Here is a 142294-nt window from a genome sequence, read left to right on the forward strand (position 1 = left end):
CATTTTAAATTAAAGATAAAGATACTCCTCGTAAGGGTTTTGATGGATTGTCTTCATATTTGGTCAGTCTAACCTACAGACCTGGGACATATTAAATTGCAGAGCTTTTGAGTTTTCATCAAAGGGTGCGTCTGTGGCACCACAGGAAATTTTTATTGTTTGCCATGAAATTTCATTTACTTTCATTCACATATACATTCTGTAATCTGGACCAAACTTCTCAGATGTAATAACGCTCTGCCTCTGAATACATTTCAGTTGTAATATTTTAAAATAGTGACTGCACCACCTAGTGGGAATAGATGAAATGTCATGTTTTAACCTTTGGGCTTCACTTTGGGCTACAGTTTCAAGGCGGTTGTCAACCTCAAATTTGTCCAGGACAGCCTTAAGGAGTTGATCTTTGGGTGCTTTGAAAACTGTCAGTGTTTGAGAAATGTCTGGTTTTATTTTTTTACAGGGATTTCATCAGAGCAACATGATCTTTAGTGAGTGTGATCTTAAGCCTTTGGTGATGTTAAATTGTGAAGCTTTTGAGTTTATGTGAAAGGGTGTGGTCATGGCAAAACGCCAACTTTCGAATATTCACCACAAGACAGGATATTGTGTATTTCAGTTCTACATTGTCAAGTCCGGAGACATCTACGTGCCACCTAGTGGACACAGAAAGTAGACAGTAGGTTATAATCATCATCCAATCTAGATGAAATTTTAATTGGTGGTTCCAATTTAATGAAGTTTTTTAAATCATTACCGATGTATGCTGCATGATCATTCCACCCTGAAAAATGAACAATTTAAAGATATCATTAAAAGTCAAAAAGTTACCATGATATTCACACCCTTGATATATGTGTGTGAGCTTCCAGCTACAAGTGTACACATTTGCAGATCTGATTCACTGGAGAAAACTTCAAAATTACACTCTTTGCTAAACTTTGATAGTTCATATCTCAGTGTGGAACAGGTGACTGCTCAAAACAAATCTGAGCATATGAAAAGTTTCTTTTTTACCCACATTTGGATACCAGGCTGATCCATTCTGGGTCAAAATCGCTTTCTAATGGTTACAGTTTTTCTGAATTGCTAAAACACTGAATCCCATTGTAAAAACTAAACTGTCAACTATGAAAACTCTTTCATCAAACCAATCCCACAGTTGCCAAAATCTTAAACACTATTCATCTGGTTAGGACACCATTTGAAAATCTGAATCTCCCATTTACCAAAACCCTAAACACATTCTCAAACACAAAACACATCTAGCAGTGTGGTCCACTTGCACCCAGAATGGTGCACACAGGCTACAGAAGTTAAACACAACTAACACAAAGTTCCATTTTGGTCTCATCTGACCAGAGCACCTTCTTCCACATGTTTGCTGTGTCCCCCACATGGCTTGTGGCAAACTGCAAACAGGACTTCTTATGGTTTGCTGTTAACAATGGCTTTCTTCTTGCCACTCTTCCATAAAGGCCAACTTTGTGCAGTGCACGACTAATAGTTGTCCTATGGACAGATTCCCCCACCTGAGCTGTAGATCTCTGCAGCTCGTCCAGAGTCACCATGGGCCTCTTGGCTGCATTTCTGATCAGCACTCTCCTTGTTCGGCCTGTGAGTTTAGGTGGACGGCCTTGTCTTGGTAGGTTTACAGTTGTGCCATACTCCTTCCATTTCTGAATGATCGCTTATACAGTGCTCTGTGGGATGTTCAAGGCTTGGGAAATCTTTTTGTAGCCTAAGCCTGCTTTAAATTTCTCAATAACTTTATCCCTGACCTGTCTGGTGTGTTCTTTGGACTTCATGGTATTGTTGCTCCCAATATTCTCTGAGACAACCTCTGAGGCCGTCACAGGGCAGTTGTGGAGCTGTTTTGCAAAGAAGAATGGGCAAGAATTTCAGTCTGTAGATGTGCAAAGCTGGTAGAGACATACCCTAAAAGACTGGCAGCTGTAATTGCAGCAAAAGGTGGTTCTACAAAGTATTGACTCAGGGGGCTGAATAATTACGCACACCCCACTTTTCAGTTATTTATTTGTAAAAAATGTTTGGAATCATGTATGATTTTCGTTCCACTTCTCACGTGTGCACCACTTTGTATTGGTCTTTCACGTGGAATTCCAATAAAATTAATTCATGTTTGTGGCTGTAATGTGACAAAATGTGGAAAAGTTCAAGGGGGCCGAATACTTTTGCAAGCCACTGTATAACTAAATTGTATATTGTTTAGAATTGAAAGACGGCCACATGACGGTGGAAGAACACGCATGTGCTCACAACACCAGGAGACACTTATTGTGGATATGGTCCGTCAGAATAATGCAATTCGACTGCATGAAAGTCAGCAGTGGATTATAGAAGACAACATACATTTTCAATGTAGCAAAAAGGAGAAGAAAAGGTCACAATGTCATAGGTCAACGTGCCATTATTGAACTGCCTGGCCAGCGTGGTGGAAATGTAACTGTGCTGCCATCAGCAACTATGGGGTTCTCCACAGTCATGTTACTGTTGGGCCATACAACAATGAACTTATATTAACATTCCTGGATGGTCTACGGGATGCTTTGCTTGATTAGAGAGATCGCGAGCAGGCAGAGCATCCCATATCATTTGGGCCAATGTGAGCTTTCACCGAGGTCCAAGAATACGCAATTGGTTTCACAATGAGCAGCATTTTATCAGTGTGTTTCTTCCACCATACTCTCCCTTTTTGAACTCTATTAAGGAGTTTTCTCAGCATGGAGATGTAAATTATACGACTTACACACAGGAAAATCTACTTCAAGCATTGAATGGAGCTTGTGGTGAGATAGGACTGGAATCTTGCCAGGGCTGAATTCGGCATGCTAAAGGATTCTTTCCTCGTTGCCTTGCAAGGGAGACCATGGCATGTGATGTGGATGAAGTCCTGTGGCCTGACCCAGCACAAAGGCGGGATGCTGAGGTGGAATAAATTATCTGAATATGCTGTAAAAATATGTAATTTTTTAATGTATATATATTTTTTTTACTGCAGCTCTTTTTTTTGTTAAAATATGAGTACAAGAATAAATGAATGAATAGATAAATATTATTTTCCAGCTATCTCACAGTGTTTTCTATTTATTTTTGTAGTGTGTAATTGTTGCTAAGTTGTGTTTGCACATTGGATGGTTTTGTGTGGCTTTTGACAGTAGTGCTTGATTTTGAGTAAAGTTCAAATAGTTTTGGGTCAAATGTTTGGTTTTGCAAGACAAGTCGAAGGTTTTGTGTGTGTAGCTTGAATTTTGGAGTTTGTGTTTAGTGTTTTGAGACAAAGAGGTGAGATTTTAGGAAATGTGTTTTAGCAATTCAGAAAAACTGTAAAAAGGATGCTTGAATTTGTTTGTGTTTTGTAGTTTAGTTTTAGTTTTGTGAATTTTACTGGATAGCTCTGATGAGGACTCAGAAATGCTGGAAAAATAATCAGTGCAAAATTTTAGCCCCAACCTACGGACTGGAAATATTCATAGTATGAAGGTAGAGTTTACATTACTTCATTATATATACTAAAGATATTATGCACACAAACACAAAGTCTTGAGATTGTGAGCTCAGTTATTGGAAGCCCTGAAGGATACTTTATGGAAGCATCACACAGCATCGTTTCAGTGACACACACACACACACACACACACACACACTAGATAAGATAAAAATAACTGAAAGGATAAGCAAAGAAAAAAGGATGAGTAAAAGGTTTTGTGGGATGCTTTATTTAAATATCTGAGCAATCTGGATGCAGCTGAGTGTAAATGAGAACAGTTTTTTGCTTCTGTGTGTGAATTCGGAGCTTTCTCTGTTGCGTGCTTGCTCTTCTGTTTGTGGAGAAGTTTTTGCTGTTGATTGGCAGAATCAGAGTTTTGTTTGTCTTCTTTCTGTTGGTTTTGGCTTTCTAGCAGGTTTCTCTGTTTGATTTTTTGTACCGCATGACATTTAAACGGCTGTTAGGGCAATCCTGCTGTCTGCTGGGCTGACCCGCCGAATGAAGCAGGGGCAGGGGAGAAAAAAAAATATCCCACAGTAACAATGTAAAGATAGTTTTCCATGTTGGAAAACAAAAGTAGGATTTTCAAACATCAGGAACACCACCTTCTGGGTTTGGATCTTGTAGTCTTCCATCATGGGAATGACTGCAAACATCTACAAAGGTGGAAAATCCCTCCACACCAAACATGAACAGAGTCCCTGGATCTAGGAGGAGAATTGGATCTGCTTCATTTTCTGATATTTTAATGGGAACATGAAGACAATGTCTGCTGGTTTTTCTTTTATTCACTTTAATTTCATTTGTGATGACACAACAGCTTTTCATTTCTAAGTTTGGCTGAGCTTCACTTCCGCTAATTTCATGCAAAACCAGTCACATGACCTCCTCAGTGAAGGAAGCACAAAGAGCCAAAGAAGCTGCTCGTATGGCTTCAGTTTATTGCACATCAGCAGTAACAAGCAGTGTTTTTGCATCTCAAGAAAACACTGAAAAATGTAAAGCTTTTGCAGCAAATGTACTTCAATCAGCCTTTAAGTAAAAAACAAAACTCTGAAAACAAAACAGAGAAGCTCAAGTGAGTTCATTTCATACTGTCAAATTTTATTTCCATATTAAACAGCAGACTGTTTAATGGGGATCTATCCTGCACATTTCCAGCATCGTGTTTTTAATTCATAAACTCTCAGAGCAGCTTTGCATGAGTCACAGTTCAAAATAATCTCTTTTTTTGATACCGGGTTTTCAGTTCATCCTCTGTCTGAAACGAGGCGTTTTAGCCTCTCTGAGTTTGAGCAGTCTTTCTTTCTGATTAGCTGGGTATTGCTTCTGTGCCCAACATGACCATAGCAGGATATCTATGACATCATACAAATCAAAGAGTAGAAAAAAAGTGTTTAATTTATTTTCCTGATGAATTTGTCAATTTTTTCTCATAAATTTACCATTTCTTTCTCTTATAAATTTGTCATTTCTTCTCAGGTTTACCAGCTTTTTTTCTCTTTAATTTGCAAAACTCAAAGCCTAAAGGCTCAGATCGATTCTTCTAACGATCTACCTCAGATGCCTCCAAACATCATGGTTCATAACGGCCTCGGCTCTCACCTTTGAGCTTCGACACCGTGGGCTCTTCAGATGAAAACTGCTCAGTTGTGGCTGCAGACCCAGCTCTCCTCACTGGGATGATCCTCCTAGAGAAATTCAGCTCAGTGTAAAACAGAAGCTGTTGTTTGCTTCTGCAGTGCACAACGAAATCAGTCAAGAAAATCCAGAGATGACGATCACACCTCAGCTTATGTGGTAACACCTCGTATATGCGACAGAACATAAAAAGCAGGAAGAACAGTTCTCTTTAAAGGAATAGTTCAACAGTTTTCTTTTTTTATTTTTTTGGGAGAGGGGGCATAACTGTGCTTTGTTTTCCTCACTGTGACAAGAACCATCAGTCTGTGTGCGTCAAGTATGAAGAGCTGTTGGCTCTTGAAACCAAACCGAAAGCTTTAAGAAGTCATTTAAGTGCAGCCCGAGCTCTAGAAAACAAAAAGAAAAATAGAAAGATATGTGAATATTTGCGTCCTTCAGCTCAGCAGCAGATGAAACTTCCCCACTCCGCCTCACTCGATGCCTTTCAAACTGTGGTAGATGTGTTTCGGCAAAATCACGTATCCCTCACTGAAGCCCGGCTCCGGCGCCGACTGACGGGGCATCCTGGGTGATGCCTCCCGGGCGGCCTTCAGCCTCTTGAGCTGCCTCTCCTGCCGCCGACACTTCTGCTGCGTCGTCTTCAGCTTCTTCCTCAGATGTTCCACCTGCTCCTCCAGCAGCTCAATGCGCCTCTTCTGCTGCGCAGAGTCCTCTACCGTGTAGTTGTGGTCGCAGGAGACCGCCGTCGTCGTCGTTGTGGTCGTTGTCATCGTGTCGCTGCAGGTGTCGAGCGGGTTACTCTCAGGCTCCTCCTCCTCCGCTGGTTCAGAGGTCAGAGGCAGAGAAAGCGGGAAGAGGTTCTCAGAGGGGAAGGGATCCTCCAGGGACTCTGACTGCTAGAGAAGAAAAACACGAGTTAACTAGTCGCTAACTAACTGAAGCTGAAGTTAACCTGATCTACTTATCTAGCTTAGTTAACCTATCTGCTTAATTTGAGCTGTCTCTCAGATCTGTGCTCTTATTTTGAAATAAAGAAAATGTGACTGGAAACTCTTGGGAGACTCCTGAAAAAAAAAAAGCCCTGCCTTAGTCAGGTCACCTTGATGCTGAGGTTGAAGGTGAACAGCGACGGCACAGCGCTCTCCTTCAGCACACGGTTGTTGCACTCCCTCTTGAAGGAGTCTTCGGTGAAGTGCTGGGAGCAGATGTTGCTGTACTTTGTTGGCTTGAAGTTGTTTCTCCTCATCGCAGCCACCCATTTACAGCAGATATCTGGACGCGCCAGAGGAAACCTGGTAAACAAGTGATAATAATACACAGAAGTAAATGTCATAACGGTTCTGTATGATTTGGGAATTATTTTCTGTTATCAGTTTTAATGTAATTAATTAGTTTAAGTTGCTTATGAAGTAAACTTTATGTCTTTGGTAAAAAAACAAAACAAAAACAAACAAAACAAAAAAACCTGGAGCGTTAACCCTTTGTGTTACTTGTTTTGAGACTAAAGTTGGGGACTAAAGAAATGCGCATCAACTCCCGCCAGTAAGCATAAACACATTAATCCAAACTCCAGTTAAATTTGGAGGAATTTACTGTCCCCTTATTTACGGAAAGGCAAACATATTTAAGAATGTAACTCCAAGACTTTATAAGTAAATGTGTTCCGTGTTGATAGATTCGGCTTGTTAAAAAGCGAAACAGCTGTAAAGTTTTAGTAATATCTAAATTTGTGTGCCTCGGTATAGCCACTATAGAGAAACTTGTGACTTTAGACTTGATAAAAACATTTGATTTAATCAAATAAAAATAGCATCTGTTGACTTTTATGTAGCCGGATTTTAGCAGTGAAACCTGGAAACACGTAAAATGCCCCGTGTCCTACTCCACATGTTTCGTACTGTTGAGGAAGAGCAGTTAATCTTTAATGAGGCAGATTAGTGAACGCAGGCTGGTGGACGTTGCTCAACCACCATGTCAGGACTGCTAATGCTACCCAGCTCGCTGACACACACACAGACACACACTGGCACTTAACTTACTTGTGGAATGAAATGTCTTTGTCTTTGTGGTAGCGGTTCTTACAGCCGTACGCTGAGCACGTCTGAACCATGGCTGAATATCCGGACAACACTCACTCACAGCCGGACCAGAAGTCCACGAAGCTCCGCTTGTGCTTCTTGTCACCCTCCACACAAGCTTCACTGCCACTAACAATGATGGCGGCGAAGAATTAGTCACCTGACCGGCATCCCCGCCTCTAATTGGTGGAGCTTTCTGTCGTTACTTTCTTGTAATAGCTCAGGAAGTCCACCAGGGGGAGACACATTTGATAAAGAACATCAATTATATATAATTATATTTAGTCTATTATTTTTTTTATGAGCCTTAATTTAAATACCAAATGTAAAATTTCAATCAAATCAAGTCTATTTTATTTAACTAACACATTTTGAAATAAAAGAAGCTGACACAAAGTGCTAATTTCAATTATTTTCTGTTGAGTATAGAGTAAATGTGAAGGACTATAAAACATTAGAAAAGCACAATTTAAATACATTTTACCAAATTAAATATCAATTTTGTATTATAATTTTTCATTATTATTTTAACTGCTGTAACAAAAGAATTTCACAAATACAGGATAATGCATTTGTCCTCTTTCATTTATTATTCCAGAAATTACCATAAGACGTAATGTTTTATTTCATAGCTCAGCCCTGTAGATTCATGCATAATGTGTTAGATAAATAAAGACTTTCAACACATAATCTCTTAGTCAAAAAAGAAGAAACTTTATTATTAAAACAGGTGTTTTCAACACCGTGGGTTGGTCTAAAGAGCTTTATACAGCAACAAAAGACCAGGAATACACAGAAAACAGGTAAATACACAGCACTGATAAGTACCTATAATGTGTGTGTATTATCACTACACTGTATATCATACTGTGTCCTTATCTTGAAAGAAAAAAAGAGTCACAAGGCTCTCAAACAGTCTGTGGGTTCAACTTTAGCAGCTGGAAACTCAACTTAAAAACATTCAGAGTTTCTCACCAACTTTGACAGAGGCTGCTGAGGTACAGAAACATGATGTGTTTTTTCCTATTATTACGACTGCACGTGAATGCACCTTTACAAACAGGAGAAGCGAGGATTTAAGAAGAAGGATGGAAAGAGAAATTTCTCATCATTTGTCCATTTTTTGTTTTAGCACATGCCTGTGGCCTATTAGAAGACTTTACAAAGGAAGAAATAAATAGAAAAATACAAAATAGTTTTGGGATAATTCACCCACATTTCTATGTACAGGAACCTCCCACCAAAAAAAAGGAACCAGGTGGGATCATTTGATTTTTGCAAACAAAATTTACTGATGGAGAAATGTCCACAATCTCAGATCAAACATGGGCAAAAATCACACAAATTTTACTTTATTTTACACAGTTAGACTCTTATTTTGATAGTTCTGTCCATACTTCCTGTCAGTTGTATGAAATTCACTGCCACAGTCATCACGTTTCTTTAAACAATGCACAATCATATCAACAGGTCACCGGAGTGATCCAGTAGCTGTTGGATGACAGGTTAAAATCCTGGACAAGGACCATGTGCTATCTGTCACAAAGCCCAAACAAGCCTTCTTTAAACAAGGAAACTAAAAATTAAAGGTCACGACTTTTCAACTGTCAGCTCTAAGAGAAATTGTAAGAAAAGAAAGGGGGAAAAAGTATTTTACACAACTTTTTTAATGCACCCCTACCATCATAAGGTGACGCCAAAAGCCTGTTTGATGACTATGACTAAGCACATTTTACTAATTACTTAATGTTGAATTGTATGGCAAAAAGCTACCATAAAGTTGAGTGTAGCAGTCTTAAAATAGTAAATAAACACCAACAAGTGACCACCGCGAGGTACGGGCAACATGTCATCACAACCAGTCTTGGTCATTTGTTTGGTTTTAAACAGCTGCCACTGAATATCGCATAATACTTCTGATTTAAATGCAGTAAGTTCTGCCAAACTGATAATTGGCAGTTTTGCACACAAACATGATGATAAGCCCAATTGATTTCTGCATCAGAGAATGTATGTAAGATTTATCAAAGAATTCCAGATGTACCAGAAAGTAGCATAAGAACAACCTCATTGACTTCTTAAACCACAATGAGCTCATATATTTGGGCGTTTTAAACACTGGTAATCTAACAAAAACAGAGTGCCAACTTAAACATTCATGATGACATACCAAGTGATGACCCCTGGTAACTCCAGGAAGCCAGTGCTTAAATACCAAAACTGCAGTTCCTCTAATGTCCACTTGAGGATCCAAAAGCAAGTCACTCTCCCCCAGACTCTCATGTTAAATGTCCAATTTTACAGCAGAAATAAACATGTTTTGCAGCCTGATACAAGAAAACCGTTTCACTCTGTCAAGTTTTTTCAACCTTCATAACAACTGCGCAACCATCACCTTGGCTAATTGGAGCTTTTTTAATGCAGACTTGAGTGGTTAAAAAAAGGGCAACGGGGACTTCTTTAGGTTTCTTTAGACTTTTCATTTTTCATCCAGGAGGCTTTTCCAGTTCAAATTATGAGAAATGGCGTGTGTCATTACCGTCACTGAGGCCAAAAGGTGGCACCTGTCTAAGACAAGTACTGTCAACTACTTTATTTTTAAGCACTCAAGACTACCATGACCTGCACAACTGATACAGGCATTTTTAATGCAGTTACTGACAAATAATTTGGTTTTCTCTGTGATTTATTATGGACAACCACTATACTGCAAGTGTACCAGGAAGTAAGTATAAGGATAGCAACAACGTATTATTATGTCAGCAAAGTGAACTTGCAGGAAAATCTTTTGAAAATCTTGTGTCATTCAACATTCAAAGGTATTTAGCTGACGGTGTAATAACAGAAACATAGAGACGGCTGGAGAGAACAGACGGACAAAACTATCAAAATATGTAAATATTTTTTCAAAAATAAAGCAACAGATTAAAAAGCTGCTGTACAAGAAAAAAATCAATCGGTCTGCGAGGCCTTCACACTTACTTAGAAAAGATCGGCAAACAATGAAACTCAACCTCAGCAAAAAAGAGTGAAAGAAAAAGAAGGAAAGTGCAACAGAAAGTCAGAGTGCTGTCGGTTACTGAATGTCTCTAAATACTCTAATACCCAGAATCCTCCGGGGTCGTGAAATCAGAGTTTTTAGCATATTCACAACACTGCCATCAAGAATTCACTAAAGACTCACAGCAGTGTCTTCTGGGAGATGCAGTCGGCTTCTGAAAGATCACACGCAGTCAGAACGCAACGATTACACTCAGTGATGTGATGTGGAAGCCCCGCCCACTAAGCGGCTCTTCCCTTTTGCAGGAAGGAAAGCAGCTTCTGTGCTCCACATCCAGGAAAGCTTTCGCTCTGGTTTTAGCTTCACCAGCTGATCTGCTGCCACAAATTTCATCAAGCTGAACTCAAGAACTGCTTACTAGCTTTTTGTTGGACTTGCAGGCAGAGCTGTGACTAAAACAACAGGAAATGAGCACATTTTTGTATTTTTTAAGGCTAAAGTAGCAAAACATCTGCCGGTTCAAATATGCAAAATATAACCCAGATGTGTGGCCCACATCTGCCTGTGACTCAGTGGCTGCCCAGGTCCACCATACATGTGCCAGCTGCCAGCTGTGTTGATGACCTCTGGGCCATATGTGGTGATTGCCAAATGCCAGAACTGAGCAACCAGAGGGCCAAACGTGGGCCAGAAAAAAGCTGATTTTTTTTAGTTAAGAGAGAAAAAAATAAAAAAAATCACATCTTATAAGAAAGCTAATTTCATGCGAGCAAAGTTAATATTGAATATGTATGTTGTTTTTTTTGTTGTTTTTTTTAAATCACGTGTTGCACACACCTCACAGCCAGCTGCATGTAGTGGCCTGTGTTTTACTGCAGGACTCGTTCTAATGAAAATAAGCTCATAATTTGTTATCTGATTGAAAATAAGTGCTGTTTTCTAAAAACATGTATTATGTGTTAATGATGTTTTTATTGTAAATTTGTCATATTTTTTCATGAAGTTGAAAATTTACAACTTTAAGTTTAAGACTTTTTTTTTCCTGAATTTTACATCACACAACTAGGGCCTTTCATTTTTTTTCTTTCAATGGCCCGAATACAAACAAAATAAACTTTTCCACAGACAATTCAACACTGGCGACTTGTTTTTGCTCCTTTCACTGGTGGGCTGTGAGTTTCAGATGGACAGCTGCAGGAAAGCTGTGGCTACCACTCCCAGACAAAACCTGTTAGTGTTACAACAACGAACCAAAAAAAGCTAATAAATTATAATAAAGATGTTACTCTGATCGTAAGTCACTCTGATAGTGCAGGCCACCTGGTTGAATCCATCTTAACCATTATATGGTTTTGCTTGTGATGTCATACAGGGCAGCAGTGCTTGGAGCCTCCAGCTGTTGGCGGATTAACATTGAAACATCTGCAGCATGTAAATAAAACTGAGCGCTCAGCAGATCAGCAAATGTTTATATTTTCAATCTGAAGCAAAAAAGTACCTCACATTGGGGTCAGAGACGCTGTCCACCTCCTCTTTTCTTCTTTTTGTTGCTTGTTACAAGTGTTCGTTGTCACAGCAACAACACATATAACCATTAGTCCTGTACAGATAAACAGCTGTACGTCATTTTGAAATGCGATTATGTCTCTCAGGCTTACTTCTCCTCCTCCTTCTTCTCTTCTTCTTCCTCCTTCTCTTTTCCTCCTTTGTCTCCCTCTGCTGCTTCTTTCTTTCTGTCCTCTTCTTCTTCACCTCCTCCATCTCCATCTTCATCACCATCTGCCTCATCCTCTGCTTTTTTAGACTGTTCCTTGTCTCCTGTGCCCTTAAACAATTTAAATAAAACCCATTTTACTCGTCACACAGAGGTATAAAGCTTTATTGGGTTATGAAGTGCAATATATTCTTATAAACTTGGAAATCTATTGGAAATGAGCCAATACATTAGTATAATTTAGTGTTCCTTGCAAACTTCTCAGTTTTCTTTTCGGTAAATTTGCACATTTGCACACTTTTTGTTGTTTGCATTTTTTTCTCAACTTTTATTTATTCCAAGGTTATTATAAATTTGCTAATTTTCTCCTGGAACTTTGACCCTATTTTTCTCATAAATCTGTTTGTTTTCTCTTTTAAATTTACCTTTTTTGCCTCCAAAAAAGTGAATTTTTTCATTAAACTTGTTAACAAGTTTTTGTTAATGTAAATACATTTAATTGTTTTACAAATTTTGTAATTTCTTTCTTATAAATTGGCCTTTTTTGCTTTTTATTCTAAAAACTAAAAAAAAAAATCGATAATGAACATTTATTTAAATATTTTTTTCAAACACATTTGGAAATGAAACACATTCGCAGTCTTTTTCTTGTACATTTTTTACATTTGACATAAGTGATTTTTTTCTCTTAAACTTGCCGGTCCTTTAATTTAAATACATTTTCTAGCTTTTTTATGAACCAAGGGTCTTTTTTCCTCATAAATCTACCTTTTGTTGTGTTGTAAATTTGCACATTTTAAAAAATATTTTCTCTCTCTTTTTTTTGGCAAATGTTTGTAGTTTACTGTAAATTTGCCAGGTTTAGCTAACTGTTATTCCCTCTTGCAGATTAACGTGTAGATTTTTCCTGTGCAAGTTTTGAAAGCACATTTTCTTTGATGTGAATACATTTGTGCCAAAAAATGATCGTCTGCAAAAAAAAATATTTTTTCCGGTATTTGCCAAAAAAGTGATTGCTCGTATAAATAACTAACAACATTCCTGTAACAAGGTAGACGCTGCAATCAGTTTCTGGCAGTGACTTTTATATATTCTTTATTTATCCAGTTAAAAAAAAAAATCTCGTTGACATTAAAAATGTCTTTTGTAAGAGTAATCTGGCCAAGTGGACAGCAGATATTGCAACAAATATAAGAATAGATCTGTAAACATATTTTAAGTGGACAAAAAGGACCGGATTGGTTATAATGTAAGTACAATAATACAGTGTTATAAAGATACTTATATAAATTTTATATATAACCCCTTTGTAAACCCTGTTCACCGAAGTCTATTTACTAACATACGTAAAGATATTACACATAAAAAACACACGGAAACATTGGAAATTAGTTTTTGGCAGGCGATCACTTTTTGGCACAACACCGCTCTTACATGAATCCTTTGAGCATTGTCTCATATACCCGCGCTTTTACCCACAGGTGAAGCCCTGTTTGTTTTTTGCTCGTCTTTCAGTGTTTCTGCAGCGGCACCTGCGCTCCTGTGTGTGACGCAGACGCTCAGGTGTACCTGCTTCACGCGCCTCCCCCTCCGGCTCGGGATGCGGGCCTTCATCCTCCGGGAAAGCGCCAGCAGCTTGTTGTGTCTCTGCCTCCTCTTCGCCTTCTCCGCGTCTTCTCTCCGCTTCTCCTCCGCGCGGTCCGAGTCCGACTCGTCCTGCCGCTGCAGCCGGCTCCTCTTCCTCGGCTGGACCATCCTCTTCGTGTGACTTCTGTCGTCATCCTCCTCATCGTCGTCGTCATCGTCGTCCTCTTCATCCTCGTCTTCGTCGCCGCGGCTGGACGACGAAGAGCTGTCGTCGCCTCCCAGGAAGGAGCGCTTCCTGCGGGTGACAGAGCGGCTGTCATCGCTGGAGGTCCCCCCGGACTCGCTCCGGTCTCGGTCCTCCTGCTCGCTGTCGTCCTCCGGAGAGCTCTGGAAGTCAGACTGTGATCCGGAGGAGGAGGACGACGAGAAGGACCCTTCGTCACTGTCGTCCAGGATGGAGGCGGGCAGACCGATCTGCCGCTTCTTCGATGCGGCTACTTTGGTTTTCCGCATGGACGCGAACATTTTCCGCTTGTACAAACTCTCCATGTCTGCACGCGGTACCGGACAGCAGTGACATGAAATGGAATAGCGACAGCAGAACCGGGCTCGGTGCACGCAGGCTAACGGCGCAGCTAGCCTCGCATTAACGACATGCTATTTATTCGCTGAAACACGCAACATGGCGCCTAAATTCACCTTCGTGCGGAATTATTTTGGAGTCTTTTCACATAAACGGACCGTTTGCAAACGTTACACCGAGAAAATCCGCGCGGAAAAGGTCGCATTTAAAGGATTTTCAGCTCCTGAAAATGCCTGTGTGTTATTGTTGTGGCTTCAGCTTCTTCTTCTCTAAAAATAACTACAGCACACATGCGTACACAGCGCCCCCTACGGCGAAGAGCAGGCGCTACACCTGCAAACTGAGCAGAAATTTTCCTAGCACTCACTTTCCACTAAACAAAAACAAAAACGAGTCTGGGGAAAGGAAAATATATACTAACAGAAATAATAATATGAACCTATGAAAATAAATAAAATCTAAATCTACAGGAAGTGAGTGTCGCTAACATCGATATTAATTTTATTTATAGGTGTGGTCAGGTGTTTACATACACTCATCACGTTAGTTGTAACCCACCTTCTAGTCTAAAGCACATTTTACCAAATATTAGTGGAGGTATATGCAAATATTTGAGTCTGTATGTTTACTTTTGACCCTGTTGGGATCAGAGAAAATCCAAAATAAGTTCAAATGTGTGCACCCAGTTCTTGTTTTTTAAAGTCCATCCATTCATCCATTCGCTTCCGCTTATCCTTTTCAGGGTCGCGGGGGGTGCTGGAGCCTATCCCAGCTGTCTTAGGGTGAGAGGCGGGGTACATCCTGGACAGGTCGCCAGTCTGTCGCAGGGCTAACACATAGACGGAGACAACCAATCGCACTCACATTCACTCCCCCATTCACACCTATGGGTTTTTTAAAGTCATTAAAGATATATGTTGTATAATCATTCCACCCTGGAAAAAGAATTAATTAAAAGCCCCAAATTATCATGACATTCATTCCCATGATGACTGTGTGGAAACCTATGACCACAACTGTAAATGTCACATTTCATTACATCTAAACTGAATAAGAGATTAGGCTTCAGTCATATAGGTCACATTTGTAAACACAAACATGTGGAGGCCTGGGAGCGTTTCGGATGTCACTGTGAGTCATTCAGACACCACCTTCTTAAAGTGGCGTTTTTGGTACATGTGCCTACTTCACGTCTTTCCCCTCATTATAAAATAAGACTGAAACTTAAAAAAAGCCCAAAACAAACAAAATAAAAGAGCTAAAGTGAAAATTTACTGATTGGAAACAAAAAGAAAAGAAAAATACAAAACTGTTATGACTCTGTTATTTACACTACACATCTGTAAGAATGAAATCAAACATAATACAGGATAAAACTTATAAACAAATTCAGTGTACAGTTTCTCTTGTGATAGGTCTTTTTCTTTTACTTCATTACCTTTTTTTATTTAATTCTATTATTATTTTATTTATTTGGTTTAGGTTAAGGGAATAAAAACCCAGAGTGGTCCTCCAAATATTTACTTGTAACATTTCGGCTCGTATAAGAAAAACTTGGAAGTTTCTTATTCCGATCAATCCAAGTGGAGTCTCTCACTCATCCAGATCATGGCAGTCTAAAGGTCTTGAGATGAAAGCAACTGGACTTCTTGTTTAGGTTCTTGAAGACATTTTAGAAAGGTGTTTTCAATTCTCCTTGAAACAACTTCAAGTACCTGAAAGAGGTCGAAGTGCTGTTGACTCAAACACTTCAAATGCTGCTGAGTGTTTGTGAGACTGCTGAGGAGTTTTTCTTCTCCCCAAAGGCCTGAAAACACCAACAAATACAGCTTTAACAAAAGAAACGAGCTCTACGGTGGAACCTTCAGTGAGATTTTAATCCTAATTTGATTTAAAAACAGGTTTGTTTGTATCATGAAACATGAGTCTTCCTTTCATCTCTGAAACTGCACAGACACACAAGATCAGAGGACCTCCATTAGGTCCCCAGTCAGGACTTCTGTGCTAGAAGCGTGCTCAGTTTGATTTTCCCGTCCATGGAGGCTGTCAGGCAGGTGCCACAGTCCACTGCTGAGCACCAGTCGACGGTCACCACCGGTGCTTTATGCCCCCCCAGCGACAGCACCCTCTCCAGAGCTGACTCCCCACTGGCCAGCTGGAAGAGAGGGGACCAGGTAATTAACACATTTAAAAAATACAAAACACATTTAAAGCCACAGAATGCTTATAGATAGATGGATAGAAAAACATGAAGGTGTACTCACTCTGTATATGAGTCCACCAGAGCTAGAACAGGTCAGGACGTGTTGACCTTCAGAGTCAAACGTGAAGAGTCGACCTCGAGGGACTTGAACCTGAACAAGAATTATATCACCAAGTTAGAAAAAAGCACCCCAAATTGTTCACTTTGGTGATTTTACTTCTTTGAACTACTTTTTTTAAAAAAAATTATGAACCGAGTTTAATTTACTTTGTAGAATTCAATGTTTTCTACTCAGCTTTGGTCATGAAATCAAATGAAGTGCTGTGTTGAAAATTAACCAGCAGGTCTGCTTACTTGTTTGTAGCCGCTGTACCCTGACAGGACGAAGGGCCCGGTGGCGTCCTGAGGTAAAATCTGCTCCGACTGCTTAACCCCACAGCGATGGATGTTCCACTGGATAAACTGCATGCACGCACACGCACATGCACGCACGCACGCACACACGCACACACACACACACACACACATATTTTCTTGACTTTCCTGAGTAAGATGAGGAGAAAAGACTGAGCTACACTAGTTCTGGCTTTCACGCACCTTGCCATCTTCTCCGATGCTGAAGACGGTATTTTCATCATAGCTGAACTCCACACTGTAAACTTCCCCGTCATGAGCTCTCCAGCTCATCGCGCTCTCATACCGCTGCATATCTACAGAAGACAGAGGACAGAAATGTCTTTAACTTACTTGGGTCTTGGTAAGTGACAGCAAAGAGGCCACAGATTAATCCTCTTTGAAAATAATCTTTGGATGAATCGAGTATGAACGCAGACCAAACAGTCTGATGACTCCGTCAGCGGCTCCAGTCACCAGCAGGTTTCCGTTGTGATTGAAGGCTGTGCAGTTTATGGCTACTGGTTCTGGCTCCAAAGAGAACTGGAGCTGAGAGACAGAAAGTCAGAAATCTGATTATGCTACAGGCAGGAAATAAAAAGAGCAGTTTAACTAGTTTAACTGAAACTGTCAGGCAACTGAATTGGAGCTCATAGTCAGGCACATAATGGAGGAAAAGTTGAGTTAGTACCCAAACCTTTCTTGGAAACAGGTTTCAGGTTTGTTAGAGCAGTCAGGTAGCCTGTTTAAAATGTGCAAACACAGTTTAAGCAGCACCTCTAGGGCTGAAGTGCCAAAAACTGCAGTTCTTCTCATGTCCACTGGAGGCTCACTCTAGCAGTGAATCAGTCCCATAGACTCATTCGTGGTAAAACGTCCAGCTTTACAGGAGAAATAAATACATTTGCAGCCTGCTAAAAAGCAGTTTTGCCCTCTGAAGGTCGTAACGCTACTGTTTATGAATATGTTTATACATTAACCATTTTGACCCCCATTGCAGCTTAAAATTAAGGGTGTGGCCACTTTGATTGACACGTGGTTGCCCTCTGAGCTGCTAGCTCCCTGAGGCTTCACGGTAGCTACCTGAACTGGATGCCTGGACTCAGTCTGTGCAGGTGGAACTTTAATTGCTCCAGTTTTCTGCTACAGCTGGGGTTTTAAATACACATCCTTTAAACCCAGTGGTTTCTGTTCCTGGTCTTGGACTGATGTATAGACATATTAGCTAAATGATCAGTTAACCACCTGCTGTTTGACAGTCTTGGTGTCCCATAGCAGCAGCTGACCAGACACCGTTATGGGAAGTCGAGGAGCAGACTCGCCACTTCCAGATCGACTGTGAGCTGCAGCTGAACAGACGAACGATGAACCGCTGGGGCTGCAGGCTAAAGACAAGATACTGAAAGGCAGAAAAACACATTCTCATATGGAGATGACCTCGACTGTTGAAGACACAGTAAATCTAGTTTATGGACGTAGTTCCATTCAATTTGGTCAAATTATAATACAATAGAATAAAGAGCACCATCACTATCGGATGGGTTGACATTAATTTTGGCACATAACAACATTACTGATACTGAAACATAACCACGTTTGGATCTGATTTTCAGTTTAACGCTCCATAAAAACTTCTGAGTTCCTGAGCTGCAGCTTTTAGACACTTTTTTGTCTCAGCAAGGAGGCACTTTCATGCAATACAAAGCCAACGAAGAGGCAGACATTGGTCCTAATTATGTTAGTGAGGAGCTCCAGGATGCAGGTTTACCGTGGATGAGCCTCGTCGATGTTCATCTCATAGAGATTCTTCTTGGCTTCCGTATCGTACAACCGTACTGTGCCAACGCCGCTGCCTAATAACAACTGATAACACACACACAAACACATGCAAACACACATTTTATTGTTGGACAGATGTGTTTGGTGTATCAACTAGGTCACAAGCAACCTTGGGGTTTAGGCTTAGGGTTGGGTTTTTGTTTTAACCATGTGCTAAATAGGCAAATATCAAGGAACTAAGGGATTTTACCTTTCAAATTAAGTCTTGTAAATTAATTTTGGCAGTGCAATTGTTCTGTACACATTGCATTAGAGACAACTGTCTGAAAACTAGTAACGAAATCCTAACCCTAGCCTTAGGTGGATCATTGGTGTATATTTATAAAATCAATGTATCTGAAAGTAAACACTGTTACCAGTCGGTCTGGTTTGGTGGCCCACTCCAGAGACATTAGAGGAGATTTGGACATGATGGTGGCTTTGGTCTGCATGATGGGGTTGAACGACCACACCTGACGGAGTAGGAGGGGCAGAGGAGGAAGTCTTTCATGAGTTTTCCTGTCAGTATATGCCATTAGAATACCGTAGCTTGAAGACTATGAAATGCAGGTTTACCTTGATGACTCCGTCAACATCCAAGCTAGCAACGCGGCGACCAGAACAGTCAACCCTTGAAAACAAGCGAAGGGCAACAGAAAGAAAAAAAAGACTGATTAGGGCTGAGTTTTGTTTTTATGCTTAAAGTGGGTGAATTGTGACAGTGTTACAAACAGACCTGCAGTGCATGATGGACGAGTGGTGTTCTCCGTACTCCTCCTGGCTGAGTTTAATGAAGGGAGGTTCTTCTTGGCCTGCACCGCAGCTTCTGCTGTTTGAGGAATCGGTAGGTTCACTTGAAGACTCCGTGGGAGGCTCCACCTCCCCCAGCTCCCCTTTCTTCTCTGGTGTCTGAAGATAACACATGAAAGGGCTCACCAGAACAAAAAATTCTTGTCTTCCGGCATAAACTACAGAGAATACTAATTCAAAGTGCAGATTGACAACTCGCAAAACTGTTTGAACATAGCTGACCTTTACCTCCACAGGTAAGGTAAGACTAAGGGCATCGGATTTGTTGCATATCTAAAGGATGCAACTATACCTGTGGTGGTGGTTTGGAGAAAAGCTCCTTCCTCTCCTTCTCATGATCTTGGATTCTTTTGTGTCTCGAATTCTGGTTCCCCGACTGGTTTGTAGACAGCTGGGACTGGGAGCTCACTGGTTCACTGGTTGATGACTGGGTAGATGCTGGCTTCACCTCCTTAACTTGGCCTGCTTCTTTAGATTTCACAGGCTAAAAAAGATGGAAATGATTACAACCATAAATGTAGAAAACTGGAACACCAGTGCAGCTTGCTATTACTCTCTGAGGGAATGATTTTCAAACTTTGTGGTAGAAAATAATAAAAATATCAAATTCATTAACCAATATTTATTATACTAATGGACGCTCCCAATGAACCCAATCAAGCCTTGATCCTGAATCAGTACGAAGTTTAGTGTGCTGCAGAGTCCTTAACAGACATCTCTTATTGGACAGGTTGGTTACCGCCCATTGTACATCATGAATCTTTGCCATTTCCTACCCATTCCATACCCCATACATTTGACTATGTAGACTGCTAGGGCAACATTAGAAACTAGCATCAAAGTCCAACTAGTTGGAGACATTTCTTTATTAAGGTTTGTTAGTCTTTATCATCTTCCTGATGAGATGGTAACTCAGAAGAAGGTACACTGTCCCAAGTGCCAAATTTCTAAAGTGAAGGGTCTTTCAATTTCCATATACAATCATCAGCTTTTGAACATAAGATGACCTGTCTCTGACTCACTAGTTGCAAAAAACCCCAATTTTTTCAAATAAACAACCATCCAGTCTGTGAGTCAAGGTCTTATTTAAATCTGTGAATTTGGCAATTTCTTGCGCTCACCTGATTACTCAGTGGGTCCTTCCTGCCCATTGCTGCCTGGCTTGGTGAGGACCCAGAGATGGCTTGCAGTGGTTTCCCTGGAGTACGTCTGCCTTGTGGTAGGAATGTAGAGAAGAAGTTTCTGGTAGGGGTGGTGGCAGTACTGACAGCTCGCTGGCTCGTCACTAAGTCCCTACAAAGAGAGAAAAAAGCAAGGAAGTTTTAAAACAGCATACTACACACTGAATCCAAGGAAAGAGACCACAGCTATCAGCAAATGCCACTGCCATGAAAGGGTATGAGTTTTGTGACAATTTTTAGATAGACAAAGTGAACACAATAAACACAAGTACCCAAGATATCATACTGGCTATGCCCACTTGTCTTCATCACATAATTGCCATCTCTTCCTTTGTAAGCATATGATGAACATGCATCTGGCATTTATCCTTTTGCGCTGCTCACTTGTCCAGTTGGGCGAACATTCGTTGGTGGACAGGTGTCCGCATGTGTAAACTGACTGGTCTACAGCTATACACATCCATTTGCAACAAGTATAAGCTGTACTATGTGTGTTCTGACACGTTCTGACAAAAAGTAGCATCAAGGTCTTCAATGATTTGTAGCTCTTTGCCAGCAAGCCTTTCGACCCCATGAGCATCAATAGTTCTTGGGGTTTCAATGACCGTGCTGCTGGTTCGCCGGTTGCTGTTCATTGGACTTATAGAGCAGTTCTCATTATGAAGCAACAACCCTGTTTGCACAATATCAAAACCAAGGTGTGACAGGCCATTTCTGTCCAGTCTTGCTATGACCTTCCAACAGAGACCTCCATAAATGGACCAATCACTTTCAAAGATACTTAGGTCATTAAAACTTGTATATTTTCAGTAAGTAAAAAATAAGGTTGTTAGACTTTTGACTGCCTGAAAAACTTCTTTTTTTTTTTACCCTGACTACTATGCTTACCAATTGGTTTTTCAATTTTGAAGATTTTTTTCTAATTCTCTTGATAGCCGTGCTTGAGATTTTACTGTATTGAGACACAAATCCCCTTTGGGGTTGTTTCAGCAAGGGAATTCAACATAAAACTCTGCCAAATTAAAGATGCAGAGCTGTGGTGACCTCTTGTGACAAGGGCATAGACAAAAGTAGCTTTTTTGGGGGAGGGGGGGTTGGCCCAAAAACTTATGTGCAGTCTGAGATCCTAAGGCAAAGATGTGTTGTTTCTTCCTGTGAATAGGTGGGAGAAATCGTCTCAGTTACCAGGACTCCCTTGCTTCCTGGTAGAGATCTTCCAGGAAGCAAGGGACAATGCTTCTCAGTTACTCAGAATCAAGTGGGGTATCGTGGCTTTGTTATCAGTGATCTCTGGTCAAGATCTTTTTGGGTCTACTGTGTTTTTAGTTACTCCACAAAAGTAGGAAATCAAGTCAGTGCTCCCTGGTAAAAGTCTTCGCAAATCCACTTCAGAACCAAGGGGATTTTGCTTCACTGGTTAGCACTGCTGCCTCACAGCAAGAACGCCCTGGGTTCAAATCCACCATCTGGGTGCAGCCTTTATGTGCGGAGTTTATATGTTCTTCCAGTATCTGTATGGGTTTTCTCCAGGTATTCTGGCTTCCTCCTGGAGTCCAAAAACATGGATGGAATTAGGTTAATTGGTAATGCGAAAACCTTAGGTATGAATGTGAGTATGAATTGTTGTCCGTCTCCCTGTGTTGGTCCTGGGACAGTCTGGCTGCCTTTCCAGAGTTAACCCCACCTCTCGTCCTATGGCAGCTGGGACAGGCTTTAGCACAGCCACGACCCTGAACTGGATAAGGGGAAGAAAATTAATGCATCCAAGGGCTTCTTGCTAGAGGTCTTCTTCAGTCCACTTCAGAACCAAATGGGTCACCATGTGTTTGTTGTCAAGACCATTTTTGTGTATAATACTTAGGTGGGTGTGGTTTATCACCATCAGTATGCAGTGAATTATTCATTTGAAGAGAAAATAGTGAATGTGTAATTGACAAGTCTAACAACACTTACTGCAAAAGTTAGGTTGCCTTATCATCAGCCATCATCATCCAACTAACCCCTTAGCATCCATTAAAAAAAAAAAAAAAAAAAAAAAAAAAAAAAAAAGTAAGTGTGTTGGGTTTTTTCTGGGTCCATTTCAGATCGGGTCCCACATCCATTAAAGCCCCTTAACGATCCAGATGAGGAGCTGTAACTAACTTCTTAAAACATACTTCTGTCAATCACACTGTACTCTTCATGTTTTTATATTGTTTAGAGTATTTTAAAGTTTATTGGGGAACTGTATTTGCTGGCCCGGTCTATCGCCTTCTGTCAGCGTGTAAAAATATGTAAAGTGGAAGTTTAACAAAAAAAAAAAAATGGCTCAATGGAACAATTCATCAGGTGAATTGTTTATTGTGAAACATCAACCGCATTACAGCACACAGTTTAAATACTGCAACAGCATAAATATTTTGGCAATTTTGGCAACAATACGTTAGCTAAAATATGGTTTTAAATAGTTTTTTTATATGAATAAATACAAAATAACTCAGTTTTGTTTGATTTAAAGTGCCTGAATATGAAGATATGAGGTTACGTCATTTATTAAATAAATACTGTTACAAAAAGTGCAACAACCTTAGCTCTCATTTAGGCCTGAACCATGCTAACATCAGTCCATGTTCGTTCTGTGCTTTGTGTTAAAATGTAACTTAAAAAAACAAAATAAAAACAAACAAAACCACAAAGCTGCAATGGATAAAAATCTTGATTAATATTTTAAGGTTTAAGATGGCTGCCATCTGCAACTCACAGCACAAAACACATTAAGAGTTTTGAGGTGATAAATACAAGCACAATACGCCAGTTTTTCCATAAAAATACTTTGTAATTTTTAAAGCATGGCATTGATTTTAGCAATGACCTGACTATTGATGGTTAAAAACATCATGATGTTGGCAGTGTTTAAAAATGGACAGAATGGCAGCCATCTTTGCTGTGGTTAGTCATCAGTAAAGACAGTGATGTTAGTCTCTCACAGCTCAGTGTCTCCCAGTCGGTCCATGTTCTGGACGTATGTCGGCAGCTTGTGGTGGATCATCTCATCTCTGTCCCTCTGATCCCGGCTCTCCGTCTGCAGGGCGAACAGCTGGCGAAGATACAGCAGACTGGTCAGACGTAACGTCTACCCTGACTACAGCTCAGCATGGAACACATCACATTTTAAAACTTTATTTCATGAAAAAACTTTTACACTTAGTCTATGTTTTTAAGTACTACTGTCCAACTTTTTGTTAGTTCAAAAATGGAATAAACCAATCACATGGCAGCGACTCAGTGCAATTAAGCATGTAGACATGGTCAAAACGACCGGCAGAAGTTCAAACAAAGCATCAGAATCAGGAACAAATGGGATTTAACTGACTCTGAATGTGGCGTGGTTGGTGGGCATGGTTCATCTACTGCGATTTTCCCACACAACCTCTATCTCTAGGGTTTACAGAGAATGGGATGAAGAGTAGAAAATATCCTGCAAGTGGCAGTTTTCTCAATGAAAATGTCTTGCTGAGGTCAGTGCCTCAGCTACTTGTACTGGGCTACAGCTGCAAAACACTGCACTGGGTTTTGCTCCTGTCAGCTAAGAAAAGGAAACCGAGGCTGTAATTCACACAGGCTCACCAAAACTACACAACAGAAGATTTGAAAAATGTCATCTGGTCTGATGAGTCTCGATTTCAGCTGAGATATTTGGACGGCAGCATCAGACTTTGGCGTGAACAACATGAAAGCATGGATCCATCTTGTCTTGGTTCAAGCTCATGCTAGGTGGTGAAATGGTGTGGGGGATATTTTCTAGGCACACTTTTGGCCCTTTAGTACCAACTAAATGCTAAAGCCTACCTGAGCATTGCTGTCAACCATTTCCGCAACCACAATGTAATATTTTACAATGGATGTTTCTGGGACAATTTGATATGTTCCAAAGTTCAAATCATCTCAAACTGATTTCTTTGACAGGACAATGAGTTCACTGTACTCAAATGGCCTCCACAATCACTTGATATCCACCTAACAGAGGACATTTGTCAAATATTCCATCAAGAATTTAAGTGATTCTGAAGGCAAAAGGGGGTTCAATGGAGTAGGACCAAGGTGTACCTAATAAAGTGGCACGGAGTGGTGGCCAAATCATGGGATTAATACAATGAGAATTAATAGGATTTGATTTGATTTTAAGAAGTAAACAGAACTTTTGGAAACCCATTGAAATTAACTTTTAAGCTAAATAATGAGACTTAATTTCCATGATGGGTGATTTAAAGTAAACGACGGGATCAGTTGTAGAATTTTTGAATAAATCTACATTTACATTATTCATGCAAAATTGATTTAATTTAAAATGAAAGGCTCTCTCTCACCAGCTGACGGAGCTGTTCGTTCTCCTCCACCAGGCAGGTCATCTTCTGGACTTCAGCATCGAAGCTCAGGAGGACAGGCTGAGGTGGGAAACAAGTTAAGGACTGAAAACTGAATTTCAGCAGATCAGTGCGGCCGCCTCTAAACTGTCAGAGCATGTTGAATATTAAGGCTGGTCGTGTGTTTCAAACTCAAGGATATGCATACACTGGAAGAGGACCGACAGGAAGTTATGCAGTGAAACCAGGAAGGTGTCAGACCACTGGCGGGAGAAGTACTGACAGAAGGCGGGGTTCTGCTCAGGGGAGGAGATAAATGGCAGGATGAACCAATCACGCCACTCAGCCTGACCCTGCAGCTCTGACGCCTGCTTCTGGAAAAACTCCTGAGTCTTCTCCAGGTTTCCTTTCTGGAAGGACGAGATAGATTTTTAAATCTTTGTTTTAGAAACACGCAGCAGGATGTCTGATTTCTCCACGAGGTGATACCTGCACGGTGTTGATGATGTAGTATCTGTACAGGCTGATCCTCAGCTTGTTGACGGTGGATCTGTAAACATCTTCGAGTCTGCTGAACAGACGTTTATCCAGGTAGAGCCAGTACTCCTTCAGACCAGCCAGGTCAAAGCTCTGGACAAACTGCTGCAGCTGATCGATGATTTTATCCACCTGCACAGCACAAAAATAATGAAAAGTTATTCAGTGTCCTTTTTCTGCTGAAAAAAGAAACTTCTTCAAAAACCTGAAATAGCAGCTTTTTTTGTTAACCCTTCACACCATTGCTAGCTCCTTTCTCCAACTTCCAGATGATATGACTATTTTACTGTGAGGCTGTGAGGAAACAGAAATACATCCAACAACGTTTCTGCCAGCCATACCCTGAAGCCTTTCTCCTTGTCGGCTTTTATGTCGTTGTCCAGATGTTTCAGAGTGTTGGTGAAGCCACGGTAGATCAGATACTCCCTCACATGCTCATCTGTCCTTTCCACCGCAGTGCCCATGGTGACCTCTGACCCTACAGGGAACAAGTCAGCATTTATTATGATTATTCAGTTTGTGTCTACTGTAGTCATTTGGTTCTTTGAAAGTATAAAGACAGAGACATTTAACTTCAGGTTTTAAGATTATTTCTTACATACACATTTATACAAGTATAATATCCAGCAAAATGCTTAAGCAGGACTCTGGCTGTACACAAATAAAGAAGAAGACATAAACATAAGAATTCCAATCAACTTTTTTTTTTTAATATTAGCTGACAGACATTTAAACCATTGATTTCACTGGGTAGCTGAGTAATGTGTGGGTAGTTGGTGGTGTGGACTTAAGCTGCAGTCTCATTTAGCAGTCTGATGGCATGAAGATCAAAGCTTCTCCATATTGTTTCTGTGCTGGCAGCACATAAACAGCACACAGTAGTGTCTCCCCAATGGCAGTCAGCTGTTAGGGTGGCTGGAAGAATCTCCTGCGATCCTCTCGGCTCTAGATCTGCATCATCTGATGTACACATCCTCTTCTCTCCGCTGAATCAACTACTCTCCTGATGGATAAGTGGTCATGCCCAGGGAATGATGCACCCTTCTCAGAAGTGCAGAGATTCCTGAGCGTCCTGAGCAGGAGTTTGAAGTCTTTTAATCGTCTGAGGTTGTAGAAGCCTTGATGAGGAGGGGGCTATTCTGTTAATCTATAAATAGCAGTGTAGCCCCTTTCCTAGTATCCAAGTGGGCAAGAATTTTTTTTTCTGATACATTAGTTTACAACTTCTGCTAATACGGAGTTTACTAAATGTGCAGATACATTTTCTTCAGAATAAAAATCTATAAACATCACTGCATGAAAATGTTTAGAAATAAGGTAGATGAAGAAAGGACAGAATTTTCTCTTTTTCACTGCTACTCAGTATAAAGTTCCTACACATTTTAGTAGATTAAGTGGACCTATTTTCCTTATTTCTAGTCATCTCAGCCACAGAACTTCTGTTTACAGAAGACAGCCAATCAGAAGAACGGTGGCTTAAAGTAGGAGGAGCTAAAGCAGGTCGGTTGAGACAAGTGACATGAAACAGTAGACAGTAAAATTAAAAAAGGATTATTTTGAGCTGTGAAACAGGCAGAGCTACTTGAGTAAGTGTATTTAGTTACTTTATGTCAGCGATTATTTAACAGACTTCAAAACACTGACATCACATTATTAACATGACAATCTAACCCACTTAATCTCGTTCAGAGTTACCATGTTAATGAGGCCAATTTTAAGAGGTAATATTGCTCAGGTTCTTTTCAAAGTTTAGTAGCGTTCACTCCATTAGCAATAATTCCCCTAAAACACTTCCTCTTCATGCACTGACCGCTAACTTAAAACAACATTAGATCACCGTTATGCATCCACAGCGGGACGTTGATAGTTATAAAGAAAAAAAGGAAAGTGTACTTCAGATCCTTAAAAGTCTGAAGCAGAATATAAAGTATCATTTTTGTAAATTTTACTGTTTTATTTGCATTTCTTCCACCGCTTTTTGTTGCTAAAAACACTTTGGCCAGACTCCATTTGAAAATCTCTTTAATCGGTACACACGGCAAATGTAAGGTTAAACTCAGATTCACAATCCATCCCAGCAAACATCAAACGATGTAAACATTGACTGATTTCAGAAAATGTATTATTGTAAATCTGAAGACACAGGAACTGCAGTTAGCTTCATTTTAGCATCAAGTGTGCCACCAGAACAATCGACTGGAACACGTTACTATCACTATTTCACAAAATCTCTCACATTAAACTGGCCAAATGCAGGCCAAATTAACATTCCTTATGCTATAACATAATAAATCATAAAATCACGTCTTAACATTTACGTACCTCGGAGGATAATCCAGATTATTTTAAATGAAGCAAATTTTAGGCGAAGTTTGGCTTGGTCTTTTTCTTTGGTTTCAGCACCATGAAAGTGAACCGTCACCACCCAGAAACAGAATTGCGCTTTTCTAGATCCATGAATCTTCAGAGCACAGAGCTGCTCTCCCGTCTTATTGTGAAAATTAAATGTTTACAACAACAAAGAGAAAGCAAACTCTCTTCCTGCTCTATTTTTCCTCCTGACAGTCATGTGATGAGCTAACGTATAACGCAGCCGCACACTGCGCGACCTGCGCGCCCTCTGTCGGTCAGTACGTCTCAATATACCTGTGCCGGGATATAGCACCTGTTGCCTGCAAAAATGTAACAGAGTGTAGCATTTTTGTGTGTGTGTGTTCCTCTCTGAATGTTACCCCTGTTGTCTGACCCAGTGTTTTTTTAATAGTTAAAAATGAACTAGCATTGGTGTACGTGCTGGAGTAAAAAGACATCTGTTAAAAGTATTAAAAGCAACTGAAAAATAAAATCACAGTTATTTCGTCTTGTATATATATGTGTCTTTAATTTCCGAAAATCTTTATAACCTCTGTAAGTTAAATTTTTTTCCTCTTAAATGTCCAACATTATGATGAGAGAGTAATATTATGATGATAGAGTAATATTTGTATAATCAATATTTTACAATATTAAAAATATACATATATATATACACACACACACATATATATATATATATATATATATATATATATATATATATATATATATATATATATATATATATGTATGTGTGTGTGTGTGTGTGTATATATATATATGTAGAGCGAGAGAGAGAGAGAGAGAGAGAGAGAGAGAGAACACTTGAAGGAAAAAGAGAAAATAAAAAACGAAAACACGAAAACAAATAATTAAAAACAATTAAAATGTAAAATATGTATGCATTTTAATAACCACAAAACCTATTAAACAAACGTATACGCGGGGGGGTCACGTCGTTACCGTGGTAACACGTTAAGCAACGCAGAGCTAATACCATAGCAACGCGTAAACAATAAGCTCCGAGGCGAAGGGGAGAAAATGTCAGACAGAAGACGAGAAGAAGCGGAGGAAGAGGAGGAGAGGAGCAGTGCTGAGGAGGACGAAGAGGAGGAGAAGTCTGAGGAGGCTCTCTCCTCCTCAGCAGCTCCCAAAAGAAATTCTGAACCGCCACAAGCGCAAACTCTGTCTAACATCCCCGAGGCGGTGGACGACTTCCTGAGGAACTTCTTGCGCAGAGCCGGCCTGACGCGGACTCTGAGCCGCTTTGAGGGGGAGTGGTACGGCTCGGCGCTCAGGCGCCTCACAGACACCCTGAAGACCGTCGCCACGGCGGCCCCGGGGGTCTACTTCATCCCCGATGCTCTCACACACCGACACCTCCTCCAGAGCGAGCTGGAGGCGGTGCGCGCAGAGACGGAGCTGCTCAAGGAGGAGGTGCTGAGTGCAGGAGCGAGCCTGGTGAGGATACAGAGGGAGCGGGACTTTCACCGGCTGCAGCATCAGCGAGTCTCCGAGGACAAAAGGAGGCTTACAGAGGACTTCAAACACCTGAAGAAACATCTAGAGTCGTACGAGCCCGTGCTCAGGCAGATGGAGGAGAAATACCAAACAGCTGTCAGGCAGAAGATGCTCCTCAGCTTCCACAGAGAGAGACTGCAAAGCAGCACAGGCCCTACACCAGCGCAGGTGAAGGAGGAGAGGAGGAAGGAGAAACCACCAGCAAAGACCACTGCACACCTGAAGGACTCAGAGTTCCCCCCCTGCAGTGGGCTCCCAAGGGCTTACCTGGAACAAATGAACTCTCACACAGGGAAAAGCTTAGCATCTTTCAGCCTCACATGCTCTATAAGAGCGCACCAGCAGCCAATCAGCTGCATCGACCTGCATCCAAGAAAACTGATCCTTGTCTCAGCCAGTGACGACAGCACCTGGAGGTTGTGGGTTCTCCCAGAAGATAGAGAAAAGGTGAGAGGAGGTGAAAGCTCTAAGAGGAGGTGGGGAGGTGACATGTGAGGGTCACTCTGATTGGCTGATGGACTGACGTGTGATGTCACTGACTGTGTTGCCAGGTAGGTGAGATGCTGCTGTCTGGTGAGGGTCACTCTGATTGGCTGTCCGGTTGTAGCTTTCACCCTGATGGATCAAAATTAGCAACAACCAGTGGAGACACAACAGTAAGTTGGTCCTGATGACATCACAGAATAAACCCACCTCATTGGTTACAGATGTGTACTTCTTCCTGCAGGTGCGGCTCTGGGACTTCTCTCGTGGCTGCTGTGTACTGATGCTCTCTGGCCATGCCCAGCCCACCTGGGCATGCTCCTTTCACTCGTGCGGTCACTTCCTGGCCTCCTGCTCCGCTGACAGAACCGCCAAGCTGTGGGACCTGAACAGCCAGCGCTGTCGCCTCACACTGCGCCGACACACCGCCTCCGTCAACAGTGTCTGCTTCCTACCTTCTTCCAACCTCCTCCTCACCTGCTCTGCTGACAAAACCCTCGCCCTGTGGGATGCCAGGGTAGGTGTCTGCACCACCACCTTTCTCGGACATTGTCACCCCTGCAATCATGCTGCCTTCAGCTCAGCAACCAGCATGGTGGCCTCCTGTGACTCTTCCGGCATCATCAACACGTGGGACACGAGAAAACCCACATCGCCGATGGCCGCCGCAGACACCGGGCCGCTTAGTGCCAACCAAGTGGCGTTCAACCACTCAGGGAAGATGCTGGCGGTTGCCAGCAGCGACGGTTTGGTGAAACTGGTGGAGGTGGACTCTGGCAGTGTGAGCAGCCTGGAGGGACACAGGGACAGTGTGCAGAGTGTGACCTTTGACCACAAGGGGGAGACTGTGATCTCGGCAGGGAGTGATGGGAGGGTTAACATCTGGTCGTAACATAAGAGCTCTGATTGAGTAGTGATCGATATCTGAGATTAACGTGAACTTTTAGTTGTATTAATCAAAGAAGTGACACCATGGAGGTCGTAAACCAAAACATGTTTTAATGAGAACTGTGCAAAACCAAGCCGAGAAGCCAGAAGCACACATTAAACATTTAACATCAGGTGTCTTCTTCACCCGGAGGTGAATAAAAATACTTCCTGCATCAGAGGGTTCAAGTTCCTCTGTGCCAGTATGAGTCCTGTCATCCTGAGGATGGAGGTGGAGGAAACACCATCTGGTTTCATGTCTTTGATGTTTGAAAAGTGAAACTGATGCAGAAGTACTATGAACCTGCATTCTTTCTAATGACCCAGCAGGGGGCATCTCCTCTGATCAACAAATAAAGTCTGATTATTAGTCCATGGGAAAATTGCCTTATTCCTGCTCTGACCTTTGACATGTGTTTGCCTGTATATATAGAGAAAGAGTAACTTAAGTCTTATGGTCTCATGTGACAGTCTTCATTCATGCTTTTTTTCCCAGCTCTTCTTCTGTCTGGTAAAAGTTTCTGGGTTTCCATTTGGATGGATCTACAAATTAGCATCCTTTTTTTTTTTTTAGCCATATCTGACAATTGTAATTTTTATTCGGTTACGACACACACTTACTGTGTCACAATCTTTTTCCCCCCTCTGCAAAAGAGACAAAAACTATTTCTTCAAATCTTTCTGCTTCTTTTTTTATTAGTTTCTATCATATTCGACAAAATCAGCAAAGGCTGTTAATTTTGGTGACTTTTAACGTTCCCTGATAAAAAATGCTGTGCAGTCCCAGATAAAGACAGACATCTGAACACCCTGGTTCCCCCAACCCATGGCTCAATACTTCAATTTTCAAACCGCGAGTCGTGAGTCTTCAGAAATTCAGAAAATCGGACTGAATTGTCACAGTAGTACATGTTGTGCTTCCACATGTACATCTTTTCTACAGCGAAGGCAATTTATTGTAGTTTTACCTGCAAGGAACTGAAAAGAATCTGCTGCTGTTAGCTATCACTGACAACAGCACTGATGATGTTTCTTCCCTCTGGTTGAACACTGCCCGGTAACCTCTTCCTTTCCAACAGGAATGAGTGTGTGTAAATCTTTATGGCACCAACAGTCTGTCTACAAACAGAATGAAACCCATCAATACAAAACGGTCTGTGCACCAACAAGCACCAAGCCCATCTATCCATACTGTCGCATTCACAAACCACTGAGACACATTCAGAATATAAAATATGTGGCATGTTTTTCTCATCTCGGAGTCTGTCCTTCACGTTTTCTTCTCTTCTTTTAAATTATCGCTGTGTTCTGACTCTTCCTCAGAGTCTGAGAAAGAGAACAGTCCAGGCAACTTCTTGACTCTAAAGGTTCAGGGCATAGTTTAAACTGGGTTGTATTAGTGTTTAAAAAAATTGCACTTTCTTATATAATATACATAAACACAGAGCAGATGCTATTGAAGCTTTTGGCACAGTGAGCTTCCTTTGAACGTTCAGTTTCCGGAGGGTTCCTGCTGAGAATAGACCAGTCTGTCGACAGACGAGGACGAGTAGCGCCCCTCGTCGTCGTCCTTCTCTTCCTCTGTCGCTCTGTGTTTCTGTCTGGGTTCTTCCACCAGCATCTTCAGGCGGTTCAGGTGATGCAGAGCTCTGAGGAGGAAAAACATGCCTGCTTTACTCACCCTAAACTGGAGTCAAACTGATGTACATACTGTGGTGGTGGATGAAGATGCGTTTGATGTCACACAAGTTTTTGAAATCTTGTTTTTGAACTATTGGGCTTAGAGTTTTACACCACCACCTCAGCTTTCTGAATCCCATCATGAGAACTGAGGGCTCTGAAGGATACCGATTGAGTTGTCAGTCACTAACTTACATCCTAATTTATGATCCTTCTTTTACTTCAAATGTAATAATCACATTTGACTCAGTAAGAGTTTAAACTAGCAACAGGGACCATAAACTCATCGTGAAAGTGTTTACTAAGGTAACAGGTCAAGTAAGATGCTGGGTCACTTTCTCATAGACTTCTACAGACTCTGACTTGTTTCAACAGCCATAGATGTTGCCCCCTGCTGGCCATCAGAAAAAATTCACACCCAGAAGCTGACTCTGTCTTTTATGTAAAATCTAAAAGTAGAACAAAAGGAGTTTTGAAAAATACATTATTATCATTATTATTATCATTATTATTATTATTATTATTATCATCATTAATAATAATAGTAGTAGTAGTAGTAGTAGTAGTAGTAGTATTGCTTTGCATCACCAGTGGTTATTTGGCCCATATTCACTATGAGTTACTAAATGTCACTGAGTTTCTAGTTGCTGGCTGCCACATCATTGCTAGTTGCTTCCTGTGTGGACCCCTCTTTACCTTACAAGACAGGATGGCGTTTGATTTCCTGACATAGTTTCTAGTGACTTTTTGAGTAAGATAATGCTTTTAATGTTTGCCTGAAGCAACAGTGGTATCTTTGATGCAGTTGTCTTTAAACTGTAAGCACAGGTTATCAGTCCAGTCTCCACATTCTTTCTAAAGGGAGAAATAACTTGATCGGAGTCAGTTACCTCTCTAGTGATGGTCTACCAGGAAAACTCTGAAGCTCTTGCAGCTCCTGCAGCTCTGCATTACCAACAGACCACTGCAACACAAACAGACTCTTAATAATCTGAATATTGTTTCCTTAAACGTTAAACTCAGACAAGGGTTTGCATTTTATTATCCACTTTTTCTAAAGATCTGTGTCAAGCCTGCCTGGCTCCTTGTACCTGTGTTGCTGATGTCAGCAGCCACTCTGAGAGAGTCGGAGCTGCTGGTGCCTGTTGTTGTCGCTGAAGCTCCGCCTCCACAGCCTGCAGTCTGAACAGCATCTGTTTCAGAGCCTCCACCGGACCAGGCTGCTTCCAGATGCTGTTTTCATGACTCAAATCCTGGGAGAGCACAAACAACAGGGGAATATTACAAACAACACTAACTTCAGAAACAACTGTTTTGCCAGTAGATGTAGAGAAGGCCTTCAACTGAGTTGAATAGCTCTCATTTGCTCAGCGTTAGGAAAAAAACCTGACAACGTGGGCTGATGTGGTTTGTAAAAACCCAATAGGCTATCACAAACCTTCTGCAACACATGTATTCATACTAGCGAATCTACTGAATAACAGTGGGACACAATGAGCACAAGCTAATACTGTATACAGATGATGTGATACTTGTTTATTACAAAATTACACAAGTTAGTTCAAGTTATTACAATAAAACCAAAGCAATCAACACAACTACTTTTTACATGAGAAGGGCCACAACTTCTGAAATATTACAGTTTAATTTGGTAGAAAAATTCACAAATTTAGAGACACAAATTGTGCCAATGATGGAATATGTATGAATAAGTTCTCATAGTTATGTGACAAAAAATATTTACAACCCATCCAAAACAGAAATTCAGAATTTACTTTATAAGATCACCAGTGCTAAATGTATATTTAATAGGTAAATTGTTATGTTTAAAAAGAAAAAAGAAAAGTTGCCTAAAAAGCCTTTAAATTCAGCCAGTCTAATGTGATTACAAAAAAAAGCTACTGTAGTGAGTCAAAGAGGCTCACTACAGTAGGAGGCCTTGTCCACTGACCTGAAAGCTTAATGTGTTTCACATCTGGGCATCACTCAGGAGGCGAGAATAAATGAAAATCACGCAATTAGCTGACATTGTAGAACATGACAGTAAACCTACCTCTGCTCCCCTGTCAGTCAGCTCCTCTGTGCAGCCTCCTGCTGCTGAGTCACTGCAGGATTAAAATGCCACCACATATATGAGTCTGTGTGGAGTTGCAGCAGATCATAACACACCAGAAGTGTAAATGAGTCTTACTCACAGAGGACAGTGTGAGGGCGAATGGTGCAGCAGCTCCTCAGTTTTCACAGGACTCACTGACAACAACAGAAACAAAGAACTGATCGGATACCTGCTTCATTTCCAGCGTGTTGGTAATAAGGTTAAAGTCTGCTTCAACAGTCACAACGAGAACCAGACACAGCTGTGTTTTAAAAAACAAAACAAAAAAAAAACAACAACAACAACAACAACAAAAACTTTGGTGTAAGTGTTATTCCGTGTAAAAGACTTCCTGCTCCTTTGAATGAATCCCGGTTTTACCTGAATCTGCAGGACTCTCTGCTTGTCCAGAACTCTGAGACAGAGAGTTCAACACCTGGTCCGCCTTCTGGATCAGAGACTCGATCCTGTTGTCTGACAGGTGGGAACACACATCAGAAACATGTTTGCTATTCTCATGTTTTTGCTAAGGATCGTCTCATTGCACTGAAGTCACACTGGGTTAAATAGTCACACTTGGGTCTAAGGGGAATTTAGTATTTATTATTATTTGTTGTAGAAGCTCCAAACACAATTTCATTGTTCTTGACAATGACAATAAATAAATACTTGACTTGACTTGACTTTAGCAAAAAACAAACAAAAACAACAACAAAAAAGAAAAGTTTAAAAGAGTGAAAGGTTGTCACAGGAGGTGTGGAAGGGGAAAATTAAGAAAATAAGACTATATGAATTGAATTTGGCCAGTCTCATGTTCAAGAGGATCTTCTCTTGTACCTCTCGACCACTTTCAGTATAGCTGCTAGTTTTAGATCTCTGTTTAGTCCCAAGTTCCAGAATTGAGTCAGTCCCCAACAGTTCTCTGAACTGGACATCTGAACCCTGTTTGTGCTGCTGGAGCCTTTTGGAGCAATTTGGAGCATCTAATATGGCTGCTGTGCAGTTAATTGTATGAACAGATTGTCTAAGAAGACTGGGGTCTAGTGAAGGTGAGTGAAGGATTGTATTTGGGTGTTACTTGGCACTAATTAGCAGCCATCTCTGTCAGTGTGATGGACTCTGATATCTGAAATGTGGTGACTTCAGGCTCTAAAGACAATATGTTGGCATCTGAAGCAATAACACCTTCAGAATACAGAATCCAAAACCAGTTAGTGATGTCATTGTGATTAAGGAATTCCCTGATATGCAATCAATGAGTAAAGAATGAGTAAACAATATTCAACAGTGCAATAATCTAATGTAATATATTTTTTTCACCGACTCTAGGAAGAGTTTGTTTTTAAGAGCTGAGTATTGTCTTTTATTAGTGCATCAATCCATCAGTCCGAGCAAAGAAGCCCAGTCATTTTAACTCTTTACTTTACATGATTTTAAACTTTTTAATGACCTGCAGAAACCCTGTTTTGGCTCTGTGATGGTCACTGGGTCTCTTTTGTGTGTCAAAGCACTAAACCTTTAACTGTACTTTAACTTTAATTTATATTTTCTGAAAGTCACACGAATAGAGATCTGAAAGTTATGTTTGTGGTGATTTACAGAGAACAATTCCCTGACCAATTTTGTTAACACCTCAAATTTTTAACATTACATACTCAAACATTTGTGTTTTTACCTTGGTACATGTTCATCACAACGTCTGAGCTCTTCCTCTCTGTAGTGAGCAAAGAAATCTGTTCAGCAAACTGAAGCCTCAGGTCTCTGAGCGCCTGCTGGCTGCCAACCTAAGCACACACAGAGAAAACCTATTACTTCATCAACTGACCGATGAAGCTCTTTTTCTGCCTTTGGGACACACATGTTACAGAATGTGGTTTATTTAGAGCACTTGACCACATAATAAGGCGTTCTTTAACAGACAAAGATTCCAGAGGAAAGCACAGTGACACAGAAGCTCTATAGTCTTCATGAACAATGAGAGCAGCAGGACCATAAAACTGACAGATGCACTGCAGCTGCTTCTCTCACCTCTGCAGGTGTCTGGTCAGGATCTTCATCTTTCTCCAGGTCTGCTACCCAGGATGGAGCTCTGGTTCTGGGAGCTCCAGGTGGAAGAACGTCTGGAAAAAACAAACATGACCCTTTCAAATAAACAGAAAATACTCATAGTTTAATGGTGAAATTACTTTCCTGGGATTCACTCCACCCACCCAGTCCTTTACAATAGCTCAGTATCAAATTCAACATTTCCCCTCACTAGATCAGTTTTACTGACCTCCAAGAAAAGCTCATATCTATGACTCTACATACTGATGGGCTGCTTAATATAAAATAATAAAGAATAACCTATTAATAGATTTATCTTTAACATTAATAATCACAATCTGTTAAATGATGATGAAGTACTATGACATCTTGGAAGGTTTGTGCATATACATAGTCAAGGAAGCTACCGTGGTCGTCCCACAGCTCTGACTGTGCAGGCGGCTCGCTGAGGTCACACCCCTGGAGCCAGGCTGGGTACTTCAGGTCGGGCACACTGGTGATTCCCGAACAGTCCAAATCAGCCTTGTTACTGGTGAACCAGTGAGGGAGGTGGAGCGACGAGGACGCCAGGGCCTGCTCTGATCTCTGAAAAGGGGAAGCAACTCAGTTATGACACTGCTACAGTCTCAGAATAATCCAGAAAAGGCAGTGAGGGTCACCTTAAAACTGCTGATGTGAGCGCCTGGTTTAAACGTGGCAGCCCTCGGTCTGTCTCTGCACCTAGAGAGGAGGGGAAAGTAATAATCTATGACTCAGATCGACCAGGAAATATGCCAAACGAGAAAGGAAGCAGTTCAAACCTGGTGCTCCTGGATGTCGTGGGTGGAAGAGAGTGATGGTGGAGGAGTCTACAGGTAGATGAGGGGCAGGGCTGGGAGGCTGCAGGCCGGGACAGGAAGTCTGGACCAGCAGAGGAGAGGAGTGAGGCAAAGTCATCACTTCTGTTATTACTGAATCATCTATGAATTATTTAACATTGATTATGGAATCTGAGCTTCAGAAGTGATGCATTTAAAAGCAAATGCCAGGATGTTTTTTAGGTAAAAGCGGTGCGTTTAATGACGTAGATGAAGACAACATTGTAGATGATGTTTTTAATGAACTGGTATAAGAGCAGATTCTTGATTGCCACATTTAAAGACTTCAGACTGAGAAAAATGGTGAGGGATGCATTTACTTCCAGCTCCACATTTTCAGTCTTGGACTCTACTAAATCACAGATCTCTCCTCTTACTGACATCATACAGATCAAAGACAACTAAAAAATGTAAAACTATGTGTTTAAGAGTTTAAAGGTCGAGTATGACATGGATAAAAACCTTGGATGAAGGCTGTGGTGTGGGTGACGGGCATCGAGCCATCGAAAGGGACGGACAGCAGTTCATCTGTTGTCATGGAGTGTCTGTCCCAGTTAACGCGGTGATGGAGGGGGCTCATGGGGAGGTTCAGGAAGTCCAGCTCTTTCTCGGTCAAACGCTCCCTAAGAACTGAAACAAAAAGAGAAAAATGCAATGTTGATGAATCATTCAGAAAATGTAAAACCACAGAAGACGTAAAAAGCACCAAGATATATCAACGTATTAAGATATCTGATCCTGAGCAGGACCTACCATCTTTGTTTCTGAGCGTGCCCACTCTGTGCCTGCACGGAGTGGAGGGTAGGCTCTGCGGCAGAACCAGCTTTCCAGTCAACGACGAGTCGCGGTTCTGACGACTCCTCTCAAAATCTTTGATGTAAGCATCCAGAGCCGCCGAAGCCGAGTCATACTCCTGCAATCAGACAGTAGCGTAGGCTTCCTGTTTTAAAATCCTCATCACAAGAGTTTTTGATAAGAAAAGAACAACAAATTTCTGATTTTTTAAAAATGTTTTCCCTCTCAAATAATGTTTGAGTTTTTCTCAAAAAACTGTTTATGTATGTTTCTGTCTCATACATTTGACACTTTTTTCTTTTACATTTGCAGCTTCTGCCAATTTTATTCAAAGATAAATTTGCTTTGCAGAAAAACTGCTTTTCCTGCAAATTTGCAGATATTTTTTGTGAATTTACCAATTTTTTCACACTTATTTCTTCTAATAAATTTGCTACTTCTTTTCATGACTCTCAGACATTCCACATTTTTTTACTTGTAAACTTTTTTCTGCTGTGTTTTGGGATTTTACCATTTTTCTCCTTCTCATATCTCTCTCATACACCTCTCACACACTTCCTCATAAACTTCACATGAATTTACCCTTTTCTTTTAAAACAAATTCACATATTTTTTCCGAATTTACCAGTTTTTCCTCAGTGTTTTTACTGGAAAATAAAACTATTTTAAACTCTGTCACAATCAAAAAGAGAACATCATCATTTGTCAGGAGAGAAGCTCTCCTGATAAGACCCAGAACAGAACCCAGAGACAGATAAAATAACAAAGGGAGATTTCCTCATTCTGTCCATTCCTGCTGTGGAAAGTAATCCCACCCACCCTGTCTTTGTATCTGAAGCTGGTGTCGTGTTGAGGAGGCAGCAGGCTGCTCCTCAGGTAACCTGAACTGGACAGTAGGGAGGTCACCGTGGACTCTGGTGACAGAGAGTGACCCAACGGACCGCTGTACTCCATGCTGTCAAAAAACAAGAAGAGTACATTTTAAATCGCTAAAATTCGAGGGAATAATGTTTACAGTGGTGTTAAAACTGTTATCAGCATTTGTTTATTCACAGCTGACATGTCCAATCAGAGCCATGCCAGCTGTGATTTAAACCTTCCACAGGTAGGCGTGGAGCTACCTGTGCAAAAGCAGCTGTTTGACTGAGACGTTAGAAAGCTAACCACCTTGCAGAGTATGTGCCAGGTTGTTGTCAGTGATTGCTTTGCCGGTTTTCGCTTTAAACGGGACAGTAAAGGGCTTTCTTTAGACTGTGCTATAAATCTGGCGTTTGTTTGCTAGCTTGCCTTTAGCCGAGCTCTGGGCTATGCAGCTAAAAAAAAAACAAAAACAAAAAACCGAACAAAAAATAAACTAAACAGACCGTTACATGGCAGATTTAAATCCCATACGTACAGCAACAGTTTAGTGTTTATACAGGGTTTATAACATGATACACAAATGTTTCTGGCTCAACATACTCACAAAACTCGCAAAAGTTTTCTCACTGATGTTAAAGTTCAGCTTAGCAGCGCTGCTAGGGTGTAAACGGAAATCTGAACCAGGCACTTCCTCAGACTTCCTGAATCTTTATAAAATAAAAAAAATATAAAACACTCATACTTCTACTCCGAAATGCCTCCGTTTCACTGTACTCCGTGCCCAACCCTTTTGCGTACACTGACGCTTGCAAATTCAAAGGCTCCCGGGTAAAGCTAGCTCACAGTTAGCCGGAGCCACTTCCGGCAGACGCTGTCACCAAACTCCGTTAAAAGAATCTGGTCATTAATAATAATCATAGTATCGGTACACGCATGCTTCATATATAAGTACGGTTTACACAGTTAAGGTGTGTTATGATCTTAAGAACGTTTCGGCGTCTGTTACAGACAGATTAATATGTTTAACTACCGCCATCAGTGGCTTATCGTGATGCAGAAACATGGTATACATGAGTGAAAGAGCAAATCAAGTTTAATAATATTATAACGCATAATCGTTTGTGTGTGTAAGGTATGCCGAATTTAAAGATAAACTCCGTTGAGTTATGAAAACGTTAAAGTGCATGTGAATGCCCCAAAAAGGAGAAAAAAAAACTTGTTTTATTTCTAAACTTCAATTGTAAGCAATTATTGCACTGACTACAGTATAATGATTTGGTATCACCGGAATTATTATTTCCCTTCTGGAGACTGGAGAAACAGCAGTCAAGACTCCCACACAGAGCTGAAATGAAGGGGGAAAAATTATATACAGTTTAATGTTGGGATTAATTTATTAAATTGAGATAATTGTGATAATCTACCCCCCACACACACACACACGCACACACAACAGTTGAAAAGACAATATAAACACGACACAACAAGAGTAATAAAGAAATAATAAACTAATAAAGCTTTCGATAGCAGGACTTAATTCCTTCAGATAACTTATTAATGTAATGTTAATGTACTGGACTAATTAAAGTACATCTAGCACAAAATCATTTTGAAAACATCATGCCCATTTCTTCTTAAAACTCTATTCTGTTGAAAGTCACCAATTTATTTATTTATTTGCGTATTTATTTCGGGGGGCACCATTAAGTTATACAAAAGGTTGCATATTTAACACCCTGTTTGTTCCTGTGATAACTTCATAAGCAGAAGCAGTCGGGGTGAGCCGGTTAGGGCACGTCTTCCTTTTCATCACTACCGGTTTACTTACGTTGTAAGAAAAAACAAAAAACAAAAAACAAAAATCCGTTTTCACTTCTTTCCCAGAGGGAGCTGCAGGTTAGCCATGATGGGACGACCAAGCATTTTTCCGGGGTTCCTGTCTCTGCTGCAGGCCCCTTTAACCCAGAGTTTGTGACGTCAGTGAGCCAGGAGGTGTGGGGATGTTGAATAGCACAGAAAGAGGGATCACTCCGCCTCAAACTGCAGGCACCAGAATGCACCAGCATAACACGTCGACACACACTTGTTATCGCATAGACGAAAATATAAGGCCATCTGGGAAATTTAAAAAAAAAAAAAAAACACACAACAAAAAACAAAACAAGAGTAAGCAGAGGTCTTTTCCTCTTAAAGGGAGTTCTTCCTCCCTAATTGCTGCCAAATACCGCTCATCAGGAATCATCTGATTATTGCTGATTTTTGCTTAGAGTATTTCCCAAACAATCCGGGTTGGTGCCTGAACACGTGGATAGGGTAGATAACCAACTTTTTTGCCCCTCAGTAGAGCAACCAGAGCAAAGCAATTTTCCAGTTGCTTTGCTACTTCATAGAAAAAGAGGACAGAGGACAGAGTAGGGGATAACTGTAAATAAAACTTCAAACATCAAAAATTAAGTCTGAAAAGCACATAGTGTGTTAGCAGTGACACTTTTGAAAGTTTTTAACACTCACTGCATGCCTGCCCCTCTCTTTGTTCGACCATAAAACAGTTTAAGATGTCTGTGATTCAATTTTGGGGAGTGAATGTCTGTAGTCTAAAATGTGGAATCAAAAATGAGTGGCTACCTCCATCTTTAATATACAGTCTATTGTACTCCCATAGTCTCATGGTCAATTAAGTTGATCAGACCTTGCAAATATTGGGTTATATGTTTCCATGACGAATTCAGTTCATGGTTGTTTATTTATTTATCTATTTTTGCAAAAATATGGCTTTCAAATAATATAAAATTTTTGAAAATATTTTTTTAATTATTATTATTATTATTATTATTATTATTATTATGCAATGTTTTAAAACTTTTACAGGTTTATTCATACCTCAGACTCTGATTGACTGAGTCCGTTTCTCCTAAACTAACACCGAGTGAGTGTTCTGATCTCAAGACGATCTCTGGGGGAGTGTGTCTGTGCGTGTGAGCGTGCGCGTCTGAGTTTAATCGCGGGGTGTGTGTGTGTGTGATATCTCAGACGTCACAGCCTGCCGTTGGTCCAGTTCAGTTCAGTTCAGTTCACTTTAGATCAGATCGGATCCCCGGATGAGCCGTTGGTTCTCTCAGGAGGTAAACTGAAGTATACCCGTACCTGGAGGCGGTTTAACCCGGGACAGCCCGAACCGGAACACTGTTTGTTTCTGTTCGACCCAAAATAAGCAGCATAAACAAGCAGGGCGGAGGGAGGGAGTGGGAGAGCCACCGTTAACGTAACGTCCGTGACGTCGCTCCGCTGGTTTTTCACCAGCACGCCGCGCGTCTGGGGGGTCCACGCCGGGATTTACCAAGTGATCGATTAATCCGACAGGAGCCTGAACCGTGGGATCGGTACGCGTGCTATGATGGAGAGAAAGAGGACGGACTGTCCCGCTCTGCCGCCCGGTTGGAAGAAAGAAGAAGTGATCAGGAAGTCCGGGCTGAGCGCCGGAAAGAGCGACGTCTACTACTACAGGTAGCCCATCACACTAATCGATCAGTGGTCACACAGGAAACTGATAATCAGTCAGCAGTTCGGCTGTGGTACCAATCCTGACTCTGGACTGTTTGTGAGCTCAGCTCTGTTCACACTCAGTGGACCAACCAGAGGCTAGGCTTCAGTCTGAGAAGTTACAATGTAGTGCAAAGTAGCAAAGTAGCCATCAGAATTCATTCTTAATAACAGCATTACAACAATGTAACAATGTGTGTATGACCAGAGTTTTGGCAGCAGGGGCCAAGAACAGCTGGGTGACCGAAGCAAGTCAAACCAAAGCGCTTGAACATTGGTGGGAAGTTCATCCAGATATTGAGATTACAGTGGACACACCTCATACCTCCATAAATGTGCAATAAGAGCAAAAATGAAACCAACACTGAAAGCTAAAAAAAACAACCCCTGCAGTTTCTCTAAAGTCCACCTGAGGCAGACTTTAATAGTAAGTCAATATCCATAGACTCCAATATTAAAATGTCTGACTTGAATGTGTTCCATGTGTTCGTTTTTAGAACTTACTCGTTTGAGTTTTATCAGGGCTTAAATATAGGCTTCAAGGCCTCACGTATTTGACTCTTTAAATTGAACCTCTCTATTTATTCTTTTGATCCAATTAATGTCATTAAATGACAAATAAAATGGCTTTTTGTGTGGTTAATTGTAGTGACAGACCATCCACACACACACACAAAAACCCTATAGTGTAGTTTTGACGAGTGACGTAGTTTTTAGTCAGTTAAATCGATATAGTAAGCATCTGCTATCTGAATCCCAGAATGTTGATTCATTTAGTCTGACTTTATTAACAATACACTTGCATAACCACCATTGCTTAACAATGAATTGTCATGACCGTTAATGGCCATGAGTACTATTCACAGAGGTGGCTGTTACCTTTTCACATAAGCTGCCTTCTTGACCTCCTCAAGTCAATAAAGGGGATGACCATCTTTGAGCCAAGCAGGGAATCTAAGAGGACATCTAAAAAAAAAAAGCGCTATATAAATACAGGCCATTTACCATTTACCATCTTTCAGTATCATTTAGTGCTGTGATTGCAGCCATCCTCCAACTCTCAGTGAGTAGTACTCGTGGTCATTGATTAACTGCCGTGACAATTTGCATATGAATGAGCATGAAACTGATCTGATGTGCTCATTGTTATGCAATGGTGCTGGTTTAGATCGTTATGCAGTTATACCGTTTTTAAACTGGAGGAAACCTGCAGAATGCTGAGCCTGGAGTCACTTGGAAGAATGAGTTTCTCCCACTGAAAATGTTGGGTTCAAACAGTGTAACCAAGCTAACATTAGCTGGTAAGTTAGCACTCCACTCCTTGTCATGTCTAGCTCCAGAAAACCCGAATGGCGGTGGACAAAATTCTAACACTGAACCTGCAAAATATGTAATCCAAAATGGTAAATGGACCTGCTCTTATATAGCACATTTCTACTCTACCTGAGGACCCTCATTTACCCATTCACACCCATACATCTATGCTGTGTTTTACCTAAGTGCTTTCTATCAAACATTCGCGTTTACATTGATGGAATTAGTATGCATCATGAATGTTACAACAAAGGTGGACGATATGCCTGGTGCTCAGTAGGTGACTTTCTGTCAGACTCTGGGACCACGGCGTTGCATTTTGTAGCCATTGCCGTCATTGCAGGTTTTGGGGGTTTTTTATATTACAAATTTCCGTTTTGATGTCAGTGAATGAGACGCTCTCATAACTCATCGAGTGTTGGCACTGACTAGCCAATTGTTGGCATGCAGTTTGACGACATCATATTTCAGTACCTACTTGGATCGCCTTGGAACCCCAGCCGAGCAGGTCTATTCAAGTAGAAACTAATGGAAAAGGGGCTATAGTGGTCATCTTTGATATACAGTCTATGTGTAAATTGCTTTTTTAACTGTTTCTTTATCGACCTTAAGGAGAGTCTGAATCTGAAAGTGGCTCGTTTCAGTGCCACTTGTACATCTATTTAACGTCTCCTGACAGCGACATGACTCCCTTATTGACATGTGCTGGGTAAAAAAACAGCATGTTGCACTGATACCAGCAGGTATCGTGTAAAGCTATTATCTCCAAATGCTGTACAGTAAGATAACCACTCATTCTAGCTGGGTTAGGCCTCTCTCCTGTTTGTGTCAGAGACAAACTACTGTTGGAAATGTCTCTAACACCAACTGTCTGCTTCATAAAGCTGGAAAACGTGAAGCTGGGTGTGCCATTTGTGCTGCTGTTGCCTGAGTTAGCTGGAAGAGACTGTGGAAGTTTCACTTCAACTTTCTATAATAGCTTTTTAAATAGCCTTGAAGACAAGCACTGCAGCTGTGACGGAACTGTGTCCTGTTCAAATAATAGACTGCAAGATGTATTTTACTTTGTGTTTTGTGTAAAGCACATTTAAATACAGCTTTCATGGACCATAGTGTTGTATGAAGTATGCACATTCATATACACACTGATGGAATTACATAAAAAAGTAAAAAATGGACACAGAATATAGAATTATCAAGCACCAGCACCCAGCAGTTACAGACACAACAGCACATGGGAACTTACTGAGCTGGGGAGGTCTGGGACTAAAGGTGGATTCTGACCTGACTTCAAAGCAGAGATGGAGGACACCTTTTTCAGCAGGTAATAACTGATTCCACAAACATGGAGCAGTGCCTGCCAAAGCTCTGTCACCGTTTTGTTTGAGGTGTGACCTTGGGACATCTAAGAGATCTTTGCCAGTGGATCTGAAAAATTGGAGGACCTGAATGTAAATGAAGGAGGCTGGTCAAGTGGGTTTCCTGGCTCAAAATGGGTCTTTAGGGATGAGTAGGATCACATACATTTAAAGGCAACGGCTCTGTGTTATCTTACGGAGCACAAATCCCTGCATTTCCCCTGTCGCTTAGGTTTCAATTTTTTTCCTAATTGTAATTTCAGTTTATTACATTTTGTTTTAGTTTCATTGTTAGTTTTTCGTTCGCTCTCATTAGTGTAGATTTATTTTGAATATGAGGGTGTACATTAAAGGTATTTTCCGTAATTATTCAAATGTAACTAAATCTTTCACCACCAGGGGCCAGACCTCAAGAGGCCTGGCTTTTTTCCCATGACGCAAGAGTGCACTCTTTTACCTGGTTAAATAGAAGTTAAAATGAATCCTTGTGCCGTGTGACAGACTGGCGACCTGTCTGGGGTGTACCCCGCCTCTCGCCTTAGGCCCGCTGAGATAGGCTCCAGCCCCTCCCGCAATCCCGAATTGGCCAAGCAGAAGAGAATGGATGGCTGGATGACTCATTGCACCATCTTGTGATACAAGTTTATATTACATCAAAGTACAGTTCAGCCACAGTTCAACTTGAGTTTATATCTCTTTTAGCACAACACATAAATGAGTGGGACATAAAAGAGTTACCAAAAATGTGTTACATAAAGTATTTCTATCATTCTTTTTACTACTGCTACTATTACTAGCAGTGCTCTATGACACTGCAAATTTTACTGTCGATACATTATCAAGTAAATACAGGGCTGTTATTGCCAATACCAATACTGATAGTGATACTTTTAAGCTATAAAAGGTATCTGATCACTAAATCACTGTTATTTTTACTTTCCACAAGAGTTAGTTAATAAAACAAAACAGAACACACTTTTTAGCTTTTCGTTTGTTTTCAAACGATGTTTTTTGGACATCTGGAATATAAAAGTGTCTGTCTCTAAAGCACTTTGGGTCACCTTCAGTTGTTTAAATGTGCTGTAGGCTATAAATAACAAAGACGTAACAGTCAATACGAAAAGGTCAGACATTTTTCATACTGCATATTCATTTCCAAAATAAAATACTTTATTTGCTGCATACGGAACATAGAGGATAGAAAGCAAGTATCGACCGTATTGGGCTAATATTGATCCAATACCAATACCAGCATATGTATCGATGTTATGAATATTTGGTGGCAGTTTCTTTAAATTCTAGAGATATCCTTTGAGAATTTTTGGATCTTTAGAATGATTTTGAACATAGCTAAAGGTCATGTTAGCTGGAATCAAATGGTCACAAAACACACAAATCAGGCATCATTTTGCAAATGCATGTGGTTGACATATGAAGGAGGACATGTCCATGCACCCTAATCACAACATCTCTGTGTTGCAGTAAATTATGAAAAAAAAAATCAGTTGTGAGTGAGATGCAGCATCACTTCTCTTTCACAGTTTCTGCACTTTTCTTGCCCCCTGCGCTTCTTTTATCCAGTAATGTGCATTCAGGCAGGAAAACCTCAGCATCTGTGTCTCTCTGCCTCAGAAATACTCCTGCCTCAGCTCTTCTCCAGAGCAGATCAAAGTTGAGTTTGGAGCGCTGCTTGTTACGTTTTTCCTTTTTGCTCAGCACTCTGCGTCAGATCGCAGAGGAAGTCGCTCCTGGTGCAGCTCTGCGGCATCGTAGCCTTGCCGCAGAGCCGGTGGCTGTTCTTTACTTCCTGTTGATCTGCACAGCTCGGGCCTGTCACTGTAGCAGCTCAGAGACGTCTGAGCTCCGTCACATCCTGAAGGCTCACTTTCAGTTTGGTTTGAAGTGACTCATCACTTCCAGTAAGAAAACCAGTCACAACAGGTCAGTTTACTGGAAGAGCAGCAACGCCCTGCTGAGGCCTCTACCGGTTTCACAAAGTCATGTTTATCAGGACCCTTTTTTTCCCCCCACACCCACGCGGAATATTTTCAGACCATAAGGAGACACAGAGTCTTTCAGTTATAGACTGTATAATATTATCTAACACGAGAGACACTCGGTGAAATGCTGGAAGAAGAGTAAAAGTAACTCTCGGTTCTGTTGCTGCTGCCTATGTAGACACTAAAGCTGGTGCGCCAGAATGTCATACTAAAGAGGTTGTTTTAAATACAAGGGGGGAGCAAGTGAATCAGAAACCCAGGGTACAGAGATGGTACAGGTATAATCAGAAAAGGTTTATTCCCTAAGGTGGACAGCAGGAATAAAACAAGTCAAATACTAAAAAAAAGTATATAAATAAATGTTCTCAATACGCTAAAATTCCCACTGAGACTAGATCCCACCAGTCCCATGATGCAACCAACCCACAACCCAGGATGAATGTTCCTTACGTGTTCACGAGCAGGACAGAAATTCCTCTTCCAGAGCGAGGACCATGCCACCCTCGTCCCAGGCAGACGAGGAGAAGCCTCTTGTCCCTCTCTCTTCCCTCCACTGGGTTCGTCACGTCCCAGTCCAGCTTACACTGTGCACTGGAATCTGTCGCTCGATGCCACCACTTTTATTCCATGGCCAGCCAGTCCACAGTGGATTAAACAATGTTTCCCCAATGTTTCACTGGCTCCCAGTGAAATTCCAGATAATATACAAACTTCTTCTGCTCACCTTCAAGGCCATTCATAATCTTGCTCCTCACATTTCTGATCTGTTAAGCACTGCCTCTTCTGCCCACTCACTTCGATCCTCTTCTTCTTTCCAGCTTGCTGTGCCTTCTTTCCGCCTCAGCACCATGGGAAGCAGAGCTTTTAGCTGCTCTGCTGCCAGGCTGTGGAGCTCTCTACCCCCAGATATAAGAAACAGGATGCAAACAGGATGATCTGATATTGGTTCTCTCCTCCACTTTAAATCTCAACTCAAAACCCATCTGTTCACATCTGCATATTCACTGTGAACCCACTGTTTGTTCATTTTATCCTGTGCTTTTGTTTTTATTGTTCTTCATTTTGTCATTGTCCTCTTATGTGTTCTATTCTATTGTTAAGTGCCCTTGGGTGTCTTGAAAGGTGCTTTATAAATAACATTTATTATTATTATTGTTGTTATTATAAAAACACTAAAACATGCAATACAAACATTAGAATAAAATCATACAAATAAAAACTACACTCACAAATAAACACTAAAATCAAAATATTATTATAAATTAATTATAAAAGACAAATACAAATTTCCACTGTGTGACACCTACATGAATGTGTCTGTGCTGTTACGCACTGAACCTCTGCACCTTTGAACACCCTGAGGACACACTCACATGCGTTTATGAGGTTTGCTGGCATTCATTGATGCACGGCTCTCTTAAAGTCCTCTATTAAAGCATTTAAGTCAGGTTGAATTCAGGACTCTCCCTGGACCATTGCAGCACCTCGATTCCTTTCTTTTTAGTCATTCAGTTGTAGATTAGCTGCTGTTCTTGGGATCATTGCCTGTTGCATGACCCAGTTTGGGGCCAAGCTTTAGCCACAGGATAGATGGACACATTTGACTCTAGAATCCCTTTATATAGAGAGGAGTTCATGGTCCACTCAGTGACTGTAAGGTGCCCAAATCCTCAGCACTCCGCCGCCGTGCTGACAGTTGGTCTGAGGTGTTTGTACTGATATGCTGTGTTTGCTTTTCTCCAAATATGGTGTTGTGCGCTATGGCCAAGCAGCTCCCCTTTGGTCTCGTCTGGTGGTTTGTTCAGATGCAGCTTTGCAAAGCTTAACTGTGCTGCCATGTTCTTTTAGAGAGAAGAGCCTTCTCCCCTGGCAACCCATCCCAAACAAGTTGTACTCGTTCTCTTTTTTTCTGATTGTGCTGTTATGAACTTTAACATTTAACATGCTGACTGAGGCCTGCGGAGTCTGAGATGTAGCTCTTGGGTTTTTTTTTGCACTTTCAGTTTGACTTTCAGGTGAATTTGCTGGGATGTCCACTTAATACTGGTGACTGTCTTGAATGTTTTCCACTTGTGAATAAGCTTTCTCACGGTAGAATGAAGGACTTCAGATTGTTTGGAAATGGGATTATAACCGAGGGAACATGGTTTTTCACTCAGCTACAAACAAAAAGCGCAGAGTTCTGTTTAGTATGGTAATACAGACTCATTGCCTTATGTGCATGCACACTTGCTTTGCTTGATTTACAGCTCATAATAATCCATACTTATGTTACAGCCTTTCAGTTCATGTTCTGTCTGAATTTTTTTTATCCCTTTATTTTAGCTTTCCTCTCATTGACTCTACCTTACAAACAAACAAACAAACAATAAATAAATAAATACTCAGCAGGTGGGAGGGGCATTTGTACTCACTTTCTGAGATGACCATATTACGTATATCCCCTCTATTTGACATAATACTGAGCGAAGAGTGGAATAAGGAATAAGTCTGAGCTTCCAGCTCACAGGGATTACCTGTACACACACTGACCCCAGGCCATGTTAGGCACTCATCATTGGAATGTAGTATAGGTTCTCTTTATGATGTTATGTATATGACTTTTTAATGATAGCGTCCTTTCCATTTTTTCCTTCAGTCCTTCAGGAAAGAAGTTCCGGAGTAAGCCCCAGCTGTCCCGTTACCTTGGAAACACAGTGGATCTGGCATGTTTTGACTTTCGCACGGGCAAGATGATGCCCGGAAAACTGCAGAAAAACAAACAGAGATTCCGACATGACCCGCTGAGCATGGCCAAGGTAACGCAGATGGATCACACCTGTGTGGGAGGGACTGTGTGTGTATTGTGCTGTAACAGATTATCAGATTAGCAAAACTCTTCCAGCAACAGGTCGAGAGGTCACAGGGTCAGCTGACAAGAACTTTGTGCTTGTTTATCCATCATGTGAATATACCTGAGTCACACAGACTTATTTGCATAGATAAAAACCCAGCAGCTGAACCTCATGTTATCGGACAGTCAGAGAGAGTGAGAGCGGATCGAGATGATATTCTGTCTGATAGCAGGGTGATTTTGTGTTTGAGGAAGTAACCTGGTCACATGTGCATAACAAACATCAGATTCCTGATTAAGCTCAGACCTGTTTTTCCACATGCTCAAATACATGATTTCTATGTATTGGGGGAAAATAGAGCCTGCATCCTTTCTTAAATATACACCAGTGGGGTACTTGGATGATGACTTAGACCTCATAGGCTTCATTTACGCTCCAAATTATCCATGTCGACTCAAAAGCTGACTGTGTGCACGTCCGCATGGAAGTGTAATCCCAGCAGTCTTGTTATCAGGGACAGCCCCGTCTCCTGGGTATATTGACCCGGATGTATCTTCCCCTCCTCGGTTTTACAGCCTTGAGCTTCCTTGGTTTGCTTACTGTTGTCACTTTATTTTTCCCTTGGGCGTATTTTAAGTCTTTTTTACCTCCATCTCATGGATATTTAGACTCAGATCTTAAACCTGGGAGGACTAAATTTAAAGTCAGATAAGGATTTTTAGTTCTGCAAATGTAGAACAAGCCTAATGTTCACACTGAAAAAGCTGGTCAAATGTAACCCCTTTATTTATAAATTACTGTCTGTGAGCCTTCTCCTTATTTGGCCTGAGATTTGTTTGGGCATTGTGAAAGTGGGAGAAGTGGATGATTAGTTAAAATATTTAATCAGTAGTTAAGGATGAAGTAAGTGGGGTACAGTTAAACGGACGCTTTTTAAACGATGATGTAAAAATAAAAGAAGAAAATCAAGAGGAGGGAAACCCAGAGTGAAGTGACATCATAAATCAGCCAATCAGCTGTCTCACATGCAGTTTGGACTCACAGATTTCCATCTGGATATGTCAAATGGGTGAAAATTCCAAATAAAAGGAGTTGTTGGATGTTATAAGAGGTTAAAACTTGGTTTATAGCCCCATAAATAACAACATAATGATAACGATGAAGACAACTGGGAGCACTTTGATGGCTTTAGATGATATTATGAAAGCACAAAACCCAGTAATGGCTTCTTCTAAAGTCCACAAACATACAAACATTACAAGCAAACACATAAATTATGAATCCTAATGAATTTATGGGCTACAGGGATTCTAGAGCTTTGAGGAAACACCGGACTCCCTCAATGAATCTTTTTAAAGTAGATTTTCTTCTAATGCTTTGAAAAAACAAAAAGGAGAGATGTATTCAAAGTCTACTTATCTACTTCCACTCTGGTGTCTTAATTAACACTCGTCCTAGTTAAGGATAATCTGAAGTTTGCGCTGGGCCCGGCCCAAGCTTGTCTCGACCTTCAGGGTGTTTTCGCTCAGAATCAACACGTTGCTTTTGATTTGTTTTGCTCTGGATGACTTCTCTTCTTCAAGACCAATCTGCATCATCATTTTGGCTCTGACTGGTGTCGGTTGTTTGTCTCATTTATTTCTTGTCTCGTTGGTCTTGTCGATGTTATGATCTAAAATGTGCCATGGTCATCTGCGTTTTAAATTGTGGGTGTTAGATCTGCTCTCTTTGCCTTTTCTCTTCGGCACACAAATAGGGGAACCACTTAGGTGGTCCTGACTACAGACCTGGTAAGCTCACATGTAAACTGTGGAGAATTTAAGGAGAATTAGGGTGGGATTTTTTCCTACAGTTGTCCTTTCATACATGAAGCACACAGCAGGAAATAGTCATCTTCAGACGTGTTCTAACTGCTGGAAATGACTACTGCTGGAAATGACTGGGAGATGACGCCTACTCGCTGGTGGTGAATGTCTGGTTTTGGCTAGAAGAGTTCAGAGCTGCAGTGCATGCATGAAACAGCTACAGACCAGATAAATCCTCCAGATCGGCCTCTGCAGAGACTGTAGATTGAAGGTGTGAAGTCTATATTAAATGCGTTTGGGCAAAAACGCATTGAGTGCTCAGTTAGAGTAAAAAGTGCTTTATAAGTATCAATCCATTCAACATTTACTGTGATCACTGACTGTAGTCAAACATAGACTGTGTATGGTTGTTTAAGTGGATAAAGTGTGGACCAATCAGAGGTGGAGTAGGGTGAGTCTTCGCTAAAATGGGAAAAAATAGCGCCTGCGGAGAGAGGCGAGCCTTAGCAAGATTTACTTGCTAAACGGATAATCTACACATCCTCAGTGTTAATTTCAGCATGTGTGTGTTCAGCATGTGTGTGTGTGTGTGCTGTATTGACACGGTTCGCAACCCTGTACTGCTGCTCTTCACACTTCATTACTTATGGGCACAGAGACACACAAACACGCACTTCCTGTTGTTGTCTCAGCAAGTTAACCCTTTAAGCTTACATCAAACACTCACAGAGACACACGCAGGTTTAATATTTCTGGCTCATGTATAGGAAGTTAATGTGACCTGTAAGGAAGAAAGGAACAGGAGAAAGCAAAAGTAAAAGAAGGATAAAAGGGAGGAAGGACAAGAAGGTGGGAAGGAAGGAACGTAGGAAGTCAGGGAGCAAAAGAAACCAAACACCAACATTCAGATTCGTATCTGTCTCGAGCAGGGAGGGAAACCAGACCTGAACACAGCTCTGCCCATCAGACAGACGGCCTCCATCTTTAAACAGCCTGTTACCAAGGTTACGAGTCACCCCGGAAACAAGGTGAAGACAGACCTGCAGCGAGCGATCGAGCAGCCCAAACAGGTGAGACGCTGAAACACACACACACAAATACACATACAGGTAATGCAGGAGGGCGAGGTCAGGCCCTTACATAAGAGACGGCTGTGAGGAGGATGAGAGGGTAATGACAGCTGGAACCACTAGAGGGTGCTGAAGCATCATGGGAAAAGCAGCACACAGAGGACTGAATGATGATTGGAGGGAGAGAAATATGTTGGGTAGAATGATACTGTTAATGAAACATGATAAAATATGCATTTAAGCCCCACAGTTCTTCTATTCTAAGACTTTCATTTGGGTTCACAGACTAGATGAAAATGAGCTCTTTCTCTGCCCCTGAACAGTAAGAGGTTAGCATCCATCAGACTGCCTGCAACATCTTTAGAGCTAGAGTCCAACTTACCCCTCAGTATCGAATTTTTACCTTGTTGGAACTCTTCAATATAAAAGTTTTTAACAACAGTACTGTTGTCTTCTAACTCTGTCCAGTTAAAGCAGAGCAGCAGGAAAGGGACCTGGTTCCATTATCCTGTTAACATCCTCCAGGTCCCTGCTGACCCATCTACATCCAGCCCTGTTTAAAACCTTAAACAGAAACAAACCATGAGGCTAACATTAATGTGTGAGTGATGGTTTGAAAGAGGAGTGAAAGTAGCCATCTATGTCCACTGTGAGCGACCATCTTTAAACAGAGGTGGTGGTTTACGACACCAACTGTCTGCCATCTATAATCCAGTTTTGAGATCCTTTCCCAGACGCCTTAACACCCACTCACATCCTGGACCATTTTGACCTCAGGAAATCACATGATAGTGTGGGGCTAGGTTTCACAGTGAGTTCACCCGAAACCCTGGCTGATTGTGACCTACACCCATTTTCACACCTTAACTCATGTGATTAGGTGGAGGATCAACAGAGGGTTCATGACCCTCTTGGGGGGACACTCCCATACAGCTTAAATTGGGGACTTTCCACAATTTGACCTTAGAACTAAAGAAGCTTCGCAGATGAGAGGTGAAACGTCCTCAAGTAACTTAAAGAAGTCCAGACGCTTTTCTTTCCAAGCTCTTCAGACTTAGTCTCTGAATGAATGTGCAGCATTAATGTTTTTGGGCTGGCTTGAGTTTTCAGATGCGAATAAACAGATCTGGTAAGCAGGATGGTCTGTGGAGGTTAGGCTATATTTCTCAGATTTCTTTCCTTCTATGCACTTGTCATTGACTCAGGTGTGCAGATTTTCTTAAATTTGTTATTTGAATAAACAAATCTAACCACTCAGATCTTTGCATTTGTGCTCGTAGCTCAAAATGTGCAGTAGTACTGAATATACAGTGATATGGAAATAGTAAATAATACTATTTTAACTCAGCCACACAGTTAGATTCTACTCTGGGTCAGTCGGCTTACTGAAACAATTTCTCTGCCTAGGGCTGTTCGATATAACGATATATATCGGATGACGATAGAAAAACGTCTATCGTTTCATTTTAGGCTATCGTTTGTTTCGTGGTGTCGCAAAATAAACTGTTTACGGCAATATTTTTTCATTATTTTGATGGTCACTGTAGTGCAGGGGTGTCGAAGTCCAGGCCTCGAGGGCCGGTGTCCTGCAGGTTTTAGATAACACCCTGGGTGAACACACCTGAATCAAATGATTAGTTCATTACCAGGCCTCTGGAGAACTACAAGACATGTTGAGGAGGTAATTTAGCCATTTGAATCAGCTGTGTTGGATCAAGGTCACATCCAAAACCTGCAGGACACCGGCCCTCGAGGCCTGGACTTCGACACCTGTGCTGTAGTGGCTATATTAATTTCCTAAAGTTCTCTCTTTCTCTTATATTTAATATAACCACACTACAGACGGACAAGCGCTTGTTTTTATGTGTTGTCATTAGCAACAACGACGGTAAAACCACCTCGTGTCCGCTTGTTTATTTTCCACATAAACCTTTCACAATAAAGCTCAAGATCCTGTTGAGACTTTTCAAAATAAACTGAATCGCGTGAAAGATGCAGAGTATTTACGGATGAGAAGCAAAAAAGAGCCGTCAGGTGCTAAAAAATAAACCTTAGACTCAAACACGTTAGAACAGGCTTTTCCCCGCAGCACGCCGTGTAATAAATACTCACAAAGAAAACGGCGGCCGTTACAACTTATGTCTAAAAATGTGTAGTTTCATGCATCAGTTAAAACACTTGACTCCAGGTACGCGACGCCCAGCTGGAAACACTTCACGCAAGTCGAGCTGCCCGACATTCACAGAATTTACAGAAAATGTTACATTTTTGTGATTTATATCGTTATCGGACGATAGATGTCTTAATATCGGGATATGAGCTTTTGGTCATATCGCACAGCCCTATCTCTGCCTCATCAGATATGATCCCAACCCTGCCAACAACAGCTCAAACGATCCCACTGACATCCAAAAATATGCCGTCATGCAGCTTCGACTCCTGGATCAAACCAGGAAATTCTCCTGAGAATTGAATGAACTCAGTGCCACTTTTTCACAACCCGCTTGGCATGCGATGACCTTTAGGGTTAGGTTGGATTTCAGCTGCATGCTGAGTCAAATATAGAGAATCTAGAAAATCTTTTAAAGATTTATCTTTGCTTTGTAGTTCTTCTAAGATTTCCATTTGAGCATTTCAAAAAGGAATATCTGATCCTGTCCCTTACCCTGAACAGTTTACAGAGGCCTGATGGACATTAAGAGTTTAAAGTATTATATTTGAAATTGTCTTCAAAATGAACAAGGAAAACTAATCAAAAACCAGTGGGATGATCAGATAAACAGCTGTCTGTCTGTCTGTCTGCAGCTGTTTTGGGAGAAGAGGTTGAAAGGTCTGCGGTCATCAGACGTCACAGAGCAGGTCCTGCGTACCATGGACCTGCCCAAAGGATTGCAGAGTAGGTCTCCAACAACAGCTTGAGCAGAATCCAGTCCTTCAGCCTGTCTTGACCTCTGACCCATCTCTTGATCTCGCTCTCTCATTGGACAGGTGTCGGTCCAGACGCTAGTGACGACACCCTGCTGTCGGCCATCGCCAGCGCTCTGCACATGAGCTCGGCTCCGATTACGGGACAGACGTCTGTAGCGGCTGAGAAGAATCCGGCAATCTGGCTCAACACGTCTCAGCCGCTCTGCAAGGCCTTCACCGTCACCGACGAGCACATCCGGTAAGACCAGCAGTCCTCAGACGGTCTTCGTCCCCCCTCAGCTCTGATTGTTACCAAAGAGGGAAAAGCATGCACTTCTCCCTCTGACACAAGCACTTGAAGCCGTGCTAAAATGCTAATGTTTGTGCCAGCTCTCTGTGAACCCAGCTCTGAGGATTAATTTGGAACAGGGATTTTCATATTGAGAGGTGAAAGGGACAATCAACACACACACACAGATACACACAGCTTAAGAAGGCAATTATGGTACTTTAAAGCTTTGAGTGTCCTGTTGCTGCATTTTTAGTTGTAATTAGTGCTTCTTGTGAGTCACAACTAATCAGAGTACAAAGACATGATACACAGTGTGACTTACACTTTCCAAGGAGATCATTATCTTTGAAGTCCACTGCACACAAACATACACAAACATGCTAAGAGCTCCGGGGCTTGTTTAAAAGTTTTCTTCAGTATCAAAGTAATGCAGTGGTAGCTGTCTGTGCTTCTGTGGGAATACTGCAAGCCAGACCTTTTAAAAAAACAGTAAATTTGGCATGCTTCTTGTATCGTCCGTTTATTTTCTTCCACTTTTCTTATGTCGGCTTTCAGAAGAATATTCCAGACATGCTTCTCCCCAGCAGAGCTTTCCAGTTCCCATTTGGGGAGATGAGGTGCTCCCCGGGCAGATTAGATATTTAAACCCCTTCCAGCAAGTTCAGGTTCTGTCCCTGGGGGTGCGGGGAGACCTCCAAAGGCAGATATCTAGGAGGCATTGTGATCACCTACCTGAACCATCTGCGTTGGCTCCTTTCAACACCAAGGAGCAGTGTCTCTACTCCAAATGTTCAAGCTCTTTTCTCATATCTCCAGAGAAAAAACCTGTTGAAAAGATGTTAAAGACATCTCGTCCAGACAACTAAACCATGCTGAGATTAGTAATTGGCAGTTAATTCAACAGATAAACTAACCTCGAAGCAGCAAATATCCATGGACCCTGTTTTCTGTGCTTAATCTGACCTGCCAGTCATTTGCTTTTAAACCTCTCAAGTGTAAATCCTCACATCCAAATCTGAACTCAACTTTAGATTTTGCAGGCAAAACTGACCTTTCTGGGAAAAAAGTGAGGAGTTTTTGATGTGTGTCAGGTAGAAACATGATCTTTCCCGATTGGTATAAGTTGGGAGAACAATAGAAAAAAGACATACTGTGATTGTTCCCTGTTAGAGAAACAGAGCAATAATGCTTCAGTGGGAATTCTATGCCACAGCTACGTTGTAACCACAAAGTCCTCTGAAGCCCTGTGACCTAACCCACGGTGTAACCTAACGTACACTTCAGTAGAACATCTGCGGTGATTAACCTGTTTGGTACCAGCGATTGCTCCTGTGTATTTCTGCCTATTTTTTCGCTGCACTTTATGGATTCATCGGTGAGAAAATAACAATCATATCGTCAATGTATAAGCATAAATGCTTTCCATGATGACTTAGATCTGAGGGGGTTAAATCAAATCATCCATTTACGTATAAATTTGGTTTAAAAGCAAAAGGACATCTGAACAGCTTGGTGAACTTCTCAGACAACCAGCAGATTTAAATCCAGACCTTCTTTTACTGCTAGCCACTTGTACCAACGAGTTCCTCCACATGGTTCACAAAGCATCTCTTTAATTGACATCAAATGCCAAATGTCTCCACTTGTCTGCTTTTTTGTCACATTCATGAGAAACAGGGATCGTGGCAGTTAGCTTAACTTGTCGGAGGGTGGATCAAATGGGTGCATCTAACATTACTGCACAAGCAGATTACTTCTGATTGGATCACTTCCAAACTTGTGCCGCTTTTCTGCACAACTTAATTAGTTCTGAGTGGATCTCGTCATCTGTCCAGAATATTTTCATGTTGTTATTATTTCATACATCATAGTTTTTGTCCTCGTGAATTAGTTTTTAGTTATCGTCTCGTGTTCATCAGTACAAAAAGGCTATTGACACAAACGCTGGTGGAAACATTAAGCCCTGACTATCCCGAGGCTTGTGCAAGTCCGTGCACCATGACACAGTAACATAAATGACTAGGGATGGGTATCGTTTAGGTTTTATCCGATACCAGTACCAAACCGGTACTTTTGAAACGGTGCCGGTGCTTAAACGGTGCTCGAACCGGTGCTTAAAGAATGGAGAACACAAACTTTGTCCAAAAACCTCTCATGTTCAGCTGTTTTTTGTAAAAAGATAACAATGTTAGCCTTTTCTGCAGCTATAGGGCATATATGGTATCACTCTTGGCTGGAAGCAGTGCTTAAACAATGGAAAAAACACAAACTTTGTCCAAAAACCTCTCATGTTTAACAGTTTTCCACTTTTTCTTTGGTCATTTTAGCCTTTTTGGCCAGGGTGAAGGGAGTATCTGCCATCAAACAAGAAGACAGCCGCGTGTTTGCTAGTTCACCTTACATGCATTAATTTAATAACGTGGTTAGCGAACTCAACGTAAATTACACACGAACAACATTAAGCTACTCACGCAGAGGAGAACGGCTGCTGCTGCCATCATCATCCTCATCATTTCTGCTACACTGACAGGGCTAGGGGCCAGGACTCTCCTCTTCGGGTTTTTGGGGGATGTTGCTAACTCCAGGTCCGATAACAGGCACCACACCCGCAGTAGATGTGCTCGGTGTGAGGTCTCGCAGCAAGCTATCAAATACGGTGCATTTCTCAGCTTTTAAAAAAACGCTATGCGTCGCCAGGTGTTTCATTAGATTCGAGGAGTTACCTCCTTTGCACAGTATCACCTTAAAGCACTTGTTGCAGGCTGCTGAGTTTGCATCTTTTGCTGTGAAGTACAGCCAGACTTTGACCGCTTTGCCTTGGGCATTTTTAATCTGTAGCTCTGCTCTAAAAGAACGTACATACCTGGGCCCGCCTACTACACTTGCAAAGGTAAAATGATTGGCTAGAATCCAAAATGTATGACATCTCAGGAAAAAAAAGCACCGAAATAAAGCACCGAAATGTGCGCTGCTTTTTGGTCTGGTTACTACCGTTTATGTCAGAACCGGTGTCATAATGGCACCGGATACCAGTACCCATCCCTATAAATAACATTAACATGTTTTTTTTAAACATATTTAAAAAGTTGTCAGCTGATAGGGTAGTCAGTGTCCTTGACTGATCAGACGGTTTCACAACCAAATAAAATTGTCAGATGTTGTGTGAAAGAAAGGCAAAGAGACATGTTTGCATATTTAACGCAGTGCTGAGGTGTAACTGGGACACAGAGTAAGGTTTCACTTTATGAACCACATCTAACACGATTTTAGATTTGATGGCTGTGTACAGTTCAGATCTCAGATCAACAGAAAACAGCTGAGGGGGTAAACATGAATTGGAGAATGGCTGAGCTGAGTAAAAGTCTTTGTAATAGACTCAAAAGACAGACTTTCACCTTTAACCCTTTCACTGTATTTAAATGTAAAGGTGATGTTTCTTTAGCCCTTTAACATCCAAGAAGACATTGGTGACCTGGTTCTGTTCATCTGGTCCAAAATAAGCAATCTTTATTATTGTGTTTAAGAATCAGGAGTCCTGCTTTTCTTGTTTTTGTCACTCAGTGACTCAGAGAAGTTATATTCATCTTCACCTTCAGTGTGTTTGAGCAGGTTTTCCTCCTGAGTGATGAAGCTGTTTTTAGTGGCGATTTATTCTGCACTTCTATTTACTTAAACTTGAAAAAAAAAAACTGTTATCCTTGAACCTTTGTACTTGTGTGAATATTTGCAGAAATTTTAATTGCTGCAAGTGCTCTTAAAAATTCTCTAGTAACTTTTGTGCTGATTTATGTGCTCTGTGATTCACTCCTTTTATTATTATGTTGCCCCTCTTACAAATGGAAAAGCTGTAATTTAAAAAAGGTTTTTTTTTTCTTCTTTTTTCTATTTAGTGCACTCAGATTTTTCTGCTTCACTTTCATTCGGCTCAGCATGACCAGCAGCTTATTGTGGCTGCATAACTGACATTTATGACTCTTTAGACCGTCTTTTATCATTTATCAGTATTTCAAATGCTACTTGTGCCCTCAGTTGAATCACACACAGAAGTGACAAATCACAGCTCAGCACAAAGCTCTCAGATACACTCAGAATAAAATATTTCAAAATATGACAGTAGCTACAGATCCTTACTGTAGGATAAAGATGCAGACTATAAGCTTCTAAAGTTAACTACATATGAGTTCCAACCTAAGAGTCTATGAGCAACAGTCATGGACTCATGCTAGCCTTACTGAAACCTCGTTAATTCTTAGTTTTACCCTTAATGGATTGTCACTATTTCTCACTGGAGCCTCAAAGTGGGCTTTCCTGCATGTGCAGCTAAATTCGTCTTAAGAGATGTCATCATCACCAGTTTTAAACAGAATGCGTCCATTCAGCTTGTAAGCATGGATGGTTCCCATCGTCCTTTGAGGGGCATAAGGCGTTGACGTTCTGCAGGTTTTGTAGATTTAGAAACTCCTCTTTAATTTTTGCACATTTTAAGGGATAGCGTAACAAAGAGAAAACAGGATTTGTTTGTAGTTACAGCTTTGTGTCTCTTCAGGCAAGCTTTGGAAACCTGAATTTGTCAGTTTTATCCAATTCGTCTTGACATAACTATTCAAGCTCCAGTGGAACTGGAGCAAACTCAGATCTCACTCCGGTAGTTCTGAGGTTTGTCCGAGGCTCCCAAGGTCACCAGATTTGTTCTTCAGTTGTTCATGTATTAGTAGGTCTTATAAGTCGTCAAGTACATGTTTCAGACTATCTAAGAAGTTTGTGCTCCAGTTTTGGTGAGTGAAATTCTAGTATTGTATGAATCTATTACTAATACTGAACAAATAAACAGATGTCTGTGGCTTTGTGTTTGCTCGTGTTAGCTAACAGCTAATCTCCCGTCCAAATACCCTAACTTTCAGCACATGTGGTTAGGGATGGGTATTGATAAGATTTTCACGATTCCGATTCCATTTTCGATTCTGTTTAACGATTCGATTCTTTATCGATTCTCTTATCGATTCTTATTTTTAAAAAAGGAGAACACACAGGTCGATTAGCTTAGAACTTTGTTTTATATCTTCTCTTTGAACAAGATAGAAATTTAGGAGTAACATGGCCTTACAAACCCAACAGTGAGATCTTAAGAGATCCACAGCCTATGGCTCTTCAATGGGGTGTCACAGGGTCCCCAGGGAAAAAAATTGTAAATGTAAAATTGTGGTGGACCACTAGAGGGCTCCACTCACACCCAGTGTTAAGGAAGTGTGTTCCTGTGTTGTGTGGCGCGATGAGTGCAGTTGATGTTGGAGAGGAATAAAGAAGGAGTGAGAACTGAGAGCTCTGTGCCGTTAATGCTTACCTCCACATTGGTGAGCCCTGACTCGAGCATGCAACGGGCCGCAGCTAACGCAGACTCCGCTATGGATGCATCAGCGGCCACCGGACCTCCGCCTCCTGTTGCAGCTACGTTCGCTGTGGTGCTGAAACTGCCGGACTTTTGGCTCCATGACCCCCCGTCATGGTTCGTTCACGTGGAGGCTCAGTTCGCCCTTCGCGGCATCTCGGCTGACGACACGGGTATCACCATGTGGTGGCCTCGCCGACCCGCTGGCCACCTGTCGCGCGATGACGCCTCCTCCGGACCCACCCGCCAAAGGAAATACGCCGCCTTAAAGAGCTGCTTCTTCGGGCGTTATGCCCTCTCCGACGCTGAACGAGCCGAACAGCTCCTCAACCTGTCAGCCTTGGGTGGCGGTACCGCGCTCGAGCTCATGGAGAACATGCTATCGTTGCTCGGGCCGGATGACGGGGGATTCCTCTTCATCCACCTCTTCCTCCGCCAACTACCGGCCGCCGTGAGAGCTGTCCTCGCAAACTCCCGCTTCTGCCTGCGAAGGATTATGGCTCCCTGGCTGAAGAAGCGGATCGCATTCTCCTGGCTAGCCGCACTTTCGACGCTCACGCCCTGGCTACAGACTCGCCGGGCGGCGCCTTCCACGCCTCACCTGCCTCCCCGGAGCATCCGCCCCTTGCTGACGGCAGGGATTGCTACTACGCCGCACCGCCGAAAGAGCATCTGTTTCTACCATCAGCGTTTTGGCGACAGAGCGCGCCGCTGCCTGCCGCCTTGCGCTTTCACGGCCCAGGAACGGACCCGCCAGCGCCGCCGTAGCAGCCGCGACCGCTGGCAATACAGAAAGGCTGCTCTTCATAGAGGACTCGCGCCCGGGAGACGTTTTCTCGTGGACTTCGCTCTCCCAGAAGAGCCTCCTTCCCCTACCGCTGCCGACGGACTAGCAGCGAGCTGTGGACCGCAGCTAATGGCTCTCCCATCAAAACGTTTGGGGAAAGGTTGGTGACTGTTTGTTTTCATGGCGGGATTTCCAGTGGAACTTTGTTGTTGCCGCTAGCTCTGTACCTATTTTAGGTGCTGATTTTCTGTGTGCTCATGGACTGCTTGTCGATGTTGCTAACAGACGCTTAATTGATGCTCTCTCGTTTTCTTCGCTACCCTGTTTTACTCGGGCTGCCGAGCCCCTGATTCGGCTAATGTCGTGACCTCCGGGGATGCTTTTCAGCGTTTGCTTTTAGAGTTTCCATCGCTGTCTGTCCCTAATTTCTCTAGCACGGTAACGAAGCATGGGGTTGAGCATTATATTCCCACGGTTGGGCCCCGGTGTTCAGTACAGCATACTACCGACCCCGCGAAACTGTCTGTCGCTCGGGAAGAGTTTGCAGCCATGGGCGCCTTGGCATTGTACAGCGTTCGAACAGTGCATGGGCCTCTCCGCTTCACATGGTGCCCAAATCGGACGGTCGGTGGCGGCCATGCGGAGATTTCCGCCGTTTGAATAATGCCACGGAGAATGACCGTTACCCCATCCCCCACATTCAGGATTTTTCTGCCAATCTCGCTGGAACGTCGATTTTTTCTAAAATTGACTTGGTGCGGGGGTATCACCAAGTTCCCGTGCGCGCCGAAGACGTTCCTAAAACCGCTGTCATTACCCCTTCGGCTTGTTCGAGTTTTTTGCGCATGCCGTTTGGCCTGAAAGGTGCCGCCCAGACCTTTCAGCGGCTGATGGACTCCGCTTTTGCGTGGGCTGCCGCTCGCTTTTGTTTATCTGGACGATATATTGGTGGCCAGCTGCTCAGCGAGCCAGCACGAGTCCCATCTGCGCCAGGTTTTCCAGCGTTTGGCAGCGCACGGCCTGATCATCAACCCTTCCAAGTGCCAGTTTGGGTTGCCTGTTCTGGATTTCCTCGGGCACCGCATTTCCGCTGAAGGTGTGGTTCCGTTGCCCGACAGAGTCCGGGCCGTTTCAGCTTTTCCGCGTCCTACATCGGTTAAAGCGTTGCAGGAGTTCTTGGGGATGATAAATTTTACAACCGCTTTCTCCCCAGAGCTGCCCACCTGCTACAGCCACTCTATGCTGCCTTAAAAGGTAAAACAGCCAAAGATCCTGTTGACTGGCTGCCGAACGCATCCAGGCGTTTTCCGCAGCCAAGTCTGCGCTGGCTGACGCCGCCCTGCTGGCCCACCCGCTTCCATCGGCGGAGATCGCGCTGACCACCGACGCGTCCGACGTGGCAGTGGGTGGGGTGTTAGAACAGCGGGTTTCAGGTCTCTGGCAACCGCTCGCCTTTTTCAGTCGTATGCTCAGGGATGCTGAACGCAAGTACAGTGTTTTTGACAGGGAGTTGCTGGCCCTGCACCTCGCAACCCGACATTTTCGTTTTTCCTCGAGGGTCGCAAATTTACTGCATACGCTGACATCGCAAACCTTTGACGCTTTGCGATGTCCAAGGTCTCTGACCCATGGAGCGCCGCCAGCAGCGCCAGTTGGCGGCCATTTCAGAGTTTACCACAGACATTCAGCATGTGGCTGGTAAGTCCAATCACGCCGCTGACTGTCTCTCACGTGTGTTGGTTTCTCCGGTGCATGTCGGCGTCGACTACGCTGCCATGGCCGCTGAACAACGTGCTGACCGGACGCCCTTGCCCTTCAGTCAACGAAAACGGGCCTCGTGCTGGAGCACACCCGGTGTGGGACGGCGGTCCGCACCTTCTTTGCGACGTTTCCACCGCCGCCCCCACCCAGTGGTTCCCCTTTCGTGGCGTCGGCGTGTTTTTTGACTCAGTGCATGCCCTCTCATCCCGGCGTCCGGCCTCGGTCAAGCTGGTCAGCGCCAGGTTTGTTTGGCCGGGCCTTCGCAAAACGGTGAAGGAATGGGCGGTGGCTTGTATCCCATGCCAACGCTCAAAATCCACCGGCACACGCGCAGGCACCCTCGAACCTTTCCGTGTCCCCGGTAGGCGTTTCGATCACGTTCATGTGGACCTGGTTGGTCCCTTGCCGCAGTCACAGGGTTTCACGCACCTTTTGACTGTGGTGGACCGCACCACCAGGTGGCGGAGGCGGTACCCTGGCGTCCCACGACAGCGGTGACTGTGGCCAGAGCATTTTTGTCAACGTGGGTTTCACGCTTTGGTCCCCTGCTGACATTACCTCGGACAGGGGCCCCAGTTTGTTTCTGAGCTTTGGTCTGCTATGGCTGACGGCCTGGGGTCAAGGTCCACCGCACCACGGGCGTACCACCCGCAAGCTAACGGGATGTGCGAACGGTTTCACCGGTCACTTAAGGCGGCGCTCCGGGCTTCCTTAACAGGTGGCGACTGGGTCGACCGCCTTCCGTGGGTTTTGCTGGGATTGCGTGGCGCTGTTAAAGAAGACTCGGGGTTTCCCGGCTGAACTGGTCCTCGGCCAGCCCCTCCGGGTCCCCGGGGAATTCTTACCTGAGAGCCCTCCCCCATGTTTTGATCCCTCTTTGTTGCCTTTTCGCCCCCCAAGAGACTCATTTCCTGTTCCTGGTCCTGTGCACCACTGCCTGCCTGACTCTGCTCGTTTCGTTTTCGTCAGGCACGATGCCCATAGGACTCCGCTGCGTCCACCATATGACGGGCCATACAGGGTTCTTAAACCAGGCAACAAACATTTCATTTTGGACTTTGGCGGTCGGCAGGAGGTTGTCTCTGTTGACAGACTTAAGCCTGCACATGTTATGCAAGAGGATCAGGTGGTCCCGGCCCAGGCCCCTCGCCGCGGCCGCCCACCTGCCACCGTGCTGATGGATTCTGTTTTTTCCCCCAGGAGCGACCCACAATCAACGGAGTCCGAGTCGTCTGCAGCTTTTTCTGACCGCCAGTGCCAGCCTCGCTCCCGGGCTGGTTTGCCCTCTGTCAGTTTCCCACCCCCAGTTCAGCCGTTCCGGCCGTTTGCTTAAGCCCGGGTCCTGGACTAGTTCTGCTGGGTGTTCGGGGGGGGCATGTGTGGTGGACCACTAGAGGGCTCCACTCACACCCAGTGTTAAGGAAGTGTGTTCCTGTGTTGTGTGGCGCGATGTGTGCAGTTGATGTTGGAGAGGAATAAAGAAGGAGTGAGAACTGAGAGCTCTGTGCCGTTAATGCTTACCTCCACAAAATAATAAAATAAATATTCTTAACATAACATAAATTATTCTGTAGCAATTACACAAGAATATCCAGTAATGTCCCTGCCTACAATTAAACACATTCACTTACCAAAAATCGGGGGCATCTGCTGTGGCAAATGGGTGCAAGCCTTTGACCACAAACTTAGTCACTGCTCGGTGACATTCGTCTATCCTGCCCTGAAAGGAGACGCTACCGGTAGACTGCAGCGAGAACTGCCAGCCAGACTCTGTCTCTCTCATCATGGTCACCTAAATGCAGCGCACAGTAATGGCAGGTTTTGTAATAAGGCAAATCGCGCTAACATAATATGCACTGTTAGTTGATTATTTACCTGCCGCACTAACGGGAGAGGACGTGCAAACATTACCGCTGCTGCTGGGTTGAGATTCACGAGTCCGGAGCAGAATTAAAAACACGACATTCATTTAAGGTCATCGCGTGTTTTGTGAGCAAATGCTTTTGCATATTCGTAGTGTTTCCTCCTTTAAATGAAATATCTACTTTGCAAGTATTGCAAGTTGCCCTGTTGTCATCCGTTCTCGTAAAGTATAACCAAACTTTTGAGCGTTTGAGCCGCTTAGGCGCCCTGCCAGGTAAATGACGCTCCGCAACGTGGTGACGTCATTCGGGGCGACTGGAATCGATAAGGGAATCGTTTGCAAAAATGGCAAACAATTCCAAGGAATTGAAACAGTGGGAATCGGTTCTCAACAAGAACTGGGTTTCGATACCCATCCTTACATGTGGTGGAGATGTCCACAAACCAGTTTAAGCAGGTTTAAGCTCCAGTGTATTAATATTAGTGTACTTATAATTTTATGTAAGCCAGGACAACAAAGATTATGATATATTTATTTAGTCTCTATTGTTTTTTAATGATTTTAAATGCTCGTGGGCTTGACGTTGTTTATCTGGAATGTGAAGTGGATGTTTATCCCAGTTTACTTTTAATGCTCTTTGAGAATATACAGGTGTGCTCTCTCTACAGTGTAGGCCTGATCAATGTTTTTGGCAGATTCTCCAGGTGTTAGAGTTAGTTATGGACACACCTGAAGAGTTATTAAAGTGAAAAGCAGCTGTTTCCACTTAATTGTAGATTGCTTGAAAAGCATATCATTTTTCTAGAACACAATAAGACATAGAGAGTGAAGTGTTCTGAATATTTTCTGGATCCACTGTATCAGTCCAATAATACTTGGTGAGTAGGCTAATACTGTATGAGCTAACCAATGAGATTGAACACAATTATGTGATGCATTTTCTCTGTTAGACGGTGATGGCATTTGATGAGCATAGCTGCGTTTTGTGTGTTAGACATGGAAAAATGTAAATTCTCATTCCTTCTAGCCTCTGATAAAACTCAAAATGATTTCTGTTGCCTTCCAGGATGAGACAGATGAGGGTTGATGACTGATGCATGGTGGGTAGGGGGAGTAATCAGTTGTAGTGAGAGGGGAGGATGAGAAGGTGATGAGATAGGAGACGGACAAGGAGAGATGAGGAGAAATGAAGCATGAAGGGAGTCGAAGGAGGAGGGGGGGGAAGAAAAGAGGCCACATTGGGAAATTCACATGAAACATATGATTCAATTTAATATCAAACTGCTAAAAAAGTCTTGAGCCAAAAATGTTCACAGTCTGTTCTTATCTGCTCCGAATGACCTGCATATGAGAGGTTGAAGACATTAGCATTTTAGCTACAGGTCATAATTACCTCCATTATTACTGTGATTCCCAGCAAGTATGTGGTTCTTCCTCTACGTGCCAAAAGCTACAGCCCGTTTAATGGCCACTTCAGGTTGGCTCCAAAGATTCCAGTGTTTCAATGTCCACCTTTGCAGTAGAAGCTTACAGCCTGATACGAAAAGAGGTTTGATCTCTATAGCTCTGTTTGTACTCCCATAACAACTATATACATGGTGGTGTTTAGAAATTCATTAGCCTGGATAAGTTAGCGTGTAGCTGCATTGATGGGTGGATGATGACACAGGCGGCTGTAGCTGCCAGCTAGCTGTTTGCTAGGTGTCAACTCAGCTATTTTGAGGCGCTGAGCTGGATTTCTGAATGGTGTATCTGATATCCCTGTGTTGGGTTTGTTGCTCATCATCATAATAATGTTGGTCCAAGATCAACAACAACAACTGACCAGTCATGTAGTTGTCATGTCACAGCTTTGTAATATGGGAGAAAAAAATGCTTTTGTTTATATAAAACACTCTTCTGGATGTGTTTTCTTTCTAGTTAGCTTCTTGGCTAATGCTAACTGAGTGCTCAGACAGCTCATTGGCTAGTTGTGATTTTCATCCTGGAGCAACATTGTTATGATGATTTAGGAACTTCATCAGCACGGGGATATCAGATAATGCCTCTTAACTGTTTATGCTGCTGGAGCCTTTGTGAGGATTTCTAATGTAGTTATCTGACAGTAAAGGGCTGCTGTGCAGTTAACTGTGCTAACAGTTAGTACAAGAAGTGTCTGCTAAGTTTAATTAGTTTAATTGATTAAAATTGTAGTTTTTTATTCGTCTGGTACTTAGATTTAGATTTTGAATTACATGACACACTTCTATAAGGACTTCGTTTTAAGCCCAGTTTCCAGGGGCATATTTATCCTACACAAAACCGTAGATGGGACACCAGGACTTCTTGATTTATAAGGACATCAGGGCTCCTATTTCCTATTTGCTTTGAATGCCTGTGGGCTTGATATAGTCTAATTTATCTAAAAAGTGAAGCAGCTGATTCTCCAGTACCATCCTGTTGCTGCTGCTTCCTGTGTTGCCAGACCAGGGTCCCTATAAAGCACGAATGCAATTAATACATGCTGACAGCAGGAGGCACTGTGGGGTCACACATCTGGCTGTGTACATATATATATGTATGTGTGTGTATGTGTGTGTGTCCAGTGGTGAGAACAGCTGGCCAAAGCCATTACAGCAGAATCACTTGAATACCTCACGAGATCCTTCCCTCCCATCTTCTCTCCTCCCCCTTTTTCTTCCTATTTTCTTCTCACCTCTTTTACTCCCTTTCCCTTTGTTCTCTTCCATTCATTCCTTCCTAATCTTATTTTGTTTTCATTCATTTTTTTCTGTGCTCCTTTCCTTTTCCCCTTGTAATCCTTTCTTATATTTCTTGATGTTTTTCTTCCATCCGCTTCTCCTTTCTTTACTGTTTCATTCTTCCTTACTTTATCGGCGTCGTCCTTCCCATGTTTCATCCCTCTCTTCCTTTGTTTTCCCACCTTCATCTTTCATCCCATTTTCATTTCCACCCCTCCTCCTCCTCTGTTTTTCTTCATCTCTCCTCCTCCTATTCCTTTCCTTATCTCTCCCCTCCATTAATTTCCCATTCTCTCCCTCTTACCTCCTCTTTCTCTCTTTCCTTCTCCCTCTCTCTCCCTCTCTCTCTTCAGTTGAATGTGCTTGTCATCTTAAATTGCTCTCATTCCTTTCCTCTCCCTCCTCCTCTTCCTTATCTTTCCACCACCTCTTCCTCCTGTGGCACATCAGGCCCACACGGCTCTGTTTTCGAAATCTCACGTTTTCATTTTGGTAAGCTTATTCATATTTTTCTCCCTCTGTTTGACACAATTTCTCATTTTTTTAATCTCAGTTTTTAATTAAGAGTCTTATTTATCCTATGAAAAGCATCTTTGGATTGAATTGACTGTGTTTTGTTTCTTGATCCAGTTCAGACTCAGATGTACACATGAGGCTGAGTCTGTGTTCTGTAAAGGATGGTTCAGCACAGAGAGAAAGGCTTACACGTTTGCTTTAAAGTAACTTTGAATTTTAAACTCAGTCTGATTAATGGATCAATCAAGAGTAGAATTCATCTGCAAAAGTATGTGGACAGCCAGAAATTCATCACCGTGACCATGTGGGACATAATGTCTTCATTTTGATTACATCAGAATGGGTTTTACAGTCTGGTGTTTACATGCACAAATGCATTTAATTAGAACAGTATTTTTATATAAAAGTGATAAATATGTCCTCAGTTTGTCTTCTTCACTGAAGATCATTGGATAATGACACAACAATCATTGGCCAGTCATTAGCCAGTGAGTATTCTGGATAAGTGTCCTGGATAATTCTTGTTTTTGAACCAGAATGATCAAAATGTAGAAAGTGGATGAAGCATTTTATTCAGTATGAATAATGCATAACCAAGCCCATAAACCTAGAAGCACTTTGCATTTTTTAAATATCCGACAACTGGAACAGACTTACTTTCAGTTTTTCACTAGAAGTCTTACAATTTTCTGCATTATTTATGCCACCTGGAGTGGATTTGCATAGACTTTGAGCGTAACTGCTTCGTGTTTAATGTGAGCACACCACACCAGGGACCATAATTTACAAAATGAACTTGGTGTCATGTTCAGTAAGACTTGACCTAGCGACTGAGACCATAAACTCAGCAGGAAAGTGCTTGCAGTGCTCATAAATCAAGTGAACCTGTAGCCATTTTCACACAGACTTCTACACAGCTGCAGCTCTGTGAGTCGCCCCCTGCTGGCTGATAAAAAGGATGCATATTGAGGCAAAATAATTCGAGTTTTCATACCCAAAAGCTATGTGCATCTGTAATATCCAGTCATGACACAAAATACAAGGTTAAGATTAAACTATTGAAATTGCAAAAAACTGACAAAAAAACCAAAACACTGTGATGGACTCGACCAGTCCTTGCAGGCTGATAAATGCATCCAATCAGCCAGTCCTACTGGAAGACACCAGTCTTTTGTTGCTACACACACCTGACACACAAAATCAGAACTGTGTACTCTAATTTTATTCATTTTAATGTAGGTGTCAGTTTCTATGATTTATATTTTCTGTTCATCATTGTTGTATTAAGATTTAGTGCTTCAGGTGCAGGATTAGTCTGCAGGCTTTGATACATTTGCTCTGATTAATAAAGTTGCTTCAGGTTTGTATTTTATAAAAATGGTCTTTATATTAAATTAAAACTGTCAGGAGAAACCAGCAGACTGTGGACTAGGAGTAATAGTAAAGACATCTTAATAGAAAAAGACGTGTGTGTGTGTGTGTGTGTGTGTGTGTGTGTGTGTGTGTGTGTGTGTGTGTGTGTGTGTGTGTGTGTGCGCGCGCGCGCATCCAGGGAGCAGGAAATGAAAGTGTACCAGGCCAGGAGGAGTCTGGAGGAAGCGCTGATGGCTGACGGTTTGGCGCGGGCCGCCGAAAACACCCGAGAGCTGCTCGAGGGGAAGAAGGCCTGAAGACAAGACAGGTGAGACATGGGAGAAATGAGTATGAATGGGTTAAAGACGCTGTCTCCAATGTGCACATGAGCTGCCGATAGGACTGGAGAGATGACGTTAATTGGTAGTCATGGTAACTCAACGTGCTTTCCAGAATAGGAGAGCCAGAGGTGAAATATCTGTGAAAGACAGGAAATAAAGTTTCTGTGGAGTGATTTTTAAGCAGTGTCACAGGTCACTGCTGCGAGCAGCTTGTTACAATGTGTACTTAACTTTTAATAACCTCTGGTGGCCACGTGAAGAAGTGCATGTGAAAAGGTCACCTGTAGATGGGGTGAATTTTTTTTTAATTTTTTTTTTTAGATATCATCCTTTCCTGGCTGTCATCAATTCAAGTCAATACAGTTCAGTTCATATCACCAGATCACAACAAAAGTCTCCTCAAGATGCTTTATATGGAAAAGACCCTACAATAATACAGAGGAAAGAGCTTTGGGAAAGCCACTCCAGAAGCTTAACTTTTGATGTTTGTTTGCTAATGTTAGCGATTTGTCTACTCCATTTCAAAGCTTCAAAATGTGTATGTTTGGGACATCAAGTCATTTCAAGACTTCAGACTTTGTCACTTACATGTTTAACTAACAAAAACAACTCCTGACTTCATCCGGCGATCGGCGAAATGAAGGACATTATATCAGCATCCAATGTGACAGACTGCACTTTCTTCTGTTTGTTTGCAACTACAAAACTGGCAAATGTGGACCAAGCTGTTCAGCTGATATTGCAAAATCTGCTAGAGGCTTCTAAAAGTTCTCTCACTCTGTGATGCAAGATAGGTAAATAAAAGTCACGTGATCTGCCTGGCAAACAAACCCCTAGGATCGAAAAGCAAACAAAGCAAACAACATGAATCAAACAGGAACAAGGAATAAATAGAATAATGTATAACCTTTAAATGTCTTGAATGATGCAGAACCTTGTGTGTGTGTGTGTGTGTGTGTGTGTGTGTGTGTGTGTGTGTGTGTGTGTGTGTGAGACTTGTTGTGAATGCTGATGAGATTCTCAGCGTCTGATTGAAACTCAGCTATGTAGCAGCGCAGCAGTGTGTCCGTGTGTGTGATTGATGGGCCGTGGGGTTGTGTGCGTGTGTGAGTTTCGGTGGTTAATGCGTGTGTTGTATTACAGTTTGTTTGGTTATTGCCTATGTTTCACTCTGCGGAGCCCGTAAACAAAACCAGATTAAAAAACATTTACTTTCAGAAGTTCACACAGCCATCCATCATCTCGCCCATTTTCCGGCTGCTTATCCAGGTCAAGGTCGCCGTGGCAACGGGACGGCGCAGCAGACCAGAGGCTGTTTTCAGAATGAAAAGGTTTTTGCTGCAGAGTTTCAGACCTCGTAGGGCTTTTACCCACAAAGAAGACTCGAAGAGAACAGACCTGGCTGGTTAAACATTGGTGTGATTTCATGATGGCCCCCTCTGCCACCTGAAACACAGCTTAAAGTTTGGGATGTTTCCGCTTTGATTGACTGTTGGTTGCTGGTGTTGGAGGAAGGTGTCACCTGAGTTAGTTTGGATTAATGAACATGTTTGCCAGACTTCAGAGGCCATTGGGTGATGACAGGGTACCTATGTTCATGTTTTAAACCATCCAGGGTCCCTGCAGACTGTTCTTAACTGGATTATTATTGCACTGGTGCAGTCCAACGTCACACATTTCTGCGAGGGAGTTGCAGGTTAAAGACTGGCTAAAGTCCAACCTGACACCATGTTTTCACCTGCACCTCTAGAAAAGTCCAGTACTGCAGTCCATGTGTCTAAACAGTAAATGTCACCTTACTAACCAAAGGTTCCTAGCATTGCCCATTAACGTAGCACTTGACCTTCTAACTGCTCCTCTGGCTCCAGAAAACAAACCAACATGGCGAAGGGCATAAAGCTGAAGTGGAGTTCCCGTGGCCGTGTGCATGTTTCCCGTACAGTCTGTGGGAGGATACAGCAGCTGAAGCATCAGCATCATGGCGCTCTTCTGTCCGGCACTCGTGTTATATTGCTTTTGTAAGCGTGTCATGATATGTCTGTTGGGATTTATCTGTTGTTAATAGAGGCTGCAGTCATGTATATGTGTGTGTGTCTTTGTGTGAGTGCGTGTGCTGATGCTTCCTCTAAAAGCTGACAGATAAGGAGGCTTTTTTTAAAGCACATTTGTTTTCTGTGGAGGGAAAATTGTCCATTAATGCAGATTTATGCAGATTGGCTGGATGGAAGTCATTTGGGCGAAAAGAGCCACTGAGAGTCGAGGAGTGATTACTAATGGGTTTTTATAGCTGGACCAGAGAGAGGGGGCAGTGGGCAGCTTCTCTCTCTCTCTCACTTTCTGTGTGTGTTTTTGTGTGTATGTGTGTGTTTGTGCTTCTGAGCTGTTGAAACAACCCTTTTAAATCTTTGTCGAATTCTCACACTGTTTGCTTTGCTTCCTGCTGCTCTGACTCTTATTTGCAGCGTCCTGCTAATTTATTTATGTTGGTTTTCTGGCTGAGTTGGCTTCTGCCATTCTCTATCTTTTATGAAACCCTTTACATTCTGCGCTTACTCAGAAACATGCTACACTAGGTGGCAATAACACATTATAATACTGCTGCCATGAACGATGCAGGCAAACATGTCTAACGGCACTGTGTTCTTTTCTTTGAATGCATCAGTTTTCATTACCAGAAGTGCTGATGTGAGTTACGTTAGTACTGGTACCACACAAAATTCTTTATGTGCAGGAAAAAACATTATTGTGTGGTTCAATCTATTGTAATATGAATGATTTAGGTGGAGATGTATATTTTATATGAATAATCGAAATTGACAAAAAACCTTAAAAAGCCTTAAAAAGTAATTCTAGTAAATACAGGTGGGAAGAGGCCCACTTTAGACTCCTTCCTGCATGCTGGCATCTCTGCTAGGAAGAGAGAAAGAGAGCGTCTGCTGTTAGTCTGCAGGAAATTTAAAGATGGTGACAAAATAAAGAAGCAGTTTTTGTGCAAACAGATGGGTTTAGGTTTAACTCACTCTTTATTCTTTATTCTTTTCAAACTAATAAACCTTCGGTCAGTGGTCACAGCTTCGTGCTTCTATGTTTAAGCTCGATGATCAGCTGTTAGCCAGATTTGGCCAAATATTAACAGGTCAGTCTCATTGCATTAGGAGCTGTTGTCCATAGCCTGAAAAGACTGAAAAGTGGCGCTGGTTTTTCATGTCTTGTGGGCTTTCTGTGTAAGAGTTTCTATGTGAGATGAAACATTTCTCATTGGCATTTCTGCACTCTGCACTAAATATTGAACTGTCCCTTTAAAATGAGCAGACTGCCGTTTTTATCTGATCGAGACTAAAGATTCACACTGCTGACTGAGGAAAGACTGTGACCGATACAAACACACACCAGCATCTTTCTCTCTCTCTCTCTGTGTGTCTGTGAATATTAGCTGTGTATCTTGTAATTTCCAGAGGAGCTGATTCAGACTCCTGCAGCATTTTTCAGCTGCTGGTAATTAGTGCATGTTGAGACACAGAGAATTATCTGCTTCAAAGCCATTCATGAGGCTGATAACTGCTGAGTGTGTGTGAGTGTGTGCTGTCAGTTAGCTGAATTGCCTCGATTAAGCAGCAGATTATCAGGATTTTCTAATTATTAGGGAGTAATTAAGAGTGAGCTGAGGATTATCAGACCGAAACATGGAAACAGTGAAGGAAGAAAACATTCACATGCATTAATACTGAAACAGTAAAACAAAGAAACACTAACACAGCACAACAAAGAGTTCATCATTAAGTCTGGATTTGGCAACACTAGCAAATCTGAAGGATGCACGATGGCACAGGAAGGGTCTAAAAATAAAAATGTTTAACTGTGGGGTTGTAGGTTCAGTTACAGGTAAAGTGAACCAAAATCAGAATGAAGGAGGCAGTCTGTTAGCCTCCGTTGAATCCCCTAGCAAGTCATTCAAAGGATTTGTCATCATGTAATCAATGATTCAAAAGAAGTAGAAACTGGGGATGAAAAAAAAGACTAAAAAGATAAACAACAATAACAAACCAACAAAAGAATACAGATTTAATGCAGATAAATCATAATATGTCATAATGGCACCGGATACCGGTACCCATCCCTAGAGGGGATTATAAATGTTGTGATGAGACATTCAAAGTCAGCTAATGAAGGATTCGTCAACATATACATTAGTGTTGAAAAGAAATACAAAGTAGGGATTCAGAACAGCACAATAAAAATACAAATACAGAGGTTGAGTATTTCAGGTGGATTGACTCAAAGTGAGATGAAGGAAGGATTCTGAATGGCACAATGAACCTTTTTAAGTAGGCTCATCATAAAACAGATGATTCAAAATCATTAGAAACCAATGATTGCACTGTGAAAAAAAAAAACAACTGAGAAAGAAATTGGATTGAATACAATAGAAACATCTAAAATGTGAAGAAGGTGGGATTCTAAATGGCATATTACCAGTTCAAATAGAGAAAAATGTAATCCAATGTAATCAAATTAATCATTAAATTAAATGGAAAAGTAAGCTTAAATGGAAAAGTGAGACCAGTATAGGGCTGAGAACTGAAAGAACGGGGTGATTCCGTATATAAACAAGGGAGGACTCAAACAAGCCTGAATGAATGACAAATTGCATGAAGGAGGGAATCAAATGGCACAATTAAATATTTAAAACAGAAGGTACAGAGGGCGACTACAATGGCAAATAAATAATTCAGGATGATAATTAAAAAGGATGACTAAAGTTAGAGCTCAAAGTGGCAAAGTGAAAGCATCAATAGGGGTTCAAAGCGGCAGGATGATGGATTCAAAAGAGATTTATGGTGGAAAATGGAAAGGAAATGAAGGAGGAAGGATTTGAAAATGCCACAATGATGGATTAACAATGGCTTAATTAGACATTTGAAAGATCAAGAATGAGAATAAAAATGGATTTTGTTCAGTATTAGAAAAACGGGGATTCAGAATGGCACATTGGGAAAATTGAAAACTTAGTGGTCAGCAGTGTGCTCAAACTTCTTTGTTAAGCTGAGGAGGACGGGGAGGCTGAGGAGGAGGAGGAGGAGCAGAACATATGAAGTGTGTGATATCACCCCTGCTCTCCTGCTGAGCGAACGCTTCACTCTGATGTTTTACATATAATTAAAATGTTTTCTGTACAGGCAAAAGGCCTCCGCAGACAAGCGGTCCTAATTGTAGCTCCACCCTCCTCGTTAATGTAGCAGGGAGGAGGAGGAGAAGGTGGGGAGGGGTTAATGGAGGAGCTAATGATTAACATGGAAGCTCAGTGCATTAATTGGATATTTCAATGTGTCCAGAGGCGAATGTTTATTATTCTGCAGAAGGAGGGAGAAACACAGCAGTTAGTTTGTGGGATTTTATTAAGATGAACTTAATGAGTCAATTTGGGGTTTATAAAGAAGGAAGTGGGAGGCAGAGTTTTATTCAGAGGTCTCCACAGAGCCTCACAATCTATTTGTTGGGAAGATATCAGTGCTTGCATGCACTTCATTAATGCCTACACAAAAGTTGCAGCTTTTTAAATATTTTTTCGGACAGTTTTTCTAAATAATCCCAACCAAACTCAAACACTAATTCCAAAATTAAAAATATCTTCCCTTTTCCCAAGAGCATTGTCTTGTCATGCAAAAAGATGGACAAAGGAGGCCTGATTATCTCAAAAAGTAAAATAGGCTTATCTCATGTAACCACAAGTAAAAATGTAGGTTAAGAAACACCATGATCCAAAAGTTTTAATCTCAGGATCAGTGAGTGTGCTGAGCAATAAATTCTTTGTGTTTGCTGACTATACAAACATTAAAGCCCCAGTCACAGAAAAGGACTAGTACAGTGGTGGTAACTTTTTTTTTTTTCTTCATTTAATCCAGGCTTCTGGTCTCTGTGCACTCTCACATAAACATTTAATGAGGCACATCAGTCAGTTCACTGATTGAGCGTTGCTCACTACAGGTTATAAAATGTGCGATTTTAAAGAAAGATATTAGACATATAACATGACATATAGACTAATGATCTAAAAATCTCTATTTCAGGCAGAAAGGCGCCTAACAGAAAGGGCCTGGCCCCCTGGTCAAGCCTGCTGTAGGGCTGGGGTAGAGTTAATTTTAACCTAAATGCTTTTTGAATTTATGAAGCGCATTTTTTTTTTTTAGTTTTTACAGTTTAAGCAAATAGAAACTGAACTCGAAGGTTGCTTGACAGAACAGCCCATCTTTTAAAGATCTTCAAACTCAGACGTGAACTGTCATAGTAACTCCTCTTCTTTCTTTGTGTCTCTCCAGAGTTCCTCTGTTCACCAGCCTCAGGGTTATCACCATCTTCATCTTAATCCAGACAAAAAACCAAAAACCAGACCTCCCACAGCCCAAACATCACCCGTTCTGATCCATTGTCTCCGTGGATGATTGCTTCAACCTTCCTGTTGTGGAACCTTTTTTGCACTTGACATTTCTAAACATCTGGAAACAATATTTTTTTTCCAGAGTCATAGTAGCAACAGTGGGAGCAACAACCACAGCAATAATGACAACAATACCAGCAACAAGGCCTCTGACATCGGAGGCTACAGTAGCAATAAGTGGAGCCTGAACCAGCTTGAAGCAACCAAAGCCTTTAATCCTCTCTCTGTGCAAACTTTACAACAAGCATTTCTTTTATTGCAGTTTTTCTTTTTAATATAAAGCAGATAAAATAAATTAAAAAAAAAAAAGAATGTACTTAAGAGCAAGTCCTTCATAAAGACCCAAAGTCAGGTTGCAAACTGCTGGACGGCTTTTGCTAACTCTACTAACTTTAATTTTCTTGCTCTTTGATGATTTTGGTTCTTTTGTGGTGTCATATGTCAGCTTCAGGGGTTTTAATGAAATAATGAGAATTTACAATTATATGAAATGGAACAATTACTTATTTAAAGACAAATTTTATACCTTCTGAGAACATATGTGTACATTTCCTGGACTGGACTGGAATAAATAATTATATTCAGAGTCATGTTTGTCTTTTTGTTTTTCTCTGACCATGGAGGCTGTTTCCCCAAATAAATAGGTCAGATATCTGGAAATGAAGGGAGCTGAAGAAGGTTTACAGTTAATAACATTGTGCAGACCTCCCCCTTCTTGACATGAAGTGGTATTTTCGCCTAGCATCTAAACATTTGTTTTGCCTGAATGGTCACACACCTGGTCTCACATGAAAATCTCCTTCTCTGAAAGGATCTGCAAAGAAGGATGGGATAAACCTCTGTAAATCCCGCTGTGCAAAGCCAGCAGAGACGTTCCCAAGAAGACTGAAAGCTGTAATTACTGCCAAAGGGATTTATATCAACTTCTGAATTAACAATGTGGAATCTGATTTTAAAAAAAGTTTCTGAAAGTTTTATTTCACTTTAGCTGTAGGCGGTTTTTGGTGTATACCAAAGGCATAAACCTATACAAGTAGATTTTAGTGCCATCCCTCTAATTTCACAGTATGGAGTTAGCAGATCTGGGGCCTTTATCTCTTGGTGCTTATTGCTGTGGCAGGTAAATCAAGGTACAGCCACCAGGAGGCTTCTGGAAATAATATGATGAGAAAAACCTGGGATGAGAAGTCATTGTTGAAGCTCAAAGAAAAGTTAAGTAATCAGCGGGTAGTTTGTTCTGTCAGACATTTGGCACAAACTGCTCCCAGTCCAGATGTTGGAGTCTGTGTGTGATTGTATTGGTGTGCGTGGTGTTTGTGTGTTAAAGATGGAGTGAGACAAACCAGCCTGCCAGTTCTGCTCTCATTTGCATCTGCTAATGGCTCCATGATGCCGGTTTCTGATCACTGCAACCACACATTTAAAATCCTGCTTCGGTGCCAGATGCTCCTCTCTCCCTCTGCCTCGTTCAGGGATTCCTGCTTCCATCCTGTAACAGCAGCTCTGTCCGTGCTCCGCATGAGAAAACAGCCGCTGAGGTTTGACTGGAGGCAGGAAGCAGCACCGGTAATGATGATTTCAGGTGATAAATCTGGATTTATGCTCAAACTTTACAACCGTGAGCATGCCACTTTAAAACCATGAGCATTACTGTGCTGCTGCTGTGAAAGCTTCCTACATGTGTAGCTGCAGACTTTTGCTTCTATTCAGGCACAAGAACACTTCAGTCAGAGATGCTTACAGCATGGCCGTTTTCAGCCAATGGTGAGAGGTTGTGAAAACTCTGTCTTTGAGGGGGCTCTCTAAGAATATGAGAGCATGAAAACTTCATATCATAAATAGAAAAAGCTTAACACATCCTCTTTGGATGTGTTAAGCTTTTTCTATGTTTCATTTTTGAGAGGGAAATGCTGTGTGCTGTGAATGTCTGGTCTCATGTTCATACCTACAGCACATCCTAGTAGTATAAATATCTGTTCCATAAAGGTACTCTGGTCTCTGGTGAGAGCCTCAAAATGATTCAAATCATCACTGACCTTTCCATATATCAGATATGAATTTTTTAACTCTTTACAAGTGGAAAATCTATTATCCTAGTATCCTAGTATTCCTTTGGCTTGCTGCCTGTTGGGGTTTCTCCCGGTGGACGAGAGTTTTGTTCCCTGTGCCTTCGGGTTGGGGAACGGGTCCTGACTGTCATCTGCGCTTATGCATCGAGTGGCGGTTCAGAGTACCCAGCCTTCTTGGAGTCCCTGGGTGGGGTGCTTGAGAGTGCTCCACCCGGGGACTCCGTTTTCCTACTGGGAGACTTCTATGCTTATGTGGGCAACGACAGTGAGACCTGGAGGGGCTTGATTGGGAGGAACGGCCTCCCGGATCCACAGTGTTTTGTTGTTGGACTTCTGTGCAAACCACAGTTTGTCCATAACGAATGCCATGTTTGAACATAAGAGAGTCCATAAGTGCACATGGCAACCAGACACCCTAGGCTGCAGGTCGGTGATCAATTTTCTAATCATATCACCAGACCTGCGGCCATATGTTCTGGACACTTGAGTAAAGAGAGGGACTGAGCTGTCAGGATCCGGTAGCGGGGGAGGATGCTGGACAGACTTGGTGCACCCAAACGTATAGTGTGTGTGCACTGGGAACACCTGGCAGAGGCCCTGGTTCACGAGATCTTCAATGCACACCTCCGGCAGAGCTTCAACAGCATTCCGAGGGAGACTGGGGACATTGAGTCTGAATGGACCATGTTCAGCAACTCCAATGCCAAAGGCACTGCATTGAGCTGCAGCCACAAGGTGGTTGGTGCCTGTTGTGGTGGTAACCCCCGAACCAAATGGTGGACACCAAAGGTGAAGGGAGCCACCAGGCTGAAGAAGGAGGCCTATTGGGCTTGGTTAGCCTGTGGGACTCCAGAGGCAGTTGATAGGTACCGACAGGCCAAGCGAAACGCGGCTTGGGCAATGGCTGAAGCAAAAACCCTGGTGTGGGAGGAATTCGGAGTTCCCTTTGTCATCGATTCTGTTGGTAATTTTTAAGAACAGAATTTCTAGGCGTAGCCAAGTGGCAGAAGGCTTTCACTTAGGTTGTCTCAGAATCTCGTCTCATCTTTTTGTGGATGTTGTGGTTCTGTTGGCTTCATCAGGTGATGGCTTGCACTGGAGCAGTTTGCAGCCGAGTGTGAAGCGATGGGAATGAGAATTAGCACTTCCAAATCTGAGGCCATGGTCCTCAGCCGTAAAAGGGTGGAGTGCCCACTCCGAGTCAGGGACGAGTTCCTGCCCCAAGTGGAGAAGTTCAACTATCTCAGGGTCTTGTTTACGAGTGACGGGAGAAGGGAGCGGGAGATCGACAGATGGATTGATGCTGCAGCTGCAGTGATGCGGACGCTATACCGGTCCATCGTGTTGAAGAGAGAGCTGAGTGTATAAGCAAAGCTCTCAATTTATTGGTCAATCTACGTGCCTACCCTCACCTGTGGTCAAGAGCTGTGGGTAGTGACCGAAAGAACGAGATCGTCGATACAAGTGGCAGATATGGGCTTCCTCCAAAGGGCGAGGAGTTTGGCCAGAGAAGAGCTGCTGCTCCTCCACACCGAAAGGAGCCAGTTGAGGTGGTTCGGGCATCTGATAACGATGCCTCTGGGTGAGGTGTTCCAGGCATGTCCCGATGGGAGGAGACCCGGGGCAGACCCAGGACATGCTGGAGAGATTATATCTCTCGGCCAGCCTGGGAACACCTTGTTGTTCTCCCAGACAAGCTGGAGGAAGTGGCCGGGGAGAGAGAAGTCTGGGCTTCCCTGCTTAAGCTGCTGCTCCCGCGACCCGGCCCCGGATAAGTGGAAGAAGATGCATGGATGGATGGATGGGGAAAAAAAAAAAAAAAAAAACATTCTGCACCGTTTGTGGATAAAAGTACTTGATTGAGTCCTGTTTTTAAAATGTCACCCTCCTCCTCTTGCATGTTAACAGTCAGAAGTGTGAAGATAAACAGGAGAGAAGCTGCAGCTTTCATGTTGCACATTTCATGAATCTGAACATAAAACTGAATCTATGACCGTGCAGTGGGTTCATCAGCATTTTCAGACTTTAACCAGCTGTTTCCTCTGGAATTAAAGCAACAAAAAGATAAAATTAATAACAAGCAGAAGAAAAAGGCTCCAGCGCTGAGGAGAGCTGCAGAGCATAATTATCAGGGTATTTGTCACCACAAGCGACCCCTTTCACGTACACAAATTAATTGTTTGCGTTTTTAATGTATGAATATTCATGAGAGCGGCTTTAAGGATATAGGGTTAGGGGTTAGAGAATCCATTATATCAATACAAACACAAGCTTGTGTGTGCGTGTTTGTGCAGTCGTCATTTGTTCTGGTTATTTCTGGATGTCACATCTGATTGTTTCCATCACATCACACAAAGCCTAAGTGTACTTTATGGGAAAGCAAATGAGCAGCAGCAGAGTGCATTAAAAAAAATTCAAAAGTCTTTTGGCCTATTATGTTTTTTAATTATCCATCCATTCCAATTCAGTTCAATTCAGTTTTGTTTGCATAGTGCCCAATCACAACATTAGTGTTCTCAAGGTGCCCAAATCTCCTTCAGCTACACAACTTTGACATAAACAACATGATAAATTCAGTGTCATGTGTATTTGTTAATCAAGCATTTCTGAAATGAGTGAAGCCAATGTGGTTTTCAATACATGCTAACTGGCTGTCACATGTTTAAAATACTCTGGGTTTATTCTTCAGCACTGTGAAACTGCTATTTCCTTGTTAGGGATTCATCTTTTGAATGACTTTTACTGCAACAATAAAAAACTTTTGAAAAGCAGATTGGTTGAAACGGCAAGACTGCATCTGCAGATTGTAGATGGAAAAGAAGGAATTATTCCACTATAGGTTTGGGAAATCTGGTTTTGAACCATCAAACTGAGCTTTTTTTTGGGTCACTATCTTAGTTTTTTTTAAACCAGATGGGGGTGAATCTGATGGAAAATCCAAGGACACTTGCATGGTAGCGACATGTCAGTCATAAGGTTCTTTAAGAATACAGTCCTGTCCGGTAATGCACTCTTACTGGAATTTTGATAGTAAGCAGCAGCAAGGTCCAAATAATCAAATCCACAAATTGTTTATCAGCAAGTGTGAGCACCTCTGTCAAAGCAAAAGTTTTTGCACATTGCTGGTCTGTAGCATCCCCAGTAGTAGACATTAAAGACACTAAATTCATCCCAAGGTCAGAAAGTGCAAAAAGCCCATTCTCTCTAAAAAGAACATGGCAGCACAACTTAGGCTTGCCAAGCTGCATGTGAATCATCTATGAGACTTTTGGAACAATGCTCTTTGGACAGATGAGATGTGGAGATGTTTGGCCATAATACCACATTTGATGAAAACTAAACATAGCACATTGGTGCAAACAGGGCTGGACTGGGACAAAAAAATCAGCCCGGGCATTTTGACTAGAGACCGGCCCAACAGGTATTATAGGAAAAACCATAAAGCCTTTGAATGAAAACAAACGCTGTACACTTTCTTGTTGGTATATATGTATCAGTCTAATAAACTTAAACCTACACCATCCTCCCTATTCTGGTATTCTAAACAGTACCCGAAAGTATACTGCTTGGTCGAGTTAACCTCCTGAACTATCTACAACACATGGTGAAAACCTGAAATTAAGACAGAGAAGACTAGAGGTGAGACATGATCATTACTGATTACTAATGACAGATTTAGATATATTTTCACAAACCATTCATTTGCCACATCAATAAACAGCATGGCAGGGCAAAATATTTTTTCTAACATGGCAACCTTTAAAAAGTGAAAGGAGATAGAAAGACAGGTGAGAAAGAATAAAACTTAATTGACTTTTTGATGGCATTTTACACACAGTACTGGTACAGAATCTATAAAATGTGAGACAATTCTGGCATCATATACAGTACTTACTTCTGAAGAAATTATGATGGGACCCTGAAAAAAAAATTACTATGTACAAAAATGGATTTCTATACATTTTACATCAGATGAAAACTTTGGTTGTAAGATTCAGATAATTAATTTAAATGAGAATAAGAAAGAAAAGTTTTTCTTTGTGCCCCCCTTTCCCTGTTAATGCCCTACCTGGCCCCCTGGCAAAACTTTGCCAGACCCGCCCCTGCACAGTTACCAGCTGTCAGCTACGTAGAAAAGGATCCTGGTGTTATTTGTCTCTCAGAAACAGTTCATAACTTCCCTTCAACTCATTCATGTCACCTAAAAGGTAAACCTGTTTCTCCATCACCTGTTCAGCTCTGATTCAGTAAGGACATCTCCTGGTTTCATCTGCATGTTTCCCTCTCACCAGATAACCAAACTGATATCATGACCAGCAGCTTTACAGCTGTGGCTCCAGCAAACATCAGCTGATACTAGAAATTAATATAAAATAAATTCTAACAGCAGCTGATCAAGCTTAAACGTACTGCTGTTGTTTAGTGCGACATCCGCCGGTTTCCTCTTTGTGGCGCAAAGTGAGCGATAAACAAACAAGAGAGAAAAGCCGATCAGCTGATCATTGATCAGTTTCATGATTGAAGTAGCAACAGGAGAGGGAGGGGAGAGAATGAGAGAAGAAGAGGCAGCTGACAGCAAAGACACAGAATAACTCCAGCTTTGTGTCTTTTTCATTGCAACTGAAGTCCAGGACAAACTGTGATCCTTTTCACCTCAATACGAAACGCGCAATATTTTCTCTGAATACGAGACGATTCCGTTTTTTACGGGATGGTTGGCAACTCTAATAAATAACCTTATAAATAAAATAAGATAAAACAAGTTCAACATCAATAACATCATAGCACCCGCCCAGCAGTATATAAACTCCGTCATGCTAGCTAGTACGCAGTACGAGTTATTGTAACTGACTGTAAAAAGTCAGCATAACGAAAATAAACTCCGCCTAAACTTGGTTTATATCTGACCCAGATAGACTGCAGGTAATAACTTCTTACCTGAAGTTCAGTTCACCGCCTCGGGTCTCTGCACTTCCTGCCTTTCCGTCACCGTCATCCACCTGCCAGCGTGTTGCATCTGCTGGCCTCCACCACTTGCTAATGTTACTGAATCTGTGGAAGCTCCGCAATAGCCACCACCAAACAATTGAGTTATTTTTACACACCTCCCAGCATCTGGCCAATCCACCACCTTTCAGTGTTTATACCGTTACGGAAAAAAAACAAAAAAAACAAAAAACAAAACCCATCGGCCCATAAAAACGAAAAATCACCATCGGCCCACCCAGTATGCCCGATGGCCAGTCCAGCTATGGGTGCAAACACTTAATACAAAGTGTGAATTACGGTGATAGACGGCATAATGATTTGGGGTTGTTTTGCAGCCACAGTACATGGGCAACTTACAGCCATTGAATTAACCCTGAACTCCTTTGACCCAGTCTATAACAGAATGACTGAAAAAGAAAAGAATTAACATGTTACACCGCCCAGGATAAAGTCCAGACAGCAACCTGATTCAAATGCTGTGGCGGGACCTTAAGTGCATAAATGAATATCCACAAACCTCAATAAACTGAAGCAATGTTGTGAAGAAGAGAGGGCCAAAATTTCTCCACAACAATGCAAGAGACTGAGAGTCACGTAGAAAATGATTATTTCAAGCTACTGAAGCTACTGTACTTAAATTTTCATAAGGCTAATTTTCCAGCCTGTAATACTAGCCTAGAATAAGACTACCTAATTGTAAAGAGTTAGGAGAACAATGTAATGCAAAAAAATTTACATAATTCTAATCTTAGAAATGATAAGCCACACAAACTGAAAGTCAAGATTTAAACTGAATTTATTGGTTTAAGTAACTAAGTATATTTTACTTCTATAAGCTCAAATATGGAAACAGTTTGAATGTTTTAGAAGACAATGGGGACATTTTATTATGCCGATGACACCCTCCTGTTTCTGTGTGTTGATTCAAAACCGCATCCATCCAAATAGGGTGTGAGATCACGACCTTGACAGTGACTACGCCATCCATACCTGAAACCAGACACAAAGTTAATCTCTTCACAAGTGACTGTCTACCCAGAAAAAAGCAGGACCATCAGTTTTTAGAATCACATCATCCATTCTTACCAGGCTGCGATGCCTTGGGGGTCTTTAACAACACGTTTGGCACAGTTGATTGCCACGGTGACATCATCACTTAAAAGGTCTGTGATTAAAAAAAGTAAATACATGATGGCAATTAAGATGTGGTGCTTAAGGTAAAACAGTATAAGCTTGGAAAACAGTGAAGTACAAAGAAAAACTTTAATTTTATCTCTAGTGGGCTGGACCAGTATAACCTTTGCATAATAACTGATAGAAGATGTGATTTTCTCAGTAATATTGCTTTTAATGCGGATCTTTAGGTTCTTTGTTTGGATGAAGGTCTAACAACCCCTTTTCATTGCATGAACAAATCTTAAACCTTGGTGTTATTCAGATCACAACAAGACCTGGCTCATCACTGACCCTTGCAATTGATTTGGCATCCATTTCTGAAAGACATGATTTTGTCATTGCACCACCAGCGATTATTAATCTGAAAGATGCCAAAATCAGTGGATCCATCGTTGTTGTGGTGGGTCTTCATGGTGTCGTAGCCTGACTCCCATTTGGTCAGGCAAACCCCTGCAGACAAAACAGGAGACATGGACTCCTGAAATCTAAACGTCAGGTATTAAAACCAACACTTTATCATTTATCCACTTTTCTCATCAGAATCAAATTTTTTATCATATTTGAGGAGCAAACTAATAGTGTTCCACTGTTTTTTTTCTAACTAGGTACACTTTCACTGCAATGGCAGTTTGTTTGGGATTATTATCATGCTGAAAACTGAAGCCTTACCAATCAGAGTTCTTCCAGATGGTATTTAATGGCAGATTAAACTCTGAGGACAGTGGTGTTGGAGAGTTTGTCAAAATGGATGGAGTCATGAATGCTGAAAAGTACCATCAAACATGACAAAGTCTCTACCATGTTTTACGGATGCCTTAAAACCGCCTCCAAACCTGTTCCATTTCCAGGGGCAGCTCAATCGTTCACGTCTAACCCAATGAAAATACTTTTAAACTGTCACTGGTCTAACCTTGCTGCACAAGGAAATTGCTTCTGATTGGATCACTTCCAAGCTTGTCCCGCACTTCTATGCAACTTAATTAGTTCTGCTTAATATCTCCAAGATTTTTTTTAAATCTCATTTTCATTCGATGACAAAGGTGTCAATACATTTCATCGCAGTTTTTGTCCTCCTTCATTAGTTTATTGATAGGGGATTTCTTTAAATCACCCCGTAGTTCTTCAGCTAAGACCCCTGAGTTAGAAAACACAAACACTGCAGATTCTTTCACTCGCGAGGGCAGTCATGGACGCACGACCTGCGTCTCATCACTGTCTGCGTGCTTTATTTATACTTTTCTGTGTGTCTGTGTGTGCGTCTGTGCACAAAGATAACAAAGTTATTCTTAGAACTCAGAGCTGAGGTTCCCCTTTTCTATCTGTATGTTCTAGAAAAGAGGAAGCTGCTAATTGGTAAACAAGTTTATCATCACAAAAGTTATTAGGTGAAAAGTCACGTAGACATTTGCTCAGTGATCCTAAAAGAGCACATTTCATGTAGCTGATAAGATATACACAATTTTCTTCTGACATTTATATTTAGTTATCGTTTTTTTTTTTTTTCTTTTTAGGAAAAAAGTTTGTTGAGGAAAACTGATGGAAATTATTGTTTTCACGTCTTTTCAGGCCAGTTTTTGTATAATTTGGCATCTCTTTGCCTTTTCCCCTGCTTTACTTTCTAAAAATTGTTTTGTGTGTGGCAGCAACTCTTCCACTGAGACCAATGCTGATGGGTCGTCAGCAAATGTTAGATGATACAACTAAATTCAATTTTATGCCTGTCTAATTGGGTCATCTCTGGCATTTTTGTAAATTCAACCAAAGAAATGGGAACAAATGATGTGTTTTTGCAACAGACTGATCGTAACATAAAGTAACAAGCTGTAACAAGTATAACAAGCTGATCGTAAAGTGCCTAACATGGGATTTACATGTGAAGTCATTTAGCTCTTGTGTGTGAGACCAGGCAGTCTAACAGGTCATACTCACAGTCAGCCAAACTGATATTGCGGTAGCCGTCCATTCCACTATCCTTCAACTTGTGGGCCCATTCACAGCGCTGGAAGCGTTTAGCGTTCGCTACAGCCACCAACAGCAAAAACAACAGACTTTTTATCATGGTGTCTCTGCTGGTCTGAATTTGTCCAGAGCTGTTGCTGAATTTTCTCAGTTGTAACTGTCTAGGTTCAGATAAGAGGACCTGAGCATGGGTCACATAAAAGCAAATAGCAAGCAATGGTGGGTTCATGGTTACAAATTCCAGACAGACAAACAAAGCAGATCAATCAGAGTGAGACAAACTGATGTTTGAGAAAGGTTGTTTTTTTTTTTTTTTTTTTTTTTTAAAGAAGCAGTTCTAATTAATGGCAGAAACAAAGCATACAAAGCTTTATTATTGATTTTACACCACAAGACCATATGAATCATACCATGAATATAATATTGCACTAAAAAAAACACTAAAATGTAAAATGCTTTTAAAATTGAACACAATGATGGATACAACTTGAAGTTGCCACATTTCAGTCTAAATGTAAGTCAAATTTTATTCAAATTTTCAGATATTTCTCAAAACAAAACAAGCATTTATGCAGGCCCCCAGTAGTAGCTCAAACAGTGAAAAATAATGTAAAGAATAAAAAAAGAAATCATCACTGGTGTATGGAAGCCCGTTTACGCCACTAACAAGAAAAAAAAAAAATCTATGTGAATGACGTCATTGTCTTGTTAGGAAGAATATGGCGCAGAGGAATGCTCACTCAAAACCGCATCGCAACAAATTGGCGATTTCGAGAGCACGTTTACTGATAGTAACACCATGTGATTCAGCTAATAACACAAGGATTTCATCATTTGTGAAGCCATGTTGAAAATATTCATCAATTTGTGCGTTCATGACTGGCTGTAATACTGGTAGCTTAGCTGTAGCATTTGTAGCTGAGGGCTTCAGCTTCCGGGTAACAAGGAAATTACATCATTCACGTAGATTACTGATTGGCAGTGCCAACTCAAAATTTCAAATTATGGATACTTTTTTTTTTTTTTAAGTGGTGGAAACAGGTTTCCATACTGCTGATAACCCCAAGTGTTTGGAGAGAAGGAAAATTGACTTTTTGAAAAAAAATTCAAATAATGTTTGATTTGTGTCAGTTGAATGATTATTTTCTTTGAACTCTGACTGTAAATACTTGGATAATTTAATAGAACAAAAATTACATGCACAGGGTGGTTAGCACTGTCACCTCATAACAAGAAGGTTCTTGTCAAGAATTGCTGTGTGGCAGGCAGGAGATTGGACCCAAAATGCAGGACTCACAACACACAGAAATGAAATCAAAATACAGCTTTATTGACTGACTCAAGGAAATTATACAAAACTAAACTGGACTTGAAAAATATAAACTAAACATCACAGAGCAGCACCCAAGGGAACACACAGCATGAGGGAGAACACAACACTGACAAAGAGAAACACAGGGCTTAAATACACTGAGGATAACAAGGGCAATGAGACACAAAAGGAGAGCACAGCTGGGAGTAATTAGGCAAGACGAGACAAGGGAAGCAAAGTAGAAACAGGAAACGCACCAACTGAACTCTAGACATGTAAACTTAACAGTAGTGATGGCCAAATGAAGCTTTCTGAAGCACTGAAGCTTGTATTGAAAAACGGTTCATTACTCGAAGCTTTTCAACACAGTCCTCTCTGGTGACATCTTGTGTCCAAAAATATGAAGAGCAGCTTGAATCCACAAAATAAAACAAACTGCTTCATAATGATAGCCCACTCTACAGAGTGGAACTCTGTCTCATATTGGGCTGCTGTTGTGTTGCTTTGAACGCGTATTTTTTGGTGCTTAAAAAATGTAGTTTATTTGTTTAATAAATAATTTTGCCCAGTAAACTTTCCTTGTGTGAACATGCACCATGGTTTGGTCTTTATTTGCTTGTGACTTCTTGATGTTGGTAAATACAATAATTGAAAAATACCACGTTACATATAACATACATATAATAATGCACATTATGCAGTATGCTTCTGCTGTGAGGTCCTGCCTCCATGTACTTATGCAATTAATCGCTAGACGGGTATATTTATAAATAATATTATATTAGGGAAATTTTCCTTTACATAATTTTGACCTTGGGGTAGAATTAATTGTGAAATGGAAAGGGAAAATGCTTATGAACTTGCAAATTAAAAACATGATGCATTTAAGGTAACCCTTTTTCATTTTTATTTAAGAAGAGAATTTGTTCCACTGTGCGATGGCCGAACCTGTTCCTTTTCGTGGAGATAATTTCTCCTGCCTTAAGAAAAATCCCTTCACATGGCACAGAAGAGGCTGGAGTGCAGAAAAACCGGTAGAGATGCAGTTATACATTCTAACTGGGCCCCACAAACTATCAGCTAAAGGGAATAAATAAATTAAAATGCTGCACATTTTGTAGACTAACATTTTAAGATTATTTTGAAAATAAAATATATCTTTTTATAACATTAAATGTTACGAGTCAAATGGAAGTTTTTCTAAAGTTATTTAATGATATTTATATTATGAAAAGCAGATTTTTGACATTTTAAGTTTTTCCCGTTTTCAGATAAAATAAACACGCGCAAAACAAAAGCAAACACCCAGAACACAAAGCTGGAAAACCCACCGACCAAAATCAACTCAAAATACTCCCACACAACAGAACCAAATCTCTCAGTAGAAATATCAGTGGTTCGCTATCTGTCACCATCAAAACACTCCACAAATCCCGCGAATGATTCACTTCCTTCCATTTGAATCAGGTACCGAAGCAGTTACGTGCGTAATGAAGCTTCGGACGTCACTGGTCACGTGACTTTTGCCAAACGAAGCAAGCCTCGACACAGTGCTTCTGAACCAGTGTGTTGTTTTTTTCGACACATGCTCCGGAGCGTCAGCTTCAAGCGGGCCATCACTACTTAACAGAGAGACCTGAAATGTGGGACAGAAAGGCACAGAGTTAACACCGGGAAACCAAATAACAAAACCTAAGAACTAGAACTCAGGAAGTACTACAGAACTAGGGAGCTAGAAATACTAGGACAGAAACCAAAACACAAACAGTCATAAACCATGATAAAATCAAAAATAAAAGTACAAAACTCAAAACACTGGGTCACCGACCCAGGACCGTGACAGTTCTAGGTTCAGATCCACTCTGTGGCTATTCTTTGTGCAGTTTGCATACTCTCTCTGTGTCTGTGTGGCTTCTCTCTTACCCGTAGAGGTGAATGGTTGTCTGTCTCTCTGTATTAGCACTGCAACAGATTGGAGAACTGTCCAGGGTTTACTCTGCCCTTTGAGAGCTGGGATAGACCCCAGCCCCACTGTCACCCTGAACTGGATAAATGTCAAAAGATGGATGGCTGAAAAATTACATATTTTAATTGATGATGAATTAATGATGACATTGAGGGTTATATTTTAGAAATGATAAATCACACAAACTGAAAATCAAGATTTTAATTCAGTTTATTAGTTTGAGTATCTCAGTGTGTTTAACTCCAGTTAGCTCAAAAACACAGAAACGGATCAAATGCTTCACAGGAAGATGGGGACATTTTATTATGTTGATGATACCCTCCTGTTTCTATGTGTTGATTAAAGACCACATCCAGCCAAATACTTTGTGAGATCATGAGCCTCAAAGTTATCATGCAACAACCTGGAAGCAGATACAAGGATCATCAGTCCAGTGAAGCAGCACCATCACATCACATCAGATGATCATGTGATCCATTCTTACCAGACTCTGATGCCTAGAGGATCCCTAACAACCTGCTTGGCACAGTTTATTGCCATGTTGACATCTCTCAAAAGCACTTTGTTCAAACAAAGAAAAAAATGAAGGGAATTATGGCAGGGGCGTGGTCTCTGGCCTGCTGCAGAGGAGGGGTGATGCAGTGTGTGGGGTTGTGTTTGATGTTGACAGTGACGAGCAGAGACACAGAAGGGAGCAGCGAGCCACCAGGGGAGTGTCTGTGTCCCAGGCTGAACAAGCAAAACCTCAGTGTGTTTGTGTGTGGCAAATAAAAGGGCTGCTGCCCAAATTGACCATCCTGTGTGGCGTATGCTTTGGGGAAGAGTTAAGTGTGACAGGAATTTCAAAAGTACCGATGAGAGAACAACAAGTATAAAAATAAGGGAAAATGCTGTAAATGAATCCATATAAACTGCTAATGGTGAGCTGAACTGAATTTGATAACTGTCCATTTACAGGTTGAGCTATATTCCTACCCTTACCTGGACACTGGGGAAATAACAGAGGTCAACATCTGATTTTTATGCAGAAACCAAGATATTTTTTAAAAAATGAATCAAGAACACTAACACACATATTTTTGTCCCCAGTCCAGGACATGAAGTTTTGGTAAACAGTAGTCATTCTGTAATTAATAATTAGAATGAAGTTACATAGCTTAAGATAGCACAACAGGAAACACGAGCTCAGTTAACTGTGGTGATAACCCTCTGTTCTCTCTGTTAACTCTCTGTTATGAGAAGTCTTGGCAATCAGAGGCAAACTAATAATGATCACATGACCTGCATTTTTTTATCAAAAAATTCTAACTCTAACTCTAATTATATATTTCTCCAAAAACATAGGGTTAGAATTGGTGTCATCACCAGTGATGGCTTTACAGAGTTCACAGGGTTAACACTGGTCAACTAGCCAAGATTAGAGGGCTAAGACACTCTGTATGGCAGAAATATGAAATTCATTTTACTTCATCGTCCAGACAAATCCTGTTGTATTCACCAGTGGATTGGATCAGTATAAGTTAAGACCGACAGATATCAGTAAAAATGCTTTTAATACTGATTACGCTTCAGGCTTTATTTTTGGGTGAAATTCTAACAACCTCTGTTAATGACACAATCCAGTCTTAACCAGGTCATCGGCAAAACTTTCAGGGTTAAAATTTCACTAGCTCCCGGGCTTGGCAGATCCCCGTGTACTAAATAGGAGTGAAGAAGTTAAAGAATTGAGAACAAGGAGGGAGGGTGGGTGGGGCACGTAAACGAGAATGAACAGCTTGCAGAACTGGGGGAACCTATATAGACGACAACCGGAAGGAGCGTGTTTGGAGGCGTGGCCCCGCTCCTGAAATTCCGATACATAATCTCCAATTTTTTTATCAACAAGGTCTAGAAGCCTGAAATCCTTCTTTGCAATTTACACATGCAGCCAAGTCTAGCTTGGCTGCAAGTCTAGCTTGGCTGCATGTGTAAATGAGCTTGCCAGCTCCTTTAGATTGCCAGGTTAGACCCTCTGTCAGACCATAGTTTTGACACCCCTATTCACAGAAATTACCCTCCAATCAGTGCCCAACATCATTAATACAATTATCCATCCTGCTGTCACTCACAAGTAGGTCACCATATTTATCCATATATATAAGCTGTGATAGCAGCATACTGCAGGTAGAAGTGGCAGATGTTGCACTAAAACATACTATTTTAAACTAAAAGTAAATTCTCTTGTACATAGGTGGGTATTCGGGATATACGGAGCCTTTTTAGGTGTCTATAAAACAGCTGTCTACGTCCAGATCCAGCACACATAGAAATATGTTACCATACCAGTGGCGTTACATTCTGTTTGGGTCTCCAAAACCTGCTGAGAGCATCACAGTTAGGGAGAAAAGGGTCAAAACTACCAGTATATAATAAGTTGCTCTGAATAGAGAATCATAGAGTATTACAGCTTTAGCCCTTTGAGATCTTAGTCGTCATTGGTATTGTTACGGGTAAGAAATTGAGGATGAGAGTAAAACAATGATGGTCCAGAAGAGGTCAATCAAACAATTGATTTTAATGAATGCACGCAGCGTGGAGAGGTGCAAACTGCAAAGCAGTTGTACATCTCTACCCAAAATACACTCTAGATTGCTTTTATAACATCAGGGTATTGTAACGCCCCTTCTTGCGTTTACAAGCACATAATTTGCATGTACAGAACATTCATGTATTTTAAGAATTAACTGCAACATAGAGGTTCCTCCTTGTGGCATACTCTTAAGAATATGGTGATGATCTAAGGCCTTTGAGGTCACCATGGACTGGACATCCTTCCGTCACCTGTAACTAAGCAAACTCAAATACCACAAGAAGCTGAATACATTCAGGCCTTTGCTCAGCTACTTTTTTACTATACCAATATACTCAGCATATGAGTTATGATATATATATATTCAACTCAATCATTTTAAAGTAGTTATAACTGCACCTGTAATAAAAATATTAATATTTGATTATAATAACCCCTATAATATAAATTATAACATAATGCCAGCAGCTTCAATAAACACTTTGATGAAATGATAATTACTGCAATGATAAGATGATGGTTATGTAAAATAATCCCTGTAATTCCACAATTCCCCCTTTTGACGTCTTCCAAAGACGTCACTACACCATTCCCAGGTCCACTACCTTCGCTCTGACCCTCTCTAGCCGCCCCCTGACTCAGCTAATCCGACAACAACCTCATGTCCTCTAGGTGGTCCAGCAATAAAACACCAGCTCCCACTTGAAAACACTTCATGCTTAAGTGGTCTGCTCCTTTTCTGGGTCCCTCTCTAGTGGAAATCTTCTCCTGTAAGGGATAGAAAACAAACAACCTTTCTCTGCTACACCTTACTAACTTACTGTGTTCATCTCAGGTTCCTGTCATTATTCAAAGTTGGTTCACAATATCATATCAGGCAAAATCACAAACCCTACTGCCACGTCTGCTTTGTTAAGCTCTTCAGTTAGACTCTGTACCGGTTTGCCAATCTGTGTGTACATGCCTCTACACTTTTAATGTCTAAATGCACATCTGGATGTATGTGCACTTGTATGTCTATCTGCATCTATGAGTCAATAATTTGTCAGATATAAGGCGTTAATGTGAGAAATGTTTCCTGACTATTAACTCCTGATACTCAAGGAACTTTCCTGTTTGCCGAACTTCCTAGGTTTGGCCTTTTACACTTTTACTAAAGAAATTTTAACAAAGCCCAAAGAGATTTTTATTTTGCTCCTGTGCTTGACAGGTTAAGCGAAGTTGTTTTTTGTTTTGTTTTGAAATTTTTCCCTTCTGTGTGTGTGTGTGTGTACATAAGTAAGAATACGATAATCAACATAAGATCCCTGGTTTGCAAATGTTTTTCTGCCCCCGCTGCAGGGCAACATCCTACATCATTTTGTGGTGAGTCTATGTTGGCTAGTTTAATGCAAATATGTAACAGTTGCTTCATTACATTGCCCACTCAGAGTTGCGCAGTTTCAAAGTATGTGGAGAGTTCAATACACATTTCTTGGCTAATTATTTTCCCAATAAAAGTGAAATCACACATTGCATTTGATTTCACTTATATATTATCATGTTCTGGGCTCTATCCATTATATTAACTTTATTCAATCTCAATACTCTTTATGTGTGTGAGCAACGCTTTTAGTCTTATTAAACACAACCCAAGTAAAATGCACACCATCCCCATGTCAGCCTAAATCTCCGCTAAAAAGCACACTTCAAAATTTTCTATCTGGATTTACGCCTCTTTTGGCCTCAAGCATATACATAACATGCCAAGGTTACTGTTAATGCCCGTTAGACAAGTTTCCATTATCTACAACATTTTGTTTCACCCGGCTCACCCTTACACATTTCTTGTTCACTTATTGCATATTTATCTTTAACACCATTTACCTCAGTAGTTGCTAAGCAGAAACAAAGCAACCTGTGGTCCACCATTACCCTGTAAAATAAACCCCTGTCATGATTGTGTCTGTAAGCATGTTTTGCATTCATTCATTACACTCCACGCCATTCCTACAAGTTAGGAGCTGTAAAGTTGAAAGCTACATCAAGTCCAGGCCTCTGGCCTGGCCTATATATAAATCATGTGTGTTTGTAAGCATGCGTGCAATTCACCTGCTATGTTCTCATCTTCCCTCAACATGTATCACCTGGACACTCTCACCAGTGAAGCTTAAAACCCTCTTGGATAGAACATCAACTCTAAACAAGCACAGTTATGCATTGTGTATAAAATTAACTCAACCTCATGCTAACCTACATAAGTACCTGTCTTAAGAGAGACCTCTGCACAGCTCAGACGCCAGTTGCAAGAGCTCTCTAACATTAGAATCATCAGCTGTGACTTATATAGTGTTATTTCGGTACTTTATACTTCACACATTTTTGAACGTTGTTTATATGGGGAGTTCCTCTTTTTGTCTATATTTATTAATATGCCTTGTGTACTAAAGCTTCCTGTTTTTCAGTCTGGCTGAGCACTCGTTTGTGAGTATAAACTGGCCTCTACAAGCCTTCATTAGCAGATACACATTACAAATACTTCATATATACAGAGAAAACCCAATAATCCACATTTCACTATTTTGTTCTTTGGTTCAGATTTGGATTCTGTATTGTTCTTTATTTATTATTATTTATATTCAGATTGTTTTTGCTAGTCTTGGTTTGTTGTTGTCTGTTTGGGAGCTGACATAGTCTCTATAAATAAGCTTCTTTTGGTGGAGTAGCATCAGGAGAGAAGCTCCAGAGAGGCATCTTCCATGTTAAACACTAAAATATAACATAAGAGATCTTCTCAACGTGTTGTATATTTTAATATTTCCTTATTATTTTGTCATAAAATAAATCAACCAAATAACTTAAGCTGTGTGACAGCACCTTGCGTTCGCCAGGCTGTGAACTGCCCTAAATCTACTTGCTACACCCCCTTTCACCTAGTTTAATTTTTTCAATCCTAATTTAAACTATTCCTGACTTCCCTCAATGCACACTGTAAAGTGTAAAAAATACAATTAGCTTTCTCCTGGTAAAAGGTCCTACATTATTTTCTCTACCTTTGGAAACATCCTCTATCGAGTTAACCCATTTCATTTTTCAAACTTAGGCCTGATTTCTTCGCCCCCTTTAACGGGTAGCGCATATCCGGTCTGAACACTGTGTTTGGGCAATTTACGAATTGTTGCAGGATTTCTATGTTATGTAAAGTTCCTCTCATCCCTTTTATGCTTCCATTATAACCTGTGTCTAACAAGCTTTTGATCTTCTTTGTAATATAAACAACTCGGTGTATTTGTGCTCTGTTCTTCTCCTTTCTCTCGTCTGATCATCTCAAGTACGTCCTGTACCAAATTTGCTTCCTCTTTTCAAGCCCCACATTTAATTACAAGCTCAAACATATTTGCCCTATATTGCTGTCTCGACGTGTTTCCTGTCAACTTAACAGAGTTATTCTCAGAACTCAGAGCTGAGGTTCCCCTTTTCTAAGTCTGTCTGTTCTACAAGAGAGCAAGTCGGTAAACAAGTTTATCATCACAAAGGTTATTAGGCAAAGGTCACGTAGACATTTGCCTAGTAACCCTAAAAGAACACATTTCATGTAGCTAATCGCATATATTAACACCCCCTTTTGTGACACATCTCATGTGTTACAAACTCAAAATCCTTCACTCGAGCTTAGGAAATTAAAAGAAAAAGTTAGTCCTATCATATTAGGCATACATGCTCCGGCCCTTCAAACCTGTATTTAAGGAATGAAATCAAATTAATCATCATGTCAAATCCTTTCTTGGCTCCATCCACAGCCTGCATCCTTGAAACGTCCTAGAAACAAAAACCTGTGTGTTAACCAGAACATCACCTTTTATACTCAGTTTCTCCACTTCATCCAACCTGTAATATAAAAAGTTAAAACAGAACAATTATCAGTCATATGTCCAACCTTAGTCCAGTCTTTTGTCAGTGTCCAGTCGGTCCAACCTATGGTCTGCCTCGTCCGTCCATTCACCTGTCCATTCCCACACATTCACTCACACGCATTACCATCAGGTATTGCTGACAGTGGAGACTATCTCGCAAATATTCAGTCTTCACTCTCAGCAACATCAACTCATTTATTTGTTTTACTTTGTTTTTAAGAAAATAGTTCTTTCTGCTTTTAGACTGGATTGGCTCATGGCAATCCTTTTACTTTGTCAGCGCTATTATCCACTCTTTTGCAGGCCTGCTTACAACAAAAATGAGAAAAAGAGAGCTGAGTATTAGCTCATCAAAGTACAAAACAAAATCACCTGACAGGTTTTTCTTTATAAGTGCACTGTTACAAAACCCCTTAAACATGTCCATGTTTATTAACACTCCCTCTTTAAAAATAAAACAACAACCTCAAAAATCTTCAACAATCTTAAATTTCACCCATAGAACACACCCAAAACGTAAAAAGCTACACCGTTTTGTACACGAGATCCCCTTTAAGCACTTTACCAAACTCACATTCAACCTTAACATATAAGCACGTTCTCACAATATGTCAACACTAATTTATAAACCTCTTAATCAAATTTGCACCTCTGAACAATCTACCCCTCCTTTAAGGCCTCAATCACACACACACAGCAACCTCCTCTGTCCACATTCACACAAGCTCTCAAACTTTTTCCATACTCAGCCATATCTCAACAATTTAACTTGGCAAAATAAATACATGTTTAAACTTTATCACATTATTCGATTATTTTCATTTTCTTTCTATACTAATCACTTACTCTGATCAATCAGTGCAAGAGCACTCCTGAGTCACTCTTATAAACACTTTAATCACTTTATTAAACATTCACACCATTCTATCACTCATACAAGTAGCAAGCAGATCTTCATTGCATATGCTTATGTTCTTAGCCAGGTTTTTAATCAATATCTGTTCATTAAGCTTCAGGAGCTTGTCTTTATAAGGTTAATGCATTTTCTGTTTGTGTGTGTATGGGTATATGTTATTTTGCATCTATGACTTCACAGTCTCCCAGACTTCTTCCCAACTCTCCAGTTAAGCAGTCAGTTTTCTTTTTCCCCGAGTTACTAACCCACATTTTGATTTCCCACCTTAAATTACCGCCCTCCTGGTCTTCAGCCAGGAGCTGGGGCTTGCTTTTCAGGTTCCTGGACACATCCTGCTGTGAACAATTCAACCAGAAACTTGCCTTAACTTATCCATAGATGTTAACCTCTAACTTTCTTCCGACTGCTGCTGTGGAGAGCCGGTCCAAGTCTGCTTTACTCCTGAAAATAACAAAACTAAGACATTTTCATTATTATCACAAGTGCTTAAATGACCCGTTTCTTTTTCTAGTCAAAATACCAATTATGTCATGTATGTAAGCGTGTTCTTCCTTGCGTTATGTGGTCATGTAAATGCAGTGTAAGCTGTTTTCTTCATTGCATCCTTATGTATTTATTGCATTTTCATGTATTCATTTTTAATTTATGCATCTTTTCACTGAGCTCTAGATTCAAACTATCTCACTTCTGATTCATTTCAAAAATAATCTCACATGTAACAATTTGTATGTGTTTTCTATTCATTAATATAATTGTCAGTTATTTTGATTATCTTTACCTTTTGTATTGTCTACCTCTTTGTTGTGATGTGGTGGACATCCCTAAACAATTCATGAGTTCAGGTTTCAATTTTCAATCCAATCATCTCCTATCTTCTCGCAGTCAAACTCGTCCAGCTTCATCTCTCACTGGTCCTCTCTGCACAATGTCCTGTTCGGGCTTCAAAGCTCCAGCGAACACAGTCTCAACTCAGCTGTTGTCTTCTTCTCTGTTTCTTTACAGTCTTTCTTTCAGATTAAGTCCCAGCATGGCAAAATATCACTCAATGTCCAGTGCTCTTCCACAGTTCTTTATCCCACTGTTCAACTGCCCAGCCTGTATTTTCACAGTACATGTTACATTACACTTACATGCTGCTGCTGGTCGTCAGTCGTCATCAGTGTTACTGGATCAGTGGCACTGCCGTTTGCCTGCTGTATTCAAGTCCACGATGTTCTATCTGTCTTCATCAGGCGATTAACTGTCCTTTGAACTTCTTCTCGGGGTGAAGGACAAAGTAAGAGCTCAAGCTGCACAATTTCGAGCCAAAGACTGGCTTATTTTCTCCCAATTCTTTTAATCTACTTTTCTGCTGCTGAACTCAAGGTTGCAAAGTTGAAAGACGCCCACCTGTATTGACACACTAAACCATATAATTAGTAATATATGCATTTTTCTTAAAGGCTTCATTTGCTTCATGTGCCTAGAGTTAACTCATCTATCTCTCTGTGTTCTTTCTGTACACACTCAGTTCCCATATATGGGCATGCACAGTTCCTGTTCACTATTTCCTGTCGCTGCAGCCCCGGTACATAGAGCAATATTTCCTGTTCCCCAAACTAATCTAACTCCTTTGTTTTTTTGTTTTCTTGAATTAAAAACACTTTCAAACTTTAGCACATCCTACTTTTCATCACACAAGAAATATATTTCACACTCCTTTATTCCATACACACCTTTTAAATGCTCTAACCTCTTTCAGACGCCATAACTCGTCTCACACGCACTGCCTTTCTCTCTCTCAGACTTCCCTTTTCACTTACTCAGAGAAATCACCCAGTCACTCAAATCAAATACTGACAGCATTCACACAGTTAAAATCACACAAAATACGCTTTCATACGAGTATCTTGGACATGCCTTCCATGATCAGAAAGAGCAAGTCAAAAGAAAAAGAAAAAGAAAACTGAAACCTCTCATAACATCACTGAAGGTCAAATATCTTCATAGACCCAAAAGTAAGCATATTATTTCCCTAGTCAAAAGTCAAACCGTTACTCACAGTAATTTTTAATCTCACAGCCTTTGTGTTTTGAAACTAAAAGAGGAAGGAACAGCGCCCAATTTAAACTGCGCATGTTGTCACTCAACAACACACACACAGAAAATGTAACTGTATATATTATCTCCAACTGAAACAAAACCCATCTAAAAATCCTAAAACATCTTACTTCGACACCCCAAAACACACATCGCTTACAGACATCTTTATTAATTAAATTATCTCAAATTCAATTTCACTTGTCAGAACCCAGGTAACGGTCTTAAGTATCAACAGTTTATGTATCCTATCTCAAAACCCAAAAGTCATACAGTCATGGCAAGAAATAAAACTTTACTTACAATATTGTAATAAACAACTCCAGCGTCTTAAATACAGGCATCAGCCATGTGTAGCAGTCCCTATAAACTTCCTATCAGTCTTACACAGTTTTACCTAGTACAGACACGTGTCAAGCAAACCCCATACTCATATTCTACAGTTATCATGAAATACTTATCATAATCAACAACAGTCACACAAATATAATAAACATAAACTGCATTTCTTCCTTAAAACACAGATTGAAGTCGTCCTTAACCCTGGCTCTGCAGTCAGTCATTAGCCACTCATTAGTAAACAGGAAATGTCACTCTAAATAAGTCACAAGCATCTCATTTACATAGACACAGACACACTCTCAAAATATCCAGCGTGCTGCAGTGCCCGTGGCAGACAGAGCCTATATACAAACATAGAAATTATAACACAGAGACGTCTGATAAATTAAATAATATTTACAAGGCCTTAAATTGCACAACCTACATAATTTAGACAAAATTTGAATTAACCCTCCAAGGGACAAACTCCAAGTTTTTGATAATCAATGACAGTCTCAGTTCCAAACTGTATCTGCTCTAATCCCTAAATATCCTACAGAATTTAGACAAAATTTAAATTAACCCTCCAAGGGATAAACTCCAAGTTTTTGATAATCAATGACCCAGTATCAGGTCCAACCTGTCTCTGGTCTAATTGCTAAAGTTCCTAAGTCAATTTAAAAGCGTCCAACGCCCAAGGTCCAACCTTTACTACCCAAAAAAGCGCAAATACCGTTCCAAACGGTCAAGTGGTCCAACCACTAGTTATTTTAGAGATTCCCAAGTCCTCCCCGGTCACCAACCGTACTAACCCTATTCATGATAGGTCAAGGATAACCGTCGTCATCCAGGAGGGAGCGTTAACTCCGAGAAAATGCGCTTCTTAGCAGTCCAACTGCCGTTCTACAGAAATTTGTAATACTTTAAAACAACAATCAACACCTCAGAACAAGTGTATGACCGACGCGCGGTCCAACCTTATAACCAATTGGGAGTGTAATCCACAAAACGACCAATTACCTATTATTCTAAATTCAGTAGTCCAACTACTTTAAATTCTCTTTCCTTAGCAGTCCAACTGCATTTAAATCCTCGTAGCAGTCCAACTGCTTTTCCTTTAATCAGTACTGTCACTTAACCTTACATTATCATTACTTCAACTTCAATTCTCATGAGATTTTCACCAAAATCAAAACAGACCTTTGCCAGTAATTTTCAGTGAGTAGACTTTCAATTTTGTCAGAACCAATTCAGCACTGTTTGGAAATAATTCAACAGGTAGTGCCTTACCTTTGAATAAGCCGGCTTATGTCCACTCACTTCGACCACTGACTCGTGTCTGCTCGTTCGAGCGCCTCGGACCCTCTCGGTCTCAATCTCCAAATCTCTCCCCTCAACCCTCGGCCAATGCACCAAATGTTACGGGTAAGAAATTGAGGATGAGAGTAAAACAATGATGGTCCAGAAGAGGTCAATCAAACAATTGATTTTAATGAATGCACGCAGCGTGGAGAGGTGCAAACTGCAAAGCAGTTGTACATCTCTACCCAAAATACACTCTAGATTGCTTTTATAACATCAGGGTATTGTAACGCCCCTTCTTGCGTTTACAAGCACATAATTTGCATGTACAGAACATTCATGTATTTTAAGAATTAACTGCAACATAGAGGTTCCTCCTTGTGGCATACTCTTAAGAATATGGTGATGATCTAAGGCCTTTGAGGTCACCATGGACTGGACATCCTTCCGTCACCTGTAACTAAGCAAACTCAAATACCACAAGAAGCTGAATACATTCAGGCCTTTGCTCAGCTACTTTTTTACTATACCAATATACTCAGCATATGAGTTATGATATATATATATTCAACTCAATCATTTTAAAGTAGTTATAACTGCACCTGTAATAAAAATATTAATATTTGATTATAATAACCCCTATAATATAAATTATAACATAATGCCAGCAGCTTCAATAAACACTTTGATGAAATGATAATTACTGCAATGATAAGATGATGGTTATGTAAAATAATCCCTGTAATTCCACAGTATCCACCCCAACACTAATGTGTGCTTTAAACCTAGGTGGTCAGAATATTATTACATTTCTCAAGCTCTCCCAAGCCTGGAAGTCAGAGAACAAAGAAAGTAACAGACACCCATCAAAGCTATTCACCCCCCACCCACCCCTAAAATAGTCAGGGTCAGGGTAACACATGTGATGATGACCTAGACCTCAGAGGGTTAAATCTAGCACTGGAATCATTCAGGCCACATGATGACCTGTTGTGTCTCACTACTGACCATTGCAGTCAATAGTCCATCCATTTTTTGAGGGGATGATGTGGTCATTGCACCACCCGCGGCTATTTATTTGAAAGATGCCAAGTCAGTGAATCCATCAGTCTTGTGGTTTTTGCTCATGGTGTTATTGTGTGACTCCCATTGGGTCAGGCAAACCCCTGAAGACAGAACAGAAGCGACTGACATATAGACAATGTAAAAGTCAAATATCAGGGATCAAAACAACTCTTTCTTAATTACCAACTTTTCACATAATGACAATTGGTCAGAATACCATTCTTGGCATATTTTAAAAGCAAGGTGTACTACTGGTGTCATTTTCTGATGCAAGAAAGAACAACTGCCTAACCTCCATGTTAGGAGGTAAGTGTGTGTCAAGGTTATCACATGACATCCTTAAACAATGCTGAATACATGCATAATAGCAAACTGCTATCTACAATAAACTTCTCTAGTGTTGGTTTGGTTACCTTGGTTAACGGTATTAAAACATCCTGTAACAGTAATAACACAAGCAGAGCACATTTTGAGTAAACATTGGTGGTGGACAGATCAATCCAAATATCAGTAGTATCGATACAATGCTGATATTGGTATTGAATCACTACAAGTGTCCCTGTCCTGCTCTGTTGTTGTGCGACAGTCACACAACTCAGAAAAGGGCAGTGCCACGAGTAGAGGTTATTAAAACACTGCAAACGATGTGTATTGAAAGGAAATTTTCTACTGTGCCATCACCACCAACTTATATAAAGATATGAAAGACAAAAAAAGGCAAACAATAACCAGGTAGCTCACATAGTATGAAAGAAAAGTAAAAGGTTATAAATCAGTTTAGCAGTACTGTGGTTTTCTCAAACTTCTATTAATTATTATTATTATTTACTACAAACCGGATTCCAAAAAAGTTGGGACACTAAACAAATTGTGAATAAAAACTGAATGCAATGATGTGGAGATGGGAAATGTCAATATTCCATTCGGAATAGAACGTAGGTGACAGATCAAAAGTTTAATCCGAGAAAATGTATCATTTTAAAGGAAAAATATGTTGATTCAAAATTTCACGGTGTCAACAAATCCCAAAAAAGTTGGGACAAGTAGCAATAAGAGGCTGGAAAAAGTAAATTTGAGCATAACAAAGAGCTGGAAGACCAATTAACACTAATTAGGTTAATTGGCAACATGATTGGGTATAAAAAGAGCTTCTCAGAGTGGCAGTGTCTCTCAGAAGCCAAGATGGGTAGAGGATCACCAATTCCCACAATGTTGCGCAGAAAGATAGTGGAGCAATATCAGAAAGGTGTTACCCAGCGAAAAATTGCAAAGACTTTGCAGTTATCATCATCAACTGTGCATAACATCATCTGAAGATTCAGAGAATCTGGAACAATCTCTGTGCGTAAGGGTCAAGGGCGTAAACCCATACTGGACGCCCGTGATCTCCGGGCCCTTAAACGACACTGCACCACAAACAGGAACGCTACTGTAAAGGAAATCACAGAATGGGCTCAGGAATACTTCCAGAAACCATTGTCAGTGAACACAATCCACCGTGCCATCCGCCGTTGCCAGCTGAAACTCTACAGTGCAAAGAAGAAGCCATTTCTAAGCAAGATCCACAAGCTCAGGCGTTTTCACTGGGCCAGGGATCATGTAAAATGGAGTGTGGCAAAATGGAAGACTGTTCTGTGGTCAGACGAGTCACGATTCAAGTTCTTTTTGGAAATGTGGGATGCCATGTCATCCGGACCAAAGAGGACAAGGACAACCCAAGTTGTTATCAACGCTCAGTTCAGAAGCCTGCGTCTCTGATGGTATGGGGTTGCATGAGTGCGTGTGGCATGGGCAGCTTGCATGTCTGGAAAGGCACCATCAATGCAGAAAAAATATATTCAGGTTCTAGAACAACATATGCTCCCATCCAGACGTCATCTCTTTCAGGGAAGACCCTGCATTTTTCAACAAGATAATGCCAGACCACATTCTGCATCAATCACAACATCATGGCTGCGTGGGAGAAGGATCCGGTACTGAAATGGCCAGTCTGCAGTCCAGATCTTTCACCTATAGAGAACATTTGGCGCATCATAAAGAGGAAGGTGCGACAAAGAAGGCCCAAGACGATTGAACAGTTAGAGGCCTGTATTAGACACGAATGGGAGAGCATTCCTATTGCTAAACTTGAGAAACTGGTCTCCTCGGTCCCCAGACGTCTGTTGAGTCTTGTAAGAAGAAGGAGATGCCACACAGTGGTGAAAATGGCCTTGTCCCAACTTTTTGGGATTTGTTGACACCATGACATTTTGAATCACCATATTTTTCCCTTCAGATGATAAATTTTCTCAGTTTCAACTTTTGTTCCGTGATTTATGTTCTATTCTGAATAAAATGTTGACATTTGCCATATCCACATCATTGCATTCAGTTTTTATTCACAATCTGTTTAGTGTCCCAACTTTTTTGGAATCCGGTTTGTAATTATTCTTATTTGTGCACCCAGAAAAGACATCCCCTGTTAACCTTTAGAAAGCATGCAGGTTTGAGGTATTTAGCATTACTTGTCTGTGTAGGTTCTCAGTTATCCAGGTCATGCTAAACTAAGGAGCAGTGTTGGTCAAGTTACTTGAAAAAAGTAATCAGTTACTAATTACTGATTACTTCCCCCAAAAAGTAATCCCGTTACTTTACTGATTACTTATTTTCAAAAGTAATTAATTACTTAGTTACTTAGTTACTTTTTAAAAACACGATTTACAACCTGAATAGGTGATAAAGCGATAGATCTTTCAGCCCAATTCTACTTTTTCTGCACAATTCATCATACAAAATGTAATCAAATGGAAAAGTCTCTTTTTAAAACTTGTTTTATTAGTTTTAATCTTTTAACTTTATGCATCAAGCAAAAACTTAATTATATGCAACATTCTCTGACTGGAAGAAATTTGTTTAACATTTAAACCTATTTTCTGCACATTCCAGCACATAAAATAAAATATTTTTTTGTGTTTACACTCACTCTTTCAAATAGATGCAAGTGAAACACAGCAGAAAATAAATAAAATCAAAGACTAGCGGTCCTGTTGCTCTATTTTCACCTGTAAAGCAGGACTGGGGTAGGCGGAGGTTTACCTTGGTGCAGGTGTGCCGCAGCGGTCAGTGGAAGAATCCGCGAGTTTCTCTGTGAATTTCACATTACCTCGTAGCACACTCGGTGCTTGCTTGGAAGTTTAGGGTTTTTTTCGCTGTAAAAAGAAGTTTTCTTCCCACGCACAACGGACACTAATGTTTTTGTCACTTTTTATGGAATCAAACTCAAAGTAAGGTCAGTACTTCCACGCTTTAAACGCTGCATGCTCATACTCTCTCTACACTCGATATATTATGATCTGCAGACAGCTGTTGTCACGAAAGTCGCACTCGCTTAAGTCACTGTCATGAGACGTTCTCGCAAAAAATCACGGTTTTAGTAACGCAGTAACGCAGCATTCCTACGTGAAAGTAACGGTAATCGAATTACCGTTTTTGCAATAGTAATCCCTTACATTACTCGTTACTTGAAAAAAGTAATCAGATTACAGTAACGCGTTACAAGTAACGCATTACTGCCCATCTCTGCTAAGGAGTATGGAAAGAAAGGTGACTGGACTTCTTTAAGTTTCTTGAAGATGGGTGCCGGTTTAGCTCAGTTGAATGTTAAGGTGACCATGCACCACATGGCTGAGAGCGGCCGGCCTGGGTTTGAATCTGACCCCTTTCCCTCCGCTTTTCTGTCAGCCTTCATTGTATCTGTCCAATAAAGCCAGAAAAAGCCCCAAAAATATATTTTAAAAAAAGTTTCTTGAAGATGTTTTGCTTCTTATCCGAGAAGCTTCTTCAGTTCTAAGACCAAACGGTGGAGAGTTCAGTATTTTTAAAACCTAGATTGTCGTTGACACACTATTGATCATGTGCCTCATCACACGTGCCAAGGTGTGGAAAAGATTGTGGGCCACTATCAACAGGTTTTGGGCGAAATCATTGTGAGACCTTGCTTTCTTTTTTTGTTTTTTGTAAAAGCCTTTATTGTGAAAAATCATGGACGTGAGACCTTGCCTCAGAAATAAGTTTTTGTTTGCAATGTATGGAATTTCTGAAGTTGTCTTTCTTTTCCTTTAATGTGTTGGGCCTGCTGAGCTTTGTTTCTTTGTGCTCTTTCAAAGGGACAGCATCTATCTACTGGCACAGATACATGGATGACACCTGGGTCAAAATCAAAACCCAAGAAATAGAATCCTTTACTGTTCACATCAACTCAGTGAATAGAAACATAAAGTTCACCAGGAAAGATACTGGATTTTATCCAAGTTTCTAGAAACTGCTCAAACATAATGAGAGCAAATGTAGAATTCTGTCTTATTCAATTATGGAAAGATTTGGGAGTAGTTAGTACATCAAGACAAACAGTAGGTGGAGCTAACTTTTCCATTTGGCATCATTAAACCATCAGACAATAAGACACTTAGAAAGTGTCATGAACAGGTCTCCAGTTGTAGCTAAAACACTGACAGAAATCATTAAGTCATCACTGGTGATAATCCTACCCATCTGAGAAAGCAGAATTGTAATATCTAAATCATTTGTGACGCCAGACCACCAACCTCTGACTCTCTCCCCCACCGATGTAGGAGCGGTGCTGAGCAGGATCAATGTCCACAAGGCTGCAGGTCCTGATGGCATCCCCGGGCGTGTTCTCAGAGCGTGTTCTGGGGAGCTTGCAGGAGTGCTCACAGACATATTCAACCTGTCCTTGGCCCACGCTGTGGTACCGGCCTGCTTCAAATCCACCTCTATCGTCCCGATACCCAAAAACTCCAACCCATCTAGCCTCAATGACTACTGCCCAGTAGCCCTCACCCCCATCATCACTAAGTGCTTAGAGCAGCTGGTCTTAGCACACTTCAAATCCTGTCTCCCCCACCCTGGACCCCACCAATTTGCATACCGCCAGAACAGGAGCACAGAGGATGCAGTCTCCATCGCACTGCACTCTGTCCTCTCACACCTGGACAACAACAACACCTACGCCAGAATGCTGTTTATAGACTTCAGTTCAGCATTCAACACAATCCACCCCTCACAACTCATCAGGAAACTGACAGACCTGGGCATCAGTTCCCTCATCTGCAAATGGTTACTGGACTTCCTGACCAACCGCCCCCAACATGTCCGACTGGATAACCGCTGCTCATCAACAATCACAATGAACACCGGTGTACCACAGGGCTGTGTGATGAGCCCTTTCCTCTACTCCCTCTTCACCCACGACTGCAAACCTGCTGATGGTTCCAACACCATCATTAAGTTTGCAGATGACACCACGGTGATTGGCCTCATCAGTGACAACGACGAGGCCGCCTACAGGGAGGAGGTGGATCGTCTGGCTGAGTGGTGCGACACAAACAACCTGCTGCTTAACACCGAGAAGACTAAGGAGCTCATCGTGGACTACAGGAGGAATGCTGACCCACATCCACCCATCCACATTAAGGGGATGGCTGTGGAGCGTGTGAGCAGCTTCAAGTTCCTGGGAGTCCACATCTCCGAGGATCTCACCTGGACGACCAACTGCTCCAAGCTGGTCAAGAAGGCTCACCAGCGCCTCTTCTTCTTGAGGACTCTGAGGAAGAACCACCTGTCCTCAGACATCCTGGTGAACTTCTATCGCTGCACCATCGAGAGCATCCTGACCAACTGTATAACAGTCTGGTACGGGAACTGCTCTGCCTCGGACCGGAAGGCGTTGCAGAGGGTCGTGAAAACTGCCCAGCGCATCGCCGGAGCACCACTTCCTGCCATAAAGGACATCTACAGGAAGCGGTGTCTGAAAAGGGCTGGGAAAATCGTCAGAGACCCCAGTCACCCATCACATAGACTCTTCACCCTCCTGCCTTCTGGGAGGCGCTACAGGAGCCTCCGGACTAAGACCACCAGGTACCGGAACAGCTTCTTCCCCACAGCTGTCAGACTCCTGAACTCTGCCTCCTGACATCTGACCCACATTAAACTCATGGACTGAACATACACACAACCACTAGCACTTTACCACTACTGTATAGTTCTGTGTAGATAATCATTCGACACTGTCGATCACAACATACTGTTATCCCGCCTAGAACACTGTGTCGGTCTAAAAGGTACTGTTTTAAAGTTTTTCCAGTCCTATCTGGATAACAGGAGTTTTTCTGTTCACCTTGGTGAACTGTCATCTCCCAGAGCTCCTTTAACTTGTGAAAATACCTCAGGGGTCCATTCTAGGTCCCCTGCTGTTTATTTTGTATTTGCTCCCTCTGGGCGATGTGCTGCGCAAACATAATGTGTCCTTTCACTTTTTTGCTGATGACATTCAGATCTACCTCCCACTGAGGTTAGACTGTAAGGACTCTTTGCAGCCGTTATTCTCCTGTCTGTCGGACGTTAAGACTTGGATGGCTCTTAACTTTCTACATCTAAATGAAAGTAAAACTGAAGTCATTGTGTTTGGGCTTCCTAAAGACCCTAACTCTTCTTTTGATTTTATGGGACCCCTAACTTCTGAATGTACTTCCTCTATTAAGAGCCTCGGTGTTACTTTTGACAGTGCTTTTAAATTTGATAAACAAATCAGCTCCGTAGTCAAGGGATCTTTTTATCACCTACGGATTTTAGCTAAAGTCAAGTCCTACCTGTGCAGGAACGATCGTTTAGATCGTTCCTGTTTGCATCGCCTCCAACTGGTGCAGAACGCTGCTGCTCGCATGCTGACCGGTTCCAAAAAGAGAGACCACATTACTCCGGTCCTCTGCTCTCTCCACTGGCTCCCAGTTGCTTTTAGGATTGATTTTAAAATTTTACTGCTGGTTTTTAAGGTTCTTAACGGCACTGCACCTCCTTGGGCAGAGCTTCTTAGCATTTACTGCCCCAGGAGATCTTTGAGGTCAGCAGACTTGATGCTTTTAGATGTTCCCAGGTACAGATTAAAGACCAGGGAGAGAGGGCTTTGCTGTGGCTGCACCCAGACTGTGGAACAGTCTACCCCTCACATCAGATTCTCCACAAGCCTAGGAACTTTTAAAACTGCTCTTAAAACTCACCTATTTTCACTGGCTTTTAGCAAGGTTTAACCTATTGTTTTTAATTTATTGTTTTATTTGTGAGGCATTTTATGTACCTGTGTTTTATAGTATTTTATATTTGTATTTTATTGTACAGCACTTTGGTCAGCCTCGGTTGTTTTTAAATGTGCTTCATAAATAAACTTGACTTGACTTGACATTCTGTACATACGATAATTTTTAATCCCACAACTGTTTATAACTTACATAGTTCACATTTCTGTATAACTGTATATCTCAGATTTCTGTATAGTTTTTATTTCATATTTATATCCTGTTCATAGCCTGTACATAGCTTGTACTCACTACAGCCTGTACATACTTATAGTTATAGAATATTCATAACATACTTCACACTGTGTACATTATAACATACCATAATAGACCCATTTCTGTAATATACTTACACATCTCTATTATTGCTAATTTATATTGTAATATATCTATATCACGACTAAAGCACTTTCTGGATGGATGCAAACTGCATTTCGTTGCCCTGTACCTGTGCATGTGCAATGACAATAAAGTTGAATTCTATTCTATTCTATTCTATTTTTATTTGTTCCAGTTATAATAGTAATTATGTTTATTTTCTTTTTCTCTGATTGTAAGGACTTGGAAGGACAATCTAATACAACAATATTATTGTCATGGTACTGGGTCTGTGACCCAGTGTTGTGTGTATTTTAGTTTTATTTCATTGATGATTATATTTTTCTCCATGTTTCCTGTTTTATTTTGAAGGAATCTTGTGTTCTTTGTTCATTGTATTTAGTTTCACTTCCCCTGTCCCGTCATTAGGTTCATGTCAGTCAGCTGTTTCCCCATGTGTTCCCACTTCCCCTGATCACCTCCTGTGTGTATGTATGTCCTCGTCAGGTCGTCTGTTATCCCCACCATAGTCTGTCGTAGTGTTTTATAGTGTTTTGACAGTGTGTCATAGTTTTTTTTTATAGTTTTCATGCTTATCAACTGCCACCAGCCAAATAAAGGCTCGCTTTTTGTTTCACCTGCAACTCCTCTCTCAGTGTCTGCTCTTGGGTCCGTTCAACAAAACACACCGGCGTATCCCGCCGTGACAATTATATATTTCAACTGAATACTTTAGGGTTGGGGTCATGACTGATGAGAACTTTCAGGGTTAAATCTTAAAAAAGGTAGATGAAAACAATGAAAGCTCTGATTTTAATTCAGTTTATTAATTTGAGAAATTACAGAAACAGAAGAAGACGGGGACATCTTATTATGTGGACGAGACCCTCCTGTTCCCGTGGGCTGATTAAACACCACATCCACTGACATACGAGCTGAGGTCACGGCCCTCACAGTTAGAACGCCAGCCATACCTGAAACCAGACAAAAGTATGATTAACCAAGTAACAGGACAGTCAGTGAGAAACTGTTTGTCAATTATGTGATTCGTTCTTACCAGGCACTGATGCCTTGAGGATCCCTAACGACACGTTTGGCACAGGTGATTGCTGCACTGACATTATCGCTCAAAAATGCTGTGACCAAAAATGGGAAAAAAGGACAGCAATGTAAAAATCAAAAGTGTAAAACATCAAAATTGTAGCTAGCATTGCAGAAACTGAGAAAAAAAGTGAGTCAAATGACATTATCCCTCAGCTGTTCCAACAGCAGTAGTAAACTTCAAATCTAGATTAAAAATTAACACAAAGCAAAAGTGGTCTTAAGACCAGTATTCACAGACCAATAGAGTATTAACATAAACCTTTTTTATCTCCTGTGCAGCAGTTTATAACCACCTGTATCTGCTGCTGTAAGGATAGAGGCAGATACAAGTGACAGAAAGGACCAATCATGGACAGTACCAATGTTGCACTTAACATGCTGTTTTTACTGAGAGTAATTTCCACGCACAAATGGAAGTATTTGAGAAGTAAGAGCGTTTTTGGAGGGATAAAGGGTATATAAATGTGTCTACTTCTGTAGCCAGCATACACAGAGCATCCCATTGGAGTTTTGGTTCTGTTTGGGTCTTCACTGCCTCCTGATCTTTAAAGCATCACAATTAAGGAGAATAGGTTTAAAACTACCAGATATGCAACTTATAAAGTATCAGCTTTATGCTTTAACCCTCTGAGGTCTATGTAGAGGTGGGTTTATTTTAGTTTGAATAATGCAATATTGATTCATTAAATCCTGAATCGATTTTTAAATATAAATGTATTTTGCCAGAAATGTCAGAATCTCAGATTAAAGCTCACCAAACTGTTTCAACAGCGAATTGGAATTTAATCAGTTATAGAAATCAGTGATGATACCCAGCCCTAGGTCTAAGTCATCATTGATGGTGTCCCCAACCTTAACCCATAACTTTAACTCATGCAGACAAGCAGAAAAAGGTAATATTTGTTTTATTAAATTTCCCAAGTTCTCCTAATCCTTGGCAGTCAGGAAACACCCATTAAAAACTATTCTGTTTTCCCCCCAAAATAATTTATTTTGCTTTTCTTTAAAGTATAAGCTAAGTGTTAGGACCTATGATGACTTAGACAGCAAAGGGTTAAAGATTGCCATCATTCAGACAGCAAGAGGACCTGAGCTAAAAACCTATTGAGGCTCATCACTGACCACTGCAGTCCATGTTGCATCCGTTATGCGAGTTGATGATGTAGTCATTGCACCACCAATAGCTGTTAATTTGAAAGATGCCAAAGTCGGTGGATCCGTCATTGTTGGTGTTTTTGGCCATGGTGTTATAGTTTGACTCCCATCGGGTGAGGCAAACCCCTGCAGACAGAAAAAAGAGAGGTGGCAGTATAGACAACTTGAAAGCTAAGTGTCAGGTAAACAAACATTTCCCATTTACCTGTTTTTCATATATTAATGCTTGGTCACAATCCCATTCTTGACAGATTTTAAAAACAAAGGTTACACAAGTTGGAAGACAGATCGGTAAGTTGGAGACTCGGCGCACCAATATTATTAAAAAGCAAGTAGGTGAAAATTCCACATATTGATAACCATGACCTTACCCTTAACATGGCATTGGTAACAACGTACAAGTTAAGAATTATCTTGCATTTTCTTAAGCTGACAGGCTGGTACTCACAGTCGGCAAGGCTGATTCCATAGTAGCCGCCCATGCCGTTAGCCTTGAGTGTCTTGCGCCCATTCACAGCGCCAAGATTTTATGTTGGCCACAGCCAAGAAGAGCAAAACCAACAGACTCCTCATGATGGTATTTTTCCTTGTCCGAATGTGTCCACAACTGCTGCTGCTTCCCTTTTTATAGCCAAAAATGCTTAGTTGCAAATTGTGTTGATTTCCAGGCTCAGATAAGACGACCCCAAAGGACAGCATAAGGGAGAGTTCTGGCAAAGTAGAAAAGCAAGCAATGGTGGGTTTACGGTTGAAAAATAGAGCTTGACAAACAAAGCATATCGATCCAGCTGAGAAAGATCCCAAAGCTCTGAAAAGTGTATTTAAAAAAAAAAAGAAGAAGAAGAGATAACTAGAGAAAACTAGATAAGAGGACCCAAATACCCACAAGGGAAGGGTTAGGTTAGGTGAAAGTGGAAAAGCAAGCAATGGTGGATGTATTCTTAAAAATACAGCTGGACAAACAAAGCATATTGGTCAAGTTGAGACAGATTCCAGAGTTGTGGAAAGTTTTTCCGTTTGTTTTGCAACACATGGGGCCACATTTTCTCAAATGAACATCATGTTTGATTCAATAAGACTAAAGTAGCCTTAAACATTCAACCAGTGATTTTAAATTCATCTATCAGCCCCTTAACATGACCACAAAAACAGAAAATTATCAAAACCTCTCTTCAATCTTTGAAATTAAAAACAGTGAAAGTAGAGATGTTAACTGAGTTTAACAGAGTTCATTAATTTTATTTAATATTATTAATTTCAATGTGTTTCCCTTCAAAACCAGTTGTAATGTTTCCGTCTGCTGCAGAGGAAGATGGGGACATTATGTTGATGATCAGGGCCGTGCAGAGATGTTTGAAGGGGCACATAAGCTGAATAACAACAACCCACATTCATCAAGAATAATAATATGGAATCACATCACAATATATCATTACCATCAGGTGGGGACAATGCAAAGCAAACGTAGACTAGATTTTACCTGATGGGTACAATGTTGCTATTGTGGGTTTGCTGCAACAGATTTAAAAAACAGTGGGAAACAAACTAGGCTCTGCCTGTGAATCACTCTTTGCCTCTCTTCCCCCTTCCATCTCCTCATCTCATCTATCACTTTCCAGTTGCTGTCCATCTGAGAACAAGGCACAATTTGCTATTGTATTAATCTATTATTTAATTATCCACACTTAACAACTCTTGCACCTAATCCATAAAAAAGTATAGAAAAGTGTCATAGAACCAAAACATGGTGTTTATTATTGTTTTTGTACTTGAATAACTCTGCAACAGGGGCGGATCTAGAAGGGTGGCATGGGGTGGCAAGTGCCACCCTAAAATGATCCCTTGCCACCCCAAGTGCCACCCCAGTCTTGCATATGACAGTGTTGTTTATTAAAATAAGATAGCATTAACAGTTTGAGCGTAGTTACAGTCAACAGTGAATATAAATGCTAAAACTGAATATATTGCATAGTGTCCCCCCCTCCACAATTAACAAATGGTTCAGCCCATAGCAGGACCGGCTTTTTTCTTGTTTTCAGTAGCAAGCCATGCTTATGATTGTGCCAGAGCACATTTTGAACAACACCATGGGAATTTCGGATTTTACACAGGTGTTTGGATGTTACACTCTGGAAATGGAAGGAAGGTGAGTGTTATTAACCCTCTGTGGTCCACGGATACGCTGCACCTCCAAATCACATGACTGATGTAAGCTGACATAGCAACAAGCTGCAGCCACGCTGAGTCTCTATTTCAGCCCACATTGAAAGTTCAGACTTCAAAGTTTTTACATTTTAATTACAGGCCAGTAAATCCAGAGTTATGATAATATATATAAGCCACGCTTTTTTCTAAATACTGTCATTACGTTTTTGTGTGTGTGGGTTTTAAGCGTTTTCTAAGGACAGTAAAGAAAGGAAAGAAAGCCACCTCTTTCCTATCGGTGGAAAAATGTACCATGTTGACCAATTTTTAAAAAAGTCAACACGTGAGATTTGGTTGTTTAGGCAGAGGGAAAAGTTTTGGGAGTGACGGTAACGGCAGCGAGACAGAGCGAGCGAGTGAGAGAGAGGGGGAGAGAGAGAGAGAGAGAGAGTTTTTAGATGTGGGAGATTTGTGACGTTTAGTGTGCAGTGTATACTTAGTGTGTTGTGTTGTCTTGTGTAGTTGTTCTGTTGTGTAGTCGTTGTTTTGTTTTGTGTGTCCACTAATGAATGTCACTGAGGCACATTTGCAACGTAAACACTGTCACTAAGTAGAAAACCAGCGGAGTGATACACCACCTGTCATCAGGCCTGCAGGTTTATCCCTGTGCTGTTCTCTGTCTTTTGGTGTAGAAACTTTTTTTTTACTGGCACACATCATTTGTGGGGCCTCTTATTGCGACACCTGATTGTTCTCTCATTTTAGTTTTAGTAATATTTTTAAATGGTTGTACAAAATGAAAAAAAAACAGCAGGTATATTGGCTGCATTTTTAGATAAATAGTTGTATATGTTTACAAAATGCACAATTTATATTTGCATTTCAAGTTATAAAAATTTACTCAACATGTCTGTGGGTTTTTTTACAGTAAAAAATACTACTAGGATTTTAAGTTCTTTGTGTGATTTCAGATCAGTAATACTAATGCAGTATGTCAGTGAAAAAAAAAAAACTAAATTCAGTTGAGCTGAAAGGAATGATACCAAACAAGGCAAGGGGGGAAAAAATAAAAAGAAACAATTTGAGGGTGAAATACAAACATAAACTCAAAAGGAGTCAAAAATGGCCGGTTGTATTTCAGACCTCAGTGGGTTAATCCAACAGATCATGAAAAATTAGGTTTAAATTTTTGTTCATGACAGTGCAGATTTCTGACATTTTGTGTAATTTAAGCTGTAACAATGTGATTGATTTCTAACAAAAAACAGTGTGAAACTTAAGTTAGACTTGTGTTTGTAAATGAACCGCCCCATGTTGTGTAGCTTTCTGGATTTTATACTTATTGGGCTACATATTTATTTATTATACAGGCTATACAGTACATAAGATCAAAACTCACATGTTTTATGTAACTAAAGTGTTTAATTATGTGGGCTACAGACAATAATTAAGTTATAGACTATATTTATATGAAAAACGTGTATACTGACTGCATTTGAATCATTTTAACCATATGTAACCACCTGCATATGTGTTTGGGGAAAAAAAAGGCTTTGATTTTGCCACCCCATTTGATTTCTTTGCCACCCTCATGCCACCCTAAAAAAATTTGTCTAGATCCGTCCCTGCTCTGCAATGCAATAACTGGTACATGTGTTATTTTTACCTGTGCTCTCTTTTATTCCAGCTGGTGAGGGATCCACTGCCTTTAGCAGCCTCACACAGCTCCTTTTGTCCACCTCATCGTTAGTCCATTTAAAAAACTCGGTGCTTTTCCTCAACATTTTGCCGCGATGTTTCAAAGAGCCGGAAAGTAAATAAACGGCAGACAGAAATGAGGTAGGTTGAATCGTCTTGCGTTTCACGCATGCGCAGTACTGGAATGTAAGCGTTTTCGACCGTTTCAATGTGCACGCACAACTCTGTGAATACGACTGAAAACGATAGCGTAGACGCGGAGCGTTTTCAGATAAAAAAACGCAGTTTTCAAAGTTATCCGGGCTAGTGTGGACGTAGCCTTAGATTGCCACGTTAGTACGGTGTACATTTTAGGACATCGTCAGGTCTCAGGAAAAAAGTTGTCAGGTATCAGGTATCAGACAAAAAAATGTCAGTTCTCAGGAAAAAAGTCGTCAGGTCTCAGAACACAAGGTATCAGACAGAGAGAAAATCTTCCTGCAGGTGGCGCTGTTGTCATGTCCCACAGTCATTGGTAAGGACTTGGAAGGACAATCTAATACAACAATATTATTGTCATGGTACTGGGTCTGTGACCCAGTGTTGTGTGTATTTTAGTTTTATTTCATTGATGATTATATTTTTCTCCATGTTTCCTGTTTATTTCGAAGGAATCTTGTGTTCTTTGTTCATTGTATTTAGTTTCACTTCCCCTGTCCCGTCATTAGGTTCATGTCAGTCAGCTGTTTCCCCATGTGTTCCCACTTCCCCTGATCACCTCCTGTGTGTATGTATGTCCTCTGTTTTCTGTATGTCATTGTCAGGTCGTCTGTTATCCCCACCATAGTCTGTCGTAGTGTTTTATAGTGTTTTGACAGTGTGTCATAGTTTTTTTTTATAGTTTTCATGCTTATCAACTACCACCAGCCAAATAAAGGCTCGCTTTTTGTTTCACCTGCAACTCCTCTCTCAGTGTCTGCTCTTGGGTCCGTTCAACAAAACACACCGGCGTATCCCGCCGTGACAATTATATATTTCAATTGAATACTTTAGGGTTGGGGTCATGACTGATGAGAACTTTCAGGGTTAAATCTTAAAAAAGGTAGATGAAAACAATGAAAGCTCTGATTTTAATTCAGTTTATTAATTTGAGAAATTACAGAAACAGAAGAAGACGGGGACATCTTATTATGTGGACGAGACCCTCCTGTTCCCGTGGGCTGATTAAACACCACATCCACTGACATACGAGCTGAGGTCACGGCCCTCACAGTTAGAACGCCAGCCATACCTGAAACCAGACAAAAGTATGATTAACCAAGTAACAGGACAGTCAGTGAGAAACTGTTTGTCAATTATGTGATTCGTTCTTACCAGGCACTGATGCCTTGAGGATCCCTAACGACACGTTTGGCACAGGTGATTGCTGCACTGACATTATCGCTCAAAAATGCTGTGACCAAAATTGGGGAAAAAAGGACAGCAATGTAAAAATCAAAAGTGTAAAACATCAAAATTGTAGCTGGCATTGCAGAAACTGAGAAAAAAAGTGAGTCAAATGACATTATCCCTCAGCTGTTCCAACAGCAGTAGTAAACTTCAAATCTAGATTAAAAATTAACACAAAGCAAAAGTGGTCTTAAGACCAGTATTCACAGACCAATAGAGTATTAACATAAACCTTTTTATCTCCTGTGCAGCAGTTTATAACCACCTGTATCTGCTGCTGTAAGGATAGAGGCAGATACAAGTGACAGAAAGGACCAATCATGGACAGTACCAATGTTGCACTTAACATGCTGTTTTTTACTGAGAGTAATTTCCCACGCACAAATGGAAGTATTTGAGAAGTAAGAGCGTTTTTTGGAGGGATAAAGGGTATATAAATGTGTCTACTTCTGTAGCCAGCATACACAGAGCATCCCATTGGAGTTTTGGTTCTGTTTGGGTCTTCACTGCCTCCTGATCTTTAAAGCATCACAATTAAGGAGAATAGGTTTAAAACTACCAGATATGCAACTTATAAAGTATCAGCTTTATGCTTTAACCCTCTGAGGTCTATGTAGAGGTGGGTTTATTTTAGTTTGAATAATGCAATATTGATTCATTAAATCCTGAATCGATTTTTAAATATAAATGTATTTTGCCAGAAATGTCAGAATCTCAGATTAAAGCTCACCAAACTGTTTCAACAGCTGCCAAACAGCTAAAAACAGGCAATGAGAACAGGTAAAACGATTGCGCACAAAGATGTAAACACATAGCGTGGATCGTTCACCCGACAGCACGTACGCAGACACCCCATCGGGTGCTGAAAGCTGACATCTCACAGATTCTGCAGCTTCAGGTTTTGTCACTCTGACCAAAATTCACTGAACCAGCAGCAAAAGAAGATCAAAGCTACGCTTCATGTTTGAAAAACATTGTCATTAATTCCCTCTTACTTTGGCTGTTTTGCTTCCACCATGATAAAAATCACACTTGCTAGATGGCTCTCTCTCTCAGTGTACTCAGAAACCAATTTACCATCAAAAATCTCTACTTTCTGCATTAGTCGCATTTTACGAACCGGTCTACCGTTGTGTACAGTGCTGTTTTTTTGTTTTTGTTTTTTTTTTCCAAAAATGACCTCCGACAAAAAAGCCCAATTTCTGCTGTTAAATACAGAAGAAATTTAAACTTTTACAAACTATGTCAAATTGCAAAATGCTTAGCTGTGTCTCTAATAAAACCTCTGTAACTTTGTTCTGCTTCATTTCAGCATCATCAGGTAATGTTCATATGTTGATTCATGGTTTTCTTCAGTTTTTGATGAGTTGCAGAATATTTTTAAGGAGGTTTATCTTCTATAAAAAAACCAGGCCAGGAAAATCTTCTTCATGTTCTTCTGTGTTTTATGCTCAGATATCTTCTGCTGTGATGATTACACATCTAATGAAGTATAACAAGTGTCAGGTTAGTTTTTATACAATATGGATATGTACTGATAAATGATCAGAATTATAATATTTCTGACTGAGTCAAAACTGAATCCAATTGGGGATCGAATTGAATCAGGATCTTGCGAATTGGAATTTAATCAGTTATAGAAATCAGTGATGATACCCAGCCCTAGGTCTAAGTCATCATTGATGGTGTCCCCAACCTTAACCCATAACTTTAACTCATGCAGACAAGCAGAAAAAGGTAATATTTGTTTTATTAAATTTCCCAAGTTCTCCTAATCCTTGGCAGTCAGGAAACACCCATTAAAAACTATTCTGTTTTCCCCCCAAAATAATTTATTTTGCTTTTCTTTAAAGTATAAGCTAAGTGTTAGGACCTATGATGACTTAGACAGCAAAGGGTTAAAGATTGCCATCATTCAGACAGCAAGAGGACCTGAGCTAAAAACCTATTGAGGCTCATCACTGACCACTGCAGTCCATGTTGCATCCGTTATGCGAGTTGATGATGTAGTCATTGCACCACCAATAGCTGTTAATTTGAAAGATGCCAAAGTCGGTGGATCCGTCATTGTTGGTGTTTTTGGCCATGGTGTTATAGTTTGACTCCCATCGGGTGAGGCAAACCCCTGCAGACAGAAAAAAGAGAGGTGGCAGTATAGACAACTTGAAAGCTAAGTGTCAGGTAAACAAACATTTCCCATTTACCTGTTTTTCATATATTAATGCTTGGTCACAATCCCATTCTTGACAGATTTTAAAAACAAAGGTTACACAAGTTGGAAGACAGATCGGTAAGTTGGACTCTCTGCGCACCAATATTATTAAAAAGCAAGTAGGTGAAAATTCCACATATTGATAACCATGACCTTACCCTTAACATGGCATTGGTAACAACGTACAAGTTAAGAATTATCTTGCATTTTCTTAAGCTGACAGGCTGGTACTCACAGTCGGCAAGGCTGATTCCATAGTAGCCGTCCATGCCGTTAGCCTTGAGTGTGCGCGCCCATTCACAGCGCTCGAAGATTTTGGCGTTGGCCACAGCCAAGAAGAGCAAAACCAACAGACTCCTCATGATGGTATTTTTCCTTGTCCGAATGTGTCCACAACTGCTGCTGCTTCCCTTTTTATAGCCAAAAATGCTTAGTTGCAAATTGTGTTGATTTCCAGGCTCAGATAAGACGACCCCAAAGGACAGCATAAGGGGAGAGTTCTGGCAAAGTAGAAAAGCAAGCAATGGTGGGTTTACGGTTGAAAAATAGAGCTTGACAAACAAAGCATATCGATCCAGCTGAGAAAGATCCCAAAGCTCTGAAAAGTGTATTTAAAAAAAAAGAAGAAGAAGAGATAACTAGAGAAAACTAGATAAGAGGACCCAAATACCCACAAGGGAAGGGTTAGGTTAGGTGAAAGTGGAAAAGCAAGCAATGGTGGATGTATTCTTAAAAAATACAGCTGGACAAACAAAGCATATTGGTCAAGTTGAGACAGATTCCAGAGTTGTGGAAAGTTTTTCCGTTTGTTTTTGCAACACATGGGGCCACATTTTCTCAAATGAACATCATGTTTGATTCAATAAGACTAAAGTAGCCTTAAACATTCAACCAGTGATTTTAAATTCATCTATCAGCCCCTTAACATGACCACAAAAACAGAAAATTATCAAAACCTCTCTTCAATCTTTGAAATTAAAAACAGTGAAAGTAGAGATGTTAACTGAGTTTAACAGAGTTCATTAATTTTATTTAATATTATTAATTTCAATGTGTTTCCCTTCAAAACCAGTTGTAATGTTTCCGTCTGCTGCAGAGGAAGATGGGGACATTATGTTGATGATCAGGGCCGTGCAGAGATGTTTGAAGGGGCACATAAGCTGAATAACAACAACCCACATTCATCAAGAATAATAATATGGAATCACATCACAATATATCATTACCATCAGGTGGGGACAATGCAAAGCAAACGTAGACTAGGTTTTACCTGATGGGTACAATGTTGCTGTTGAGGGGTTGCTGCTGCTCCTGCTGCTGATAGTGCTGGAGGGCAGGGCTGATCTGAGACTGTAGATATTAAAGATTCCATAGGAGAGATGGTAGCTGATTAAACAAGTCTTATGAGAGAATAATAAAATGCAAAGAGCGCTTGGAACAATAAGGCAACAGATTTAAAAAACAGTGGGAAACAAACTAGGCTCTGCCTGTGAATCACTCTTTGCCTCTCTCCCCCCTTCCATCTCCTCATCTCATCTATCACTTTCCAGTTGCTGTCCATCTGAGACCAAGGCACAATTTGCTATTGCATTAACCTATTATTTCATTATCCACACTTAACAACTCTTGCACCTAATCCATAAAAAAGTAATGATAGAAAAATGTCATAGAACCAAAACATTGTGTTTAAGATAAGATAAGATAAGATAAGATGACCTTTATTAGTCCCACAGGTGGGAAATTTGTTTCGTTACAGCAAAAGTGCAAAGTTATGTAGCAGAAATTAGAAAACACTGGAATGCAATAAAATAAAATAAAATACTATATACAATAGAATACAAATGCTATATACAACTGAGTAAGAAAATACAAAAGTACAACTTTGTCAGAAAAAGAATTGCACATATAGCAGTCTTATTGCACATGTGTGGGTTTAATCAGCTGCAGAAGTCTTTATTGTGGAGTCTGACAGCAGTGGGGAGGAAAGACCTGCGAAATCTCTCCGTCCCACACCGTGGGTGCCGCAGCCTGCCACTGAAGGAGCTGCTCAGTGCTGTCACAGTCTCATGCATGGGGTGGGAGATGTTGTCCAACAGGGATGACAGCTTAGCCGCCATTCTCCTGTCACTCACCACCTCCACTGGGTCCAGAGGGCATCCTAGAACAGAGCTGGCCCTTCGGATCAGCCTGTTCAGTCTCTTCCTGTCCCCGGCAGAGATGCTGCTGCCCCAGCAGACCACACCATAGAAGATGGCTGAGGCCACCACAGAGTCATAGAAGGTCTTCAGGAGTGGGCCCTCCACTCCAAACGACCTGAGTCTCCGCAGCAGGTACAGTCTGCTCCGCCCTTTCCTGTAGAGGGCGTCTGAGTTATGAGTCCAGTCCAGTTTATTGTTCAGATGAACACCAAGGTACCTGTAGCTGTCCACAGCCTCGATGTCCATACCTTGGATGTTCAGTGGTTGCAGTGGAGGATGCTTGTGCCTGCGGAAGTCTACCACCAGCTCCTTGGTTTTACTGTCATTGATCTAGAGGTAGTTCAGCTGGCACCAGTCCACAAAGTCTTGAGTCAGTCCTCTGTACTCCTTGTCGTCCCCATCAGTGATGAGGCCGACTATTGCAGAGTCATCAGAGAACTTCTGCAGGAAGCACTGGGTGGAGTTGTGGGAGAAGTCTGCAGTGTAGATGGTGAAGAGGAACGGAGCCAGAACCGTTCCCTGTGGGGCCCCCATACTGCAGACGACCCTGTCCGACACACAGCCCTGAGTCCTCACATACTGTGGTCGGTCGGTGAGGTAGTCCAAAATCCAGGTAGTGAGGTGATGGTCCACTCCAGAGTTCTCCAGCTTGTCCTTCAGAACCGAGGGAAGAATAGTGTTGAAGGCACTGGAGAAATCAAAGAACATGATTCTCACAGTGCTCCCAGCGGTCTGCAGGTGCGCGAGGGAACGATGTAGGAGGTGAATGATGGCATCATCCGCTCCAATGCCAGGCTGGTAGGCAAACTGAAGTGGGTCCAGTGATGAGCTCACCAGGCGCCGAAGCTGAGCCAGGACCAACCGCTCCAGGGTCTTCATCAGGTGGGATGTCAGAGCCACTGGCCTGTAGCTGTTGAGGTCCTTGGGGCGTGAAGTCTTTGGCACTGGTACAACACAGGAGGTTTTCCAGAGCTGTGGGACTCTTCCCAGTCTCAGGCTCAGGTTGAAGAGGTGCTCCATCACCCCACACAGTTGGTCCGCGCAGGACCTGACGACCCTTGAGCTGATGCCATCTGGACCCGCTGCCTTCTTGGCTTTAATCCTCCTCAGACAGGCTGGAGCCTTGTGTTGAGTGTGTATTGGATGCTGATGTTGGGGGTGGGGAGGAGTGAGCAGGGTGAGTAGAGGAGGTGTGAAGTGTCTGAGGTGTCAGAGGTGGAACAGCAGCAGTGGGGGTGGGTGAGTCAGCAGCCGATGTTGGAGACTGCCTCATGGATGAATCAAATCTGTTGAAGAAATTATTCAGTTCATTTGCCCACCTCACATCCCTCCCAGGCAGAGAGTTCTGATGTTTGTGGCCTGAGATGGTTCTGAGGCCTCTCCAGACTTCACCAACGTTATTTTGCTGAAGCTGGTTCTCCATCTTCTGCCTGTAGCTGTCCTTCCCATTCCTTATCAGTCCCCTCAGCTCTCTCTGCACCCTTTTCAACTCCTCTTTGTCTCTGGATTTGAAGGCCCTCCTCTTCTGCTTGAGGACAGCTTTAATTTCTGGGGTAATCCAAGGTTTGTTGTTGGAGACAACACCGTACAGTCCTGGTAGGTACGGTGTTATCCACACAGAAATTAATATAGTCAGTAATGCATGTAGTAAGGCTGTTTATTATTGTTTTTGTACTTGAATAAACTGGTACATGTGTTATTGTTACCTGTGCTCTTTTTATTCCAGCTGGTGAGGGATCCACTGCCTTTAGCAGCCTCACACAGCTCCTTCTGTCACTGTTTCCTGCTCATGTCCTTACAGGACATGTCGGGAAAATGTTATATCATGAGTAAGAATTTTAAAAAATATACAAACAAAACATGCGCACGCGCGCGCACACACACACACACACACACACACACACACACACACACACACACACCCCCTTACCCAGTTAGCTAGCAGCTATGACCAGCACTACTTGTGCGGTTAATAAAATGACAGGTAATGTTTGTTGCGCTGTTGCACACACAGCACGCTCATTTGTTTCAATTCGTCAGTTGTCTTGTTGCCACAAGACAACTGACCAACGTGTATGTAATAACCTAATATTTCTATGTGCCTTAGACTGTAGTATACGCTGTACACCCTACTTACTCGTTTTTGTTGCATCAGCCTGCATCTCCCAATTAATTTGTGTTTCTCCTACAGCTCCGCACTGCTGAGGCAGCAAAAAATGCGCATGCTCTTTGCGAGCTTGTTCCCGACTTGTTTTTTTTCATCTGTGAATAACCCTAAGCATAGACAATCAGAGTATGTAATATTTTTTTAAACCCATTCTTAGCTGACATACATCAAAAACTATTCATTGTTCCAAAATAAAGGGTCAGGGTCACAATCTCAGATCACACAGATGCCAAAAGCAAGAACCAGCCACCCCAACTCACTTACTCTGTTTCTCTCTCACACACACTCCTAGCGTTGTATGGCATACAGAGAAAAAAAGAGCAATTTGTGCATTTACGTACATGACACAGTTACTATGAAAATTCAATGTAAGGATGACTCTGGATTTGACTTTTACTGTGTATTCTTCTGCACACCATACAGGTCAGATGTAACACAGACTGCAAGTTTACAGAGTGGAGTAATGTGTAATGAAGCAACCTTCTCTGTATGAATCCTGCCTCTACCTGAGCTGTGATATATATCTATAACTCTGATGTTAACTCTGTGAAAAGCAGTAGAATAGAAATTCACCTGAGAATAAAAAAAAAGGAAAGAGCTGGCATCAAAGTTAATGGTTAAGGGAGGAGAAAGCTGTGAGAAGCATGTAAGGATTGATGAAGCAGGTCAGAAAGATGACTGTATGCTCTTTACTTCAGTCTGACATTTGCTCACTTTTGCTCATGAAACCACATACAACTTTTTGCTCTGCTCATTTAATCTAAATAAGCAAACTTGGATTGCAAAAGTGAGACATTTTTCTTTAGGGTCTTATCAGAAACTTAGAAGTAGTTGCTGTTGTATTTTCTTTCAAGCTGACTTCATGACAACCAGCACCACAGATGACATGAACTGTGATCTTACTGGTGCCAGAGAACCACTCAGGGATAGACCTATGGATGCATTTTACCCACCTCGTAAACAAGCATAGTTTCAAAAACAAAAAAGATTTTTGCTTTTAAAACAGCTCTCTTACATGGTTGGCCTTATAATCTCCAATTACTTGTGCCAAATACCCATATAAATGGGTAGATATGAACCATACATTAGCCATACCATTCCACTGGTAGGAAGGACTCTACCATATGGGTTACTGGTGACTTAGACATTAAGCGTCATGTCATCTTGCTTGTTCTTAAATTAAAAGGCTGGTACTCACAGTCAGCCAGGCTGACACCACGTTAGCCGTCCATCCCGCTTGCCTTCAGCTTATGGGCCCAGTCACAGCGCTCGAAGATTTTAGCGCTGACCACAGTCATTAAAAGCAAGAAAACAAACACACTCCTCATGATGATGTCTGTGCTGGTCTAAAATTTTCACAGTTGCTGCTGAATCTCCTTCTTATTGTTGGAAAAGCTCAGCTGAAAATGCTGTGACTCTCCAGGTTCAGATATGAAGATCCAAATGCACAACAAATAATGGGTTAGATAAAACAAAAGGCTAGGTTCATGGTTACACAATCCAGAGAGACAAACAAAGCACATGATGGGGCTGAAATGTATTCCGAAGTTTAAGAAAGTTAAAAACAATAAATAAAACAGGTTTAATTAAGAGCAGAAACAACAGACAGAAGACAGTGATCTCGAAGAGACACCAAACGAGAAGCCATCTAACTGTTGCCAGGGTCTTATTTTACTTTGGACTCTGGGTATAAGCATTATATCTGCAATTTTATGCAGGTCTATTGCCACCCCCCTAACATAACTCCTCCACCTTAACATGTTCAATTGGTTAAGATCTAACACCCATGTCCAAGTGCAATTTAAGTAGGGTTTTTAGGCAAGACGGTAGCAAGTCATACATTATACACCAGCGGTCCCCAACCGTTTTTTGTGCCATGAACCGGTTTATGTCTGACAATATTTTCACGGACCAGCCTTTAAGGTGTCACGGATAAATACAACAAAATAAAACCAGTACCGGTACTTAAAAAAAAAAAAAAGATTTATTCATAACACACGGGAAAATACACAGGGAAACCAAGTTAAAAAAATAACAATAAAAAACGATAAAAACCCTGAAAACCATAAATTTCACACCTGAGCCTCAACTCTTGTGGCCCGGTACCAAACGACTCACGCAGTGGCGGTCCTAGCCTGTTTGGTGCCCCGGGCGAACACTCCCTCTGGCGCCCCTCTGGCACACACGCACACACACATAAAACATATTAAGGATTGTACATTAACATAAAACTGTTGTTGGAACCATACTGAATTTCACCAGAGAAACACACACACACACATGAAGAGAGAGAGAGAGTATGCATTGTATGCAAACGGCTACCAAACAGCCATCATAATTCGTCATACAATGAGAACAGGACAAATCAACAACTGAGAATGACTAATTGATATTAAAATCTGTAACATAATGTATTGTTTGGAGTTTAGTCTGTTACTGTTACTATTTTTACCATTTCTTTATGTAACCCACATAATTTCCTTAGGGATTAATAAAGTATTCTGATTCTGATTGTTTCAGGATGACCTGCCATTATCCAATGACACATCTGCTTACCTGTATCTTTTGCTCATTTCTCCTCCTCTTCTTTTCTCTTTTTTCTAAAGTGATCACCTGATGGCTTTGAACTTTTCTTGTCCATCTTCCATTGGTTTTAATTTTGCACTCCAGTATGAACACCCATCCCCCAACCCGAGAATCATAACCTAATAGACCTACACCTTAGTTCACAGATTCACTTTGTCTAGGGTTTATTTCTGGGATTTTGCACAACTCAGGATTCAAATCATGAATACATAATGGGCTTGGATTTACAACATTATCAATGTTTTGATGTTTCTCAAGTACTTAAACTCATACTGTTCGCAGATGATACTAACATATTTTTCAGTAGCGATGATTATACCGATCTTGTAATGACCGTAAACAGGGAGCTAAAATTAATTAAAAATGGATGGATATAAATAAATTATCATTAAATATAAATAAAACTAAGGCAATGTTTTTGGTAATTTAAAATATAATATAGAATTACCAATTACTATAGAAGGTGTACCCATTGATAATGTGAGTGAAAACAAATTTTTGGGAGTCATAATTGATAACAAAATTTCATGGAAACCCCACGTCAGACACATAAACCAAAATTTCCAGAAGCCTCGTAGTTTTGAATAAAGTGAAACCATACCTTGATAAAGATGCACTTCGTACTCTGTACTGTACTCTGGTTCTTCCATATTTTACATATTGTGTGGAAGTGTGGGAAACACATATAAAAACACAACTAATCCATTAGTCACAGTACAGAAACGAGCACTGCGTATTATTCACAAGGCTGGTTATCTAGATCATACTCACAAACTCTTTCTTCAGGCAAAGTTACTTAAATTCCAGGATCTGGTTAATTACAATACATCCATAATTTTATACAAAGCCTTTAATAAACTTCTACCTGCAAATTTACAATCTATATTTGAAATTCGAGAAAGGGCTTATAATGTGAGAGGCTTTGGACAATTCAAATTACCCAGAACTCGAACAACCCGTAAAGGTTTTTGTGTGTCTGTATGTGGTGTGAAAATCTGGAACAGTCTGAGTTTACAACTGAAACAATGCAAAAATATTCATAGATTTAAATTTCTCTACAAACAGTTGGTCTGGTCACAGTATAATCAATGATGGTGTTAGTGTGCTCTGAAATGTCTGTTCTCTTACCATTGCTGGTATGGATTCCAAGGGGAAAAAAAAAAAAAAAAAAAAAGTTTGTGTGTATGTATGTATATATATGTACATGTGTGTGTAGATATATATGTATGTATGTATATGTATGTGTGTTTGTTACTTGTAATTATTATTGCCTGTTACCTGTGGTAACGCAATTTATAATTAATATATTCTGTATTCAGTTATGAAGGTTCTATTTGTTTTGCTTGGGCGTAGCTGCGGAAGTTTATTGTTTCTGTTGATAAGTGAATATAGGGGTGGGATTTAATAAGTTTTCTTCATCCCACTCCTTTTCAGGTACATTTTTGTTGTTTGTTTTGTTTTTGTGCACTTTATGTTCAACTTTATTGTTGTGCCTGAAATGAACAAATTAAAAAAAAAAAAAAAAAAAAAAAAAAAAAAAAAGAAAAAAAGAAATGTGCTCTATTTGGAAGCAGCCGGCCCCCCTTCCCTTTCAACGAGTTGTGTGTGAGACTTTAAATCATCAAACTGTAAATTATAAATTGTTATTGATCCCTTTACCCCTAGTCCTAAAGTGTAGATTTATTTTCTTACTCTTCTTATATTTGTTGTTTGTTTACTTGCACTGCTGTAACTGGAGCCTCGTCGTCTCATCTCTCTATATACTGGACTGTATGTAGCGGAGATGACAATTGACTATGTGCACGAGAAAATGCTAACTTCCTGGTTTGAGGCCGGATGTGGGGTTGCACATTTCCGGTAGCTTTACTTTGCGGTAAATCGCTACTGCGAAGATATACTCCAAAATCATGTCCAAAACTTGAAAACGGAAAGATTGCGTTAAGTTCCAAAGAGCAGAAGGTGGGAACACTCACCACTGTTGTGTCACAAAAAAAATCTAATGATAGATTTTGACGTTTAACCACTTAAGCCCCACGTCTCCGGTCCGGGGGCAAAAAGGAGGAGATCATGTTTAATCGGTTATAACGCGGGTTGAGAAATATAAGTCCAGACATGTGTGGTATCCACAGAAACCTCATAATCTCAGCTAAAATGTCATATAAACCATTTCTACAACCACCAAACACACCGAAAATAAGCCGCGATTAAACGAGCAGTTACGTAAATGCACAGAAGTCCGCTAAACAAACAAAACCGAACCAGAAATTCTTCAGACTTCATGTAAGTAACCGATTAAAGATAGGCTGGTTAGCTCCCAGAGCTATCACTGACTCCACACACAAAGTTTCACCACGATCAGACCAAAATTCACTGAATTAGCCGCAAAAGAAGACCACAAAAACACACAGCGGCGCAAATGTTCTAAGACAGAAATTGGCTTACCGTCCCGATTATTTTCGCCGGTAGCCGGTAACCACGTGATTGACGTTTAAAGAGTTTAGATCGATCGGTTGTTTGCATCACTCAACACAAGCAGAACTGCATCACTGCAGCATAAGACACATCGTCCACATTCAGAAGCACATCTCTGTATAGTGACTGGTCTTATTCTTTAAACAGGCAAATGTTCAGCATTCAAACTACAGATGAACAACAGTCACAGCATGTTAACAAACCGTGAAAAAAGCCACACAAAAAATGAATGATTGCTGGTGAGGGTTTCTATACATTAGTATGTATGAAGGGTATGTTGTGACTTACCTTCTAAATTAAAAAGTGCAGTACTGGATGTCCACGATGTCCACGCATCAAAAAAATAAAATTGGCTACTTGATTTCACCTATCGCTGGTTATTTTTTGAACATAACACCCGCAATAAACGAGGGACAGCTGAGAAATATAACATTTGAATCCCTTTTCTCTTTTGCTCTGAGGCGTGGGGGCAAAATATCGACAAGTCCGTGAACATCATTTACAGTTATATTGGGTAAATGACCAAGACATCTATAGAAATGTAAATCGACGCTTAATTCATTCATTTGGTTAACTTCTTTTGGACATTAAACAGGGCGCGAATAGGACACCGGAAACAAAGCTCCCCACAGGAGTTTTTGCACCGGAAGTAGCATATGCTAACGTGCACATAGTCAATAAAGTTTACTTTGACTTCCGCAGCGCGCAGGCGCACCGAGGGCTCTCGCGCTCACTTTTCGTGTATAGAATTTCGAAAAAACATCGGTGCAAATTATAAGTCTGTATCATAATGTCTGGTGTTTTCGTGTTTGTTGTTTTGTTTTTATTTTGTTTTATTTTGCGAGTTGGTTATTGGATGCCGCTCCAGCCAGCCAGAGAATCCCCCGCCGCCCCGCCCTCTCCATCTTGTGCCGCAAGCAGCAGGCGCACCTCGCAAACCCTTACTCCCAGCAAATGGGCGATAGAAAACCGATCGGTGCCTATGCCATTCCCAATATGCGCTGGCTGATGTTGGAGCAGCATGAGTACGAGCAATTTTTTGTTTTGTTTTGTTTTTTTTGCCGATGCCCGTGATGCCGCCCCCCACCACGATGCCGCCCCGGGCAACTGCCCGTGTCGCCCGTATCAAAAACCGCTACTGGACTCACGGACTAGTACCGGTCTGTGGCCCTGGGGTTGGGGACCGCTGTTATGCACAACTCAGGACAACCAAGTAAGAGAGCTAACCTAGCTCTGAATCCCTAACCCTTTGGAGAAAAGCAAAAAGGATGTTCAAAATCAACAAAACCAACAAGAATAGTTACAATTAATACCTTCTTTGACCCTTATTGTCTTCAGAGACCAACATTAAAGACAAAGCTGCCTTAAAAAACTGAAGACAAGCAGCTGAGATTTGAAAGGTCCATCCCGCAGACTTTACTGAAAAAAGTGATACCTTTACTACTGCTCTGTCTATACCTTTCTGCTCTTAATAACAATGCTTATGTGAGGGGCAAAGAATATTCCAGACTTCTAACGTTCACTTTTACATGGTATATTGGACATACTGTTCAGCCTGGACTAAAAGTTAACAGAGATTTATCTGAAAAGTGTTTGATACCTTGATAGATTTTTCCCCCCTTCGGATGCCTTGTACATGTCCTTAAACTTCATAGTCTTCATAAAAACAGTGATCATAAGAGGAGCCCATTCGTGACTTGTGAAAGATTTCACTGGAAATTTTCTGCTGCACTGATTAAACAAGAAGAAAACTAAAGATGTGACAAGAGGGGTAACGTAAGGAAGAATCAGCTTTGCATTAACAGTATTTTACTTCCTACAATAATCTTGCATTCTTTGGTGATTATTATTCTGGGTATAATCAGCTACTTACTGGGGCTTTTCTCTATTTCTAATGAGTATATTGTTCTGTCAGGTTTAAGCAAACAAATAACATTTTTAATGTATTATTTACTTAAAAGGGCATTAGGAGACAAAACAAAATATATGGGAAAAATTAACAGAGATGGAGAACTAGACACAAAAATACTAACTTTTAAAACGGGACACAAAACCAGCACAAAACCATAGTGAATAAATACATCTTTGTTTTTATATATTTCAGTTACATTTTAATCAGAATTAATGCTACATATTCATTAAGGATGAAGAATCATTTTTGAGCTGCTTTTGAAAGTCTGTTCTTTTGATGCACACTTTCTTGTCTTGTAGAGTTGATAGATCCAGTTTCCATGTTTCACAATCACACCAAATAATCCATAAAACCAAAATGAAAAAGTCTTTTCTTGTAAATTACTGTTCGGACCCTTATCTTACCAAGCCGAAAAAAGGCTCAGATAAATAAATATTTATTTAAAAAAAAAAAAAAAACGTTGTGCACAGCAGCACATCTTTTACCTATTTTAATATCTGCTGATCGCATCATCCTCCTTACTGATGCTTTCTTTGCATTTTGCTACAAATGGTGAATGCAAAATCAAAATTTGACATGTTAGTTGATGGCTAATCTATATTAGAATAATGGGGCCACCCCATGCCCCCCGTTGTGGAGATGCTCCTGGACAAGGCTAGCGCTGTCATTACATGGCTGTCAGCAGTAAAAGCAGGTCATAGTTGAGATGTTGCTCCTTGGGGGGCACTAATGGCAACTCTCTGTGACAGCAAGGAGAGGAAAGGGGTGTGTGAGGTGTAGTAGAATTATAAAAATTCAATGGCCAGGCATTGCATGCTTTTAATTAGGAAACTGATGCCATGGGCCACTTTAAAATCAAGATCTAATATTATAAAATACAAACTGAAAAAAATGTCTCAAGAAAAGGGGGCTTATGAAGTAAGAGGCCAACAGGGGGTGTGCTTGAGTATCACCTGGGGTCTGTGCATGTGCCAGCCCACTGTTCTCCTTGAGGTGAGGGTCTACTTGTAACATTAACACACTTTGCAAGCGAAGCCTTTTTTCTTTTTTTGTTACATTTTACCCAGAAGTTTTCTCTCTATTAATGTTTTGACAGCATCTGCTAAATCCATGTAATAAGTGTGAGATATTTTGAATTGTGATGGCAACTGCCAGCTTCTTCCTTTGCACCAGCAGATAAGCTGACCTATTAAATACATGAAAATGCTAGAGTACCAGGGCTAGGAAAAAACAATTAAAGGTAAAATTTTAAAAAGTGGCTATTCTGCAGTAGGATCTTACCCTAAAAAGTCCACTTGGTTTATTGTAAGTGACAAGGTAAATATTCATGCAGATCTGTGAACTTTAGTAATTCTGAGTGCCAAAAACACTGAGTCGACACAAGACGACAGGAGAGTAAATCATATCCATATGTGTGTTGATTTATTAGGTATAATATTTAATAGGAAAAGTTGGGAATAGTTATTCATTAGCAATACATAAGGTGTAACAGCTTTACTAAATCATATTCCAATATGTGAATCTGTTAGCTGGTGTTTGGAGACCAAACACAGTGAAAAGTAAAGGTTTTACCTGACTTTATTAGTTTAGGAATTTCAGTAAAGAATCATTTGAAAGGTTTCAGACTTAATGGAGATCCAGATCAGAGACCTGCATTACGCTGATAACTGGTCTAGTTTGGAATACATGGAATTTCACATCCATCCAAGTATGAGGACAAGTCACAGTTTTCACACTGATTATTCCAGGTCCCCCTAAAAACCAGACACAAGGACGCCTCATTTCTCCAGTGAGACCAGTGATCAGGTCTTACCAGGCTTTGAGCCCTTGGCGTTCCCTCACGACTGCTTGGGCACATTCGATTGCCACCCTGACATTATCAGTCAGAAGCTCTGTGACCAAAAACAGAGAAAAGTGCAAATTTGGACAAACCGCCCCCGAAAAAAAACAAACAAGCAGTATATTTCAGGGTCCATTTATTCTGTATATAAACCTTTTGCAACTTTTATTTTTGGTCTTCTCCTTGGGTCTGATAATTGCAAAATCATGACGGTATAGTCTTTCACATACATGGTCATACTTTATTTCCTGACTTAAGACCTTAAATAAAAATGAAAAATTGTATTATACCTCAGCTTTGTCTACTTGTACAAGTTCTGTTTCTGAAAATGTAAGAATCAGTTCAAGTCTTTAGTGACTTTTTAATGGTGAGTGACAATATGCAAACAGTCCAGAGAGATATTGTCAGCATATGGCCTGTTTTCACATCAAGCAGGCACAGACAGATCATAAGAGCATCACCGCCAGGAAGAATGGATTAAAAACTAAAATTCAGCCACCAATCAGACCACCACAAGACTACAGGGGGGACAAAACTTGCCCAAAGAAATGGAATGTAATAAAACAAGAGAAAACACATTTTTTATAATAATATAATAAAGATTAATGTATGGTTGTTCATGTTGTGATGGCTGTGTGCAGGCAGGAGTGGTAGTAGGAGGACCCAATGTGCAGACACTCGGAGGCGAAACGTGAACTCAAAAGGGTAACAAAACAAGGAACACAAAATACACTTACACAGACAGAACACACAGCTAGATAAGGGTAGATCGCGACACGGACACAGAAACACAGGGCTTAAATACACAGAGGGAGCAATCAGGGAATGGGCAACAGGAGGGAAACACAGCTGGGGCAAATCAGGCCTAACGAAACAGGGGAAGCAAAACCAGATACATTAACATAAGACATGCACCTCCAAAGTAAAACAGGAAACATAACACAGACTGAACTTAAAGACACAGACTCACAGGCAGGCACTGCAACAGAGGGAACAGAGACGTGGGACCAGGGCAGACACAGACACTGACTGGACACGGGGATATAGCAAACAGGGGAGACAGCAACTAAGGATTACACAGAGACATAAACCATAAGACAGAACTCTAACAAAGAAACCAAAGACTAGAAATGATAACATGATAAACTCAAAACTCTGGGTCAACGGCCCAGGCATCCTAAAAGTTCATCTCCGACCAGTGCAGCTGACGCCACATCTAGCTGATTTGGGGTGGTCGTCATTGCACCACAAACCTCCCTTCACCTGAAAGATGCCATAAAACTTGGCTCCATCGAATCTGTGAGTGATAGCTGAGGTGTTGAAGTTTGATGCACTGCTGGTAAAGCAAAGCCCTGCAGACAAAAAAGATGACACAGGATGACACACCTGAAAGCGCACCATAAAACGTTGGCAGCCTTTGTCTTCACACAAATCCAAATTTCTGGAGACATCTTGCCTGCCTGAAAATGTAACTACCAGCACATTTTACTCTCATTAATGTCTTATCTCAGTAATTTAAATGTTGTTACTGTTTTACAAGTTAAATTATCAGATCCAGGCTAGCTTGATGGTGACTGCTAACTCATCCTTAACGTACAGCCATAACATTGGCATCTTGCTCTCTACAGAACAGGTATATTGTCAACATAGTAAAGTTTTCTTTGCTTGCCCAAATAATTCAATTCAATTTTCAATTCAATTCAATTTTATTTATATAGCGCCAAATCACAACAAGAGTCGCCTCAAGGCGCTTTATATTGTACAGTAGATAGCACAATAATAAATACAGAAAAAACCCAACAATCATATGACCCCTATGAGCAAGCACTTTGGCGACAGTGGGAAGGAAAAACTCCCTTTAACAGGAAGAAACCTCCGGCAGAACCAGGCTCAGGGAGGGGCGGCCATCTGCTGCAACCGGTTGGGGTGAAAGAAAGAAAACAGGATAAAGACATGCTGTGGAAGAGAGACAGAGATTAATAACAAATATTATTCAATGCAGAGAGGTCTATTAACACATAGTGAGTGAGAAAGGTGACTGGAAAGGAAAACTCAATGCATCATGGGAATCCCGCAGCTCTACGCCTATTGCAGCATAACTAAGGGAGGATTCAGGGTCACCTGGTCCAGCCCTAACTATATGCTTTAGCAAAAAGGAAAGTTTTAAGCCTAATCTTGAAAGTAGAGATAGAGTCTGTCTCCCGAATCCAAACTGGAAGCTGGTTCCACAGAAGAAGGGCCTGAAAACTGAAGGCTCTCCCTCCCATTCTACTTTTAAATACTCTAGGAACAACAAGTAGGCCTGCAGTGCAAGAGCGAAGTGCTCTAATTGGGTGATATGGCACTACAAGGTCATTAAGATAACATGGGGCCTGATTATTTAAGCCCTTGTATGTGAGGAGCAGGATTTTGAATTCAATTCTGGATTTAACAGGAAGCCAATGAAGGGAAGCCAAAACAGGAGAAATCTGCTCTCTCTTTCTCGTCCCTGTCAGTACTCTTGCTGCAGCATTTTGGATCAGCTGAAGGCTTTTCAGCGAGTTTTTAGGACATCCTGATAATAAAGAATTACAGTAGTCCAGCCTGGAAGTAATAAATGCATGAACTAGTTTTTCAGCATCACTCTGAGACAGGATATTTCTAATTTTAGAGATGTTGCGCAAATGGAAGAAAGCAGTCTTACATACTCAGCATGCAACACAAAATGATATAGAAACATAATTTACCTTTAGATATAACCAGTATGAATATGTTTTTATTCACACTACTAGCCTGTCAACCAGGAGCGAATGTTGTGTGGCTATTTGTCATTGTATTTGATCGTGATCAATAAAATGTTGTATTAAAAAAGCAAAGACGTGTTCTCGTGCATAATTCAGGATGCCAGCGGGGCAGTTTGAACTCTTGTTAGCCGAGTTGGAACCACCTATGAGGCCTTTAGTCTTAATATGTATGATGTAAAAGCCTCCTAGACCTCTAACTCAAAGAAAGTTCCTCAGTGGTTCAAATAAGATGAAAAAAGTCTTCTTTTAAAAGGCTACCTGGAAAATGTCCATGGACATCTTTTGCTTGGGAGTGTTTCTGAGCTTTAAAAAATATAAAACAAGACATCTTTCACAACCAATCCACACTTGTGTGTAATGAATGTAGCTTTAAGTTTTTACAAAATGTCCCATTTTGTAAAAAAAAAGAAAAAAGAAGAGAGGAAATAAATGTAAGTTTCTTTTCTACCCCAGTGTAAGTAATAGAATTAGCTTGGACACCCATAGAAATACAAGCTGCCACCATTGCAAGCTTTTTGTAATACTCACCTGCACTTTTAGAAGGAATAACATACACAACATGCATAGATAGTTTGTTAACTGTGATGGTTTTTTGCATACTTTGTACAATATTTGCAGTGATTTAACACTTAAGATGTAAATGATCTTCTGTGACATTTTCCACAATAAGCTTGTACTCACAGTCAGCCAAGGTGTGGTTGTAGTAGCCATCCAGACCGTAACACCTCATCGTTCGGGCCCATTCACATCGCTCAAAGCCTTACTGCTGACCACAGCGACCAGAAGCAAAAGCACCAGAGTCCTTATTATTGTTGTGGGGGAAAGTCTTTAGTTTAGCTCAGACTTGGATCTTTTTGAGAGCAGAACCTACAGTTACAAGATTCCTATCAAAGACCTTTGCCCTAACTTGACACCAAACATTGGTAAAGGCAGAGGATGATTACAATCTTTACCTAAACCATATTAGGAAACAGATCCTGGTCAATGTCTCGACCTCTGTATCACTTCTCTTTTCAGAGATTTACCATGTTTGCCACATTCATTGGAGAAGTGGTCTGATTAAAATGTATTCAACATTGTTGTGCTTCATTTCACTCATTTGACAGTTTTTGGTTTGAGTTAGTTGAGATCTTTTAGGACAGATGATATAAGAATTGTTTTGGGAAGTCATATAGGTGAAAACAGGGTCACTGTTACAGGATCATTAAAACATTAATATTTTTTTCCCAGTTATCAGAAGTTCAGTTTTATCTTTAAAAAAAAGGCTGTTGATCAAAGTTCAGTTGCCTAACACACACGGAGACTGGGACAAAACATGTTTCATAATATTTGCTCAAACTGCCCCGCACTCAAAATAAACTGCACGCTGAATATGATAAACACAAAGTGACCGCATTCATATCTGCTGAACCTTCTGCTTTATGGGAATCTATCCTATCTGTGATAAGCATGGTTTACGGTAACTCTTGGTGCTGTGGCACAGAGCCATGGCTGACTGAGACAAAACAGTTATCAGGAAAATAAATCATGCTTTCACCTTTAGCCTCTTTACAATTTAAATATAAAAAAATGATCCTTTAGCGTCTCATGAATGGAACAGACCCATGTTAGAGTAAGGTGAATGACCAAGAAAGTTTATGCTAAAAACTCAACACTAAAACATTAGTACAGTCAGCCTTTCTGTAGCAGCATCTAGTGGATGTGAAAGAAACTAAAAAGCTTCCTAATGCAAAGCCCTACAGTTTTATGGTATCAAATATTCACAACATCGGGGGGCATTTGGGATGTTTTTGGAAAGCATTTTTATTAAAAATATCAAATTATGCTCATGGCAATTTTAAAAATGCTGAAATTTCTTGCTAATAATATTGCTAGCAATATCAGATCAAAGTGTAACGCTAGTTGTCTAGCTGCTAAAATTGCTTCATTAGCTAGTAAATCTTGAGTTAATTGGGTATTATGTCAAACAGTAGCTAGAGTTGGTGAGAGGTTGCTATCATGATGGTACTGCACCCAGAAACCCAGATTGCTTTGGTCACCAGGACATTGCTGCAGTGGCTTGCAGTTTGCATGCAACATGGTGACTCGACAAAAAAATAAACACTGTTGGTGAGCAGAGAGAAGTTCAACAATAACTGGATATAAAGAATGTTTGCCTTCAAAATAATAGTTGTGTCTTTTAAAATGGGTTGGCTGCAGCAGCAAGAAAACTTTGAAGGTGATTAGTTTTAGTTTCCAGTGTCACAATTTTTCAAGGTTTTCTGCTGCCCAGCTAATAGTTAACAAGTATTTGCAGACATCTTCCATATAAAGTATGGACAACCATGCCAATCGGCTAGCAATCAGAGCAACTGCAAAGATTTTTGTGGTTTGCCACCCCTTTGCAATCGATTTAACCTGGTGACACAGATCAAACCTCCAGCACTAGCCAAATGGTTGGGAAAGACATTTTTCTCCTGGCAGTCGGTAACCTGCCAGTGGCTTGTGAAGGCCCATGCCACTGAGGCCTAAGTTGAAGTACAACACACGTGACATATGAGTCATGACAGGCTCATACATACAGTCTCACTTTTAGGATCTAGGCCAGCAGGAACACTAACTGTGAGCAAGTACTGCACCTAAACACGAGAACCTTTAATAGCCTATGTCTAATTCGTCATCACAATTGCACTTGCATCAATTTCTCTTTATCGTGTATTTTTCATGAGTGGCGTTGCTCTTTCTCCCGAGTATCTAATGCCATTAACACTACTCAAAGAGACCCTGTGTTACTGAAAGAACAGGAGCTGCCTGTCTCTCTGCTAGCTCTATTCAGATGCATTTTATCATACAGAGCTGTAATCACAGTCATAATGGAGTTCCTGAACTCCATTTATTGCACCAACTTTCTCCATTCTCTCGCTGCACTTAGTGTTTTCAGGCTGTGCTTCATCAAAACACCCTCGTTTGCTCCCCTCTCTCAATGTCTCATCTCAAACCTGAAACACGGGTAAAGAGTGCAATTAATCAACAGGCCAAGTGACGGCAGTTGGATCAATTAATCTGCACACGGAGAGAGACGAGAATGGATCTATCAGTAAGAGAGAGAGAGAGAGAGAGAGGGAGAGAGGGAGAGAGGCCGAGGAGCAGCTGAAAAGGGTGTAAACAGCAGTGTTAGAGGGATCTTAACACAGCTGTGAAGTTCTACAATTTTTCCCAGCAGTGCACTGAAGAAAACACTTCTTCTGTTAAGCTGTTGATGTATTACATTTCTTTCTAATTTAATTAATCTCATCAAACTTTTTGCTTTTACACACAACACCAAGTATAGTCAGTTAAAAACACAGTGTGCACACATAATTTAGAGGTAATCATCCCAAATACCCCAATGTGGAAGGAGGTAAGGGGAAAAAGTTAGATTTCTGTTCACTGCAATAATGATCTTTCTTAAGGTCCAGCAAGTCTCCGATGACCTGACTAAAGTTATGGATCCAGTTCTTTTTATAATTTTTTGTCAGTAATCCCAAAATTAATATATAAGACTTAATTTGGACTGATAAGGGAAAGAAAAGGAATGGATGGATGGATAAAAATAAAGACAGACTCAAGTACTTATTATTTCACTGGGTCATCAGTTTGCTGTTAATTTTCTGTACTCTGCTTTTTGTGGTTGGAGTTAGAGTATTACGATGAATAGATGCCGTCCATCCTGTTTCACGAGGTCAAAGAGATTAAGCTTTTTTTATCTGAAATATATTGAAAAGCACTCTATCATTAGGTCCTCAATATCCCTGGATCAATTGGAGCACTCACTCACTCAATAGGACACCCAGACAATCCTCATCAACTCTTAAGGTCACATGTAATGAGGTTGCTGTTGAACGGTGTATATTTTTAGCCTTGCTAGCAGATTGCTGTATGAATGGAGGTGTAGGCCTGTTGACAGGTCAGTCTGCCACTTTGATCCAATTAAAATGATCAATCAGTGGTGGCAAAACATCTGGTTTTGTTTTATAATTTCCAAAAGTGTCTGAGAAAATCTTGAGAATCAGTTTTAACAGTCCAGTTACTACCTACCCCTTTCTTATGACTTTAACAAGACTGTCCCATTTAATAAACACCGGGTTCACACCAGACAATGGTTATTTCCATGTACTGCTTAACACTCTAGCTTGGAAGTAAAAATCCATCCATCCATTTTGTTTATCAAGGTCCAGATTCAAAGTCAAAACAGAACGGTATTCAAAGACAGTTTGATCTCCAGTTAACTTTTTGTGTGGATTTGGGCACATTAACTAAAAGAAATGTAAAAAAAACAGATGTCCTATGGTAATTTCTGAGCTTGGTTAAAGACAGCGATAAATGACAATGAGATATCACGTTACAGAGAATAATGGAGCTGATTTACCTTTATCCATTATCTTCCTGAATTAGGACATTTCCAGCCATCACTTCAGGCTGGACTGCGTTTGGTTACTGAGCCAACAGTCCTGTTAATCACAGATGAAGCAAACACTGAAAGTTTCTAAAACAAATACTGGCTACGACTAAAACCTGTCCATGTGTTTGTATTTAATCCTCATCCATGGAGAGAGATTCAGTGTGTGGGAGTCCCTGCTGAAGGTCTGAGCCATTCTTTAAACTGATCGATTGTTTTGTTTGTCTTGGTTTCATAAGACCTGAGAAAATATTCTCACAACTTTATGCTCCTAACTGACTGAAGTATCGCCCGTCCTGTGTTACGACATTTCTAAAGGCACCCACACACAAATGTAGTCAAAAGTGTCCAGTTGTGTTGCCTAATGTAACCAATTAGAAGTGTGTAGGGGTCCACAGACTGGTTCCTTACTTTTTTCTCTCCTAACTTTGGCCATAAATAGGGTGGGTCTTTTCTTTTAGTTCCTGACATGTCTGCACATGCTCACTCTGCTTTAACCTGAGGGCAGACTTAATTATCCAGAATAAATGGAAACACCTGTGTGGGACTCTGGGGTGCCAAATATTGGTGGTTTATGAAATACAGTTACCATGGATTCAACTTAACATCAAAGTCACGCTACTCTTTTTTTATAGTAAGAGAAGCAAAGCAGTAACCACTCTTAAATTTTAAGTATAGAATTATAGTGAACATGTAAAGAAAATAGAAGAATGAGGTGACAGGTGGCAGTTACAGATATACTGGATTATAATGCGGGGGTGGGTTTTGGGCATTCTGTATTACTTTCAAATAATTATCCTCAGCTTTATTTAATATTCCCTGGGGAGTCACTTTTAGGCATGATTTAGTCTGCACATTTTTGCCTGGTTTCACAATGACTCACAACAAGGGCAGACAAGATCATAATAAGATTAGTTAGAAAATTACAAAAAAACAGTGCACTTAAAGTAACAAAACCTACTTGGTTTTTGTAGTTTTGACCTCTTTCTCCTTTATCTTCCTGCTCTTGCATGATTATCAAGCAGGCTGTGTGAACACATGGACATGGCCATAATTATAGGAGAAATTTGAGGTGAGCTAATGTTAATGCTACAAAACTAGTTTGATTAGCATCTGTATTTCATAGAGTTGCCAATTTCATGTCAGGTTTGCCGTCAGGAGCAATCGCAGGACTTCTAGGCCTGGGAAAGCATAATGGTTTGGTCTGGACCAGTTTGAGATGGGAGGCATGAAAGAGAAAACAGACAGACGAGACAGAAAGAACGACAAAACACACAGATACAGGGCTGCCTACAAAGGAAACAATGATGACAAGACACCTACATGAGACTAGGAATAACAAAAAACACAGAAACTAGAAATAACCTCAGGTGCACCAGGGAAAATCTAAACAATACAGAGCTAGCACTTTCTTTCACTTCTTAAATGCAGCAGAAAGAATCACAACAACCACACAACAAACTCCAAATGTTGGACCATGACATTCTGACTAACAACAAACAGGCTTAAAACTAAACGTACCTATACTGGTTAAACTAAACTCCTAACTTTTCAGGGTTGATTAGTGTAACCGAAACCAAAAGATAATAAATATCATTACTTGTTTATTTATTGTTGTTTTGTAATCAGACGAGCACCCGCTGCTGACCATTTCAAAGAGTTACAGGTTCACTTTTCAGACCACCCCAAAAATGAATGATGAATTTAATCAAGGATAAACAGTAAATGTCTTTAAACTGATTTATATAAATCCACTGGGCAGTAGAGAAGACATTAGGTCTAAAACAT

The 142294-nt window shown here is 41.0% G+C and overlaps 8 protein-coding genes, 1 long non-coding RNA gene and 2 pseudogenes across 20 annotated transcripts; 2 read left to right on the forward strand and 9 right to left on the reverse strand.

Annotated features, from left to right (window-relative positions):
• Positions 1 to 4280: 4280 nt before the first annotated feature.
• On the reverse strand, positions 4281 to 7602 carry thap1 (THAP domain containing, apoptosis associated protein 1). Of its 4 annotated transcripts, none has more exons than XM_039614636.1 (4): positions 7192 to 7602; positions 6238 to 6444; positions 5627 to 6045; positions 4281 to 5538 (listed from the first exon to the last, which is right to left on the reverse strand). In XM_039614636.1, exons 2-4 carry the CDS (start codon positions 6409 to 6411, stop codon positions 5517 to 5519), a joined length of 615 nt encoding a protein of 204 aa, XP_039470570.1. In that variant the 5' UTR covers positions 6412 to 6444; positions 7192 to 7602; the 3' UTR covers positions 4281 to 5516. The 4 variants fall into 4 exon arrangements, with proteins under 4 accessions (XP_039470570.1, XP_039470569.1, XP_031613321.1 ...); XM_039614635.1 differs by having other exon boundaries at positions 5627 to 6048; XM_031757461.2 differs by having other exon boundaries at positions 6252 to 6444; positions 7192 to 7519.
• A 195-nt stretch (positions 7603 to 7797) lies between these two features.
• On the reverse strand, positions 7798 to 14525 carry ccdc82 (coiled-coil domain containing 82). The gene is made up of 2 exons (XM_031757444.2): positions 13515 to 14525; positions 7798 to 12056 (listed from the first exon to the last, which is right to left on the reverse strand). Exons 1-2 carry the CDS (start codon positions 14079 to 14081, stop codon positions 11886 to 11888), a joined length of 738 nt encoding a protein of 245 aa, XP_031613304.1. The 5' UTR covers positions 14082 to 14525; the 3' UTR covers positions 7798 to 11885.
• An 842-nt stretch (positions 14526 to 15367) lies between these two features.
• wdr91 (WD repeat domain 91) lies at positions 15368 to 28009 on the reverse strand. Its single transcript, XM_031757453.2, has 18 exons — positions 27723 to 28009; positions 25742 to 25878; positions 25353 to 25532; positions 25066 to 25273; positions 24867 to 24949; positions 23487 to 23596; positions 20461 to 20632; positions 19632 to 19823; positions 19266 to 19438; positions 19106 to 19160; positions 18907 to 19002; positions 18480 to 18574; positions 17957 to 18110; positions 17152 to 17260; positions 16916 to 17028; positions 16673 to 16780; positions 16380 to 16469; positions 15368 to 16270 (listed from the first exon to the last, which is right to left on the reverse strand). The coding sequence occupies exons 2-18, from the start codon at positions 25862 to 25864 to the stop codon at positions 16106 to 16108; spliced, it is 2226 nt and encodes a 741-aa protein (XP_031613313.1). The 5' UTR covers positions 25865 to 25878; positions 27723 to 28009; the 3' UTR covers positions 15368 to 16105.
• A 654-nt stretch (positions 28010 to 28663) lies between these two features.
• LOC116334138 (sperm-associated antigen 16 protein) lies at positions 28664 to 30677 on the forward strand. 2 transcript variants are annotated; one of them, XM_031757472.2, is made up of 3 exons: positions 28666 to 29723; positions 29828 to 29932; positions 30004 to 30677. In XM_031757472.2, exons 1-3 carry the CDS (start codon positions 28797 to 28799, stop codon positions 30649 to 30651), a joined length of 1680 nt encoding a protein of 559 aa, XP_031613332.1. In that variant the 5' UTR covers positions 28666 to 28796; the 3' UTR covers positions 30652 to 30677. The 2 variants fall into 2 exon arrangements, with proteins under 2 accessions (XP_039471600.1, XP_031613332.1); XM_039615666.1 differs by lacking the exon at positions 29828 to 29932 and having other exon boundaries at positions 28664 to 29723.
• Positions 30678 to 30741: 64 nt separating this feature from the next.
• Positions 30742 to 40995, reverse strand: c7h18orf54 (chromosome 7 C18orf54 homolog). 6 transcript variants are annotated; one of them, XM_039615668.1, is made up of 16 exons: positions 40849 to 40981; positions 40306 to 40365; positions 38979 to 39114; positions 38118 to 38277; positions 37827 to 37994; positions 37308 to 37407; positions 37167 to 37227; positions 36915 to 37092; positions 36490 to 36581; positions 36137 to 36245; positions 34843 to 34935; positions 34562 to 34616; positions 34420 to 34471; positions 33458 to 33619; positions 33257 to 33330; positions 30742 to 32335 (listed from the first exon to the last, which is right to left on the reverse strand). In XM_039615668.1, exons 3-16 carry the CDS (start codon positions 39111 to 39113, stop codon positions 32179 to 32181), a joined length of 1596 nt encoding a protein of 531 aa, XP_039471602.1. In that variant the 5' UTR covers position 39114; positions 40306 to 40365; positions 40849 to 40981; the 3' UTR covers positions 30742 to 32178. The 6 variants fall into 6 exon arrangements, with proteins under 6 accessions (XP_039471602.1, XP_031613334.1, XP_031613335.1 ...); XM_031757474.2 differs by lacking the exon at positions 40306 to 40365 and having other exon boundaries at positions 40849 to 40995; XM_031757475.2 differs by lacking the exons at positions 40306 to 40365; positions 40849 to 40981 and adding an exon at positions 39763 to 40234.
• Positions 40996 to 42005: 1010 nt separating this feature from the next.
• mbd2 (methyl-CpG binding domain protein 2) lies at positions 42006 to 77913 on the forward strand. 2 transcript variants are annotated; one of them, XM_031757464.2, is made up of 7 exons: positions 42008 to 42524; positions 49871 to 50030; positions 52801 to 52941; positions 55747 to 55837; positions 55930 to 56107; positions 70748 to 70876; positions 77207 to 77913. In XM_031757464.2, the coding sequence occupies exons 1-6, from the start codon at positions 42412 to 42414 to the stop codon at positions 70863 to 70865; spliced, it is 801 nt and encodes a 266-aa protein (XP_031613324.1). In that variant the 5' UTR covers positions 42008 to 42411; the 3' UTR covers positions 70866 to 70876; positions 77207 to 77913. The 2 variants fall into 2 exon arrangements, with proteins under 2 accessions (XP_031613327.1, XP_031613324.1); XM_031757467.2 differs by lacking the exon at positions 70748 to 70876 and having other exon boundaries at positions 42006 to 42524.
• A 7248-nt stretch (positions 77914 to 85161) lies between these two features.
• Positions 85162 to 87762, reverse strand: LOC116334131 (lysozyme C). The gene is made up of 4 exons (XM_031757463.2): positions 87489 to 87762; positions 85851 to 86009; positions 85470 to 85548; positions 85162 to 85373 (listed from the first exon to the last, which is right to left on the reverse strand). The coding sequence occupies exons 1-4, from the start codon at positions 87745 to 87747 to the stop codon at positions 85271 to 85273; spliced, it is 600 nt and encodes a 199-aa protein (XP_031613323.1). The 5' UTR covers positions 87748 to 87762; the 3' UTR covers positions 85162 to 85270.
• A 2308-nt stretch (positions 87763 to 90070) lies between these two features.
• On the reverse strand, positions 90071 to 103070 carry LOC120441078 (annotated as a pseudogene).
• Positions 103071 to 111195: 8125 nt separating this feature from the next.
• Positions 111196 to 116575, reverse strand: LOC120441249 (annotated as a pseudogene).
• A 1018-nt stretch (positions 116576 to 117593) lies between these two features.
• LOC116321843 (lysozyme C) lies at positions 117594 to 120528 on the reverse strand. Its single transcript, XM_031741785.2, has 4 exons — positions 120367 to 120528; positions 119886 to 120044; positions 117845 to 117923; positions 117594 to 117761 (listed from the first exon to the last, which is right to left on the reverse strand). The coding sequence occupies exons 1-4, from the start codon at positions 120491 to 120493 to the stop codon at positions 117695 to 117697; spliced, it is 432 nt and encodes a 143-aa protein (XP_031597645.1). The 5' UTR covers positions 120494 to 120528; the 3' UTR covers positions 117594 to 117694.
• A 15346-nt stretch (positions 120529 to 135874) lies between these two features.
• Positions 135875 to 140962, reverse strand: LOC120440868. Of its 2 annotated transcripts, none has more exons than XR_005613584.1 (3): positions 140918 to 140962; positions 140477 to 140558; positions 135875 to 136891 (listed from the first exon to the last, which is right to left on the reverse strand). It is a non-coding gene; the product is annotated as an uncharacterized LOC120440868 (long non-coding RNA). The 2 variants fall into 2 exon arrangements; XR_005613585.1 differs by lacking the exon at positions 140918 to 140962 and having other exon boundaries at positions 135875 to 136622; positions 136771 to 136891; positions 140477 to 140908.
• Positions 140963 to 142294: the final 1332 nt, after the last annotated feature.

The sequence above is a fragment of the Oreochromis aureus genome, linkage group 7, assembly GCF_013358895.1.
Source record: "Oreochromis aureus strain Israel breed Guangdong linkage group 7, ZZ_aureus, whole genome shotgun sequence".
Lineage (NCBI taxonomy): Eukaryota > Metazoa > Chordata > Actinopteri > Cichliformes > Cichlidae > Oreochromis > Oreochromis aureus.

Bases quoted from the DNA above. Each gene is read 5' to 3' on its own strand.
- LOC116334131 (XM_031757463.2), bottom strand. From the start codon at position 87,747: ATGAACCCACCATTGCTTGCTATTTGCTTTTATGTGACCCATGCTCAG. The intron at 85,549-85,850 runs GTCAGTGATGAG...TTTTAATCACAG, and splicing joins ATGCCAAATCAATTGCAAGG to ACCTTTTAAGTGATGATGTC. The intron at 85,374-85,469 runs GTAAGAATGGAT...GTCTGGTTTCAG, and splicing joins CCCCAAGGCATCGCAGCCTG to GTATGGATGGCGTAGTCACT.
- thap1 (XM_031757460.2), bottom strand. From the start codon at position 7,262: ATGGTTCAGACGTGCTCAGCGTACGGCTGTAAGAACCGCTACCACAAA. The intron at 6,445-7,191 runs GTAAGTTAAGTG...CTTGTTTACCAG, and splicing joins AAAGACATTTCATTCCACAA to GTTTCCTCTGGCGCGTCCAG. The intron at 6,049-6,251 runs GTGACCTGACTA...TTTCTTCTCTAG, and splicing joins CCTTCAACCTCAGCATCAAG to CAGTCAGAGTCCCTGGAGGA.
- LOC116334138 (XM_031757472.2), top strand. From the start codon at position 28,797: ATGTCAGACAGAAGACGAGAAGAAGCGGAGGAAGAGGAGGAGAGGAGC. The intron at 29,724-29,827 runs GTGAGAGGAGGT...CTGTGTTGCCAG, and splicing joins TCCCAGAAGATAGAGAAAAG to GTAGGTGAGATGCTGCTGTC. The intron at 29,933-30,003 runs GTAAGTTGGTCC...TTCTTCCTGCAG, and splicing joins CAACCAGTGGAGACACAACA to GTGCGGCTCTGGGACTTCTC.
- ccdc82 (XM_031757444.2), bottom strand. From the start codon at position 14,081: ATGGAGAGTTTGTACAAGCGGAAAATGTTCGCGTCCATGCGGAAAACC. The intron at 12,057-13,514 runs GTACACCTGAGC...AAATTGTTTAAG, and splicing joins GGGGGAGGCGCGTGAAGCAG to GGCACAGGAGACAAGGAACA.
- LOC116321843 (XM_031741785.2), bottom strand. From the start codon at position 120,493: ATGAGGAGTCTGTTGGTTTTGCTCTTCTTGGCTGTGGCCAACGCCAAA. The intron at 120,045-120,366 runs GTGAGTACCAGC...TTCTGTCTGCAG, and splicing joins TGGAATCAGCCTTGCCGACT to GGGTTTGCCTCACCCGATGG. The intron at 117,924-119,885 runs GTCAGTGATGAG...TTTTGGTCACAG, and splicing joins ATGCAACATGGACTGCAGTG to CATTTTTGAGCGATAATGTC.
- mbd2 (XM_031757464.2), top strand. From the start codon at position 42,412: ATGATGGAGAGAAAGAGGACGGACTGTCCCGCTCTGCCGCCCGGTTGG. The intron at 52,942-55,746 runs GTGAGACGCTGA...GTCTGTCTGCAG, and splicing joins CGATCGAGCAGCCCAAACAG to CTGTTTTGGGAGAAGAGGTT. The intron at 55,838-55,929 runs GTAGGTCTCCAA...CTCATTGGACAG, and splicing joins CCTGCCCAAAGGATTGCAGA to GTGTCGGTCCAGACGCTAGT.
- wdr91 (XM_031757453.2), bottom strand. From the start codon at position 25,864: ATGGGCACTGCGGTGGAAAGGACAGATGAGCATGTGAGGGAGTATCTG. The intron at 25,274-25,352 runs GTATCACCTCGT...TCGTCCTTCCAG, and splicing joins ACATCATCAACACCGTGCAG to AAAGGAAACCTGGAGAAGAC. The intron at 17,261-17,956 runs GTGGTTAACTGA...TCTGTCTCTCAG, and splicing joins CCAAGACTGTCAAACAGCAG to CTCCAGTTCTCTTTGGAGCC.
- c7h18orf54 (XM_031757474.2), bottom strand. From the start codon at position 39,113: ATGGAGTACAGCGGTCCGTTGGGTCACTCTCTGTCACCAGAGTCCACG. The intron at 34,617-34,842 runs GTAAAACCGGGA...TGTTGTTGTCAG, and splicing joins AGAGAGTCCTGCAGATTCAG to TGAGTCCTGTGAAAACTGAG. The intron at 33,331-33,457 runs GTACAAGGAGCC...TTTGTGTTGCAG, and splicing joins TGCTGACATCAGCAACACAG to TGGTCTGTTGGTAATGCAGA.